The sequence below is a fragment of the Primulina eburnea genome, chromosome 4 (genome assembly GCF_022965805.1).
Source record: "Primulina eburnea isolate SZY01 chromosome 4, ASM2296580v1, whole genome shotgun sequence".
Lineage (NCBI taxonomy): Eukaryota > Viridiplantae > Streptophyta > Magnoliopsida > Lamiales > Gesneriaceae > Primulina > Primulina eburnea.
Window position 1 is genome coordinate 40,077,068 of NC_133104.1, and position 123,141 is coordinate 40,200,208.

A 123,141-nucleotide genomic window follows, 5' to 3' on the forward strand; every position below is an offset into this window, starting at 1 on the left:
TTTCAATCTATAAATAATAACAGATGGGAACCATTAAATCACATCAGACTTAAACCAAAATTTGGAAACAAAATGTATTTTGCATATCTCAGAGTTTCCAGAAGAAGGATTAAGGCAACAAGAAAAGAGCTGAAAATTTTAAAGAATATCAAAAGAAGCTCAAAGACGCAGGTAAAGAAATTCAAGCTGATCTGATCCAAGTGCATATAAACTATATATGCCGACAGATAAAACTTCAAGAAATGACTAGTTCTAGATTAATAATCTAAAAAAGACAAAGAGGGAAGAGGACCACTTAACCACCATCTGGTCCCCAAGCAAGCTGTAAAGGTTTATGAAGGTTTGAAATCCGAGTTTCAAATCCGAAGAAGCCTTCTATAAATAAAGGGCAGAAGGAAGATGAAGGCATCGATCAACCTCTTCATTTTTCTTCCAAACCATTTGTAATATTTTCTTTCAAATTTATGAGTGTAGTGAGTTCAGCTACTATTAGTAGCTCAACAAGTTTCTCCTCCTCTACAGGAGGTTACTATGTAATAAATAAATGTTTGTGTTTGAATAAAAGAGATCTTTGCTCTCAGCCCCTCTCATGTATTATTTTCAAAATTTTATTTTATACTGTACACTCTAAGGTAGGAAACGAATTAGAGTTGTGTCAAGTGCTGCTGAAGGAATCTGCGTCTGTAACCATCGGTTGCGATCGTGTGGTTGGACTGTGAGGAGCAGTTCGTAAAATACGGTGGATATAACCCGGCGGTACTCCGGTCAAAAAGGTATAAAATTTAATTTATTTTACGGAAGCATGATGGGCCATTCTCTAAAAGAAAAAATCAATTAATTAAATATAAGGTTGAAGGGTAATTTTGGAAACTAGGTAGTGGAAACAAACTTTTGAAGATTCGGGTACTGAAACGTAAGTCACCCTTATTTTATTACATGATTAATACATGAACATATGTTTTATTTCTTCATTTATTAATGTTTCATGTATAAAGATTTTTAACACGCGAACGAGGAACGGAGACCAAGAATAGTTAAGAAAAATATTTTTATTAAATAATTAAAATTAATTATTTAATATATTATGTAATTAAGTGATATTTTCAAAAATGGGCCTTGATGGAGTAGTTTTACTCGTCGGGTCATATTTTTAACCGATACGCAAAATTTACCTAGTCGGGTGCATACGTTTGACATGAACCATGTTTCTTCTTGGCTTTCGTGCAAGGGCTGCTAGATACGAGTTTTTAAGGGCCATGTATGCTGAGATCTAAGGTGTCAAAGTGCTGGATTCGAGAGTTGGTCGAGTAGGTGGGTGGGTGGGTGGAGTTTATGGTTGAGCGGGTGAGGAGAAAAAGCAAGCACAGCCAGGAATGGTTGAACCAGACCATGGTGCGGTCCAGGAGGGTCCAAACCATGGCCTAGAGGAGGTCCATGCATTTTGGACATGTTATGCTTTGACACAATATGATTAAGTTCATGTTTTTACGACCATGAAATATATGTTAATTAAAGTATTTTTCACTGTTGCATATTATGTATATGTACTTGTTATAATGATACAAGTGTGTTGAGTGTTTGGACTCACTAGGTGTGAATGATGCAGATGAGCATATTGTTGAGGAGTCTGGAGACGCCGAAGACTAAGTAGGCGGAGTTGGATGAGCGCACGCTAACCCCTGGACCATATTTTCCGCACATTATGTTTATGAGTTAGGAGTGAACATGGATATTTTTATACATTTTCGTTTCTACATGTCGATGTTTTGTCAGGATTTTTGCATGCTTCTCATTTGTTTTATTTTACACGACCGTCTGGGGTTTGAAGATTTTTTTTTAAAAAATACAGTATTTTTACAAGTAGTTGAATATTTTTATTTTAAAACGTTTTATTAACAGTTATTATTTTATGCATTTAAATATATATTCAAAAATTAGTTTTTTTTAAAATTCTAACAATATTTTAAATAGTAGACAGTTTCAATTCAAAGTCATTTTCTCACCATAAACTTGTTTACTTTCATCCCAAAGATAAAAAAAATCAAAAAAATATTTATATTTATACTTATTTAATTTATTCAAACAACTGTGAAATTCTTTTAATATATATTATTTAAATATTTGAAATTAATATAGAAAAACTTCAGCAGTAAATCATATTTATATTCAGATGGCACACGTGTTAGATAATGTGTTGAAAAGGACATCAACGGGCGAAGGGGCGAAATAGCTGGCGATCTCCAAATTATACGATTTGATTGAGTACCTGATCATAATGTTGTGGGTTTTGGAGGATTTACTACTTTCCAAAATTACATTTTTATCTCAATAAATATACAAAGAAGGCATGATTTCCACGATTAGTTTAACTTTAAAATTGAAAACGAAACTTTGAAAATTAATTGATATCCTGGAATTTGGTGAGCTTGAGATTGACCTGGGTTCCAAATATCCTTGAGAAGTTAACATATTTTCGGTCAAAAATTCCAAGGTAACCCTGGGATCACGGCTTGACTGCTGATTCATTAAATACATGGAAATTTAGAATACTAGGCCTCAAAGATGATACCGTATATTTATATTCGTGAGATGAATAAATCATATTCATATTTAGAAACTGGTTTTTTGTATCGTGTAATAACACATTTGGCCATCTTTTTATTTATTTTTATTTTTATCTTGTTTTATAATAAGTTAGTGAAATGGTAGGCGAAAAACGTTAAAAACCAATTGGTGGACACGTGAGTACGTACTTAAACGAAGTCAACAAAATAAATGAGGTGCGAGCGACAGTTATCTATCTGTATGAATGAAAATGGACTACACAATTTCGTGCATTTGAGGTAAATGGTGAATAAGTGACGTGACTTATTCTCGATTTCTTTTTGACTCCTTTGTTCACCATAGGTATGCACTTAACTCAATGATATTATATATCTAATAATAACTATATTTTCAAAGTTCTAAATCTTAAATTGTGTCGTCGTTTCGTCTCAATCATTGGTTGAATGTTACAAGTCTTGACTTCACTATTTGCCACCAAATCAACGATCAGCATTCTTCGTCTCTGATTTAGAGATGAAATTATGGGTGTTGATTGTTTGATTTGAGGGCGTAAAATGAAGACCATGGTCCTCACGTCGTTGGTTTTCAACTCTTAACGCTCAACTAATGTCGGGGATGAAATTAGGACACAATCTAAAACTTGAAGAATATACCTAGTACACACAAAACTATGGAATATGGACAAACTTAAGAGATGCATTATCCCTTAAAGTTTTTAGTTCTCACTTATGCTAATGAATTATGAATTTGGGAGTAATTTGGGAGGAGATGATATTTTTATCGACACCTTAAAATTTTATTGGGATTTTTAACTTATTTTTCTGAGTTTTTTTATTTACCATGTTTTTTTTCATAGAGAAGTTAAAATCATTTCAATTGTATTTCACCATCTGGTATGGAAATTTTTAAAAATCATCATATCACACTACAAAAAGCTCCCCCATTAGCAATTAGTCAATGAACAAAACTGTTGCTAATAGACTTAGCGACGGTTTTGAGAATCGTTGATAAAGTCATCATCCGTGAATCTCTGATAGTTGAATATATGGACTTGAACAATTCTCATTTCTTAAGCTAGTTTTTAAAGTTGAATTAAGTCCAAGTTTCAATCTTTAACCTATGTAACCGACATAAAACAACTATCTTAACAAGTTATTCTCGATAAATCCCAATATAAACTATAACTTTCGCTCTCAAATTATATAAATTTAAACAACATGCAAGGCTAGTGGGCATTCAAGCTTAAAGGCTGAGATCTGAATCACATCTCCATTGGGTTCGGTCCACACTGACACGCCACAAACCCCTCGCCTCGAACGAATTTCTTGTGCATGGAAAAAGATATCGTGAAATGAATCCTTACTTCATTGATAGTTGGAAATAGTATTTGTGAATGAGATCATTTTGGAAATTAATTAGCATCCGTACACTGCATTTTTATTACTCTTTATCGATCATTTATGAAATCCTGACAATGTAAATTCGATATATGTCATTATTCGTGTTTGCTTGGTGAAGACAAATACATTTTACATGGAGCCTACATGGATATGTCTCAAGGTGGATAGGCTTTTTCACATCGAGTAATGTTGATTTATACATTGAATATAAAACCTCACAGTATAATAACAAAATCTCACGATATAACAAAATATCATGATATAATTGTCGTAAATATTGTTGTACGGGGTATTGGTAATACATTTAGCATTATTCTTCCACATATGAAAAATCGATATATTTTCGTTCATAATTTTTTATATATATAGGTTTTTTTTTTTTTTTTTATCTAATTGTAAAATTTTAGTAGACTCTACATTATTATGATTTAAATGGTGTGAAGTGGAAAATTTAGAAAAATCATAAAAAATCCCAAAAAAATTTAACGAGTAGTTAAAGGTTAGTTTGAATTATTTCCGAGTGATTAAAATTTTTAATTGTATTTTCGAGTTATTGTAATTTTTAATTATTGTATTTCTCATTTCTATTAATGTGATTTTTAATTATTATCATCTTTGCAAAATTGTCATTGTAAAGTTGTCATTAGAAACTAGCCGTTGCAAAGTAGTGATTGGAAACCAGTCGTCGGAACATCTAGAAAATGATTTAAATATTGTAAAATATTTTTATTTAATATGAAAAAAATTTAAGATGATTGAGTGGACTAGGAGACACATAAAAAATGAGTTTTAATGTTAAAAGAAATGTGAGTGAAAAAATATGTTGTTATAATAAATATGTGGCTGTCAACCACACGAATTTTGATAGTTGCGGATGCCCTTATTTGCTTGTGCCATATCTTGTTTTTTTTTTTTTTTGAAAAAAACATATAACTTCTGTCGTATCTTGTTGCTGAAATTCGATTCTAACATCTCATTCGGCCCCAAATTTTCTGAGAAAATTATATTTTTGTTGATCAAAGGATTATCGCACATTTATTTTCTAACTACTCTGTAGAAATTAGATAAACGCGAGGAACTAAATCAATATTGTGTCATTTTATACTATATCTTATATTCAATTTGTTTGAAAATTTAAACACCTCACATTTTCAAAGCTGGTTGACATTTTATATATGTTTAGATGAGGCGATGTTCAACATAATGAGTTAATGCTCAATTTCTGTATTTAATTAGGTTTGTAATTAATAGTGTAAAAAATAATTTTTAGTAATATTTAAGTATCTAATGAATATATTTGAGTTCGAATTCAATTCGAATATGAAAAACTATAAATTATTTAGCTCGAATTTCACTCGAAAAGAAATTTGTGTTTGAGTTCAACTCGAACTTATTCGTGAGCTATTCAAACTATTGTTCGAGCATTAAGGTTCGAGAATGAAATTTGAAAGCTCGAAATATATTAATTGCTCGAAATGTATATATATAATATGAATGAACTATAAAAAAAAATATAAGCTGGTCTCGAAAAATTTTCAAGCATGTTCGAATAGAGTATAAATAAGATATTAATCGAACCAGTTCGAAAAGTTCACGAACCAACTCGATTCGTTTCATCCCTGATATCTTTTAAGATGAAGATGAATAGAAAAGCTGATCAGTTCATCCAAAAGTTTGATTTTCTTTAAAAAGTTTTAAAAGTTTCATGTTTAAAGACGATTAATATAAACTTTCAGTGCGACCAAATAAACTTATCCCTTCAAATAATTTTATTTAAACTTTTATTTCGTAATTTTATCAAAATTTAATTGTGTTGAAATTGAGTGTACTCCATGTGTTCCACTTGCACACTACCCTAATAAACTACACCTTTATCTTATATCTTTTACTATTAAAAAAATGGGGATAAGAAATAAGAATAGCGGAATCTTTTATGGGAGTTTGAATAGAAGAATAGAAAGAGAATGGAAACTGTGAAAGAAGAGAAAATGTGCATTAAAAAGCACTGAAATTTGAACTCAGTAAACTTCTGAATTCTGACATAAAAATTGGTACCAAAAGTTTGTTTTATATTAGGAAAATTGTCCGTCGTTTCATCAGAACTAGACAACATTGAAATACGCAAACTTGAAAGTATGCACCCTTCGGTTTACCACACCTAATGAAAAAATAATTCACGTCTTCAAATGTGTTTGTATCAAATTAAGTAGCATTACACATCTAATTCACGAATAATTAAATGGTCGCCTGTCTAAAGCGTCGTCTTTCGAATGATCACGAATTCATTATAGGTTCGATGTTACCACAGACACTGCTCCCACATGATTTGGATGGACAAGATTCACACACATATGTGATTTTAAAAAAATTAGTGGATCTCATGTATATGTGGCTAAATTTGAACCCTTGATTCTATCATGAGGTAGTGCCCCTACATGTAGGATGTAATCAACCCGAATTTACAAAACAACAAATTTTTTCCCTTTTTTTTACTTCGAGAAATTTAAATAATCGGGTCACTTTCTTGACACAAGAGTATGGGAGATTAATTTTCATTTCTTCGTTTTCGGCCATCCAGAAATTTAATAATAAATTAAGCTCAATCATGGCCGGATTCTCTTAACTAAATAAAAAATCAGTTAGCTAGTAATATATAAATATATTAAATATTCTTTAAATTTGAAAAATATTTTTCTATCGTTTAACAGTATAAGAATTAATGATAAATTTAAAGGTTGGAGTTGGGGTAATTGGCTTCGCTTTGCCAGCCTTTAGGCTCACGCCTGCAGAATCTATCGGAGTCCGGGAAATGGTATCTCTTGAAGTGAAAATATATGGGCATGCTTAATCTTATTTTTGCCACTTTTCATAACCTTTTTTCTACCCTTTATTTCGTATCCTCTCTTTATCTATTCCTTTGGAATCATAAGAAATTCTAACAGTTAAAATTCATCTCAGTGTCCCTAACATATTTCGAGAAAACCGATAATTTTGTTACTCTTTTGTGGGCAAAATTCTAGTTTTTCCCCCTAAATTTGAGCAACATATATAGTCTTTCAAATGTATGTAAATTTGAAAGTTTTCATCACTTCTATGCATGCAAATGTCTCCCATATAATTTTTTTCTACTCTAATTGGTCGATTGAACTGCATCTATATATTCTTGTTTCACTGGAATGTATAACGTTGTTTTTGTTCAAGATCAATTTTGTTATATAGTTTATATATGAATAATTATGCATCGTGAGTTCTCTATTAAGTTGATCTTAAATTTTAAATAATCGATTAAAGTTTTAGATATTGAGCTTTAATGTATCTTATAGGTCGTGTGTCTTTAATGTATAGAGACAAAAATATAATTTTTGTTTTTATGATGTACTAAAAAAGAAATATCAGAAATTATTGGTAGATGTTATCTATTTTTTTTAACATTATTATAAAAAATAGATATGAAGAAAAACTGACTTTCAAATAAAGAGCCAATATATCTGAATATCAATTACTTCCCTGAAAATTTATAATTATTTTAATTTAAAACGATGATCATGTGTTTATATGGATTTTTCCCAACATCCAAATAATATGCTTCAAGATATGATCGATACGCAATAATTTATGATTTAATGAGGGTTTCTATATAATTAATTTTATCTTATTTTATTTAGTAATACATGTATCTGATATTGGTAATTAACAATTAACAGTGTGGAAATATAATAACATTAATGAATTTCTAAAAAGGATCATCATTTCAAAGAAAGAAAAAAAGAAGGAAGGAACAAATAAAAGGGTGAACAAATTATATATATATATATATATATATATATATATATATATATATATATACAAATTATATATATATACAAATTATATATATATATATATATATATATATATATATATATATATAGCAATGATACCCTGCACACCTCTTCCCTGCACACCTGTGAGCGCCTGCCTACGTGGCACACCCACAACCACACAAAATTTTTTGTTTTGTTTTTTTAATAAAAGGCTGACCAATCATGCACCGCCACGTAGGCGGTGCTCATGATATCTTGCACACCAGGTGTGCAGGGTAACAAATTCGTATATATATATATATATATATATATATATATATATATATATATATATATATATATATATATATATATATATCACTGACTTTTAGGTTGGTCGAAAATTGGAAAATATATATTGGAAATTAATCTTGAAAGGTAGATTACGATGAGGATTGCTTCAAGCTAATTTCCAATCTTGAAAATTGGAAAATATATATTGGAAATTAATCTTGAAAATATATAAATTTAAAATTTATTCGATTTAAAATTTAAATCGGAAAATATCCCATCAATTATTTCTAATTACGTTCGAGGAGCTAGTATGGATTTTTATATCAATTAATTAATTACGCAGCCAAAGCAGACAAGAATCATGTACACAACAGGGAGCAGTAGGAGTCATCATTCGTGAATTGACTATTCCATTCAGTCTGCTGCGACGATCTTAAAATAGGTGGAAGAATTCAAAAAGATAGGAAACAAAGCATTTATTTCATTTGTTTCGATTATATAATTTTAAACAAAAATTTATATGAGATGGTCTCACAGATCATATTTTGTGAGACAGATTTCTTATTTAGGTCATCTAAAAAAATTCTAAGAATATATTTTTATTGTGAATATAAGTAAAGTTGACACATCTCACACTAAAAATTCGTGAGAGCGTCTCACAATAGACATACTCATAATTTTAAACTGTTTTAATATCTAATCTAAGATATCATTTTATATGGATCAATAAAAATAATAAATTAAAAATGTCACTACAAGAAAAAATCTTATGGTGACATTCATAAATGCATCATATTCAATATTCCTAGTGGCATTAAGTTAGTGACACCTCAACAAAGGTCATCAATTCCAATGTCGTCTTAAACTTACTGACATTTGTTAATGTCATTATAAGATGTTAATGACAACTTCATACGTGTTACTAATAATTCATATAATGACAATTTTAAATGTCAGGAAAACTCATATTTAAATACATTTATAGATGCCTTGTTATTATAGTAATAATGACAAATTTATACGTCAGTTAAAATCATTTATAATGACGACTAAAAGTGTCGTGTATGTTATTTATAGTGACAATAACAAATGTGAGAATATTTGGGTTGGATAAATATAGGAGGAGGAAAATTAGATAAAATAAATGTGAGAATAAAAAAACATATTAGATTAATTATCCTGACATTTTTAATTGATGTCATTTTTTATATTGAGGGAGACAATTATTTTCCTTCCTCCAATATTTATCTAACCCAAATATTCTCACACTTATTTATAGTGAATTTTTTTAGTTTTTAACGATTTTTTACGATGTGGGAAAAGTTATTGTTTCCCTCCATATAAAAGATGACATCAATTAAAAATGTCATGATAACTAATCTAATATGTTTTTTTATTTTACACATTATTAATTTTTTACAAGTGTCATTATTAAGTATTTGTAACAACATTTAATTAAAAGTGTCTACAAAAAAGTGTCACAATAAGCATTTTTTCTTGTAGTGTGTATCATATTGATCACGACATTTAAAATCCTCCGTGTCTATTTATGATTTCAGAGGTCTTAACAAATCACAAAAACTTCGGGCAAACTAATCAATTTTATGAGATTTATATTTTATTTGAGTTGTTCATAAAAAATTATTAATTTTTATATTAAAAATTATTGTTTGTTTTTTAATTGTAAATATAGGTACATGATTAACTAAAAGACTTACTTTGTATAAATAAACAAGAATCATTCGATGATTATAATACCAAAATATAGTTTAACCATACTCTAGTCAACGTCTTTTTGACTAAATTAAACATTTTAGTGATATATGAATTAAAATAGTCGAAATTTAGAAGTTATTGTAAAAAAAAAACCGAAAATTTAATGGATTGGAAAAAAAGACAATTCACTAGACCAAAAATTAGTTGCCGAATAATATTATTCATAATTAAATAACATAATATTTATATATCCCTATCAAAAAATAAAAAATATATAATCTATATATATCACGAAAATATATGTGGAGGAGCGCACGATAATAGTAAAAATATATAACAGAAATAATATTTTATAACTGAGCAGTGCAATTATAGCCAAAGTTTTGTTTTTATTGTAAGCTGTGCTACCTGCTTGAATTTTTCAGCTTCCCATGCAATGAGATACCTATCAAATTTATTCGAAATTTGTCTAACATGCAGTCTGCCATTAATCTTACAACATAGCCTATACGTACTTTTATTTTTCTGTCTCCCTATAAAAATACAGTAATAATAATAATATTTAAGAGGTAACTTTTGAGACACGGAGCAATTTAGGATTTGGGAATTGAATGGTTAGTTGACTTAATTAAGTGTCATCTTCTTCAATTAATGCACAAATTATTTACTGCAAAATAAGACTTCACACTTGCATATATGCAGGGGGATCGAGGAAGCTGACTGATCAAAGAACGAGTATTGTTATTGTTTTTCTAATGCATTTATGTCTAAAAATCTAAATTTATGTGTTATGTTGTCTTATCGAACTTTTGTGTTTTGAGTTTGATCGTATCTATAACACCTACCATGGTATTATCCGTCGTCGTTGCATGGGCGATCATGCAAATCTTGGCATTAGGGGCGTAAATTGCACCTTTAGTTGAAAGCCTTAGTTAGATCAAGCTAGCTAAACCTAGTTTTTATTTGTACCAAGTGCCAACCTAATCGGGCTAGGTCATTATTTTGATAAATAATTTTTTTTAAAAAAAAACATAATTACTTACATGCCCTCGGGGTCTGGGCTTTAAACCGGCGTCAAGCATTATGGGCAGGGCTTATGGATTGTACTAAATTGTTAGGTCTGGTTCATCTGAACATGTTAATAATTGGGCCAAAAGCCCGACTCATTTATTTGAAATGTTATTATTCTACACGTGTTTTAAATTATTGAATTGAGTTAATATATACGTTCCAGAAATTACACAAGATGTGAACAAGATTATGTATAATGATCCAGAGAGAATATACGAGTTGATGGAATATGTGAACGGTTATGATTAATAGTCAGGATCTTGATTCTTTCTACCAACATCTTCTTGAGTAAGCTTGTCACACATGGTTTGTTTAATGTGATTTACTTGACTAACGTGGTTTGTAAGCTATTGCATTAATTCAAGATTTTACTCGCTAATGTATGTTTTCATGTCATTTAAAAAAAAGAATAATGATGATATATCCCAATTCTTTTAAATATTCTAGAACTCGAGTAACATTTCACATGTATTAAATAAGATATACTCATTTGCCAATATTTTAGGAAATTAATTTTCTAACATTTAAAATTCCTCGCTTTTTTCACAGACATATTGCATATACAGTTTCAAAGAACAAACGTGAATGCATCTCCATGTGAGGATATTTCATGCTACCACTAACTCAAGGTAAGAGTGCAATCGGTTTCGAGTATTACACTATTCGAGCTCGATAAAAAAGTAAAATCAATTACTCAAACTCGAGCTTGATTTGACTAGGATGATAATTTTCAAGCTCAAACTCGATTTGATTATGTATCGAGTTACTCGAGCTCGAAAAAATCGATTTCAAATTTTTATTTTTTAAAATAATTTTGTTATTTTTAAATATAATTAATACACACACAAGTAGTTCTCGTGCTCGAGGAGACTCGGATATTATTCAAGTTACTCGGATAATATTCAAGTTCTGCTGGATTATGGTATCGAGCTCCGTCAAACCGAGCTCGATTTCTTACCGAGCATGAGTCAATCTACTTCCAAGTAACTCGGCTCGTTTTCACTCGTACCTCAAGATACATCTAAAAATGAATATTTTTATCAATCTATACGAAATCCATTAAAAAATCAATCGAGTATTAATAAATTTCTACAGTTAGACTTCTATAAAATCGATTATTATATATACGGTATGCAATTGATTGATGATTACTAATTTAAAAAATGTATAAAAAAAATCGATTCATTTAAATAAATGAGTGGTCGTGAATCGTGATCACATTGGTTGTACGACCGAGTTTGGTATATATGAATATGGGCCGGATTTTGGTGATGGTCAAATGTGGCTATTGGGACTAGACTTTTTGTGCAAAAGAGTGAATCGGTCTAGTCCCGATCGCAAAGTCTCTTTTAAATTTATTTTATATAATTTGACATAAATAATTTTATGGAACGATTTTAAGGGACTCAAAGTTACGAGTTGAATTATTTTTGAATCCATAGTTTTTATGTTATTAATTAATATCATTAAAGTATATCAGGTCTGATATTTGTATGTGTTGTTGGATCAGCCGACATGTGTGTGTGTAGTAGTATAGTCCCAATAGGCTTGGGAGGGATCAGCCGACATGTGTGTGTTATATACACTAGGTAGGTGCACGTGCAATGCACGTGAGGATATATAATGAGATATATGTTTCAATAATTATACAATAAATATTATAGAGTAAGCAATTCATTGACAAAAGTTTTCAAACTAAACAATAGAGAGATAATTCTATATAATAATAAGATATCATTGTTCCCAGCGATGGTAATAAATATTAAGTGAATGTACTGTTAAGAAATTATGTCACAAAACAAATCAAGTAAGACGAAGAAAGTAAACCTGCAGGAATTGTCAATCAAACTAATTAAAACAATAAGGTATGAGAGAGTAGTTGTAAGATTTAAGGAGATTAGAATGATTTTGATACCATTAAACGGGAAAAACTCACTTCTTCGTTAATGAATATCATTTTCGAATTGTTATGTTGTTGCCTGATGAAGGCTTGGCTTATAAGGTGAAAGTGACCAAGAGGCCCTTGTGGAACTATATGGAAAAGGTTCACAAAGATATTAAGCCTCTCATGTGAGAAGTTTTAATTGATTGTTTGGTGGAAGTCGCCGAAGAATATAAATTTTTTTCCGACACCCTTTTATCTCCTCGTAGACTACATCGATTTTTTGGTGACATGAAAAGAAATAAACTTCTACTTCTTTGTGTAACTTGCATGTTTATTGAAGCTTATTTCAGAATCCCTTTTATCTTCTTGTAGCCTACATCGATTTTCCCGTGACATGAACAAAAATAATAAGCACTTTATTCACTCATGTTTTTTGTGCAGTGCATCTTGCAAATTCTTTTAAACAGTTCATGAAAATTACAGTAAGTTTTATGAATTCAGCCTCCACATATTGAAGATTTTTGATTGATATATAACATTAACACATACACAAAAGAAGAGGTTGGTTATGTGTTCCCGGTTCTTCATTTAGAGTAAAACACTATAGGGATCTAATCTAAGCTATTTACAGATAGTGGGTATGGAGAGAGATGTTCTATAGTTTATAGATTTTGAGTTGGGTAATCCAATGGTTAAAACGTTTTTCAAGTTAGTGTCCAATTATTGCATATTTTTCCGCCATTGATTTTAGAATTACAAATCCTCGTCACTAACTGAACGTGTTGTGATGAGCAGAATTCTTACCAAGGTGGCAGATCATTGTTCATTGCCTCGGTAATAAATATTAAGTGAATATATTTACTTGTTAATAAATTGTGTCACAAAACAAATCAAGTAAGCTGAAGAAAGTAAACCGGAGGGAATTGTTAAACTAATTAAAACAGTAAGGCATGAGAGAGAAGTTGTAAGATTTAAGGGAGATTAGAATGATTTTGATACTATTAAACTGGAGAAACTTACTTCTTCGTCAATGCATATCATTTTTCGAATCGTGTTTGTGTCTTGTTTGGTCGTAACTTCGTAACCTTGTCGCAAGACATAGATTTTTACTGCGACATTACTTGAGCTTCGCTGGAGATCATTTAGAGCGATGACATTTGGTTGTTCCATGCTTGCATTATTCTTAGCTATAAACGTATCTGAAAATTTCTATAGATTTTGCAGAGATAAAAGTGATCCTGATAATTTGGCTTCGTCCAAGTCTTATATTCTTGGAAAAGTAAACGAAGAGTTTCTACTCATTATGATTAATAAACATCATTTGCCTCTTAGTTTTTTTTAAAAAAAATTAAATTTATTATTATATGGTTTTATTATCTTTTGATAACCGAAAATAGTTCATATGGACTATAATTAAGTTGATCTAAAGTGTGGTATAATTAGCATTACCATGATTTTAATGTGTGAGGGTATACAATGATAACATATATATTATTGTTGAATAGTAAGATGGACAATGAATTATCAAAAAACCCTTAAGATTACAAATAATCTTTGTCATATTTCAATATCTATACAATATATGATTTTATTAATTCATATTTAAAAATCAACTTGCTAAAAAATTTATCAAGAAATGTAAATAAATATTTTTTTGGCATAAAATTTAGAAAAGAAATATGAATGTGTATTAATGTCAAAATCTATTTAAGATGGAAAAATAATTAAAAAAAACCTTAAAAAAAACCTATTAATTTAAGTTAGCAAGGAAATGTAAATAAACAATTTTTTTTTTTGTATAAAATTTTAGGAAAGAATGAGGAATGTGTATTAATTTCCAAATATATTTAAGATGGACAATGAATTACAAAAAAAAAACCTTTAAGATAACCTATTAATTTAATTTGCTAACTTAAATGAACAAGGATATAATAGACTTAAATGAACAAATAAATGTAAATAAACAATTTTTTTGGCATAAAATTTAAGAAAGAAAGAAGAATGTGTATTAATTTCCAAATTCATTTAAGATGAACAATGAATTACAAAAAAAACCCTTAAGATAACCTATTAATTTAATTTGCTAACTTAAATGAACATGGATATAATAGAAAATTCACAATTAGAAATCATATATATCTTTTGACTATTGTTTTATGCACCTACAACCTTCATTGTTAAGTTCATCAATAAAGATATATCAATATCTAATATTGATATATTAAACTAATAAAAAAGTGACTTATAAACTCAAGAAAGTTATTATATTACTTGTAAACTAGCCTCGTTCTTGTCATTTTTAGGAGTCGGTATGGCTTAAACTAGCCTTCCTATCATTGTGTCTGCAATAACGACCGGATAATAAAAGATTTGGACAGGTTGACATGAGATCGAGAGTCAATGTCTCTAGCTAACACTTGTTTAATCACAATCAACTTGAAAGAAAGGATAAGGTAATGGTGCATTTTCATGGGTTCACCTAACATGTCCTAGGCCATGCATTCCCAATCCTAGAAACAACCAACCACAACTATCTATTGCAATCTCAATAATACAATCAATCATCTCAAAGTTTACCAATTTTTTAAAAACTTTTATGGGACATATCATTATTTGATTTCATTCAACCTTTATAATTTAGTATTATTTAATTTTTCCAAAATTAAACCTTACAAATATACATTTCGACAAGTTTCATGCATGCATACTGGTTTTTCATTCATTTTCTTCTTTTTAAAGATAGTACACAATCGATCCAATAAAAAAAATTGTATTATACACAGAAGAAATAACTGATATTTATAAATTATATTGTATGTACACAATGTTGAATCAATATTTTGAATAATTTGTGAATGAACTTCAAGGCACGTTTGCAACACTTTTTTTAAAAAAATGTTTTCTCCCTCACTTTATTCACATGAATATGAAAAATCTTTCTCAGGATACAATTGAGATATTTTGTATTTGTAGGTGACTAAATCAAATCAGAATCCAATAAAAACAATACAATTTTTTGATCTAATGATGTCATATAGAAACGAAAATTCACCACTCTTAATCAAACAGACGCGACTCTTAATCAAACATTCGATTCAGATCCCCGTAATTTTCGCAGCGATACACATTGTTCGTTATCGACAAATCAAATACTTATAATTATGAAAATTGTTCTAACACACAACACGTATGTCACGTGTTAGTTCTATATAATAGTTCCACATGACAGTGTATAAAGATATTTTCGAGCAAGAATGCATGTTCCACCTTACAAAAAGTACTATGTCTAAATCTCAATTGTTATATTTTTTTTAATGAAACAAACATTTGATGTCATGAAAAGATTTTCATGATGGATTATTGTTGACATAAAGGACTTTGAATTTAGCCACAAATTGATTAAATGGGTCTATGCACATGTTATGTTGGATGATTTTTTTGGAGATTAAAGTTTGAAAAGATTGCTTGAAATCAAGTTTAAGATGCTTCGAGAGTAGAAGACATTAAGAAGAGTGGGGACTCGCTTGTTTCATCGAGTTGGTTTCCAATTTGTGATTATGTGCCAATGGATGCTTGAGGTTTCTTGCTATGTACTATAGAAACATGGACTTGATAGTTAGGTGTGATATTAATTTAACCCATGCATTATTATTTACCATATACCATCACATAACTCATTGCATATTTTCCTTTAATATAATGCAAAATTACATTTGCTTCTTGGAATTAATTGTATTGGGAGGATTTGGAATTTATAAATAAAAAAAATTATCTAATTTTATATATATAAACAAAAACGAGTCAGGGAGAAAAACTATGGAAGTATTATATAAACTATGATTAACCTGGAATGATGGAAAAATGAACTGAGGTCGAATGCAGTAATTTGCCTTTTGTGCGAAAGCAAATATTAAGGAACTGACTGAAAATTAATTTTTCTTCTCATTATTAAATTCTCGTTTTCGGGATGTTCTACATCTTAATTATTTCAGGGAACTGAATGCTCAAGGCATGCAGAACACATAGATTTGACGATTCTCCGATATTTGAACGTCAAAGAAAGTATTTTCGGATAATATAACAAGAGAAATTTGTTTGAGTAAAGGTCCATAAAGTTAATTTGTGGCTTGAACTTTATTGACTCTTATGTAAATAAAATCTTTATTTATCATATTTGATGGTTTTATCCAACTATAACATTTACTTTATCTGTATACTAATGAGAGCAGCATAGACAAATTCATTGAATATACAACAAGTTTTATGAGATTTGCCTCTCAACATAAGATGATGAAACTCATTAAGAAGCGTAATGCGATTAATATATAATTGCATGTGGGCAGCTAAGTGCGTGGCTGTCAGTTAAATAATTAATTAATATTATCCATTAACGATGAATATGGTCATAAAATAATTATAATCAGAGTTCAATAATCTTTTTGTTTTGTAACTAAAAGAGGGTGAAAGAAGCAAGATCCGAAGTTCACTCTAATTATTTAAATGTTAGCCACTTAGCTGCATGCCCACATGCAATTATATATTAAAACTAAGAATATATATTTATCAAATAAACTTTACAGGATATGTCAACCTGAATTTAATCTAGCAGCAGATTTGGCCATACAACATTATCTTCATCCGTTTGTATTTGTATAAATTTATTATTGATAAAAGGCGCATAAGATGTTTGTGTCTTCAATGTTGGTTTTTGGAAAATCGACTTTTGAAACTTATTTAACGATTTTTTAAATAGACATTTTTTTTGTAAATATTTATTTGTATGTAATTTAGTTGAAATATAAATAATTTAATTTAGTGTCACATTGAAAAGACGAAATCGATTTATTACACAACATGTCTCAATCATAATAAATAGTACATGTATTAATTAATACGCTATTCAAAAACAGTATAATTTAAATATTGTTTTTTTTTCTTTGATACAGTTGGTAAGATGCTACGGACAACATGGGAATTCCACAAAATATCTCAGAAATTGCGAGACAACTTTGTAAGTTGTCACGTCTCGTGACTTATTTAGTTATATACAAAAATGGTGTCCCTCTATTGGTTGTCACGTCCCGTGAGAGCCTAGGCAAATTAATTAATTAATTAATTAATTAATTAATTGTGTTCTTCGTTCGTTTTCATGATTTTGGAAATTGTGATAGCTAGGCGCTAGCGTTCAAGCAGTAACAAATAAAATCGAGAATTTATAAATTTATTATTTCTCACATATTCATATTGAATAATTTTGTTATATTGTAAGCAGGTTTAGACCTTTAGTGTACGTAAGAAAAATGAGCTTTTAATTCATTCTCATTCTATTATTATACCGAACCGTGCTTCCCATAACTTATCACAGAAGAGATCGTCCTTTTATGTGATACCGATGTCTTTATTTATATATATATATATATATATATATATATATTCTGTCGAGCATTTATCATATCTTCTTCTTCGCATACATTTCGTTGCATTCTTTTCTTCCGAAACTTCAAAATTCAGATATATAGTTATTCGTTGACATCCAGAACTTGAAGTGCTGTATTTCTAGATCGGAGTTATTTTATCTTAGAAAAGATTGTCATTCTGTATAGCACATACACACGAATAAATTCGTCTTGCGGAAAAAAAAATTTTCTTCTTTCAACTCATACTACTCGCTGTATATCAAAAATCAAGAAGAAAGATAATAACAATCACCCCACCCATTTCCTTCCAACAAATGATCACCCTTTCACGTTTTTGCATCACGCTAAATTATTCTTAGTTGGCAAACAATTGGAAATCTAAATTGCAAAATAATGAAACAAAAATCCAATATAACATCGCTTTTTTTTAAAAGAGAAAAATCTCTAACAGATGAGCGAGATAAATCCATAAACTCTCATAATAATATCATCTTAAAATCAAAATACTAAAATATCTATCGACAAGAGAAAGACATGAGTTCGATATCAGATGATAATATTAAAACTTCTATACATATAATGAAAAATCATATCGAGAAAAAAAAAGCAGGACGACCATCGTTGTTTGAGTTGTTGAGCCTAACCTTCCGACAAGTACATATATATCTAGATGTCCCCAATTGAATCAATCTGAAATCACTATTGTTTAATTGAGGCATCTTCTTTTAAACACAAGACCCACCACAATTGCTTATAACCTCTCTCCTAAGCCTCACATTTAGTTGAAAAATCTAATACACCAAATCTTGTGGATTTTACCCAAACAAAACACGAAGCCCATCTTAATATTGTAATTATTGGGTTAAATAGGAATGTGGGAAACACTGAATTTTTTGCATTTTTTTGTGACAACGAAAGAGATTTGGGGGAAAATAAATAATAATAAAAAGAATTGTGTTCCCTTGCATGTGCTTATTGTGAAAGGGAGATTCGATGTTTCTTGAAAGAAATATTTTATTTCTATTTAATTTTTGTCTTTTATCTAAATTGAAAAATAAAAGTTTGTAATTTTAGACTAATTTAACTTGATCTAATAATGATATTTTTCATAGATAAGTTATTCTTGGTATTTATCATACGTGATTTGCTCTTTTGGATATAATATATAAGATATAATATCTTAAGTTTGAATAGGGTTTTATTCCTAATAAACTTTTGTTTCCATGATTGTATGATTTTGTTTTTTTTTTTTGGAAAGATAACTAGGTCAAGATATAGAGATCTATATTATGGAATATTAGGAGAAGAACACGAGATGACTTGGAGAGGACTTTTACGTAGCTGCTGGAGTTTTTCTGAACTTACACAATTACAGTATTGGAGATTCTCGTGTGAAAATTTTGTGTGATTAATTCACTGTTATACCGTGTTGCTGATTGGTATTGAAGACACGTGCAGAACAACACTGACGCAGTGTGTTGATCGAAGAGTGTTTTTATATTGTTTTTAAGCAATTTCGGTTTATGCATCTATTTTGAGTTTAGTTTATCTTTTGATGTATTTTAATTCTTTGGAGTGTCAATGAATTTGATTTTGTTATACTCACAAGTGTCACGCCCCGACACCGGGGTTACGACACCGGCGTTGCTCAACAATCACATAATCGTCAAACAACAAGCCTCGTAGTACAGTATATACCAAAACCAGTTTATTTCTCATAATCAACAAAAATCGTCTTTACAACTTAAATACCCAAAATAAACTGATTAAAATGTTTTAATAGTGCGGAAATGATAAACATAAACTAAGCTTTAAAACTTCTGGGATAGCTCGAGATCTTCTACCATCCCCAAAATTGCTCTTGCTAATCTTCATCCATTTGCTCTTCGTTCTTATCTGGGGGGATGAAGTAAGGGGTGAGTATTTTGAGAAATACTCAGCAAGTGGAGAGCCGTTCAAGACAAGAATCAACATATACATATACTTGAATTCAAATTTTACATAGCATATCATAACTTGAATAATAACGAATATTCATACTTCGTAATCATAACATGTCATCACATATCATACTCGTATAGCATATTTGTATTGCACTGAAATTAATCTCATTTCCATGGTTTCCTGATATCAGTCTCCTATATATTAATCCTCTAAGGAGTGAGGCCATGTCCAATATGTTAATCCTCTAAGGAGTGAGGCCGTACAACGGTTACCATCCCACCGTATAAGGGTCATAGTTCGGAAATCCTTTATCATATTCAATCGAATCCTAACAGTGCTTTGAACATATAATTTGACAAATCTTGAAGAAAATATATAATGAACAAGGAATTATGCTCGAACGAACTTTCAAAAACGAAATAATTCATACGCAACATATTTTAAAACAAGTCCACTTACGAAGAACAAGTGTGGCAAACAAAAACTCACTTACAAAATAATATATACATAACAAAAGCGCACTTATGAAAGACAAGTGTGCAAATTATAATATAGCAAAAACCCACTTATCTTAGATCTTGCTTGAAGAAAAAGTTGAAGGAACAAGGTGAAATTTGTCTCCCAAAAAAATCAGCCAACTTTCATGCACGTTTGCGATTTAATGAACCGTTGGATCAAGCTTGAACTTGTACATCACGTTCACAAGTATGTTATTTAAAATATGAACGGTGTAGATTGCGTTTGGACTTCTGTTGTACCAGATTATGGACAAGAAACCGTAGATATGTTGTTTCAGCGTAGAATCTGAGCAGTATTTTTGAAAGGACCGTACCTCTAACCGATGGATTTGACTGAATTTTGGATATGTTGTTAAAAACATATAAAAGTATGTTTTGAACGGTGGAAATTGGATTCTAAGGTCTGAAGTGATGGGAAGAAATTTCAGAACGTGGGCAGATTTTCGATCTTTTGGCAACACCTCGGGGGACGAAATTCTCAAAAATTGGAGAGAGAGGAGCTCGAAATTTTGAGCTTGGAATGTGTAAATTTTGAATGCATAGAGTATCTTATTTATAGGTGTGAGGATAAAAATCATACCATAACTGGGTTGATACTTCTTCCATAAGTTCCATGATATTTCTTCCATATTTTATAACATGCCAAATTCACAAAACCTGATTCCCAAACAATGCTTATTTACCAAAATTATCTTATCTCCTAAATCAATTATATATGTATATTTATCTATTTATTCATCTCATACATGTACCTATATTATCCTTTTAATTTATTATAAATATCAAGATTCCTACACATATACATAGGTATATATATTTATTTATATTAACTAATTCTTAATTAAATTATTGAAGAGTTTAAAAAACTAAATCCTTGATAAATTAATATCATCTTGAGTACAAATAAATAAACGATTTAGAATTTATGGGATTTTACAATATTTCTCTAGTTTATTAAATTAATAAATATATATCACATATATAAATTATCTCATTATTTAAATTCTTGATATACTTATCTCCGAAAAAAAAATCGGGGTTTCACAACGAGTATTATTTTGGTGTAAACGGTTTACATATTTTTCTAGTGATTTTTATCATGAGATATTGCACAAGTTTTTATACTTGTGCATAATTTAAATCTGCATCTATTCATTCAAGTTATACTCGTGTGTTAAATAATTAATTTCAGTTGCATGTTATGCGCTCGTATTGACTTACAAGAGCACAACACAAACTTCTGATACACACACAATATATTAATTACATGTATGTTTATGATCAACAATCCTTTCACCTTGTTTCCTACAAAGTGTTGTAGTTTATGTAGGTTGGAATAGCAAAGATCTTTAAAGAATTGTGATTAAGGTTAACTAGTACTTATTGTGGGCCTTTAAGTACAACATGAATTAATAGAGTTCTAATTGTTGTTTGTACATCAGGTTTCATCAAGGCTGGATGTTTGTTTTTTCACATCCTAAAACAATAGGCTTGTTTGGTTTTAAATCTTCAAATATATATATATATATATATATATATATATATATATATATATATATATATATATATATATATATATATAAAATGTAGTGAAGAATAGTCTACAAATGTCATGTTTTGAAGATTTTAAAAGTGGGGGAACATCTATTTTTAGATGAACAATAATATACTTTTCAAATATCAAATATTACATGCTAAGTATTCGATAAAATATTTCAACAAAAAATGTTTATATTCATTCAACTCGTATAATTTTCAAATAATTTTACTAAATATATAATCGATTTTTACGAGTAATTATTTTGAGTGTCTTGGTTTACCAAACTCGACTTAATTTGTTTATGAATGTTCAGATATTAACAACTCCTACATCACCATTTCTTCCATTTAAGAAAAATATTCACTACAAAACTTTGATTAATACTTTAACGACAATGGGTCGTAGTCTAACCCAATGTGAGCCTCAACCCTTACTCATATCCATGCACCACTATTTATTATGAGCCATAGGTTGGTCCAGTGTGAGCTATATATAACTCATATTCACGCATCATTATCATAGAATATCCCATGTACCGTCACACATAGATATGAGATACGGTTCATACTGGACCAACCGACGTTCCGTGAAAAATAGTATGTATGAATATGAACTGATATTCATGTTATGTCATCCTACTACACGTGATTTACAATTACTCTCTTATATAAATTCATTTCCAACTGCATCCTAGCCACTCATTACGACTTATTAAACTCCTTGCATGTTTGAAGCGTGGGAAGTGGGACATTCGTGCCACACGTGCTTAGAAATTTTGATGTCTCAAAACTGAAGCAACAGATTTTACCTCAAACTCTTTTAGTACGGTTTAAGATTCCCCTAATATTAAATATTTGAAAATAAAAAATATATATAATTTGTTAACTATATATATTAATTTCCATATCTATACTATATATATACTATACTATATTATTAAGTATGAAGATATGATAATAACTACCTATAGAGAAGACCAACTTATTTTTCTATTTTTATCCTTATATGATACTAATATAACACTTTTTTTTAAAATTTCAACACACTGTTATTTTTTATTTTTTTTATTTCAACCATTCAAATATCAATTTAGTCCCTCCATAATTTGTCAAATTTCACTTTAGTCCATCGATAACAATAAAAAAAATTGTACACACACGTAATGCGTGTGCAGAGTAACTAGTTTCAATAATGTTTCATGTCTTAATGTCATCAAAATAATATTAATTATTCAATATATGGGTCGTGTGTATATGTATATATTAGGACAACAATAATTAATATTAGAAACAATTGGATATGAGTTTAATATAATTTGGCAAAAAAATAAACAAACCTTGACAAAAGATACAGAAATATTGTTGTCCTCTATTGCAATTTGTACATGTTTAGACATAATCTTGAAAACTCAAACAGAGCTTATAGAGTATCCTCGTTTCGGATGAGTACTGTTCTTTTACTAACATTCATCACTTTGTCAAAGAATATGTGCAAGCTTTCCTATTAACCTCACTCGCAATTAGTACAAATACCCAATGGAAGTAAGGATTCAAAAGGAAAATGCTCGAACCAAAATCCTGCATACCCAACATTGCAGCTTTTGTCCGAAAAATCCACGGGCATCTTACCTATAAACACTATTCCCATTCAGAAAAAAAACACGAGTGGTAACAGAAGGATATGCCCGGATACAACATGGTCGAACCCACACAAACTCCATACCTTAAGCACTGCTATCTCTAGAAAGCAAGATTCCATCCATTGAGGTAAATTAACAAAGGAAAACCGTAGTGAAATCCCACAAACTTCCCGAGACAAGATCTTCAATTTCCCCAAGAACATTTCGATATTTTGTTTTTAAACCGGTGGAACATTCTTGGACTACGACAGTCCATTAGGAAAACCATCTCTACCTGCGCTCTAATCTGCATCAGCAAATATATTTTAGACACCATTTGCCCTCTAGGAAGGATCTTATTAATATTGATATCGAGTGTAAATGAATGGTTTTTTTTCTTTTTTTTTTGTGCTGATCATGTGGAATGTAGTTAGTGAAGTGGAAGAGTCAATCATGGATTTAATTCAATAGAGCAGCAGGTTTATTTCATCCTACCTATGTGACATTACCTCTATGATAGGATGAGATTATTCCATCCTACCCCTGCAGGCACTGCTGCCTGCAGGGGTACATCCAAGGGCCGTAATTCTTTCTTGCCCAATTTTTTTTTTTAATTTTTTTTCCCATGAAGTGGAATCCCAACCATTCATATGGAGTGTTAGCACAGCCCCACACCTAGGATCGAACGAACCGATAGGATGGATGACCAAGATTTACCTATGCATATATAGGACCCAATTTTTTTAAAAAAAATTGTATATATGACAAGATCTTACCCGTTAAAATGAAGTGAGGATAATACCCACGTAGATAGGATCTCATCTACTTAATTCAGGAACACCTCGGTCTAACAGTTTGACTCATTCAAGTCCCCAGTTCCTAATAATTGTATACACATCGACCTCTCAAATCTCCCCATACGTGCAAGCCAATTTAAAAAAATACTTCAGTCTGTCGCCACCTTTTTCATACAATATTCAAGAAAGTAAAGTAATTAACCAGCATCATCAACACGGCACACACTGCACACGCTAGGTCACATATATATTTACATTTCTGCAAACCGCGGTACACAAGCATTTTAAATAAATCCCAATAGTATTTTTATATCTGCTAATTAACTCCATCTTATATTTTCAAATTTAGCATTGCAAGACTCGTTTTTGTATCATTTTTTTATTGGTTTTTCCATTTTCTTTCTCTCTTCTCTATTCCTTTTTGGAATCCCTTAATTTCAGAATTTGGCAGCCATCTATGTTCATCTCTCCATAAAAATGTATGCAGTATGTGTGTTTGTGTTAAGCGAGTTTGCTTTGATTCATCCGCTTCGGGAGTTGTGTTAAACGATTTTTGTCGGATCCAATATTTTTAACGCTATTTCCAATAATCAGTACTGGTGTTAGATGTGAGCGTTATTTTTTTTCTTGTTATTATCGATAATCAAGATCGAAAATGCGGGTAAAGGAAATGCACCCTCTATGTTGCATAACGTTGGAGAGTAATCCGATGACAGGGGACGCGTCGCCGGAGCCGACCCTCTTAAGGACCAGGTCTGCGTTAGATTTCTACGGCAGTGGATCTGACATCAATGCCGGCCGATATGATGTTAGCACCAGTACTAGCGTGGCCGGGATACTCAACAAGTGGACCAACTACGGCATGGGCTGGAGATCCCGATGGTTCACCTTGAGAAGTAACGGCGTCCTCTCTTACACAAAATCTCGCCGCCCCGACGCGCCTCCGGGAAGAGACGTCGTTCTCATTGGCTCCCCCTCCACCTGCCGTAGGAGTGGCAGGAAACACAGCAGAAGCGTCGGCATTGTACAGTTAAAGGTCAGTAAATGGTGGTAAATTGTTGAAAAGTAAACAAGAACACGAATCTAGTCATCAAAATGTAAATATTTTCTAAATAGCTGAACTGATGGTATGATTTGACAAGAAATTGAATGTGCCTCGGGGGTAGGGAAGAAGAACGGAACTAAAGTGGGGGCTTGTCTCTTTTGAATGTACTTCAAAATGAATTTTTACTAATATAGGCCATCAAATTTGTTTGTAAATTAACTATTCCAGAAAGAATCCTTTTTTTACCTGATATATTTACTTTCTATTAACATGGTTTTTAAGATTTTCTTGAAATGCTCGTATATTATTTCTTTTTAAGAAAAAACTGGGTGTTAATCGAGAGTGGGTCACATCAGCAGGTGGAAATTATATTATAGGGCAAAAATGTGTAGCCTAGCTAAATTCTCTTCGTATGGTCACATCAAATATTTGGAGGTCTCTTTTCTTTATATTTCTACCCTCGTTTTGCTAAATTTCTGTTTCAAGGATTGATGTCAAATATTTGTGATTTTTTCGTCTAAAGCTATAATCTTTATTCTATTTTCAGTCATATGGGCACAGGGTACAAGCCTATACTTGAATTAAAATACTTTTACAGCGGTCACGAATGGCATCTCTTTTTTAAGTTTGGTCAAACAAAACAGCGTTGGATTTGATTTTTTCTTTTCCCGACTCTAGGAATGGAATACTTAGAAGAAATTAGGGAAGGGGAATGCCTTTAAAACGTGAAGAGAATATTCTAGCTTCCTGTGGTTTTATACTTCGTCGTCAAGTCCGAGAACAAAGTAAACTACTGTCGATTATTCTGAAACTTTTCATTGTCTGTTCAAAGAAATGTTCTGTTTGCATCTGAGGATATATGGGTTTTTTTTCCTTGAAAGGTAAGGTTTTAATCTTCTTAAGATGGTTTTATATGGTGTCACCTTTTGGAATTGTGTTAAAAGCTGCGGCGACTCGTATTAATGTACACAGTGATTGAAATTAAAAATTGTCATTTGATTCGCATATTTGTGTAAGCGATTTGATGCACTCTAACCTATCATATTCTCCAGTTTTTTGGTTTTATATTGAAGTCTTCATTTGGGTGGGAATAACACTTTCTTGGATTACATTCCTGTGAAGTTCAAAAGGTAAAGGGTGAAGTACATTTAAGATTCACATGTACCAATTGAGTTCTATCCGGTTCCATGTTTGACCCAGCCAACTCAGGCACACCCTTTATTGGAAGCACTGGTTAACTGCTTCTTCTATCTGTTAATGTCTGTCTGAGTTAGTTTTCTGCGGTGTTTATTGGTTTATGCTTGGGAAATGCATATTGCTGTGCACTGACATAAAACGTTACGGATTTTTGTGTTTCCAGGTTTCATCTTTTCGCGAGAGTAAATCTGACGACAGGAGGTTTTATGTGTTTACCGCAACGAAGACGCTTCATTTAAGGACCAATTCTAAAAAAGAGAGAGTGGCGTGGATACAGGCTTTGATTTCTACAAGAAGCCTTTTTTCGTTGAGACAGCAGAACGAAAGCATCCCTCTTTTAACTAGATCTTTGACAATATCAACCGAAAGGCTGAAGGATCGATTGCTCGAGGAGGGGATTGACTGAGGGGCTTGTTGAAGACTGTGAGCAGATAATGCTCTCGGAATTTTCGGGCATACAAGGACAGTTTCAAGCTCTTTTCAAGGAACGTTCCAATTTACTTGACACGTTGAGACAATTGGAGGTATGAGTCGTCAAGGCTAACTTAGTTAAGAGAGAAATTTTCTGACTTGTTCTATATACTGCTTCCAATTGGCTCTTTTTGCTTGATGGGTATCATCTAATCACAATTGTAGTTTGTATTTTACATCTGATTAAGAAGTTAATGTAGATGGTCGATTGTCCCCCCTACTGGTATGAAATAATAGAATTCCCAGCTGCATCATTTTTACATTTTTTCCTGAGTTGATATTTCTCGTTTCTTTATATTGGAGTTTTTGCATCATTAGAGGGAAATAGTTCATGAATCAATTCTTAATACCTCTGAAGTTGTTTCTTATGATCCATTTTCCAACGTTTACCTTCTGATGAAGACTCGGTTGTCGGATTTGCTTGGTATGATTGGTTTGCCGTTATTATGAATTGCACGAGCATGTATTTATTTTGGCAGATTATTCTTTATTAGGGAATGCCAATAAAAGTTCTCCAAATCCAGTCTAGCTCTTTGGCATCATGTCTTTGAATAGGAAAACATGAGAATTTCATTTTGCTTTTCCAGGCAGCAAATATTGAAGCTGAAGCCTCTGGACTGAATGATGGGGAATACCAATCAATGAAGCATGACTATACTAATGTAGCCGGAGGAAAATATATTGGTATTTCCTCATCCTTATTCCTGCCCTGGACCTTAAGTATCAATGATAATCCTTGACCCACAAATTTTCTAATTTTTCATTTAAGCTTTATGACATTTTCTCGCATATTTAATTTTGAATTTTCCGTTAAGTTTTCAAATTTTGATTTTGGTACACTGCCCTTTAATTTTCGGCTATTTTGATTCAATTGCTGACGTGGCTTTTGACAAGTAATTTTCAATGTTACGTCAGCATTTTCCTTCCCCATATCAACAATTGGACCAAAATAACTGAAAAAAGTTAGTGAACCAAAACCAAATTTAGCGAACCAAAACCTAAAATTGAACTAGTTTGTGAACTAAAAAAACTATTTTCCCATTAAAATTTCTCTTATTCTTACTAGCGTGGTCTATCTTTGGTTTGATGAGTTCTTTTGTGTTGGTGAAACACTTGTTTAGGAGTTTAGATTATCTTTGTTAGTTATCTATTGTACATACATTCTTGCTTCCAACAATTGATGCTTATGCCTCGTGTATTTTCCAGTGTAGTCAGCCATCGAAACATGGTGCCTGGTCAAGTATACGAATTAAAAAATTTAAAGTTTGCTATATAATCACTAGCTCTATTTTTTGGTATAACAGATATTCAGGCCAACAATCTGTATTGGTGCCAAAATTACTTATTTTATTCTCTTGCTTTGCAAGTTAGTATAATTGTTCGAAATGGAACTATTGCTACTGTCGCACAGTATGACTATTCATGTAGTACAAGAATTAAAATGTGGTGCTTGTGCTGCTAGATGGGTTAGATATATTCGGATTGCACATTATTAATTGAATCTTTTGGTGTAGTAGCAGGTGTTAAATCTCATACTATTTGTATAAAAGAGAAAATTATTGTCGAGTGACTTACAAGGCCTGAAAATTGTTGGAAACTTTGTCAAAATGAACAGCCATTTGTAAGGAATCTATAATTATTTACGTTTCTGTTGTTAAATTGGATCACAGGATTTAATGTCAATGTGTGTGAATATGTAGCATATGGCTAAATATTTCTTATTCTTGAAGCAGCAAAAAAAATTATTTTCCTTGTAAAGATCCTGATGAATATTCTTTTATCCTAACATCTTGGTTCGATAACAGAATGGAGCACCACAGAATCATCTGATGATATTGAAAAGCAAGATCTTGATGAAGTATCAGATGAGGATGAAACTCGTTTCTTTGACACAAATGAGTTTTTTCCTGAACCAATAGATCGCATGGATGGCTTTGTGACGTTTGAAAATCCTACTGACTCTGCTGAAAAGGTTGATAAAAAAGTAAATTCTAAATACCCATACGTGGAAAGAAGAAAGAAGCTACCCGATCCAATTGAGAAGGAGAAAGCCGTCAGCTTATGGTCTATGATCAAGGACAACATTGGAAAGGATTTGGCACGTGTTTGTCTCCCTGTGTTCTTTAACGAGCCAATATCATCTTTGCAAAAGTGCTTTGAAGACCTAGAATATTCTCATCTTTTGGATCAAGCATATGAACATGGTAGAGCGGTAAGGTCTATTTAGTTTACAAATCATGCTTTGTTTTGCTTCTTTATGATGATAATGGTAGCAACCTTTCGTTCTTTATCACATCTTTTGCATTGCAGTTTAGTTATAAATCGGGCACTTCAGTTCTGGTAATGATTTTGAGTCAATCACTGGATATAAATTGTGAAAACACTGCTGTAGTCCACTTGTAGCTTTTCAATTCTCTTTTGGATTCTCTAATTTTGAATTCATTTATAAAATAAGCAATATTCCTAAATATGACTAGTGTGGGTTGATTTTTCCCACCTAAACTTGTAACTCAGGAGATGAGTGTGATCAATCAGTTTTATCAAATAAATATTCTAAATATATTGCCTCTTAGACGGTTCTGGTTTTTTGGGAACTCTAGTAATCGTTAACATGAAGAGATTATGAGCATTTCTGGGGAATAATGATCACCACTACTGTTTTCGTGAAACTGCCTGTATGACTTAATGATGAAAATGTGATACTCGATTACAGGTTAAAAGACTTGAATTATGTTGTTACCAACTACAAATTTTGGTGTGGCAAGAAACATTCTCCTATAGACATTATGTTTCATTGATCGTATAGTGGACTAATCTGGGTCTTTTAATAATTAGAATGTTGTTTTAAAAGCCTCATGCATATAATCATCAAATACGATGTTACACCAGGGGAACAGTCTGTTGAGAACTTTGAATGTTGCTGCTTTTGCTGTTTCTGGATATGCTTCATCAGAAGGCCGCCTCTCTAAACCCTTCAACCCTTTACTTGGTGAAACTTATGAAGCCGATTATCCGGACAAAGGAGTTCGATTCTTCTCTGAGAAGGTGATTGTGCAAAGAATAATACCAACATTTTAATTGACCCTTTATGAGATGAGCTAAACTTTTCTTACCCAATTAGCCAATTGTCATGTGCAAGCATATCAACCTGTTCACCTGTTTTCTAGTTATTTTTTCCACTGCTATAGGATTAATGATTATACTTTTAACTTGAATTTCTTGAAATAGGTGAGTCACCACCCCACTCTCATTGCTTGTCACTGTGAAGGTAGAGGCTGGAAATTCTGGGGGGACACTAACCTTAAATCTAAATTTTGGGGAAGATCGATTCAACTTGATCCCGTCGGAACTCTTACTTTGGAGTTTGATGATGGGGAAGTGTTCCAGTGGAGCAAGGTACATAATCCTTTTCTATTCAGCAGCATTTCAGGGTTGATTGTATACACACAGGTAAATTTTCTTATTACTTCTTCTCAGGTGACAACAAGCATATGTAATCTAATCCTAGGTAATATATACTGTGATCACCATGGGACCATGAATATACAAGGTAATCGCCAATACTCGTGCAAACTCAAGTTCAAGGAGCTATCTTTTCTCGAACGTAATCCTCACCAGGTTAGTCCAGTTCCTGCATGCAATTTTGGTTCACCTTATTCTTTGAAGTCAACAAATTGATACTTGCGAGAAAGTACCTTTTTGCTTTTTAAGTGCGGTTTAAGAAGTGAAAATCCCACATTCTATTGAGATTATAAAGTGTTATTTAATTATTTTTTTTAAAAGTGTTACTTTAAAAAAGCTTCTCCATGCGAAATAAGTTTTTTATTCGAACTTCGAAGATTTTTTTTAACTAAATGAACTATGACATCTTGATAGGTTCATGGATTTGTTGAAGATGCAATGGGGAGAAAGGTTGCCCGCTTATTTGGAAAGTGGGATGAAAGCCTCTACTTTAACAAGGGAGATGGAACAGGGAACTCAAAAGATTGGTCGGAGTCATCTTTGTTGTGGAAAAAGAATGACCGACCTTTGAACGCGACACGCTACAACCTTACTTCATTTGCAATCACACTGAACGAATTGACGGCGGGTCTCAAGGTATAGATAACCTACTAGATAGTTTATTGTCTTTCTGTTTATCTTTGGTTAGGCGGAGTAGTCAAAGGCATGCTCAAGGCCAATACACACTGGTCAGTGCGCCTGGGTCATTCCAGGAGCACTGGCATCGCATAGGCACGCCATTAATTAAGACAAGGGCTAGGTCTGCACGTTCTTCCCCTTTGTGGTTCTTGTTGATGTATAATATCCCTAGGTTTGTATTATCAAGTTTTGACCGCGCTCAACCTACATGATATGACAAAAGCTCAGGGTGGTGGTGCTGATACAGTATAAGTTAAAACTAATTAATTTACTTTTTTATTGCTAAAGTTTATAATTTCTGCTTTTATAATTATGGATGAAATTGGTGAACCTGATCATAATTTATGGGTAAATTTTTATTAATTGTTTTACTTTTTTGTTAAATTATGTAAAAGTGTCACATGTATGAGTGGATTGTGTTTTGGTTATTTGATTAAATATTGATGAATATTTGAATATTTAATTTATGTGAATTTTAAATCAAGTGGTTATACTTGGATTTTATTGAGAATTGCAGGAATATGTCAATATATAATTTTTTCCACTTATGTGCATTTTACGTGTCTGGTACATCAAATATAATTTCATAGTTCTATATGATTTTATCTGTTTGAATCATGGATGAAGGAGAAGCTTCCACCAACAGATTCGAGACTGAGACCGGACCAGCGACATCTTGAGAATGGCGAATACGACAGAGCGAACTCTGAGAAGCTCCGATTGGAGATGAGACAAAGAATGGTATGTGTAATTCCATTTTCTCGACCAAATTTTATCGTATCTTTAAACATCATGACCGCAAACTTACACATGTAATAACTTCTCATCTTCTTATAGTAAGGATGCTTTTGTTCTGCTAGACTTCTGTAAATTACCGTACATTTAAAGATCACACGATCCATGGACACTTCACATAAATGTATTTGTTCTAAAATGATCATCTTGTCTTTTCTTTGATTTCTTGGTGGTCGAATCACACACTTCCCGCCCAGAGAAACTAAAAAAACACAAGTAAAACCTTATCTGCGCCCTCCCTTTCATTTGACAGTGGTATTGAAGATTATTTATATGCATGAATACATCTTATCTGCAGTCGAGGAAGTTGCAAGAACACGGTTGGAAGCCGAGATGGTTCCAAAGAGACAGTGCAGGCACCTTCCGATACGTGGGAGGATACTGGGAAGCCCGAGAGCTAGGGAAGTGGAACGAATGCCCCAACATTTTTGGTGAAGTTCACGAAAGCCTCCTTAATTCGTTTGAAGGTTCATGATTCCTTGAAAGGTACTCATAGAGTGTTGAAAACCTCTGAAAATATGTGATTTTAACTTTTTACTTGAAATTCTTTATATATTCTGCAATTAACCTTTGTGAAACAGTACTTTGGAGCACCAATATAGAAATAATCTCAGGAAGACGAACTCTATCTTAAAATTGTTTAACCTCTAAAATGTTGTGTAATTTTGACAAAGGGACCAGATCCAATTAAGGATGTACGGGTTGAATGCTAATGAAAATATTCTCTTTTAGGAGAATGACAATGCCATGGTTGCCAAGATTTGACAAACTGAAGCTTTATTGACTTCAGCGTCAGTTCTTCAATTTCAGAATTTCAAATCGCCGGATATTCCTTTGCGGCGAGACAATTTTTGTTCCTCGCCCGATGTGCTTTTTGTCTCTCTTAAAAATATATTCGAGTTTGCAGCTTACTAGTTGCAAATCGAGCATTTGTTGTAAGATATTATTTTAGAGCAGTGCTCGCATTTGTTGTAAGATATTATTTTGGAGCAGTGCTCTGAATAAGTGGAAAAGTTGTATAGCAATCATCTTTTAGTTTGGTGATAGATCATAGATGTCTTGTGGAAGCCTAAAATGATATGTCTCAGTTAAGCTCATTGATACGACCTTTCATTCAATCTTACATGGTTAATGTCTGACAAACGTGGTTTGCAGACTATTACGTCAGTCAGTCTGAGGAGTTTGTCACGCATAAGGTTGGCAATAGGACGGGGCGGAGGCGGATTTGTCATCCCCGACCCCGAATTTCATCCTTACCCTCATACCCGTCTATTTCCCCGTTTTTTCGGGTTCAAGGATCAAATCCACATCTCCGTCATCATTGTGTTTCAAAAATATTAATGGGACAAGACGGAGGAGAGTACGAGCATTATCCGAATCAAAAATTATTGTTAACTATTATTATTAGCGATAATATTAATAATAATATTATTATTATTATTATTATTATCATTATTATTAGGACGGGTTAGCGATAATATCCTCATATCCGTTTCGATCTATTTTTGGGATTTTAAAAAATCCTTGAACCCGAACTATTGTGGGTTCCCAAATATGTGGAGAAAATTGTCGTCCTTAGTCAAACATAGCTTTTAATTTACTTTTAATTTAATTCTCATAATTTATGAAAAACGTATTATGATGAATACTAAAATATGCTACAATCTCATAAATAATTTTTTGAATACTTCGTTTCTAAGTTATAACCATCACACCATGAAAATTAAAAAAAAAAAACATATTATATTCTTGGAACAACCCCAAGCTCAATTAAAATAAGAATATATAGCAGTTTCATATTTTAAAAAAAGAAATCATTGTACATAGAAGCAAGAAACTGAATCTAAATACAAATTTTATCATTCAAAAAGAAAAAAAAAAAAGCAAATCAAAATTTTATTAAAATAAATATTTTAAAAAAAAATTCAGAATAGGAACATAAAATTTCTTGCACAATATTATTCAATGTTTTTATGAAAACCAAGTGTGAGCATTGCATGATATTTTGGAGACATATCACGATCGTATTCAAAGAATTAAATTGCATAAAAAAATTCAGCATTAATGCATATAATGTTGATTAATGCATATTAAGGAATCAAGTAGTCCTCTAAAATTACTCAATCGTTTTTCAGCCTTTTCGAAAGAAAAGCGTGCGCGTCGTATTCTTTTTTTTTTTGGGACAAATACTTCTGAGGGGTGGCCATCTTTTATCCTTGCCTTGACAAATTCAATTTGCTCGATTGGTAAATTTCTCTTTCAAATTCTTGACTATGTTCGTGAATGAGAACTTTCACGATTTGAGAAAACAATCAATGTCGACATGTAATATATGTAAGTATATACTTTTTTTTTATTATCAATGGCGTACTAGTTTGGTTTTAACATGAAATTGAACACATGTAAAACGAACATGTCTTTTTTATTGAGAAAAATTTATGTCACTACATCATTACGGGATACTCGATCAATCGAAAAATATTCTTCTGGCTCAGCTCGTACAAGTTGTATATGTAGGACGGAGAAATATGAGTAATTGTTGGAAACTTTCAAAAGGCAAAATTGTGATGACTATAATAGGTCAATATATAGTAATAATATAATCGGATTTGGAAAATATCAACTTAAAAATTTTTGAAAAAGAGGAGCATCGACTACAAGTGAAACAAATCGAAATGCAAGTTGCAACCAAACATACCCATAACTCTTTTTATTATAGCAGCGAACTTTGTTACACCTAATCAAAGAGGTAAACATAACAAACAAGAAAACAAAAAGTACGAGGAGAAAAGAGTCGTTATCGATCGATGCCTCGACTCTTCCACTCATAGGTTAAAACATTTTTATACAAGTGAAGCTGAAAATGCAATAAATTTATTGCATTTAGTGGCAAATAGGTCCAGCCTCCTCCAATTCAATTCCTTCATCGGCGAGCCTCTTCTCCTTGTACACGTACCGTCTCGAACAAGCCAAAAAAACACACATATTCAAAACACTTAGAATCCCCAACAACCAATAGAAGTTGTAAAGCTTCCCTTCATTGAGATTATCCGCTAACCACGGCTTACTCGGACCCGTTGCTTGATGAACCACCGTCACCAAAATCGAGCTGAAGAAGAATCCTAGCGATATCGTACTTAGAAACAAACCCGTGCTCATTGTCTTCATTCCCTTCGGACATTCCCTAAGGAAGAAATCGAGTTGTCCGATATACGTGAAAGCCTCACCGGCACCCACCAAGAGGAACTGTGGTACCAAACAAAAGACCGTTAGCGGTATAACGGCCTCGGGGTTGTGCGTAAGGCCGTGTGATCGGGCTGCTTTGAGTCTATTGATTTCTGTGAATGCTGCAGCTACCATGCCAACTATTGACAAGACTAGCCCTACAAAAATCTTTTGTAGAGGAGTGAGACCATGGGGATTCTTTAGAACCCGCCTGCATATAGGGACTATCAGCCGATCGTAGATAGGCACGGTCAAGAGGATGCTACCGACGAAGAAAACAGTGAGGGACGCGGCCGGGATCTGGAAGGACTTGCCGATGTGGCGGTCCATGGTGGTTGCTTGTTGAACTGAGAACGTGGTCATTTGGGCGTATACAGTCCAAAACATTATTGTCGTGGCCCAAGTCGGCAGCATCCTAATCACTAGTTTTACTTCTTCCACGTCGGTTAATGTCTTAAGGTACCATTTGTTTGCCATTTTGACTCCAATTTCGGGCTCCTTGATTGCTGCCTTGTCCAGAAAACTACAACCCCAAAAAATCGCTAATAAGTATAGTAGAACAACCATGCACTGATATATATTTAAATTTCACAATAAACTAATTAAAATGGCTGGATTTATTAGTTATTAGCTTCAACCCGGTTTGGAAACACTCTTGAATCCTGACATCTAATCAGACACGAGACTTGACAATCTAACGCCTCGTGATCTTAGATTCTTTAAGTGTCAAGTTGCTTGTGCATGTCTCAATTATGCGAGGTTTATATTTAAATAAATAATTATTATTTATTGTGTAGGTAAAAATTGAGCAAAGATATTGTTAAAAACCAAAAAACAAACTCAACCAAGAAGTTAAGAGCCCACATAGACTGACATTTTCTTGTCATTTAGCAGCAGTTGCCCATAGTATTTCTGCCTATGGAAGTATATAATGTGGTGTATGATTTCCAAGGATATTCAATTATCCTTAGAAATAGATCCAATGATCTACTCTAAAAAACCGGAGTTGAGTTAGGTCCAAAGTTCTAATCTTAACAATGCTTAGTTATAATTTTCAATATTTGAAGATGACTATATATCATGATTATAGTTTTTAAAATTATATTAAAAAAAGTTGTGGGTGTTAAAAGTTGCTTTCTCCTGATAATATTTTAGTGCTTAAAATTTCAAAGGTAATTTCATTTTGCTAGAATATATAAAATTATAATTATTATTTTTTTATCGCCCATTCAAATAATTAAATAATTATGCTGAAAATGGGAATATTAGATTTTAACAAAAGTTTTATATTGTGTCCCTGATGTTTAGATTTTAGAATATTCCTAAAAGAGAAAACAGTGAATTGATAAAATAATAACCAAAAATGGGGTTGGCAGTTAATACAGTTAAAAAAAAGTTGTATGGGCGAACTCACCGGAACTCCTTGCTGTGTGGTAACTGTTGCTTCTTCTTGCTACTGTACCCTTCATCTTCAACACTGTACAAAAGCGAAGGGTCTGACGGAAGTTCCAGGTGTCTCTTCCGCCAGGCGGCCACAAAAACCGATGCGATCTGTGTCAACGGGCTGCCCACAAGTTTCTTGATACGATACCGTTTCGTGCCCGACATGAACACCATCCACCCCACGATGATTGTGCAGGCACAAAGCCCATATCCCCAATCTCTTCCAAGATTATCTTGAATGTAAACAAATACTGTAACTGCTGCCAGTGCCCCAACCATGATGAAGAAGAAAAACCAGCTGAAGAATTTGGTCATTTGTTGTCTCTCCTTCTCGTCCGAATCATCGAATTGATCGGACCCTAAGCCCGAGACGCTGGATTTGAGGCCTCCGGTGCCGAGAGCCGTCAGGTATAGGGCCAGGTAGAGGGCTGAGATCTGCTTGCTGCTCGCCGGGATGCATGATGGGCTGCCGGCGGTGCATTTTGGTGGCCGGAGACTGGGGATTGTGGTTGAGATTGTCAGGATTGTGACACCCTGATCATCAAGAAAATATAAATATTAATCAATTATTCTATTTTCAACCCAGATATTCTATTGTTGAATTAGTCTTTGATTGTTTACAATCTATGATTTTAATTCTCTCTTTCAATTTTCCTCTTCACAATCCAAGATTCAAGGAAGTAATTATATATAATAAGATGAATGATTCAAAGGAAAATTTATTCACAACTCTTTCTATTTTCCTCATCACGTGATATAAAATTTTCATGGAAGTGATGGTGTTATAGTCTCCGTAAGTTAATAGAAAAACTTTCACATAGATAGAGGGCTAGCTTGAAAAAGGTAAATAATTTAATTAGGCGACAAATCAAGAAATTATACGTGTATTATTATTACACAAATTATGCATATATTTTTTTCGGAAACTATATCCTTGAAATATATAAGTACGTAAGTCGCCGTGTAATTACCGTTGCTTGAACGATGGCGAAAATAGCGATGGTGAAGTACCTGCAAACAAGCACAGAAATGGAATCTTATGGAATGTCGACAAATATATTTAATATTGCAGTTACCGCCATAATATGGCGCATTTTTAGAGCACAAAAATGTTAAAAAAGTTAAAAGAAATTCACCTCCCCAGAAAAGTATCTGCTATGAACCCTCCAAGCAAACACAGCATAAAAGAAGTGCCAAGAAAATTAGTGACATTGTTGGCTGCGGCCGCATTCCCCAAGTGCATAGTTCCTGTCAGATATGTCACCAAATTCACTGCTATTCCTAGCGTAGTAAATCTCTCAACCGCCTCAACTCCTGCTCACAAAAAAATCAACTTTCATCAAAGGGCTAGCTCTTCGGAAATATATACGTACGCTGTTATATTTTACTAAACATCGCGTAAGACATTAATACTAAAACATATGTTGCGACTTCCCAAACAAAAAAAAAGAACTTAATAAATAACCTAGAATCATGGCGGCGCTTGTCCATCCGCCGGACTTGGATTTGACGGCGGGACGGCCCTTGTAATCCCAGGCATCGGGAAGAGTTTCAGCCTCTCGTTGGGTTTGTGGGAGCGCCATTTTGTCAGGTCTCAGTTTATTTATTATTCTTTTGGCCCGTGAAATGCAGTTTGTTAATATGAAGCAGAGATTTTGGGACAACGAATATGTTGCAAGCTCTTTTAGTTTAGGAAAGATAGCAAGAGTGGGGCACTGTAAGCTTTTAACTTTCTGGGAGATTATGATCTCCGAGGGGAGCTTCGTGGTCTTTTAATAGCAGTAGCTCTCCATCTGATGTGGCATGTAAGGACTACACTTATTAATTAATTAATTATATATATAAATATATATGTATTTCACCGCTTTAGATCTATTATTTTTTAATTATATGATATAATATGATCTTAGAGTTTATTTTATTTTTGTACATACTAGTATTCAATTTTGCCAAAAATTCTTAATATTTAATAGAAGAATAGTCCATTAATTTAGATACACATGATAACATTAAGCTCATAAATGAGAGACATTTATCAGACAAAAAAAATTGTGGCATACTCGTGACGGATATATAATTTTTGCTGGATCAAATATAAATTAGAGACCACAAAAAAAAAATAAAAATGAAAGAATGAAAATAGTGACACCCCAGCTGTATATTACATTTTGGGAGTACTGATATTCTGATCATCCATGGTTTGCAACGCAACGACTTATAGATAAGGTCATTAATTTGTTTTTAAACTTTGCTTCGATAAGAGACAGTAGGGACGATTGAATATTCATAGAAAATGCGTGTGGTTAAGTTGTCGACACATAACATTAATTAATATGCAACAATTCTTTTTTTATCTTTAGGTATTTGAATATATGTAGAGGAAATTAGTTCTTTTGTGCTCGCCTTGTTTACTAGTATAATTTTTTTTAGATTTAATTAAAATAAAGATCAACTAGTCTAGCGATCATGTTACAATTTGAGAACTTGACATACCATCATGACAGAATGTTGGTATGATGGTTTGACGCTTAATTAGAGTTGTCAAAACGAAGTAAGTCGTCAGGACGTCTTGTATTAATCCATCAAATTACACATAAAATTCATAAGTTTGTCGGGTCTGCCCGTCTCACCACCTAAAAAATAGGTGGGATGGGTTGATAATTTTCCAACCATAAAAAAGACGAACCGACTCACCCACTGAACTGTTTTGTTGACATATCAAAGCATAAACTGGGTTGATAACTTAAAATTTTATTTATTTACTTATTACATGGTATATTTGATCATGTTTATTGATCAATATTACAATATGTACTTTATATGCTGATGATTAACCTACAACGTGGTTAAATCTTTTTGTCATTCTACAAAAGTAATAAAAGAGTGTGTGATATATATATATATATATATATATATATATATATATATATATATATAAAACATACATTTATTCATTATTTCATATTATTTATTTATTGAAGACTGGGATTTCGATGTCCACGCATGACGCATTCTCTGATCGACCTAACACTAACAGGACATTTAATGTCATCAATTTTACAGTTCATTGTATTTGGGAGTTACAATGCACGACACAAGCTGCTTAGGTGCAACTGCCCACTCGTTCAAAATAATAATAATAATAATAATAATCTTTTGTTTTGAGGAAAAAAACAATCAGATAAAGTTTAATATAAATTTAATTTCATTATTTTATTTTATTTTGATTTTTTTTTTTACATGAGTGCAAATGTGCGGTAAACGATTAGGCATATATTTATTCCAAAGAAAATAGAACGCACTCTAATTATCCTTTTCTCCATTAGCCGTTGATGTTTTCTTTGTATTTAAGTATTTTATTTCCTAATTTAGTAAAAATTTTGGCGGGAACTTACTAAATATAGCACAACTCTGCTTTATATATATATATATATATATATATATAAAAGTAGAGTTGTGCTATATTTAGTAAGTTCCCGTCAAAATTTTACTAAATTAGGAAATAAAAAAAGAAAAATTATTTCCTAATATATTTAATAATATTACAATTTTTAATAACAATAAAATGAGTTGTCTTTTCAAAGTTTATTTTTGAAATTTCATGCCTATTGGATAACACAATTTGATATATTTGATAAAATATTATGTAATTAATTAAATTATGAAAATTAATAAAATTTTCATAAAATATATCAAATTCTTTTTCAAATTTCAGTTTTAAAATTAAATTTCTTTAAAATATAAATCTCACTTTTAATTTCAAATTTAAATCTAAATATCTTGAAAAAATAAATAGAATTCAAAGATTTGATATCGGTTCTATCACATGATTTAATATCTTGGTTCCATCACATAATTCATATCAAAAAATTAATTTTAAAAATGATAATTCTAAAAAAAAGATATATAATTAATCTCGAAATAAGTGAACTACAATGAACTGCAATAAATGATGGAAAACAATTAATTTTATGCGATATTATTGATATTTTTGTAATAAAGAATTATATATTTTCTTTTAAAAAAAATTCAAATGTGAATTGAAAAAATTTGAAAATATAAACTTCAATTATTATTTGAATTGATTATAATTTATATCAACTCTTTTATTCGTTAAAATTTAAATTTAATTCATTTTTATATCAATTTAAATTTAATCTATGAATTATGTGTTTTTTTTAATATATATTTTATTCAAATTGAAACTGAACTCAATTGAAAACTTAATCTACTTTTAAATCATTGAAAAATACATTTAGAGCTTAAACTCTATTCCCCAAACTGTTAAAAAAAACAAAAATCTCTATTATTAGTTCGTTGATACGATCAACCAGCATATGGAAACAACAAAAATTCAAGTTTAAAATGTATTTTTCATTATCAAAATTTTATTATTATTTTTTCCTATCATTTTGTTTTTTTATTTAATGGTATTATTTATATTTTTTTTATTTTATTTGACTCACATGCACACACATATATATAAACAAAAGTTTTTTCCATATCTGGAAAGTTTTTTGTAAAAAATAATATTTTATAAAAACAATATCATTATTAATGTATTCACGTACCACATTAATATTTGAAACAAATAGGAAATAAATATGTAATTAAATGTGAATTGTTTTTTAAAATTCAAATTCAAATTTGATGTTTTTGAAATTATAAACTATATTTAAGTATCTGTATTGGTTATATTACTCTATTTAATTTCAATTATGATTTTAAGTTGTGTGTTACTTTTATAGAATTTATGTTTACTATTCCTATCATACTAAATAAAATATAAAATCTTTTATATAATATTATGTTTTACAATTTTTTTAAAATAGTGTCCGTAAATTGTTGTTATTATTATTATTATGTATCTTAATAGAAATTTAAAATATGCATTTTAATAGAAATTTAATATAAATATTTTTAACATGTCCAAAAAATAATCACTTTTTTAGTCAAAATTTATTCATATAATAAATGACAAAAATAATTGAATTTTTAAACAATGTTTATTTATTCTTTAAAATTTTGATAAACAAAATAATATGAGATTTTTAAATATTTTTCTATTTTTTATATTTATAGCCGTCCAACTTAATCAAGATAATAAGTCAATTTAACGACAAAATATTGTTATCATTATTTGAGCGTTATTTCAAATGACATTAATATTTTGATAATAATATTTAAAAATTAAATATATTCATTATATTAAATCAATAATTTTAAATAATTACTTAATATTTACTAATTTTAATTATTAATTATATAAATAACACTGTGCATCGCACGGGTGAAATACTAATATATATAGTAAGAAACTCCTCCTCAACTAAACAGAATGTCTGATTATTGGACTTCGATAATTATTTGCGGACGGTGCTCCTCACATAATGTAATAACAGAAACCATTCTAAAGTAAGAGCTAGAGGAATACTTCCAAATTCTCATTTAGACCTCCCTCAAATCATACCAAAAAATGGATTTTACTTACTAGTAGGTGCTAACTTCTGTTTTTCCCCTCCAGCATTCGCTTTTAGTTACAATATCTGTTTGACATTTATTAGTTACTTTTTGTCATATTAATCCACCAACACTTTCTCTTATACAGAATTGTTAAGATTAATGGGAATTTGACGTAACTCAACCTCAAAAGCTAACTGAAGAGGGGAGGATTGTCCAAACTCATATATGTAATTTTCAGATATTTTATCCCATCGATTTGGGACAATTAACAAAAATCGGTATAATTATGATTAACTCTTTTGCTTCGGAAATATATATATATATATATATATATATATATATATATATATATATATATATATATATATATATATATCATCGTATATGTTGTTGGGTGTTTAATATTTTGGACCCGAACATGTGAGCAGTGGGAAGTAATTACGGTAGTTTAAAATTATGAATTGTTTGTTAGAGAAATTTTGGAAAAATTAAGGTACAGAGATTATAAGCACAACTAATTTTCGGGATTGCCGGTGACCGGTGTCTGGCTAGGATTGATGATATGGAAAGCCACGGTTTATATCTATCCATAAATAGACACATACACATACATATATTTATTTACGTGTGTATCAAATGGACAAGTACTTGTTAAATATGTTTATAAAAAATTGTTTTAAAAATAAATATACATTTAGGAAAATCTTCTATAAAAACATTTTTACGATTAAAAAGATTATAGAAAAAATATTTCTATTATTATAGAATATCAAAAAAAAAATATCTCCCACTTGTTGTTTAATAACTATACATGAAGACGCTTTTTTAAAAAAAAAGTATTTTAATAAACATTTTACTAAAATTCTGTCTAAACAAATATTTGAACTTTTTTCAATTATAAAACATTAAAAAAGTTCTTAAAATACTTGTACAAATATAGCCGTAAATTGGATTTTTCGTAAATATTTTTTTTTTACGGTAAAACTCGTAATTTTATGCAAAGAATCGTCAATTACAAGATTAACCAACCAAGATGAAAATTCTCTACTCATCCACACAAAAGGATGGGGGAGAAAAAAAAAACAAAATGAGCCAAATTATGATCTACTTTATTAGCCGATCGTCGAACATGACTTAATTCAGAGATAATAGGTGCCTGAATTCGAGCTCTGATATCTGCTGCACAAGAACCAATGTAGCTGAGATTTTCCCAATGGGTTGTGACTGTCACAGAAAGTCTGACTCCACTTGAACATCTTGAAAAATCTTTTTCATAAAGAAGCTTGATTCCTTCCCATATTGCTAAAATATAAATATGATGGAGTTTTCTCAAACATTAAGATGATCATCAATTGCTTTGCTGCATAATTTAAAACATGTTATAAAACAAAAATGAAGTCAACACCCCCTTTCGTTTCAAATCAATGATGATAAGGAGACTTTTGGATATAATTTTAAGAAATATCAGCTCAACGCGAGATGATTTTTTGAGTTCATATATGCAACTCTCAAGAACTTAATCACGTCGATGTGAGATATCTAATGTGCGTGAAACTTACAAGATATTCTAATGGCCCATAAAGTCACTTCAAAACCTAAATTAAGTTTGAACTCTGATATCATGTTAAGATTATTGAATGAGTCTAACTCAACCTCTAAAATATAGCTAAAAGAGGTAAATTGTCTGAGTTCATATATACAAATCTCAATAACTCAATACACTCGATTTGATATATCTAACACATAAACAACATCTAACTTTATTGACTTCATGCATATAAACGTGTAAACCTTTACACACCGCTGATTTTTAGTCCACCCAAATCGATTAAACGTGAAGTTAACAAAAAGGGGAAATTGTCAAAAACTCCCTATTTCCATTCTCAACCTCCTCTTTACTCCCTACCCCATTAAAACTTTGTTTCAACTCCCCATATCCCTCAAATTTCCAAGTTTGCCCTTATATATTTATTTTAAATAATTGATTTCTTTTTTGTAGTAAAAGGCCCATCATGCTTCCGTAAAATAAATTGAATATTTTACCTTTTTGACTAGAGTACCACCGGGTTATATCCACCGTTTTTTACGAACTGCTCCTCACAGTCCAACCACACGATCGCAACCGATGGTTACTAAGCAGATTCCTTCAGCAATACTTAGCACAGCTCTAATTCGTTTCCTACCTTAGAGCGTACAGCAAAAGATCAATTTTTGAAAATAATACATGATAGGGGCTAAGAGCAAAGATCTCTTTTATTCAAACACAAACATTTATTTATTACATAGTAACCTCCTGTAGAGGAGGAGAAACTTGTTTTAGCTACTTATCGTAGCTGAACTCTTAACACACATAAAACTTGAAAGAAAATATTACAACCTTGTATGAAAGAAATGGAGAAAATATTTGATGATCTTCACTTCCTTCTTTCTGCCTTATTTATAGAAGGCTTCTTCGGATTTGAACTTCGGATTTCAAATCTTCATAAGCCTTTACAGCTTGCATTGGGGACCATTTGGTGGTTGAGGGGTCCCTGTCTAGATTATTAATCTTGACATTAACTTCTCATCCTCCTTTATCTCTTTTAGATACCATTGACGATGAGTTTCCAGGATATCGGCAGTAATTTCATCTTTTTTATACTCTTTGAAATGATTTACTAACCATTTAAGAGCTTCTGCCTCTTTCCTCTTGTATGTTATTCTTCTTTTCAAAACTTTCAAATATACACGATACATTTTAAGTTTTGGTTCTGGTGTGTTAACTGGTTTCCTTTCTGTCCTTATTTATGGATGAATTTTCGGGACCAGTTAATTTACTTTTATTCATTGGATTCCTTTTAGATTGGTGTCCAATGCTTGCTGAGTCATCCACCATTTGTTATTGATGGTCTATTTGTCCTTTACCACTAATTAGTGGTTGTCTTGTTTCTTCCACTCACATGGTAGTGGTCCTGCTTTTGTAGTGGAGGGTCACATGTCCCTTTTAATTTTGTCGAGGAATCTTTGGCTTTCGGCTTCCTCGAGGAAATCGTGAATGTGGTCCATCCCCACTTGTACTGGTATCGGTAAAGTGTTTCCGATCAGATCTCGGCTTGAATCCTTTACCAAATTCCGGTTCCTTCTGGTTTTGGCATTCTGGACAGATGTTTTCAGACCATCTTCCTACATGTGCCATATTACAGAATTTCCGACGAGTTTCTTTACTTGCCGGCAGCTTGCTATTCCACAAAAGATTTCTTTTCTTTTCAAATAGATCTTCTGCAAAACTTGTTGTTTTTCCTGTCATGGTATTTAACAGGAATGATCCGTTCCCTGAATGATTGTAGAATTTGAACGGAAACTTGACTTTGTCCATCTCAGTGAGACAGACCCAAATACCCCAAGCTCTTCTGGTAGAAATGTCATCTTCAGTCATTGAAGACACTAGGGGTGTTTCTTCTGTCGGAGGGTCCTTGATAAATTTCTGGATATTTGAATCTGGCCTCCTTAGCTTGATGAAATGAAAGGCTTCGTGAGAACCTTTCCCTGCTGGTTCTGGTGCTGCACTAAAGAAGTATAGCTCCAAAACATCTCCTCTGGACAAATAATCATTGTTTGCCCAAGTCTCGTGAACAGCTTCCTGGATCCACTTTGGTAAACCTGAGATTTCCGGAAAGCTGGGTGATGTAGTATAAACTGAGGCAAGAGCCCCAAATTCATACCAAGCTTTAACCTCCTTGGGATATGAATTAGGTTTCATCCATACCCTTGGATATTTTCCTGAAACATCAACCCTATTTGTAGCTGGGTTAATGCCAATACGTGTTTTTAATTTCTCCCAATTCTGCTGATAAACCTGGAATGGAGAAATTACACCTTCATTAGTACCAACCTTAGCTTTACCTTTGTCAATACGAGGCCTAAGGTTGATCTCTCCCTCTTCAATCCCCGAGGTGAAGGGTTGACTTGAGGACTCAAGATAAGGATCAGGAGTCTCAATTTTTGTTTCAGCCGACTCATCTCGTGATGATCCCGACTTAACACTTGTGCAAGGGGTATTTGAATCCCCCGCTACAGGTATAGAGTCCTGTACTCGAAAACTCTCCATTTGAGAAACCAGTGGTCTCTCAATGCCCTGGAGGATAGGCCTTTGCGTTACAGACCATAACTGAGTATATGCCTGTAAACATCCTGTAATTCGATCAGAGACAATTCTCTTATCAGCTTGTTGTAGCCTTCCCGCAACTTCTGCGTTAACAGCTAACTTGTTGAACTCGGTTTGAAGCATTTCAAGGTGTTCCCTCAAATGCCTCTGCATCTTGATAATAGCATCAATGTCAATGCTGTCCATCTCTTGTTAAAAAATCTGCAAGAATATTTTCATGAGATTTTATTATCATAATATCAAAAATATAATTTTGACATAAAGCTTGCCATCGTAATAATCTAGCCTTCTCCGGTTTAGACTCAATTCTATTCCTCAAAAAGGCTTTAACTTGAGTGTTATCAACTTTCAAAGTGAATTTCTTTGCAAGTAAAAATAACGGCCATTTTTCAAAAGCCCTTTTTACTGCATAAAATTCCTTTTCGTTGATATGCCATCTTATGGCTTCTGCGTCTGAGAATAACCCACTACAATATCTGCATGGTTGTTCTCCATCTGGTGTGAGCTTTGTTAATACTGCAGCCCACCAATGATCACTGGCATCGGTATATAATACCAGATCATCCTCGTCTTGAGGAATAGCCATCTTTGGAAGATTTTTGCAAACCTTCTTTAAATGGATAAGTCCCTTTGTGTGTTCGTCTGTCCATATAAATCTAGCATCCTTTTTCAATAATGGACTGAACACCTTCCTGTGTTTTGCTAGGTTTTTAATAAACATCCCAGCAAAATTAACAACCCCTAAAAAACTTTGAAGTTGTTTCTTGTCTTTGAGATTCTCTGGAAAATTCTGCACCTTTTCTACTATGTGTTCTTGCAGAATTATTCCTGATTCATCGATTTCAATTCCGAGGAATTCAATCTTTCTTGTAGCAATGACTGCTTTCTTTTCAGATAAAACCAGTCCTTCTTTCTTGCAAACATTAGAGAAAATCTCCAAATGTTTAACATGTTCATTCATATCTTTGGATGCTATTAGAACATCGTCGATGTAAACAAACATAAACTTGAAATAATCTTTGAAAAGATTATCCATCTTTCTTTGAAATATTTGGGGTGAGTTAGCCAATCCCATTGGTAATACTTCCCAAATATAATGTCCTTGAGGTGTGGAGAAAGCTGTGAATTTCTTGCTTTCTTCCTGCATCCGAATCTGATAGAATCCAGACTTGCAATCAAATTTAGAGAATATCTTGGCATTGCGAATGCAACTAATCAAGTGTTCTCTACTAGGTATAAAATACCCATCAAACTCCAGAATCTTATTAATTTCTTGATAATTAATAACCAATCTGGGTTTTCCTCGTTTAATTTCACCATGGTTTCTTACCAGAAAACCTGGACTGCTATATGGTGACATACCTGCTTTGATTAATCCAAGGTCCAAATGTTCCTTGATTATAATCTGCATATCCCTCTGATCAATGATGTTCATTGGGATGGGTTTACAACGGACAAATTCATACTCTTTGCCTTCCTTGATCTTAAGGCAAGCCCTGAGTTGATTTCTGTCCCACCATGCCAAGGGATCTTCGTTATAATTTTCTTTGATCCTCTTCTTGACATCTTCCAGTGATACCTTAGATTCAAACTCTACTTCATTTGTGTGTAGAGTTATCTTAAGGCATTCTATATCTTCTGGTTGGAGTTCCTTATCTGCTCTTAACTGGAGCATTGTTTCTCCAAACCGTCTTGAATCCTTCATTTTTGGGTTCAGAAGTTTTCCTGAATCACCACGCTTGCTGCGAAACTGGATTGGCAATTTTCTGTAAAATGCCTCCCTAAGTCTCTGGACTATGATTTTGTGGGCACATGGTGTTGTGAACACTAATCTTCTAGTCTCATTTTCTTGTGTATAGGACTTGAACATTTGTAGGAAATTATTTCCTAACAATATGTCAGCTCCTGTATCATGAAAATAAATTGGTGGTGTCTTTACCTTGTACCAAGGTGTTTGTCCAGCACCGCCAATCATGATTTCAGTCATCTTAATCCCTTTACATAAGATTAAGATTCTTCTGGAAAAATCTCTTCCAGCAATCTTGGGTAACTCTTCTTCCAAATTATTTGGAAAAACTCCTCGTTTTGCTGTACATATTCCAGCACCTGAATCAATATATGCAGCAAAGTATTCTGCCTTATATTGTTCATACAACATTCCTACTGGAATGTATATGGAGAATGGACTTGTGGTCATTGGATTTTCCACATTTTATCTTCTGCCATAAACTCCATTCCATATTCTAGACGTTTCCAAGGTTTATGTTCCTCGAGAAACTCTAGCCCAAGAATCAATCGTTCTGATTCTTTTCCTGGAATTCCTTGAATATGAACCTCCAATTCTCCGATATTAATCAGTCCTTGGTAAGTTCCTATCATCGGTTGTTCCAAATAGTATATTGAATTACAAGGAAATTGATTCCTTTGTTTTGTAATATCAAATACTATTTCTACTTCCTTCCAACCTTCTGGGCATCTGAGCTTTCCTATTGTAGAAAAACTTTTCAACTCCTGTTGGGTTTCTATGACAGGCTTTTTATCCCATCTGTAACTTGTAATTCTATCTCCTTGAAAAGATAGTCTTCTTGGTTCCAGTCTAAGACTTTGATTTCTCTGTAGAATCGGTTTGTCTTGGATCTGGATATCTGTTTCCTGTATTAAAGGAAACTCAATTCTTTCTGGATAAATTGCCTGCGCAACTTTTCCAAATATCTCAGGTATTTCAATAAACTCGTTTCTAATAAACAATTCAGAATGATGTGTATTAGATAGAGCATATGAAATCTGATAGGTAATAGAATATGGTCTATTGCCTTCCTTCATCAACCTTTTTTCCTTGAAGTTCTGATGTAATGTCAAGGCTCGGCTGAAATCTCGATCTGCCAGGTTGTAGGCTATCCTTGGATAGATTACTCCTACAATTTTTCCTGCACAGAGGTTTCCTGAGATTGTTCCCAGTACTGAATCTTGTAGATTCCCCATTCTTTTATCGCATATGGCGATATCAATTGGTGAATCTATCCCTTCTTTGAAAGTAGCCTTTATCATAATCTGGATTGCTCCTATATGAATCCAGGACATAGTCCTTGCTACTTCTATCTTGAGTTTTTGTAATTCCTCCTTTATTTCTTCGGAAGGAATTAACTGCATCTCCATTCTATTTCCTGTAAGTTCCATTGGGATTGCCATTTCCCTTCTAGAAACTTTATAGATTAGATGATGCTTTCTGTTTCTTAGGCCAAGACTTCCTAAGAACTTTTCTACCTGTCCTGCAGAGAAACCTTGATATCTCTGTAGACTCGGATTTTCTCTCATGATTCTTTGAACCATGTTATGAGATATTGTTGTCTGGCTAAAAAACCCAGACAAATCTTCATGTGTTTCGTGTCGAAACACCTCGTCTTCAGTCAGATTCCGATTCTGTTCCATCAGATTCTTCCTGACTTAAGACTTCCTCTTCTTCATATATACTCTCATCTGAGGCAATGTCCTCAAATTGGTATACTTGAATGAGATCTTGGTAATAAACTGCTTCTTCAATATCCGGAGTAGGATCAAAACGTTTAATACCTCTTTTCTCATTTTCTGGACAATTGGTCGAGATATGACCTCTTGCTCCACATGTCCAGCAATTACAATCCTTGAAACTTTCATTGGCTCTAGTATGAGCTCTTCTGAAAGTTTTCTTTGTAGGTGTTCTTCCTGTGCTTCGAGATGAACTTGATGCCTGGGATGATATCCTACTTCTCGATGGTCCGCTTCTTTGTCCAGATTTATAAGATCTGGCTTTCTGTCTAGACCATACGGTTCTTGGTTTCCAAGAACTTCTTCCACTTCGTGCATAAGGATGAGTCCTAAAACTTTTCCTTTTATGTTTCTGTGGTTTACTTCCAATAATTGTTGGAAGATCATTTTCCTTACAACACAAAGGAGTTCTTTTGTTGATACTCCTTAGTCGTTTGTAATTCTTTTGTAATGCTGCCATGTGACACCATTCTGCTAATTTCCCTTTAAGGAAAGAGGCTCTTCTTGCCAATGTATCTGGATTACCAGGTACGTATTCCCCTATGAGCATTTCTCTCCACGGGCTTGGCATTTTTGCGAAGAAAAGCTGCATAGCTATATCTTCTTCGACTCCTGAATTCCATCTATATTTGGTGAATAACATAATGTATTCATCTACCAAACATATATCATGTAATTCAAGACTATGCAGAGCTTGAGTATATTTTTTCTTCTTCTCTGTATTTTGACTGTTGAAATAGTCTACCCCTATAAAGTGTGCTTTGAATAGGGTAGCCATCTTTCCAGCGATCTCACTAAGAGATTCTCCAACTAGGACTGACTCTTTCATGTCTGCTGAAGTCATGTCCCAAGCAATTTTTACTGATCCCATAAGACTCATTTCCAAAAGTTTAATGAATCCTTCTTTGTTGAGATCAAGTGTTCCTGCTGCAATTCTCATAGCAGATGTCCAATCGTCTATGAGATCTTCTCTGTTTTTGAAGTCCAATACATCAAGGTTAAGCATAACCCCGTAAGGATGTATAGGATCTAAAACAGTTTTCCCATAGGGTGTTTGGTGCAAAGGGATTTGAGTTCTCCTTGCCCTTGTTCCCGCTGGGTGTGATCCTCCACCAGTATGGAAATCAGTCTGAGATTCTCTCATATTTATATTATGAGATCCCATACTTTCCCTTGGTGGTTCCTGGGAAGATGACCAGGTTATTGCAGGTGGTGTTTCACCTACTGCTGTATTCATCTTTAGATCTACTACTTTGAGATTTGCGAAAGATTCCGCAAGCTCTTGTAGATCCTCCAAACCAATCCTTTCTAGAGTTGTCATCAGATCAATTTCTTTTCTGAGACAGATTTGATTAGATTGATCATCTTTTCTTCTTCAGTTAAAGGTTTTGACACCACTCTGGCCTTCCCTTGTTGATGTAACAAAGGTTCGGTACCAAAGGATGGTGGTAACCAGCCTCCTGAAGTTCTTCTACTAGAACTTGGTTGTTGTTCTAGTTTCTGTATTCTTGTTTGAATATCCTTTAAGATCTCAAGAATTTCTTCTTGTTTCTCTAGGACCTTTTCAATCCTTTGAGGTACATAATATAGCATATTGCCATAATTTTGTACCGTTTTCTGTATTTCTCTAAGATCCAGAGAGAGCTTAGAGGAGTCTGGTACTATCTCCAGAAATTTATTATTCTGAATCATAAATTTTTACCTGAGGGTGCTGTTGCTTCCCTTCGTAGATCTTCTGTTTATACAGATCCATTGTTCTCTGAAGAATTTCTTCTGAGTAGATTTTGAAGTATGTTTTTACGGTTCTTTAAACCTTGTAAACGCATACCTTTCGTTCTGAGTTCAGTGAAGCATGTACTTCGCTGTAATTCTTGTTCTAATTGAATTATTTCTAGGGAAATAAGTTCAATTTCGAGCTGGATGGTAGTCCCTGGCATATTTAACAGATCATTGAAGATCTGGTCTTTTCGGCCTGTAAGAGTCTACCTTTTGTGTATGCAAGGTTTTGCAAACACTGCTGTCTTTCATCAGGAGATAAATTTCCTTTGTTCTCCTGTTTCTGATATCTAACAATAGTTAGATAAACTTGTGTATATTCCAAAATATTGGAATAGTTCTTGTAAATTATTCTCCTCGAACTAAAGTTCGGATTCATAATTTTTTCGAAATTCTCCTTCTCATATATTTAATTACTAGTAATAATAAAATTTTCGTGTTTGAAATAAATTAACCATGCTCTGATACCATTTTGTGAAGCGCGGAGGATCAATTAAAGAAAATAGAGAATAAGGGTAGTTTTGTCAATTCTATAGGTTTAGGGAGTTAAAAGAGAGTTTTTGATGGCTAGGGAGTTAGGAACAAGTTAAGTTTGGGTTTAGGGATTTAGGAGCAATTTTCCCTAACAAAAACACATGTCCATTATTATTCATTTAAGGTGGTTCATAAAGCATATCAAAGCAATCAATTTTAATAGATATCGTACAAAATTCTACTTATAATTACAAATAAAAAAATTTGAAAAAGTACTCGATGAGATTTAACTTCATAATTACAATTATTCTGAGATAATGAGAATATAAATGGTGGAGCAATAAGTAGATGTCTTGTTCAGTCCTGATTAGTGGTGTTTTCAGTGTTAGGTTTCATGTCATCCTTAAATTTCTTATTCTTGATGAGTGTAAAGATTTTCACAATGGAAGGTGGGGAATTATCATAATCACCATCATAAATAAGCCCCATCGAGTAAGAATACGTGTGCGGCTACTAATTCATACAGCAACTCGATAGAATTGACGCTTGTTTCAAATCAGGCAAGACACCAAGTCGCTCTAGGTCTTCCGATTCCCTCGCTTTATGTAGATTTCGGGATAATATAATTTTAATTTCATACTATCGAATTCGAATTTCAATTTTAGTCATCTGTATCGTGATGTGGTGATGCACTCGTTGTCGATATGTGACTCGATGTTGATGTCAGTGGGTTTAAAATATTTGAGTTGCACCATTACCACTAGCTATAGCTTTTACCAAAAGCGATAAGCATTCGGTCCTACGTTATCTTAGTAAAATACAAATACGAGAGACAATAAATATAATATGAATGCTTATTTGGATATTTAGAAAATGGGAGATAACAAGAAAGTTTGAAAGGAGAGTTTATCGATGGTGTCAAATGTGTATCGATGGGTTGACTCGAAGCTTATGGTTGTTCACTTTTTGTTTTAGAAACATGTGCGCCCTCCACTTTGAAGGGTTTGTTTTCACTCTTTTTCTTTTTTTATTTTCCTCATTAAGTGTTTCTTTTTCTTTTGTAATCATTCTGAAAATGCACCATTTCCATAAAATTAAATAAAATATCTACAATTGGAAATTTGAAAAATGTGCTCATTTTCTTGTCTTAGCTAACCTCCACTACTCCCGCGAACAAAAATAACCAAACTAAGGAAAAGAAAATTAAAAGGTAAAGAATAGAAAAGTTAAAAATATATGTATACAAAATGTGTAGAAGTTTGCCGTTTCAATTTCTTGCAGTGAAAATAACCAAACTAAGGAAAAGAAAATTAAAAGGTCTTAGATTTTTATACTTGTTTTTCGAACATAAACTTTTTCGGAGTCTGGGGACCGTGTCAGGCAAACAATCATTGGTTAATTTAGCCGTCATGAGGACAATATTTTTGATCTCGTAATATTCTTATATTTTATTTTTATCGTATTATCAATAAATTTACGATTTTATTTTATTAATAAATATATATTTTTTTTTCAATTTCAACTATTTTTCATTGGAGTGAGTATTGGCTTGACAAAAGACATGTTAGCAATATCCAGAGTCATGTTCGCATTTCCAGAGCTATGTCAGCAATCCGGTAAAATAATGAATAAAATTGAAAACAAAAATGCAAGTTAGTATACTAAGTGTTGGGATGCAATAATTGTCTATGTTTAGTAGATCGATTGAACGTGATATTTCAGCTTTTATACATTTTTATATAGACAAAAACTAGTGTGAGACGGTCTCACGGGTCGAATTTGTGAGACGGGTCTCTTATTTGGGTCATCCATGAAAAAGTATAACTTTTTATGCTAAGAATATTACTTTTTATTGTGAATATGGTAGGATTGACCCGTCTCACATATTAATATCCGAATGAGACTCATTCTTTTATATATCAGAGTTATACGGTTATCATTTATTATAGTTTTTATTAAAACAATAAACGTTATTCTCCAAATATAACCGGTTGATATAAAATCTTAATTAGCCAATACGCAAAAGAACCCCACAAAAATCTGTTATGTTTGTTTTACTAGGACGTAGTGTCTCGACAGGCATCTCCTGATTCAGCAACTTCTGTAATTGAGCAATTAATTAATCGTAAAATAGTAAATTAATGTCGCCAATTATTAATGTCTCAATTATGCACAAGTGGGAATACGAGGGTCAAAATATAGCATGTCATGTAATATATATATTTAAGTGATTTTGTCTGTCCGATGACCACTTGGGTCAAGTTACATTTCAGAATTAAAAAAAAAAAAAAAACACGTCAAGCGTAAAAAATGTCTGTACACCTCCATATAATTTAAATATGAATATTCATTTGATTCTTCATTTCGCTGTGGCAATAAAGAATTTTTTTTTGGTTTTTGCTGAAAGGAACGTAATTTGATTTTTTGCCATACATAATTCAAAATAAATTCCATATTAAAGAATTAATATAAAATCAGTCAGCTATCGAGTTCAATAAACATTTTGAAATGAGTGGGCGGACTTTGGATTAGACAAAAATTAGGCAATCTATCAAATCATTTCGAATAGTTTTATTGTCCACATATTAAATGATATTTATGTATTAAACAAAAAACATGGTCTCACAAGTCAATTAATGAGATGAACTTTCAATTCGACCCGATATTGAAAAAAATAATTATTTTTTATGTCAAAAGTTTTACTTTTCTTCGTAAATATAAATTGGGTCAAATCGTCCCACATATATAGACTCGTGAGACTTTCTCACTGTTAATATTGAAACTTGAACATAACTCAACCTTAAAAATTAGCTCAAGTGGGGAATTGTTCAACTCTATGTATGCAACTCTCAAATATTTTTATTCAATCGATGTCAGACAACTAACACACTCTCCTCACGTCTAGGAATGAACATCTGGAGCGTGAATTTATAAATGACTCAATTATGAACAGAACGAGTAATCTAACTATAGGTAGTCCAATACATAACGATTAACGGTAGAACCATGACTCTGATACTATATTAAGATTAGAACTTGTACCTAACTCAATCCAAAAACTAGCTCATTGGATAGGATTGTCCAATTTGATATATGCAACTTCTAAAGAATTTATTCAACCAATACGAGATAATAAGGGACATGATTGTGAATAGAAATAGAAATGTAATAAAATTGTGATTAATAGTTGTATTCATGACTCTACTAGAGGAAAAGTAAGTTGAATTGAGCACTCATTGCCGGCACGCGTCATTTACATTTTTTAAAAACACATATTCCTTCATTTGATTTGAAGAGGAAACATAATAAAGAAAACATTTTTATGGAATGATTGTTATCTTAGAAACTCCAAATAAATTTTAGAAATCGAAATTGACATTTCTCAATATTATTGTGGTGAAAAATCAAAATCAAAATCAAACTGAATAACTTGATCGTTTTTCTTAGAAAAAACCGAATGGTATTACTTTGCAAATAAAATAAAAAATAATATTTTCTGGCATGTAATATGAACATTTTTCATTTTTTGTTCTATATTAATTAATTTACGATTTTAGTCAACCAATATGTATTTTTCTAATTTTTATTCTTTTATAACCGAAGTGCTGACGTGTGGACTAAAATTGTGATCTTGTCAATAACATTTTCAAAAATAAAAATATACAAGTTACATTATACAAATATTACTACCCTTAAAAGTAAAATCGACTGATAATATTATTCAATAGAAGCTTGCAAAATCAAATAAAAGGAGAGTCGGATGGTCTTCATCCAAGGTTTGGAATTAGGTTGACCAGCCTCAATAATTTTAATTTGAGTGAGTCTCATGTGATACCGTCTCACGAATCATAATCTGTGAGGCGGGTCAACCCTACCCATATTCACAATAAAAGTGATACTCTTAGCATAAAAAGTAATACTTTTGCATGGGTGACCCAAATAAGAGATCCGTCTCACAAATACGACCCGTGAGACCGTCTCACACAAGTTTTTGTCTTTTAATTTTGAATCGATATTAATTAATATAACTAAATAATAGTTTTTGACAATTATGAATTTCATGTCGGTACCGGGACCCAATATTTTACTCTGATTCGTCCCCATTTTCAACATCCGCCCAATTGCATTAATTAACGTTTCATTAATGCCAATGTTTATATATTATTAATAATTAATAATTAATAAACAAACAGCTTTTTCCAATGAATTAAAAATTAAATTAATTCTCTTTGCGAGTCTGTGTCCAAGGAATCTAGCCAAGTCTTTCCATGACCAAACAGAACATCAATTCTGTAAATGAATCAACTCCACCTTAGATATATATATCCAAGATTTAAATAAGGACCAACAAAATAATGCATGAGAAATCTACAACAACACATAGTGGGAGCGATCGAAACGTAACGAAAAAATAATCCATAAAAAATCTACAACAACACGTAGTGGGACGATCGAAACGTAACGAAATACTCAGAGGTCAACTGAGTTTGGCAACCTTTCATTATAATTTGTCATTCTCATGCAAAGCCTTGGTCCCAAACAGTACTAGAATCCAAATCCAACATCAAAATTTTCAAACTTTTAATAAATTAGGAATCATTGGTAGATGTCACATATGTAGAATCAAAGTCGTGACTTAAAAAATATTTGTTTGCAATCTTTCGGTATATCCAAAAGTCAGGACCCAGACATGACGTGACAAATTGAGATCGGGGACAGATTTTTAAATATTCCCCCGTGCTTTTCAGGATATATCCCGAGGACCCAAATAATTTGGCCCTCTGATTCTTTTTCTATTTTTTTTTTAAAAAAAATTTAATGTGTTTGAGAAAATAATAGCAATAATTGAAGAGAGAGAAGTATGACAATATTTGTGTACCAACAAAAAATTGTGTGAGACGGTCTCGCACGTCGTATTTTGTGAGACTGGTCTCTTATTTGAATCATCCATGAAAAAAGTATTACTTTTTATATTAAGAGTATTACTTTTTATTGTGAATATCGATAAGATTGACCCGTCTCACAGATAAAAATTCGTGAGACCGTCTCATGCGTGCCGAGGCTGGAAAAAAAGTGTGTTGTTGTATGTATTTAATTTGTGGTAATTTTATTTTTTTTTCATATTCTTTTTTTGTTAATTTTTAGTTGAAGATTATTTTTTACAATATTTGTTTGATTTAATATCATTTTAAAATGGTATCTAGAAATGTATTCACCACATTAATATAGAATTCAGCAGATATAGATTCGTCAATTGTTTTTGAGTATTTTCTATTTATTGATCATAGCTTATAGAAAAATGTTGACCATTTTATATTATAACAAGCATTGATTTACGAAAACAGGTGGCTGATGACATATTTTTTTATTAAAAAAAAACATTGTTTAGGTTTAGTAAAATTTATAATGTAATAAATAAATTTTATACTACAAAGTATGTCATCATTTGTGAGTCAGTCCATGTCCACGTAAAACCTTATCGTTCTTTGATATAGTACAAAAAATTTTCCCTTTCTTTGTTGTCTTTCTTCCCCCCTTTTATTTAATTGATCGCTATAATTTGAATGGCCAAACAAAGGAGGTGCCTTTTCGTTCTATTAATTAGCTAGCTCATGAGCACATATTTTATGTTCGTAATGCCATAAGAAGAAAATTTATTAATTAATCGAAACGTATTACTTATGTTGTGTGCTCTGGGTAAACTAAATAGGTTAACGCAGTAGTCTGCGAACTATACTGACCAAATATACTACATTGGACAAATTACGTACACCAGACTCAAACTGGAAAGCCAAAAACAAAAAAAAAATTAAGCATATGATCTCTTAGTAGGTATTCGTCGTACCATTCGTTATATACATGCTTGCTTGTATGGCTTCCTCATAATGGTGCATTGTGATCACCTTATGATTTTGCTGATAAAAAGCATTGAACTTACGAACTTGAAAAATGGATCTGTTTATCGTAAAGAGATTTGTCGTTCCTGACACTGCTTCACCTTAATTGTTATTTGATAAAAATAATGATATAAGATTGAACCTACAGCCAAACTATTCCATATTTAGAAAAAATCGTAAAAATGAAATTTATTTTAATTTTAAGAAAATTTGAAACAAAAAAATTTCTAAGAATTTATTGATCCAAACTCGTTAATTCTGAAACATAACTTATAAAAAGATTAATATTTCTTAGAAAACTTGTTTATCGAAATAAAGCTCTTATGTCCAAATACTCTCTAAGCCGAAATCGATCATGTGAAGTCAACATTATACAATTTACAAGGTGAATATTTAATTTTATTCTGTGTGAAGATAAACACGTACTAAACGGCTAAAACCAATTTGAACAATCTCCGTACGTTTAGTTTGAGTTTTGCTTACATAATTCATATAATTATTTTATAATATTATATTTGTCTTTTATATTTCAAATTTTAATTAAAACAATTTTGACTTGATAACTTAACTACTTGATAATTAATAATTCAGCTGTATATCGAATATATTAAAACTCACATTTATCCTTAAACACATGTTGATCGTTTTTTCAATAATAAAATTATTAGTCCAGAATAATTTTTGTTGAAAATTCTTAAATGTTAAGCATGAGAGTATTTAATGTTAAGAATTTAAAAATAATAATGTTCATAAAACCAATTTATTACCAATTTAATAGAGTACTTTTAGGAGTTTATTTGCGCTAGTTTTAACTAAAGTTTTACTCCTTCTGTTCTATATATTTAGATTTATTCGTGTTTTCACGCAAATGAAGAAAATTATTGAAAATGAAAATTTTATAAAAAAACAATTATCATTGTACCTTATTTAATGAGTACTTTAAACGAAATAAAAACTTTTTTGAAATAACAAATTTTTATTTAATGAATAAAGGCATATTGATAAATTAAAAAATAGATAAAATAATGTTAAAAATAGACATTTGACTATATATTGAGACATATAAAAAAGAAAATATAATCTTTATATAATAAAAACTCTTGTGAGACGGTCTCATAGATCAATTTCGTGGGTCGAATATCTTATTTGGACCATCCATAAAAAAAATATTATTTTTTATGCTAAGAATATTATTTTTTATTATGAATATCAGTATGTTTGACATGTCTCACAGATAAATATTCGTGAGACCGTCTCATAAGAGACCTGCTCTATATTTGAAACATGGTAGTACCACTTTCTTTTCTTTCTGATAAGTTATTTTGATTTTTTTTGAAAAAAAAAAATCTTGTTGGAGTTTGTTGCCAGAATTTTATTAGGTTAGGGTACAAAGTACTTGTGGTATCTAAATTGTAAAAATTTTGAAGGATATGTGTTGGCATTTAGAAGCAGAGATGACGATAGGTACGAGTATATCGACGCCGGATTAAATCCAACCTATTTTGATATTTAATAGTACTTGATAGTGTGTTACAACTTTTCTTTGGATATTTTTTTCGCTATAATATTACAAGTTAAAAATAAAAATAGATTGTAAATATATAAATTTAAATATATACATTTAATTTAATTGTTTGGTCAGTATGCCTCATCGACCCATGTTATTAATAGTTATTAGCAACATAGCAGGGTGCCACATCATCATGTCCATTTTTTCCTCTTCATATTTATGTGGACGTGAGTGTCACTTTATTGGTGGACTCAAAAATGAGCACGATTGATAAACAATAGAACAAAAATATATGTATATGTATGTGTGTATTGCTTGAAAAAAAAATATATACATATAATGTGGGATAACGGTTATAACCCGAAGCGACTTTTATTGACTACATCATGAGTTATTTTAAATAACTATGATTTAATGTCTTCAAGGCAAAAACTTGTGTGAGGCGGTCTCACAGGTCGTATTTTGTGAGACGGATTTTTTATTTGGGTCATTCATGAAAAAATATTATTTTTTATCTTAAGAGTGTTAATTTTTATTGTAAATATCCGTATGGTTGACATGTCCCACATATAAATATTCGTAAAACTGTCTCACAAGAGACTTACTCATGTCTCAAACGAAAAATAATTAAGCTACTTGATGATAAATTTATTCGTCCCAATATATATCCTAACTTTTATAGGTGTGCATATTTCACTAAATTCGTATTAAATTCTTTATTTTGACTTTAACTTGGGTGATGCATATATATATATATATATATATATATATATATATATATATATATATATATATATATATATATATATATATATTAAAAGAAATCAACTTAAATTTAAATAATATCAACATTCAACACTAATTTTGTTTTAAAAAAATATCAAAAGAAATTTATTTTCTCTCTATGATTCCCCACTCATTTAACCGAGTCTACTCGATAATTAATAACATTATTTATCAATCTCTCCTTTATCTCATTTACCAAACTATACCTTAATAGATAAGTTAAAGAAACATTCAATTTTCACTTTATATTATGCAAAAAAGTAAAAATAAATAAATAATGACTATATGATACAACTTATTTGAAAAAATAAAAAAATGGAGGGGATTGGTGTGAAATTGGCGTTTTCATTGGACGAGGCGATTCTATTTTCGAAAGGTTTTAGGTGGTGGAGGTCAAGCTTAAATATTTTTAAAAGGTCATATACACTTAAATCATTGAACTCTAAAGAAATAAGAATTAAGTCAATAAACAAATAATTCTGTTTGAATTATATTTCCCAAAGAATGTAAACCTTTAACTCTCCACTCCGGCGGGCGAAGGGATTGGAATATGTCGGCCATTTCTAAAATTTAATCTAATTTAATACATTACGCACATTTTTCCATCAATGGCAATTGTAGCTCAACATGTTCCATTCTTCTTCATTCTTCCCAACACCATTCATTTTCTCTTACCTAACTTTATGAATTCATCTTTATATATATAGATAACATCTCTTTTAGTTGACCATGCATTAGCTTTAGAATTATAAAGTTAAGGTAAATTCTCATATTTTTAAGTAAGTAAATATGATTTAGAAATTAACCCAGGCAGTTGTAAAATTAAGGAGAAATTACAAATTTCTTTTAAGTTGACATGTTTTAGTTTTAATCATATAACTTATCAATATTTTGTTTTCGTCCAGTAGCTTTAAATATTTTTGGATTTAGTTTTTTCCTTCAAAAGCCAGTAAACTCATCAAAAATTCTTTATTTGGCAACGATGATCTCTTAATTAGCTTCTGCAGTAAGAATAAACTTAATAAATCTATACAAAATCAAAGATAAAAATGAAGCAAAACTACACCAAATATTTAAAATATGAGGAAAAAAGCTTATTGTTTCTTTTTTTTTTTTTTTTTTTGTTTAGATAGATTTTAATGTGTATAATATATGTTTTATTATAGTCACACAAGTCATATAAGAAAGCATCCGTATCAAATAAGTAATATGCAGTTAGTTTAATGACTTTCGGTGAAACAAATGACCGAATCCCAAAATAAAAAAAAAAAATCCAAGCGATTGGATGAAAACTAAACATTAATAAGTTACATGATTAAAACAACAAACAAGTCAACTTACTTGATTAAAATTGATATTTTCTCTAATATTCATATGGTGCGTGAAATTTTGTAACTGTTTTAATTTGATATAAAATAGTTAATTTTCAATTAACCCGCTCGTGTGATTAATAACGTTATTTTGCCTTAATTTTTTACGCTTTGTTGCATATAAGCCGTTTAATAATTTTTTAATATTAACTTAACTAACCTATCATTTCATTATATTAATGTTCAATTACACAAACCCGAGAAACTAACTATTGGTTTAGCTAAGTAATTAAAACATCCATTAGATAAAAATTAGTCGTGGAACACTTATTATGATCTGAATCTATTATCTTTTTCCCTTTATAAGTATCTAATCAAACTTTTTTTGTAAATTGTTAAATAAAATAATATTTTCTTTTGACAACAGTATATTAAATAAAATACATAAAAATATTATTAAATAAATATTTATTTGAATTTAAAGTACCCCACGTTTAGATTGCTCGGGAAAAATAGATTTTTTGAGCTTCAAGTGGACGAAACGAGCATTATAAATTATTGGGGACTCAGTTTGACGACATGAAATACAAGTGATTGAGATATCTGCATTAATTGCTGGTGGTCAAGTTGAAGGTCATTGATTTCTTTTTTATTATTATTATTACAACATACGCGAAATATTCAAATTTGTGGAGCCAGCTAATCTAGTAGAGGGTGAGATCGCTGAGCTACAAGCCCGATCTCCAAATGTCATTGATTTCAACTACGGACATCTCCCTTCATTACTGATTTGTTCATGGTGTGTTTGCTGATATATGCATCATCATAGTATAAAAGTGTGTAAACGACTCGGATACATAACTTAATTTATGTAATTCGATCGAGATTATAGAGTTTATATTTTTAGTGTGTATGTATAGTTTTTAATTCGACCCGACTCCATCGGTTTATTTATGTATATGGCCGCCTGATTAAGATTTTTTTATTATTATTATCAAGAATATAAACTATTTGTGTGCAATTCATTCAATCATATCAGTTAAATGTGATTTTTTTATCCTTCAAATGATAATTTCCCGTAATTAGTTACTTTCGACGTTCTAATAATATGGGTTTTCTCTTTGGGCCTAACGTAGGGCCCGATTAGATGTTTTCTGTATCAAATAACTGGGCTTACACTGTTGTGAGAGATTTGTTCCACTTGCTACCTTCGACAAGGGGGCGAATTGGGTTGGGTCTCGACCCGATTTGGTAAGACTCATTAAATATATTATTAAATTGAATCTGTATATCATTGGAAAAAAATAAAAAATAACCAAGGCAATACCACTTTCCATTAAGGTTGCATTCCGGCGAACAAATTCGACGGCAAGATTTTGGCTTTTCCGGGCAGGGAAGCGGGTGGAAGTGTGGATTTGAATCTGTATATCATGAAAAACAACAGTTGTAAGTACTGAATTTGAGACCCGGACGAACAAGATCTCCGAACACAAGAGAATAAACAAACTATTGGTTGATTTGGGTAAATCTTAACTAGTCATTTTTTAAGTCACGTTATGGATTTCATATATATATGTCAATATTAAGTCATTTCAAATATTTTCTTTAAATACTCTCTCAAATCTAAACTTTCAAATCCAAACAAAACCTTAGAGTATCATCCCAAGTTGATCGATTTAGGCATATACAACATTATTTTTATTTTTCAAAATATGTATCTATATTGCATAAATATTAAATTTATAGAAAAAATAGATTCTAAATGCTTGCAACAAGTTGTACTAGGTTTATAGTATGTCATAGGATTTGTTATGTACAATAGCTATACGTTCAGAAAACTATTGTGAGACTGTTTCAAAGGTCAGTTTTGTGAGATAGATATCTGACCGGACCTAATTCATGAAAAAATATCATTTTTTAATGTCGAAATATTTTTTTCATGATAATTATGTATCGGTTCAACTCTTCTAGTAAATAAAAATATGTAAAAACGTCACAAGAAACTTCTCCAATAAATTTATTTAAATACTAATGGACCGATTTCTTATATAAAAATTGCATGCCTGCACTCTTCATTTAAAATAAATTTAAAAAAGCCATATTTTAATTATTAAAAGATACAATTTCCAACTTATTTTAATATTTCTTTTGGATATTCTCCATCGGAATAATATATTTTTTTAACCTTTGTCTTTAAGATTTTTTGAAAATGTATTTCCTCCAAATTAAATAAACAGAACTTTACCGCTATGTTGGTTTGGATCAGTCACGATTACTCCACTAAATTTTGTGGACTAATAAGTTCTAGCTTAATGGATTTAAAATCTATTTTAAAACTTGTATGTATCCAAACAATAAATTTAATACCATCAGAATTTCGAAATCATAAATATTTGAAATCGTCTCACAGATGTAGATCGATTCAACCAAACACAACCCATTATATTATTTATGTATCGTTATATCTATACACATATTTTCTGCTGCATGATATATGACTCATTGTAATGCAAACTACATGCCTTTAATGCATGACCAGTTGTAAAATTACCTCACAAAGCCACGTGTAGGTTCCCAAATGGTTGAATATGTAGACTAGGTTATAGATGGAAAGATTTAGTCGACCATATTTTTAAGCATAGTTTAGTCCGTGGTACCAGAGAAATAATATGAAAATAAGTAAAATTTTTAATTTTAAAATAAATAAAAATGATAATTAATATAATATTTGATTTGATTGATTAATTTGATTAAATTTGATATAATGTGATTTTGTCTTTTTGAAAATATTAATAAAATATTTATAATATTATTTATCAAGAGTAATATTGTAATTTCAATTAAATGATTTGATTGATGTGAGATAAATTATTGATGATTTGATTGATATAAGATAAATCATTATTGGTATATGAATACATAATATGGTGCACCAAACATAATATTAGATTGAATAAAATATGAATAAATAATATAACGAACCAAAACGTACTTTAGGCTACTAAAAGTCTCGATTCAATAACCATAAACGTCTCAAATATGTTTCGGATTGCATCACATGAAAAATCATGAAATCAGAATACTTCTCAAATTCCATCGGGAAAGAAATTATATATAAATAAATTATTTAGAAATTTAAAGAAAGAATGCACCATATATATGAAATTCAGTAATCGAAAAAACTATAATATTCGCAATTTATATCAAGAACTTAACTGTAATATAGCACATGGTGACGGGTAAAAAACCCGTCGCCAAATATGACGACGACTTAAATATAAACGTCGTCAATAGCGACGGTGAAAAAAACCTATTGCAAAAAATGACGACGAGTTTGTTGGAACACTCGCAATATTAACGACGAGTTTATGCTAAACTGTCGCTAAAATAGCGACGGTTGTTGAGAAACCATCGCTAACTTTACTAGGCGACGGTTTTATTAAAAATCGTCGTTACTAAAGCGACGGTTTTAATATCTATTCAGCAATTGTACGAAAACATTCCAACAAATGAGTACCATAGTTCTTGGCGACGTGAACTAAAAATAGATACAAATCTTGCATTAATGACGATTCCTCACAGCTTGTATGATCGCGACGTTGAATTTGTGTGAATAAAATGAATTTGAATGAACGATTCGATTTATAATTCATAAATATCTAATATCCTCATATTAATCTCACTCGCATTTTCCCCTGTGATTTTAGATACGGATAGCTAGAATCTAGATCTTCTTCTTTTTTTCTATTTTTCTTAATGAGAAGCCGGGAATGTGAGTCTATAGAAATAATTAGGCCTCATATGTGTCGAACAATTAGCTACAACAACAAGCGTCGAATAGAAAAATAACCATATGTAATAGGGCAAAAACTTGCGTGAGACGGTCTCATAGGTCGTATTGTGAATATGGGTTGGGTTAACCCGTCTCACAGATCATGATCCGTGAGACGGTCTCAAATGAGACCCACTCATATAATAGAAGGAAAACCGTACTTTTAGTAATTTATATTTGTTTAACAGGAATCCGTTTGCTGAAAGATCCTGGCTTTCGTACTTTGGTGGGTCTCCGAGATCCTTTCGATGACCTATATATGTTGTGTTGAAGGGATATCTATCTAATCTGATCGTTTGCGTGAAGCCCGCGATAGCAACAGTATCGAGGAAAGTATACAGAAAAGATAGTTGTTTTCTGTTATATTAGTCTCTTTCCATTCTATGAAAATTAGATTAGTATTACTTAGTGATTCCGGCTTAGTCAGTCTTTTCTTCTATGATGAACTGTTGGCACCAATCCTACATAAAAAATCCAAAGTTGCGGATAACTCTTTTTTTTACCAAGATTTTACAATTTTGGTCCAAGGATTTAAAATATACACGTGATCGGAATTATTCAAGTACTGATATTTTGTTGGTGGGATTTGTTCGAAGCTTGTAGAACGAGTCAGAGATTTTCCTCCCCCATCACACCTTGTTGTTTTTGTCTCATTAATCATGCATGAGTTCGATAATCACCATCAAGGAAATTTGGTAGTTATCCTTTAAGCGTAGAAAACTCAACAAAAATTTAGTTTCGGTTGATAGGGACTAGTAGGAAGCTTTAAATTACATGAAGACAATGGCCAAATTAAAGGGCTTTTGGCCCCTTGCAACAGACCTAACGAGTGTGGGGGCAAATATTAATACATCCTATGCACAAGATTTTTCTGCCCGAGGCTGAGTTTGAATGAAAATCAAATTTATTCTGTCCTACAAATTTTAGAAACCGGAAGAATACAGCAGAGAAATGAAGATAAGGGATCGATAGTATATGCTTTGAGACACTTAGCAATATAAATAATACCTGTTTAGCTGTCACTTCTACGTGTCCCTTTTTGAAAGGCTTCATTGTTTTTTGGTTGGATATTCAACGATTTGCTGCATTAAAATCCATATTTCTGAGTTTGTTCGATTTGGCTTTGATTAATATGTGCAATATTCAAAGAGGCGTGTCCGCGCGTGTGTGTGTGTGTATATATATATATGTATGTATATGTATATAATATATGATATATCTATATACACATAGATGATATTTTGTTTTTCCAGTTTTTGAATAGACGTGACTGTTACAATTCGGTCTCGAACATGAGATTTCGTCGCAATCGCAATACAACCATGATTTGGAATAAAGTGTGGTATTTATGGTTTAGAGATATTATAGGAAATTCTTGATGTACTATATTTAGAATAGCTTAATTTACTCTATTTTTATTAAACTTAATTTGTAATTAAGACTCAAGAATATAATGATATACACAAAATTTCTCCTAGTCCTTTCTTTTTCCAATAAATAAATAAAATTTAATATTTGGTAAATAGACAAATTATATATATATAAAACAAAAATGGCCGCCTAATTATAAAACATGCTCGACACATTTGAGATTCCATTTCCCATTAATTGATCATCAAAGCCTTTCATGTTTGGACAAAAATGTGTAAGTGCAATTTGCACAAACACAAAAGGCTACAAAAAATAATGGAAGTGTAGAACCTTAATTAGTTATGTGTGTAAATAAATTGAATCAATTGATCCTCGGACTGACTTTGATCATATCATCTTTATATTATATTGTCGTCGATGCATGTAATAACGTAGTAGATGGAATAATCATCATAGGTCGATCGACTCAAAATACGATACATTAGCCAAAAATTAAAAATTACTTTGTTATTATGAGTTTAATTTGAAAATAAAATATTAATTTCCAATTTTCTAATTTTATATATAACTGATGAAGTTTAGAGAATGCTAATAATAAGTGGAATATATTATACCCAATCAAGAAGAATAAATATATTTCATTATAATCTTAAGTTGAGAAAATAGTTCAAATAAAATCAAATAAGATATGATATATAAATCACTGGATTTAGATTTTTAGCAAAGGAACATGGCAATTTGCAATCCTACTTCACATGAATCCAAAAGTTTGCCCTATCTATGCTAGTGATGCCAGCTAAATCACTTGTAGACCCATGACTTTATATTCGCAAAAAAATTTATTATTTTCGAATTATATTTTATTTTTCATGTCCTTCAGAAAAAGTGATTTTTTTTTCTTAAATGGCTAATTTATTACGATAAAAGCCTTCGGTTTATACTTTATAAATATGAAATACCGATCATTATTAAATAATTCAGACGTTTTATTTCACTTTGAATTTTTATTTTTTTTGAAATAAAATAAATAGTTAAAATAATTATATTTAATGTTCGTGTATTCAGTTAAAGTTTTAATAAATCCAACGAATTCCCCTTGACCTAAACCAATTTCAAAAATTAAAGATTTTTAAAGCTTACTTTCATCTTGACCTCATATATATCAAGTGTGGCTTTGTTCTCATATGAAAAATATATCCATTTCACACTCAAATAAGTTATTAAAAGATAGCAGCAAGTGAAGTTAACATCATTCTTGTGTTTTCGTGAGAATTAAAATTCAGATTGACAACTTTAGGATATAAAAATTATTTCCAAAATAAGGAAATGTATATTTTTAATTATTTTTATTATTTGTATAGAAAAATATATTTGATTATCTTATTATTTTTTTTAAAAAAAATATGGAGAACGATTTACCTTCGGCTTGACATCGTCCCTATCACTCCCTTTTCTCTCCTATAAAATCCACTCCTGCTTCGCAAATCCTTCTATCCCAAAAACCCTTCTCATTTTACAATCCCCCATTGTAAAAGTTTGAGAAACTTATGGCTTCCAAGAAAAGCACATCCGTTGCCCTATTTTTAGTCCTAAACCTTCTATTCTTCACTTTCGCTTCAGCATGCGACACTTGCCCAACCACTAAGCCAAAACCGAAACCAAAACCGAAGCCGAAGCCCCAACCATGTCCGCCAGGTGCCCCAGTCCCAGTCCCTGTCCCAGCCCCAGTCCCAGTCCCAGTCCCAGCCCCAGCCACCTGCCCTAGAGATACCCTAAAACTAGCTGCATGTGCCGATTTGCTGGGTGGATTGATCACTGTCACCATTGGCACTCCCCCGAAAACTCCGTGTTGCACCTTACTCGAGGGCTTAGCGGATCTCGAAGCCGCCGTGTGCCTTTGCACAGCCATTAAAGCCAATATTTTGGGCATCAACCTTAATGTCCCAGTTTCCCTTAGCTTGCTTCTTAATGTCTGCTCCAAGAAAGTTCCACCAGGCTTCCAATGTCCTTAAAATCGTGCTATCACTCGTAAAAAATTCGCTTGTTCGTGCATGAGGGTTGCTATTAATTACTTTTCATTTCTTTTTGAAAGTTACATTATAATAAAAAAATGACGAAGTGAATCTCATCCGACTTAGCATAAATATATATACCGTACGTACTTGTGAATTGCTAAATGTTGTTCTGCATTTGGTTTTCTGTGTGCCAAATAAAGGGAGAAAAACATACTGGTTCCTATAATTTTGTTGTAGAAGGCAGTATAGCTTTTTTTCTCTATAATTGCATTTCTTGTTGCTTTTTAATTGTAATATTGAAAACCGAGTTTGTTCTTATTTATGGTATTTATGTATGCGACGTATACACCAGCTTTAAAAGGGAAATTATCGGATAATCAAGCGATACGATACAAAATACAGAGTTAGTTTCTGCTCCATCTGAAAGAATTTCTTCTCAATATATGTCAATATCATTTGATCACGTGTGATTCTCTCACATTTTAATGATATCATAGTGTCAGCATTCCTAAACTCGTGAACTCAACTTTATTTTGGGTCATATTACTCAACGTCACTGCAGTATCGAAAGTTAAAAAATCTCGATTTCTACAAAACTTTTCCGACAAAACCACATTTGTCGAGCCCCACCAATTAATATATCATTCTATATTTTTTACTATCTTCATTTTCAATTTCCATTTATATAATATTTAAATATATTTTTTATAATCATTTTAATTAATTATATATTTTAGTTTTATTTAATAAATTCATAATATTTTTAAATTTAATAGTTCATATATAATTATAATTTTATCTTAATATGCAGTTTACGAAAAAGAATAATTTAATGAAAATATTATGGAAGGTTGATAAATTTTAAAAAGCTAAAAATCGTAAGTGAATTTTTTAAAAATGATAATTGGAAGTTTATTTTTTTTATAAAAAAATGAAGTTAAAAACAAAATTAAAACTCATTTTTTGGAGTTTGGAAAACAAATACAAAAAAATAAAATTAAAAAATCTAAAATTGGAGTGAGACCCGCCTGCAAGGAAAATATATTGTTTGAACCCAGCATCCCAAATTGGATGATGGGTGTATGTTGATGATCGAGTCACTAAATTTTTTGTAGAAAACTCCAAATTGGTGGGGAAACTATGGGCGGACGAAGAGAAATAATTTCCATTTTAAAATGATTATTTGGGGCAAGAATTAGAATAATATATAGTAGAGCCGGGAATTCTTTAATCTGAACCACTTATTAACTAAAATATAACTATTTAGGATCATAAACGACTTATCTTTGTAGACCTTTTCTCTCTTTTAAATTTTGTTATATATATATATATATATATATATATATATATATATATATAACAAAATGTTTGAATCTCGCATCAAATAAGAGTTTAAGATATGTTAGACTGTCACACAAGAGCTCTATCCATATTTTAATTTATGATTAATAAACTCTAAAAAGAATATGAAAGACATGATTTGAAATAAATGTACACGCTTACATGCATCAATAAAGTTTGGTGATTTGTTAACCTCAACGGAAACAAATCATATCATAAAACCGTAAATAATCCGAATAAAAACAATTATTGTGAGGAATTTAGCACAAGATTTCCTTTAAAAAAAAACTGATTTAATTAATAGACGATTTGAAAATGATTTGTACGGTAATTGGCCTTCGGATTCGGAAGCTGGCCTCACAAAAATCATAATTTTTGTTTATGTATATTTAATGTGTATAATATAATATTTATTTTTGTCTCATGAGCCATATAAGAAAGTAACGATATCAAATAAGTAATATTTTAGTGATTTCGAAAAAAAAGACTAAAGCAAAATGATCAAAATTATATTTTATGAAAACCAAACTTTGATAAATTAAATTAGTAATGTCAAAACCAGGTGAAGTTACAACACTATAATTACAATTTTCCATTTTAATTATTTTATTAAAAAATGTTTTAATTATTAATATCATAAAATTTTATTAAATTTTAATATATAATTCCATTTAGCTCGGGAAAATATTGAATCACATGTATCCATTTCTAGCAAACTTGCATTTCCAATAATAGCCCCCCACCAAATCTTAATTCCATACAAAAAAAATGTTTTAGAAATTTACACTCAATTTGTTAATGAGAAAAACTCAATGGAAAAACTGTCAGAATTTTTCTTTCCTAATGGGCAAAAATTTGTGTGAGACGGTCTCACAGATCGTATTTTGTGAGACGGATATTTATTTGGATAATTCATGAAAAAGTATTACTTTTTTGAGTGAGTCTCATGTGAGACCGTCTCACGGATACTAATATGTGAGACGGGTCAACTCTACCCATATTCACAATAAAAAGTAATACTCTTAGAATAAAAAATTATACTTTTTCATGTATGACTCAAATAAGAGATTCGTCTCACAAATTTGACTCGTGAGACCGTCTCATACAAGTTTTTGCCTACTTTTTATGCTAAGATTAGTGAATATGAGTAGGATTGACCCGTCTCACGTATTGAGATCCGTAAGATGGTCTCACATAATTCTTACTCTTCCTAATAATACAAAAAAATCGTCGGTTTTCAGCACAAAGGTTGGCAGCTGTCACATTTGACTTTATATATGGTGATAAATAAAACATAAATTTAATTTGGATAAGAATCTAATGAGGATAATACATTTTTTAGTCACCAAATCTCATCAATTTAGAAAATCATGAAAAATCAAAATCAATAATGTTTAAAATCAATGCACGTATTTCCTCACCATTTTCAACTCCATGAAACTTAGAGAGAAACGTTAAATCAAATTCATATGACAATTTTTGCATTCTGTCAAACATCATACCATATATATATACTTGTTTGGTTAGTAATTATTATTTAAAACTTTTACATTTAATTTCGTTATTATTATATTTCTTCTATTTTTTATATAAAAAAATCCGGTACATATATCTTATCACACTTTTAATAACTAATTAATTCGGATAAAGTATAAGTAAATTCTAAATTTGCTTTTATAAACTAAATAATTTATATTAATTTTTGTTGTTTGGGTTAAATTAATGGTGGAAAATAACTTATTGGTTTTTGTTAATATTGGAACTTGGGCCTAATTCAACCCCAAAAACTAGCTGGAGGGAGGAGAATTGTCCAAGACCATATAGATCAAAGTTCCAATCCTAACATGGTATCAGAGCTCAGGTTCCACCATTATGTGTTAGACCACCCGTTCTGCCCATAATTGGGTCATTTGTAAACTTCACGCTCCAGATGTTCATTCCTGGACGTGAAGGGGGTGTGTTAGTTGTCTCACATCGGTTGGATAACCTGGGAGTTGTATATATAATTTTGGACAATCCTCCCTCTTGAGCTAACTTTTGGGGTTGGATTAGGTTCAAGTTCTAATCTTAACAGTTTTGGTAACTTAGATGGTAAGATAAAAAATAGAAATTTAAAAAAAGCATTCATCAATAATAATTAATTTATTGTGAGTGGTAAAATATTCATTTGTCATCCTCCCTCAATTTTCGTTCTATTACAGGGCAACGTGATTCTACACCATACCAAAAAAAGAAGAAGAAAAAAGGTGAGGATTAAGCCAAGAAAATAACTGAAATACAAATATTACAAATTGTGACAAATACCACATGAACTAGTTACATTATTACAAGCTGCGACATAATAAAATTAAATTAGAGTTTCGAAAAAACATGCATGGACACACACACACATGCACACACAAAAGGAAGGGGAAAAGAACTTAATTAGGAGCACTCGGCATATAATTAACACCTCTCAAAAACACACACAGTGGCCAAATAAGTACAATTAAAGTGGCGGGCATACAAAACCCGGAGGAGGGGTAAAGCCACAGGTTGCCAGCACTTGTAGAGCGAGAGGAAGGAAAATGTTCAGATTCAGAAGCTTAAGTCTTATTGTTGTGCACAGACAAATGGCTGCTTCTAGGTCTAACAATCCCTGAAGCACTGGGCAGCATATGTTTTCGACTGGATTTCCTATTATAACATGCACTAATCCCCCAAGAACATCCAAACAGAGCCCGAGTTTAAGCGCATCTATGGGGCATGTGGCGGCCGGAGGAGGACTGATGCTAGGCGGGGTTCCACCTCCACCTCCACCTCCGGGAGGTGTGTAAGGTGGATAAGAAGATGATGGAGGTGGTCGTGTGACTGGAGGGGTTGTTATAGGAGGGATGATTCCCGGTGGATTGATTATAGGTGGGATGATGCCCGGAGGATTTGTTATTGGTGGGATGATGCCTGGTGGATTTGTTACCGGCGGTGGCGGGATAATGGGTGGCACGATGACGGGTGGGTTGCTTATCGGTGGCAACACTCCGTGATGGGGCGGAGATGGTGGTCTTGGGACAGATGGAGGACGGTGGTGGGGTGGCGGGTGAGGTCTAGGATGGGATGGTGGACGGGGCCTAGGAGTTGATGGTGGAGAAGGGCGGTGGTAGGGTGGATATTGAGGTGGGCAGTTTTGTTGCCAAGCATAAGCGGGTGGCAATGCATTCAACATGCAGAGCATGCACACGATGAACATAGCCAAGAACTTGGTACCCATGGCTTGGGGTTTGAGTTATCTCTATATTCTTGATTTTATGAAAGAGTTTCGACCCCAACGATTTAATTTATAGATGAATTATATGAACAACCCGTGAATCCTATATATGATACAAGTGGTAGATATATAGCACGACCAAATCGAGTTTGTAATTCAATAGTTTATTTATTATTACGAATATAAACCAAACTTGTTGAAAATTTTCTGTCCCAAAATGTTTGGTTCTTCGTTGGCTAGGATTTTGTGATTAAATAACTTATATCGTTCAATCTGATTTTTGTCAAAACTTCGATCAATATTCATGTAATAATTTGACAAGCAACAAAATAAACCGAATACTCTCCCTCTAGTGCCCATTGTCTATGGGTGAAGTGATGAATATAAAAATTGAAATGGAAATTTTGGATGTTAGTGAATCGTTTGCAAACTTCGATGCCAATCCGTGATGGTTTCTTTTGTTCCATAACGTGTCCACTTTGCACGAATTTTCATGCTTCTTTCTCCATGCTTCCTAGCTCCATTATCCCTTATTCATTTTGGTTAATTACCCAAATATTACGGGAAAAAGATTATCTAAAACATATTATACGTCTATTTCGATTTTCGGCTACGAAGTGATCAACAAAATGATTTGGGGCCAATCCTACGTAAATTATATATTCGTTAACCGTGTTCTGAAACACAAAGAAAAAATCATCACTATATTGAATTATATACCAAACGATGAATTGAAAAACCAATGCACTCTACGTGGAGATGAAGTGATTATATATACATATATATATATATATATATATATATATATATATATGTACACACGAACATTTGTGAAATTACAGGCAAGCATTAGCACGGTTTTTGTCCTCGCGAAGTGTTGGCGGGTTTTCGAGAAAGCCAACACTGTCGGATTATGCCGTGTGTGATTTTTGTAGCAGGGATTTTACAATATGTCCTGAACTCGTTGCTTTAGCAGTTTAGCTAGCTTATAGTTAATATATTCTTTAGAAGGGACGAAGCGAAAAGAAAATTAGTGGATTTATAAATTTGTATAGTAATCGTTTGGCTCATGAAATAAAATTATGAATGGTGTAGGATGAATTGTGTATGTTGTAAATATGACATCTTTAGGCAAACATTAGTAACCACGTGGGTTTGGGTAAAAGGTTCAATCGGTACTCGAGGGGCAAATAATGAAGTAGTGTTAGTGCACATCACCAAGTACAATATTTTTAGCCACAGTAGAAGATCCAAATCCGTCTTGCCATCTGTAAATGATGCTTTTGAGTCATGCAAGGATTAGAACCAGTCTTGTGGAAGTTGTGAGGTTTTAAGTATGGTTGCTAACAATGGAAACTAAGAAGTGAAGAGCATGGTTCTCTGACCCAAGTAGAGGGGCGAAAATTTCAATTTCACTCCCATCAAACGATTATTAAAAAATTTAACAGAAAACAATCCAGTAATTCATTTGCTCGAAGTTCAAATATATTGGTTTTTCGACTCGAATTTTCCAAGATAATTTATTTGACTGAGACATCAAACGAGTGAAGAGAACACGAGAAGATACGCATGAAATGCTAATCCACAATCAGCAACCTAGGGTTCTTCTCCAAGCTCCACTCTTAAGTTGTCGTATGGGTAGACCTTCGGTGCCTGATAAAAATAAAGGATAAAATATGACGCACAGATTATTGAAGCCATAACTATAAAGCAACATGTGCTGAGAAACTTTTTTACGGACACATATCAAGCAGAGATAATCAAGTTAGACCTAGAATCCACAAGTACAGGAAACATCCATGTTAGTTTGGCAAATTCATTTTCCACTTTGCAACTAAATTGGAGTTCTTCAATTATTAAAGCTCAATTCTGAAAGGTCAAATAAAGCAAAAATAGGTATATTTATACTTGTTAAGCAGCACTTTGAATTAAGCCCGTAGGTTGCATGTTAAGGTGTGCCCTGTATGATTAGAATCCTCGGAAACAAGTAAGAATATTAACATAGGCACCTCTCCATCATGTAGGAATCCCTGCCTCTATAATTACAATTTGACCCAACCATTCTTCTATGGCTATGGTTGAGAAGTGTTATGATAGTATCCTCGCCTTGACTTTAAACACAGATTGAGACTTGTATCTAGTCCATCCTCTTCAGCAGAACCGTAGCTAGTAGACTTACTTCCCGTTCAGAGTTACAATTCCAATGGATCCATGAGCTTAAGCTTTTGGATAAAGTTTTTGACCCAACGTAGCTCAAGCATTATTGCGGATTCCAAAAGGGTCTCAGAGCATTTCTTTAAGTTGCTCTAGTGATGCACTGGATGAGCCACATCTATCTAATCAAGGACGATTATTGACATCTTCGGAGTCTTTCCACTCAACTCAACCTCTGATAGGACGAGGGACATCTCTCTCTATCCTCAGCTCTTCGATAGCAGACCTCACCATATAATTCATTCTAATTCATTGATCTAAAACTACAGGTTTGATCCCTCTTATCATGCAAAAAAATGTGATAAAATGGATCAGTAGAGATAATGAGAAGAATTCTAGAATGGATTTTTAGCATGTGAATAATTATGGAAACAACTAGGTTAGCAGAAGCTAGGCAAAATTAGGTCTCAACCAGCAACCACGACATAACTTCGGACAGAGCTGGAGATAGTTGGTGGAAATCCAGTAATTGCTAGAGCCACGACAAAACCTAACTAGGTTGACATCTTGTCCTCAACCTTAAAGAAGTCAAAGCAATAAATAGAAGGAACGGAAGGTTGCAAAATTTGCCGTTACTGCACACTGGAGTCCTTTATATACCAACTCGTGGGTAAGCTCTGTAACTGCTTTTAGCTATATCGGAGAAGATATCGCATTAAAGTGCTACATAATCTTGATAGTGGGTTCAATGACTCAATCCATGTGAAAGATGGGCTTTCAAATGAAGATGCAACGACAAATGACTCGGTAGAAATAGTGATTCCGTAAAGAAAGATATTTGGCGTACTTGGTAGTGTTTACGTCAGGTTTAAATAGGCAAGTATAACAATGATGACTTTAGGTGGAGATGCCTTTTAGGGAAGTTGGAACCCTATTTTACGTTTTGGGTTGGAATAGGGTGTCACGACTCCAACGCACCCCTGAATCACAAGCGCTCATATCCCGAAACTAGCAAGTAACCAATACTTCTTTTCCACAAAAAATATATCATTCAAGTCACACATAAATTTTGAATGCATATAAGCCTTGACACATGGCGATATCCAATTGCAAGAAAAACAAGGAAATTATGGTTCTAGCCAAATATTCGTAATAATTTTTCCATCAACAGTTTAATAAAGAGAAACCAAAAGAAGATTGTTTCCATAAGCCTAATTTAATCATGGACCTGACTTGCCTTCACTATGCTCAATGATCATATATCACTCTAAAAATTACTTGGGACACTATACCTTTCTATGAAAGAGTGTAGTCAACAAAAAATCTTGGAAGAAAAACACAGACTAAGAGAAGTAGGGCAGCTGAAAATTCATAACCTCATAGAACAGTAAAAACAGCACACTTGAAAGAAAACTCGTGATAACATGTGATTGCACCACTAAATAAAGGCAAATCACAAGAAAATAGCAACTCATGTTATCATTCAGCTGCGAAGCAGAAAAAACAATTCAATGACACAGAAAACTTGATCCATTAAACATAATATAATAAAATGGGTTCAAGTGCACAAGAAAGAAGCACAGAATCTATTCTAATTCTTCTTTCAAACATTAGCAAATCCTGTTTCTTCATTATCTTAAAATATATACTCCAGAGAAAGATGCAAGCTTGACTTAATTTAAAAAGAATCATAGCCAAATTAAGTAGACTAAGCACAGCAGTAATCTTAGTTATAAGATTTAACTTCTTGTACATAAAAATATAACCATCACAATAATATAGGTATTGAATTTATCGAACAAAAGGTAGAAGACAAACCCTTTCTGATTCTTATTTTTCATATATTATGCAGTCTAATATATACCTTTCCTCTGAGCAATATGAATGTCAATGATATTTGAGGGGGTTAACTTGGGCATATCTTGACTCGAAGCATCAGGATCTGTTGATGAGTGATTGTGCATCTCTTGATTTGGCCTCAGATCTGATTCACGGTTTTTGGTAGGCACATTGTCTCTTCTTTCCTGTGCATTGCTTTTCCTTGTATAAACTAGACCCTTGCATTGTTTCTCATTTATTTCTGTTGTATCAGACGGTGTAGCAGAATAATCAGGAGTTTGACATTCAAATGCTAGGTCTGAGTTATCTTGGCATTCATCTTCATCGGAGTTATACTCCCTGAAAATGAGCGTCATAGTTTGACCGTCCCTCAATAGAGACAAACATCCGTTTTGACACAGGATCAAAGCACTTAAACCCCCGTTGATTAGATGGATACCCATAAAAAATGAACCTACAAGACTGAGGATCTACTTTGGGTCGGTTTGGATCATGATGATGCATAAAGACTAGACTTACAAATATTTTTGGGGAATTTCTGTGAGAAGTCTAGTATTAAGAAAGCATTTTCGAAATATGCTAATGAGAGATTGAAATTTCAAAATATGTCATGGTAGAAGATTTATTAAATAAGTAGTTGTAAGAATCGCTTTTCCCAAAGATGCTTCAGGACCTTAGTCTGAAAACTAATCGCTCGAGCAACCTCGATAAGATGTTTGCTATTTCTTTGAGCTACTATGTTTTGTTGTAGACTATGAGAACAAGAAGTTTGATGTACAAGCCCTTTGTCTAAAAAAAATCTCTTAGTAAATTATTAACAAATTCTCTCCCATTATCACTTCGAAAAATTTTAATTCCAATTTAAATTGGTTTTGAACCATACTATAATTTTTTTTAAAATATTCAAAACCTATTATTTATCTTTTTGAAAGAAATGTCCAAGTGATACGAGTGTGGTCATTAATAAAAGTGATAAACCAACGTTTTCCAGATAAAGTAGACACTCTGAAAGGATCCTAAACATCACTATGAATCAAAGTAAATGGAGCAGACTCTTTGTAAGGTCAAGGTGGAAAAACAGACCTACGATGCTTAGCCAATGCACATGATTCACAACGAAACAAAGATAGATTCGTATTAATAAAAAGCTTTGGTAACAACTGTCTCAAATAACCAAAATTAAGATGCCCTAAATGACAGTGCCATTACATAAGCATGGAAAGAATCGGCATGGAGAATATAAAGACTGTTATCCTACTTAGCATTGTCAATCATCCTCTTCATGCAAAACAATGAAACCCAAAATGAGAAGACAAACAAACAACCCGACAATTAAGATCAATAGTCAATTGGTTAACAAAATAAAGATTATATGACAAAGTGGAACTTATAGAACATTATTAAGCATTAAAAAGGGAAAAATGACGATAGTCTCCTTTCCAAAAATAGGGGCCAATGTACCATCGACAATTTTAACTTTTCTGTTTCCGGCACATGGGACATTGGTGGAGAAAAAATGTGATGTTCCAGACATATGATCTGTGGCCTCTGAATCGACAATCCAGGAGGTGTTAGAAATCGAGTTAGCGAGATTGGCTAAGGAGGATATACCTGTTTGGGATAAGGAACATGAGGAATTAGAACTACCTAAGTGATATCGGAACAGTTATGACAAGAGCTCAAGTTGATCCTTAGTAAAAGGAGTTGGTTCCGAAGTGAGAGAGGGTTGGCTGGAGTCGGCACTCCTTGATTAAAGAGCATGACCGGCCCGTTTTGGTCCACTAGATTTCTTCTTGAGATTGGCAAGTTGGCCATGGATTTTCCAGCAAGTGCCAACTGTATGTCATGGTTTATTGCACTTTTCCCACCATACAGGTGAGCTTCTGCCTTTGCCCACAAGTGCCAAGCCATCAAAATCCATGCAGGATTAATCCAGCTTTGGCATCATCACAAGACGATGGGCTTCTTCACGCCGAATCGGAAAATACTCAACGGATGCTAGGCAGTGGATTTCCTCCAAGAACACAGCCTCTAACTTCATCAAGATCTTTAGTTAAACCTGCGAGAAAAACAAAGACTCGACTCCTTTCACATTTTGCTTAAAACGGGCGCTATCCTTACTGTTTTCCCACTCTTCAGCCTTGAGAAGATCTAACTCTTTCCAAATGGAATTAAATCGGTGTCCTGTTGTACCCACGACAAACGGGTATTCAATTCATACAACTGTCCGTAGTTTCTTTGTCTGAAAATGTCTACCTAACAGCCTCCCAAACATCATGGACTGTAGGAAGAAACATAAGGGTTTACCAATGATAGGCTCCATTGAATTAATTAGCCAAGCTTTGACGTGGGAATTTCCAGACCTACAGTGCTTTTACTTTGAATCTGTGGAAGCAGGCGCCTTAAGCCCAATTTTCCCTTTCTCTCAATGACGAGGCGGATTGATTGAGCCCACTCAAGATCATTCTTGCCATCGACTTACGGATGGTAAGTTAAAGGGAATTATCGGATAGAGCCATGGGTGAGGGGGAAAAAGAGTCGCTGCCTGAAGCGGTAGAACTACTGCCACTGGTATTGCCACCGGGTGACCCTGTACTGCCGTTGCTGATAGATTAAGTGGTACCGGACCCAGTTCCAACCATCGCAGCCCTAAAACTCATGATCGACTGGCTCGTGATACCATATTGAACTTATCGAACACAAGGTAGAAGACATAAACCCTTTCTGATTCTTATTTTTCATATATTATTCGGTCTAATGTGTACCTTTAAATAGGTAAAATATACAGAATTAAATCCCAACAAATCTGGGAGCGTATTCTATTACAATCCTATCATAGAACATAACTCAATTAAATCAAATCTATATCGAAACATATAGTATTTAAATAGGGATAAACTTATCAACAATAGGGCTTGCATTAAAACAAAAGATGCAATCAACAAGTACTGACTTACAAATGGTATTTTAGAAGCTTTATCATTCCACACAGCTAATAATCCAAGCGATGCGAAAAAACTCAATCCTCCACACAACCAAGCTAATGCTTCATACTAGTTGAACAATAAAAAAATTTTGGAACATCAAACGAACGCTCAACAGATTTTGCATAGAAAACCTATCCAAAAGAACAAAAAAACACAGCAAATAGTTAAAAGTCTCACCTTTCCAACAGTATCAGCAATGCGATCAATACATGGTTCCGGAAATGGAGTTCCATTATCCCATACAAGCTCATCGTTCACCGGAAGCTGCAAATTCAGCAATTTATAGTAATTTAACCCACGTAAGCTTGCTTTCAGTAGGGTTTCATTTATTTCTTTTCCGCGAAAAAAAAAAACAGAATTCAGAGGTTTACGGGTTTGTCGGGGACGATGTGTTTGCCAACGGGGAGGCCCATACCCGAACGCTGGCGGAGAGAGGATGCGACTGAACGTGAAACGACACCATTTGCGCCCATGATCCGGGACGCAGCCTGGCTCAGCCTTCCTGCCATTTCGATATGTGTTCACTACTTTTTGCTGTGAAATTATAGTGCTAAAATTGAAAGAGGGGAAAGAGATGCTGATTTGAGGAAAACGTTCTTACGACGTCGCATGTAAGGGTTAACAACGATTTCATTATTGAATCGCTGCCTTTGATATATTCAACGGCGTGGTTGGGTTAAATTGCATACACAGCTTTCTTTTGAAATTTCAAAAAGCTAATAATTTCTAGTAAAAATGATTATGTCTCTTGTGACACGGTCTCACGAATTTTTATCTGTGAAACGAGTCAACCTTACCGATATTCAAAATAAAAAGTAATATTCTTAACATAAAAAGTAATACTTTTTCATAAAAGACTCAAATAAGAGATCAGTCTTACAAAATACGACTCGTGAGATCGTTTCTCATAAGTTTTTTGCCTTTAAAAATTAGACATGTAACTTTTATGTTTTTTTTTTAAATAAATTCAAATAATCTAAACTTCATAGTTTTAGATACATGCATTTTTAATAATTTCCATAAATATGATGAAAAATTATTTTGTATGCAATAAGAGATATTAAAATAATATTTTTATAGGGGTCTACAAGCAATTTTTAAATAAAAAAATAGGGGTTTGGCGCTTATTTATATTTCACATGGGTTATCAGCTCTTTTTGAGATTTTACAAGGGGATTTATGCAATTTATCCATGGCATTTTTATTGTTTATATAATTTAAACCAAAAAAATCAAAAAAATCAAATTTTTTATGCTTTTTTCTTGACATCGAGTATCCACCCAACCCAATTGGATAAACCCCTATTTGGGAATTTCGGGTTCGGGTATATTTTAAGGTCGGGTTTCATGTTCCCGGCCAAAGGCCCAAAACATTGTCGGAAACCCGCCTATATTTTTCATAATTTTAAGTTTTTTTTTAGGTATTGCATTGTTTGTAGGATAGGACAATCGCACCATTGGTAATTGAATGATATAATATTTTACTTCTTATATCTATTCTTTAGTAATTGGACTACCTAATCCTCACTTTACTTTTCAACCTTCGTCCATTGTCCAACATTTGCTTTCCTTTGTTTTGCGTTTACTTTCCTCTCACAAGTACTAATTTCTTTGACCGTCCGTTCTTGCTGTATTTCAGAGCCTCAAAGGTTTTGGATTGTGAGGAAGAATGGTTGTGGATTGTTAGTAACCCAATATCAGATGGCTTTTATAAATTTAAAGGAAAAAAAGAACTCGAGAGCTAGGCACGATAATTACAAAACAAACTAAATCATTGGTTCATTAATCAATCCTGAAAACATTTCCAGAAAAGATAAACAAACAAGGGCTGAACGATGAATCTATAAGAACATGTCCATAAAATATTAATAACATATATAGAAGGTCGAAAATCAGTAGAAACAAATGCATAAAATCACAACCACCAACACAAAAAAGTATCATATTCCCAATTGACTTTGTACTTCCAGAATTGTCTTGGCGGAGTTCCTCAGCTGCTGAGCTTCTTCATCAGTAAGATGCACATTGGTTACCCCCAACACTCCGCTCCTACCCAACTGAGCAGGCAAGCTGATAAAAACATCGCCACCATCGATATTGTAGAAGCCCTTTGCAAGAACCGAGACTGGATGGATCCTTCTTTGATCCCTTAGTATCGTTCGAGCCAAGCTAGCGACGGAGTACCCGATCGCCCATGAGGTGTAGCCTTTCAATCTTATGACTTCATATGCACTTTGGACAACTTCTTTGTGTATGTTTACTAAGGTTTGTTTCTCATAAGCAATCTGTTGCCTCTGTAAGAAGCTTAGTATTGGCACTCCTCCTACACTTATGCTTGACCATAGAGCCACAGAACTGTCACCATGTTCCCCAACAATGTAGGCCTAGAATTGGAGAGGTATGAATAATTAATACATAGGGTAGAACAATTAATAGCACTGGCTTCTTTACTCAACAGAATGGAACAACAAAAGTCCAAGCATTTTGTATGAATATTCATGCGTTACTTGGTGGGAAGGTAAACCAACAATCTTTGCCAACTACTCACATTTTGACGAAAGGAATTGTGGGATATATCATTAAGCGAATGTCGTAGGTAGATCTCATGTCATGGAACAAAAAGACAAGAATTAAATATTAATAATAGCAATGAATAAATTAATCTCACCTGCACCTCCTGTGCATTAACATCAAGGTGATCGGCGATCAAGAACCGGAACCTGGACGAGTCCAGGTTCGTACCCGATCCAATAACCCGATTAGGTGGGAATCCGGACAACTTCCAGGCTATATAAGTCAGCACATCAACTGGGTTAGAAACCACCAATATTATACAATCCGGAGAGTACTTAGCCAATGGTGGAACAATATGCTTAAACAGAGACACGTTCCTCTGCAGCAGATTCAGCCTGCTTTCTCCCGGATTCTGCCGTGCACCGGCCGTGACGATGCAAAGGTCGGAGTTTGCAGTGACAGAGTAGTCAAGGGAGGCGCGTATCTTCGTACGTGGAAGGAAGGCGGCGGCGTGTTGGAGGTCGAGCATCTCGCCGCGCAGCTTGTCTTCTTTGGCGTCGACGAGGGCAAGCTCATCGGTCAGATCTTGGGTGAGGATGGTCTGGGCGATGGCCATACCCACATTCCCGACGCCGACTACGGTGATCTTCGTGTGGCGCTTGGTGGGGGACGGCGGGGTCCCACCAGTGATGGGGATAAAAAAGGCTTGGCTTAAGTCCAGGCCATCGGAGCCCAGGGAGGACGTTGATATGCTCTTCTGCATGATCTGTGATGAATCGTGTGTGCGTTTGAGCTTGTGTGTGTCTGAGAATGAGCGTCTAGGGATCGGATGAGGCTGAAACAAATGCGCCGCCGTCCTGATCACATTGTTTACAAAACCTGGTGCTATAATGCCAATAGTCAGTATTAATCAATTTTTGGTGGACTCTTTACTTTTCTTTGGAACTTGACTATATAATTTTTTAAACATGGTATTGAAATTTGAAAGTGCTCTATTTTTAAATGGGAAAAAATAATCTTAGTCATATATATTTTTCTTTCGACATTTTATTTATTTTTATTATCAAAATAAAAACACAAAAAAAATTTATGAGACTGACTCTTTCGTTTGACTTGCCGGCTCGCCGAATCATCCTTCCCGCGTCTCTGTTCATCATCTCTGCAAGAGCTCTCGTTTAATGCCTACATCTTACTCGTTTCTTTCCTCAATGCATACACCTAGTTAAACCCTGTTGAATTCTATTTCAATGGAGTTAGCTTCTAACCACGGCATAACTACGCTTGCTACCCAATCAAAAAATATATACACTCGAATACATGAAGCTTCAGAATCATAGCATCACAACTATCAAAATCAAGTTTTTATCACAAAACTGTTGATAAAATGCTGCCAAAATAAATATTTGCATTACAGAAAAGATAATATCCCGACTCTTAAATGCTATAAATCAATATAATCCCAACATGGCTTAGCTATTGATCGGTTCTTAATCATCTAAATCTAAATAAATAAAAAATTCTTTTCTACAAAGCAATAGGGCCCCGAGATTTGATTATTGGCTTCCAGTTCTTTCGTCTTTGATTTGCAGTCAGTAGCTAATTGAGGAACAGGTGCATGCACACTAGGAAGTCCCCTGTTTCTTATCTTCTAGATGTGAAATTGGAACATATTTGTGGTTTAGTGTTGCTATGATCCAGTTACGAATCCAGTCTCACAATTCATCATGCCTGCTGTTTTCTCGCAACTTTTCCTAATTATCAATCTATCGAATTTAAGACTAGAACTTGGGCTTCAAAATCTTGCATGGAGTTTAGAGTCAAGCTTTGTAATTACCGGTTCTTTTCTGGCACAGGTAGAAAATCTGCACTAATATTTCTACTTGCTGTGATAGCATTTGTTTTTGAGATTCTAGTCGTTTGGTGCCTCAATTTATCTCGACATGTTCGCTTCACGCCCTAATAGTTTGAGTGGCTGTCACTTCGATCGCAGCCATTGAAATTACAAATTTATCACACTAATGCAAATTAACAAGATGATCCCTGAGACAAGTTTTAACCAAACAATGTAGATGAGTACTAACAAAAGTTTCAAGAAAGTAAAACCACGTCTATGTTGTTTGCAGGTTTTGAAAGATAGGAACACCAGTAATATCTTTGATGTAATTGATAGATAATATGTTTCTGGTGCATTCAGTATGTGTTACTGGTTGCACTTTTAATTTCTTCTGATTAGTGCATGTAGTAGGTAAAAATAAAATACGTTTCGTTCAGCTGACTGATTTGGATGATTGCCAGCCGACTTCTGGTGACAAGGCGGAGATATGGATCTTAAATTTGGTTTTTAAGAACCTTGGAATGCATGGATCATGTAAGGCCATTCTTTATTAGCTTTACCAGTAACCGATACTGAGTGCATGGAGTCGTAATGCCAAACATGTTCCGAATACAAGGATTCTTATGTTTGATTTCCAGGTTTGTTTCATTTGTGCTATGTTAGTTCCGTTTTCATCCAAATATTATGGGATAATACCCTGTTTGAGAATTGTTGGGATAGAGCCGAGCAAAACAATTTCTTTCTGGGAATAACCTATGTTCTTGTGAATGAATAAAATTTCTTGACCTTTCTTTTTAAGATTGGAATAAATAATTTCTGGAATGATTACCTCATATTCCTGAAGTCTGTTTAGGATTGATAGGCGTAGATTTGATGAAGGTGTTTTGAATGAATTGATCTGAAAATCACAGAATCTGAATTTAGTGTCGAAGATGGAGTAAAAAGATAAGAGTTTTAAGATGAGTTTCAAATTCTTTAATTGTTTTTGTTGCCACATACTGACATACATACATACATGATGGATTTGGAATAAATTTTGAATTCACAAAGCTAAAATCCATCACCCCAAACACATCCTTAATGTTCTTGAAACATTGACAGTGCTTGGTTTCTTTTACTTATTTGCATAATAGACCTGATCCTTTTACTCCAACCAGCTTTTGTTTGTCTTGTGTAATCCGTAGACCATAACATGCAAACTTTGAATTGCAGCATTGCTGCCTAATTTCTGACAAGTAATCTTAAAATATATTGGCCAGGTTGACGAATACTCGATTTTGGACTGGTTTCTATATGTTAACGTTAGGTGACTTGTTAGGTATACAATTGTCTAACAATATAATAGATGTAGTCGGTGAAAATATAGGAAAAATGTAACTTTTTTTTCACCTAAAACTGTCCGAATTAGATATTTTTTTATGCTGATGAATTTAAGCATTTGGACCAGAAGTAGGGACAATCAACTAAAAGTGCAGAACTGAAAGCGAAATTTGCTCAATTATACACCACTATATTTATGCCTATAGCCAAACAAGCATTAGAAAATCAATACGTTTCTATAATTCTTTATTCTCAATACTTTAATGCAAACAACAGACAACATGTATTGGGGACCATCATCACTCAATTCATGACATTCTCACCTGCAGCAACTTGTCGTATGCATTTAATTGAAATAATTGAAAAAACCCGAGAACTGATCAATTGTGCGTGGACTTGGAGATTATCATCTCAAGAGTTATAATTCATTCTTTTCTTTTGTACAACAAGTCTCTAGTGTTACAGTTCTTGAAAAAAATATGTAATATACATGCATACTAATTCAAAACGGGGTGGGAGCATCTTTAATTTACCCCTCGCTCCACACTCCATATAAATGGAAAAGGGAAAATAAAATGGATTCACAGCAGGGAAAATTTAACTTTGCATGATGAACATGTAGTCGGGGAGAAATGTTGGATAGTGTTTAGGGTTTCCAGTTATGAATAGGTGGTTTGCGATGGGGTTGTTCGTAATCCATAACTACGACATCGTCTGCTATTCTGTTGTCCTTAGAATTTGCAGTTTCCTCACCATTGGATGGTGGTGATTCTAGTGTTGACCGTTCAGATCTCTTCCATACCTGCACGTGTTATATGGTGATTAAGATTTACATGCAATATTGTTGTTCCTGAAATCCATTATGCATGGAATTTAATTCTATGTACGAAGGAACATTATTGTTGATTGTCGTCTTTCTATCACCTCTTCTGAATTGTCTAAACTCTTCGAATCAATTATGCAACATGAATTTTGAGGGACATATATGAAACAGTTACAAAGAAAAATACCTTTCTTTCAGCCGTCTCTGGCAATTCTTCCTTGAACATAAAATTTTAACCGAGGGACTACCTGTAGGTTGACAGCAATCAGTTGTGAATCTGAAATTCAATATATAGATACACTACGGAAAATAATAATGATAATAGACTGCAATATAGTAATTATTATTAGGTAGTAGGCATTACCTGGTGACTATTTTACTATACTCGAACATGTGAAACTGATGTTACTAGTTTACACTTCTATTCTATAAAATATACTGGATATTGGACAGGCAATACTGTAGTAGGTTGCTGAACATGAATAGCTAATGTAAATCATTGTATTCTATGTGAGAGCCAAGAAGAATTCGAGACAATCTATGAAACAAAATCTTTTCCACAAACCTGCCGTGCCTTCTGTTCCTTCAACTGCAGAAGTTCTCTGATTTTCTAACTGGATAGCCGTTGTGCCATCGGAGATCTTCCCACCATATTCAGCGATGACGTTTCCTCGTGCCACAAATGCCTCAGGTTCTATTCCGTTTAAACCCTGAACCAAATCATGTGGTTAGTCTAACAACTCTTTTACATTATTTCAATGTACAAAACGTAAAATCCTTTCTCGATACCTGAACTGGTGAGACGGAATCCAAAACTACAAGTGGCCTAGCAGCGCATGCATGCAAACAAAGATATATAACTAGATAAACTAGCGAAGGCATGATTTAGAGTTATATGAAAGAAAACAGTATGATCAGGGGGAAACCAAGAATAACACTAAGTTTAGAATCTGATACGAGTCATACGACCTACATATACACTGAGAAGAATTAGATGAAGCATTAAATGCAGGGTTTTGGCAGGAGATGAAACTTTGTTTTAAGAGAACATGCAGAATCTAGGGAAATAATATTTGAAGATATTGGTGGCCTCCCATGTCGCCTCTTTTACCCTTTAATCAAGTGTGGACCTAAAGGGAGTGAGTCGTTATATGGTCGACGTAGGTTCACGGTATGCAGATGATTGCTTGCTTACGAAAAATCAAGAAACAGATACATACAGACCCTTCCTATATGTGACTGAATAAATTTGTGCGGCATGTGTGTTAATTATGACATTATAAAATTGTATAATAAATATAAGACCATCCATGTGTTTAAGCAGAAGTTCATTCATATCTCTATGGTTCATCTCTTATTGCAAGTTTTGTTACTGTGATTTATATGTTAAAAAATCAAATATCATCAACTACTTTTCAATCTTTTTCCGTAATACACTTTTATCAATTTCTACGCTTCCCAACATAATCATCGTACATTAAAATCAATTTTCATCAATTCCTGAAATTTATAATCAAGTATTTCTTATTTCAAAATCTAAAATATTCCACTCTCATTCTCTTTTCTACAAATACCGATTAAATCATCATTTAATAATATTTCCTAAACAAAATCTTACACAATGTGGCATACGAACGATTTCGATATTTTTTTCTAATCTGTTTCGACAAGATCGTATGTCTGTTTCTCTTGTACCTAACCATGTACAATAGTGTTTAGTCTAATTTATCACTTTTAAAAAAAATTAATGAAGCTGTCGACAAACCCTTTGTTGGTATGCGCGCGGAACAAGCCTTATTGGTCCTGAACTTTGAATGCAACAGGCCTACAATGTTGTTCCCCTATCATTAATTCAATGATGGATACATTTAATAGTTTAAGCATTCCAAAATCTTTCATGTATTCTCTGTTATCTGTATTTTTTATAACTTATATTCCAACGTCCATATGTCGATAAAACATTTGCATTTCAAGATAAGGATGTGAGTTAATACTTGAGCTTGTTGCCCCTAACAAATCAATGGTCGTGGGGTAAATTTTTTAACTAGATTTGATCTCTTTGAGAAGAAAAGAAAAGCTTTATATTACATGCTGTCACGTCCCGGGACGGGGGTTGGTTGACACCGGCGTTGCTCTCAAATATTCATTCGAAAAAAACAAGCCTCAGAAGTACAGAATTTCAGAAACCTGTCTTTTATTCATAATAATCATTGTCTGTTACAACTCAATGACAAATGTTTTACAGCGGAAATGTAAAACCATAAAATTACATTGTCTGAACAGATGCAGCGGAAAATAAAACATAAATCAGAACTAAGAACAACGATCTTCATCACCAGCCCCAAAACTGACGTTGCTCCTCTTCTTCTATCAACTCTTCCTCGTTCTTATCTGAGATGGGTTTGGTGGGTGAGTGATATGATTGTCACTCAGTAAGCAGGAGCGGGAATAACTCCCAGTTTTCGAACATCATTTTAATACAGAAACCGTAATGCAGTAATATACAGAAAAACTCGTATTTCATAACAGAAATCAGAATTCAGACTTCACATGTTTCAGAACAGAAATCAGAATTAGTAAGCACTGAACATGTTAGTGAATTTCATGGCTAAACTGATATCAGTCCCCTATATGTTCTCTCCTCTAAGAGGTGAGGCCAGAATCAGAATCAGAATTCAGAAATGTTCAGAATATATATTCCTACCATTAGTTCACTAGGGAGTTTCAGTGCTTCAAAATCATATATCAGAAATCATACAGAAACTGAACTTTAAAACAGAATTATCAGACGGATTTCAAGATATTTATACATAAGCCCACTTACAGTAATTTGCTAAAAGTATTTCGGTTGAAATATGAAGTCTGCTTGTTCTTGCTACTGGTTTCTGCTGCTCGAAAATCAGCACTCTCTTAGCTCAAATATTTCAAGTGACAACTCAAGATTTTGGTAAACCAATTCAGGTGTTTGATGGTGATATTTATAGGCAATGTTTCTGACTATTAGACTCCCAATTAATGGCCATAATCCGCCATTAACAGCCTTTATTCCATGTTAATGCTTCAGTTACAAGTCTAAGCTGAATCAGTAACTGTCTGCTGGAATCTTGCGCTGCTGGATTCTATATGCTGGAATTCTGTCTGCTGGAATTGTGTCTGCTGGAAAAATATCATCTTCTGAATTATTGACTGCTGCTGGAATTGTTAGCTTCTACTGAAATTTTCCATTGCTACTGAATAATGCTAGCTGCTGAAAATTCGGGTTCTCACACATGCCATGCAGCGACATAGAGCCTATAGATTTGTGTAAAATCTTTCTTTTTCTACATCGTAAATGCAGTTTGAAAGACTAATCAAATTGTATGCACAACTTCTCCACACAGCTAAAACAAGTAAAACCTTCTGTTTTCTTCCTTTTGTATGGTAAGTGAAGGTGCTTAGATTTTCAAACTTTACATCGTATGCTTGTTTCCTGTTTACTTCCGTTAGCAAATGTTTTTGATAGCTTCGGTTACATTCTTTTTTAGGTTAGATTATTGGGTCTAGCATAGGCCACATAATCCATTTTCATTATTTTATCTTGAACTTCATTTTGATATTATCGGCTGCTCATTTTTAAACTATATCTACGTCAACGTTTCAATTATTAGAGTTTCAAATGGTGTTCGAGGACAATGTATCAGTCGGGAGCACAAGGCGGCCCGGGGGGTCTACAATTTCCTGGAGATGATGCATATAGACATTTGATGATCGAGCATTCATGGTGCCTGGATCTTTAAGTGGAATGGAATGTTTGTCACAAATTGCCATTTTCTCCTCTAGAGTCTTAGGGCTTCTCGCCTAAACACATGCACGTCTTGTCAATCCCTTGTAAAAGAAAAAAAAAAAAAAAAATTGATCAAAACACAATATGTTAAAGATGGGTTGTTGGACTTAACTCAATCCCAAAAATTAGTTCAGTCAAGAAGATTGTTCAAGTCTATATATAGAATTCAAATGATTTTAATCCAACCGATATGGAACAACAACACATTCTCACACACCAATGAATGAACATTTAGAGCGTGAAATATACAAGATTGGGTGCCCAATAGGGCAATCCAACAAGTCTAAGTCCAAATATATGACACCCAGAGATTTTATCCAACCAATGTGGGACAACAAAATAGTATCAGAACCCCAGGTTTCACCGTTATGTGTTGACTGCACATAGTTAGGTCACATGTTGTTATGTAAACTTCACGCTCCAGATATTTATTTTAATGAGCGTGAGGATAGTGTGTTATTTGTCCCACATAGGTAGGATTTTAATGGACGTGAGGATAGTGTGTTAATTGTCTCATATAGGTAGGATAAAATCCTTAAAACTGCATATATTGACAGATAATACTTCTACTAGAGCTAACTTTTGAGATTGAGATATGTTCAAGTCTCAATCTTAACATAATAATAGAGATAATGACGAATAATTTTGTTACTCTATTAGATGTGAACTTCCCAAGTATAAAACTTTGGACATTATATTATACAAGATTTGAATATGAGAACCAAAAGCTTGTGGTGCAGATAATTAAACGACAACTTGTTGTAAGCCTCAATGAGGCATGTGGTGGCTATTATTGCAATAATGAGCACTCTCATGTGGAACTTGCATTGCGCATTTAAAGAGGGTGGGCTTGAAAGAAAATGGAGACAAAGGAGAATGGGAGATAGAGACCCTTAATGCAACAAACAGTGCAGTATGACTGAACCGCTCTATGCACCACCAGGCCACGACACAAGGGCCTACTGCGGCCCCCAGTCGGCCCCCTCCTTCCCTGGTGCATATTCCATGTGCGATTGCTACGGTAAAATTGCAGCCTTTTTAGGTGAACATTTTATCCAAGAAATGTGTCGATTCCTAGACTAGACTCAACAAATTAGATGTGAAACTCAAACAAGGAAGGAAAAGATATATTTTTTCTCTAAAAAAATTACATACGAAATCTCAATTTTTTTCAGGCGAAGGGGGGCAGTTTGGTCTCACACTCAACTCGGTCCAAGTCTGATGTCGAGTGAGGTACCCATGGATTTCTCATTCTTTTGTTTTGTTGTCTTTGAGAAGTTCTATCCTGGTTTGGCATAGACGGGACAGTGTAGGTTTCCATTGTCATGTATGATCGCTACTAGAGCTTGATATTCCAACAATCAAAATTTGGCGTACAAATACGTTTGGAGTGCTTGTTTTTTTTCCCAACAATTAAAAAAGTTTTGAAAATAGTTTTATTTTTAAATGATTTTTTGAGAATTTGCTCATATTTTTCAAAAAAATTGATGTTTATTTTCATTTAGATATGTACTGAAGGTTTACCACTTTACCAAATTTATAGTTTGTGATAGCGATACAACTCAAATTTTTTTAAATCTACAGCAGCTCAAACATTATGTTTCGATTGTTCTATCGAATAAATATTATTATTATACCCAATAATCTCACTTTTAATAATTGTACACCTTACAATCAATTAGAATTAAACTCGTGACATTGGCCCTTGTGTTAATTATAGGACCAATATATATATATATATATATATATATATATATATATATATATATATATATATATATGTCTGTGTGTGTGTGTGAGTTTGGGTATATCAAACTAATTATATATGAATTTGGTGATAATATAGAGAAGACAATTCTTGGTAAATCATAATGACGAATAATTTCATGCTCATTATTGTTTTTATTTAGATTATTTTTCTAACGTATTTGAAGAAATTGACTTAGAGTGAGCTTGGATACAAAAGTTATAACTGGAAAAGGCATTTAAATAAGGTCAGCTTTAAAAATGATTATATAAATAAAAACAGAAGTGATTTTGATTTTTAGTTAACTTGTTAAAAGTGTTTTTGTTTTTAAATATAAGTAGAATTAAAAGTCCGAAAGACCAAAATTATAACTTCTGATAAAGCACTTAAATAAATACTTTTTTTAAGACAGCTTTTGTAACAAAAAAAATATACTTTTTAAAGAAAACTAATTTTTTTAAAAACTAAATTAGTATGTTAGTTTCTCCAACCAAACGCACTAAGTGTTCAATTTTGACGTATCGATCGATATTATTTTTAACGTGGAAAAGAGTTAGGAACGTAAATAAAAAAGTTTTGCTATTAAAATTATTGAAAGAAATTCAATACATAACACAAAAATCATATAAATCTGTCTCACTTATTAATTTTGTGAGACATGTTTATTTCTCATCCAATACGACTCATGAAAAATATTATTTTTTATTTACTTTTCATTTTAGGTTTAGATCGCTTAGATCTGTCTCACAAGGAAATTCGACCCAACTAATAAAAATTTATTTTTTATATCAAAAATATTATTTTTCAATTTCGGCATGGACCAGGTCGACTCATTTTATAGATAAATCAGTAACATAGTCTCACATTATACCTATTGAAAATTATGAAATTTAAGACAAAAAGTTTTTAAATCCTAAACAAAAGCCGAGGTGAAGCATCATGTTGGATGAAGTTAACGTAAATAAGCAGTTTAGAATAAATATGTTCTCTCTAATGATACATCAATCTAGAATAAATATTTCCTTTTCGATATATGTTATAATCAGTGTTTTAAAAAGTACGTTTAAGCTCCACTTAAGTACGTTTAAGCTTGAAGCTCGACAAAAACGCTCTATTTCGAGAAAAGAGGAAAAAAAGTGGTCAAACTACAGTTTGACCAAATTAAACGTAATTAGGACGTTTAATTAAGCGTATTTAAACACAATCGCATCTGTTTATTTTTTAATTTTTTTATTTTGAAAGTATGTCTTTTTATTTTAAAATAATAAATTAGATTTATAATTTAGATGTTTATTTTTAAATTTTAATTATGATTAAGCATGTCTGACAATATTTTGACAAATATTTAACAATTTTTAATGTAATCTAGTTTCGAAAACAAATAAAGATTGTAATTTTGAAATTTTTATGTTTTTATAAATATGAGAATTCAAACTTAAATTTATTATATTTATGTATTATTTTTTATCTATTTATTGTTCGAGATTATTACAATTTCACTAAAGATAGAAAACGTTTTTTCACGTTTAAGCTCGTGCTAATCTTGGTTAAGCTTGAAAAGCTCAGAACTCGACACGCTTTTTAGAACATTGGTTATAACAAGTGATTTTTTCCCCTGATAACTTCCAAAATATTATTTTATACAATTGATCCATGATTTTAAACACAATATGCCAGGTATTGAACGTGTTCAAGTAAAAGAAACAAAAAACAGAGTAGGAAATCAACAACACAAGCATGAACAATAATGCTTATTAAATTGTTCTTGATTCGGAACCAGGAAATTGTTGCGTCGATCAACCGTCTTCAAGAAAAGGAAACTATACACATATTAATGCTATACACTAGGTAAGCACATCAAAGAGAATTACCAGCATAGTGAAATAGAGCAAGCCTTGTCTAAGAGATCAAAGCCTGAATCGTGTAAGGAAGTTATGGCAGAAAATGGTTCCCAAACGTGTTCTCTCCGCTGTATGTTACGTAGAGAAAACCATCTTCGTCCTTCTTTTCGTCATATACTCCTGACATTATAGCACCTGAACAATGAAGATAGCAAGAAGCTTATAAAACATAACAGTGTTGTTATCATTATACGTCGACTAAATGGTTTACCTGTAGGGGGTAGGACATTGTCCACGAAGATGAAAATTGCTTTTTCTGCACTCAGTTTGATCCTTTTGCGTATAACATAGACAAACTGCCCGACAGTCAGGTCAGCTGGCACGAGATACCTGTAATCGTTTAGAATATGATGACACAGTTTGCAACTTTGTGCACACATGGGAAAATATCGGTAAGGCGGTCGACAATGAGCGGGTATCATTCCTTCAACCATCCAAATTCTTGGCTTAAAGGAACTAGATGGTCCTACCTCAAATCACGAACAAAAGGAAAAAGAAATAGAAAAAGAAACAAATTCCGGAAGTAAATAAGAAAAAGGCGCTTAGACTGGTACTTAATGAACGATATTGTGATGATTAGTCATCCGCCTCCGAAAGAAACAACTTCGGATTTCTTTGTTGGCCTTTTGAGTATAAATGTAACACTCGTTCCAACTTCCAATTCAAAAAAAAAAATCGAACTATTTAAATATTTTTAAAAATGTTATTAGAATATTATTTCACATTTGAAACCAACCATTCAAACACGATTTCAACCGTTGATCAACGTTACTTCCAAATTTATTCTGAAACACAATTTAAAATTAGCTAGCAACAATGATAAATAGCTTCTCTTTTTTTATAAGAACAATGATAAATAACTCTTCCAAAAACCTTTGAGTTGTGAGTAGACAAAAGCCCTAGCAAACATTAAATGTAGGTTTCACTTTCAAAACTGGTAAGCACGCACATCTGTCATAAAGACAACCCGTGCAACATAATATTGAACTGACGATAACACAATTTGAAACCACCACCATGTTCCCAAGTATATAAATAAAACCCATTTCCTTCGCTTTATGCGTCAAAACTTCTCAGAATCTCAGCTAGTGGTCTGACTAAAAATGACGAACATGTGGATCTCAAAATGGAGGAATTTGTTTATGATCACATTGATTAAACAACAATTGCCTTTGTTTTAGATATAAAAAAACATTAAATTTAAGACAGTACATCATATTGGGCTAAATTTGATCAACGAACTGTCAGCAGACAGATGACAAAAGATGCATAACGTTGACAAAACATTCAGATATGATAGTTTATAAGACAACATCAGAAAAGACACTTGGTTATTTTCAACTGGAGAAGGTAACGACAGTCATGATGCAGCCGACATTTTCATGAGAAATATTCGATAACTCAAATAATGTCACATTACATTAAGTAACCAGAATAGTGTTAAAGTTGAACAAGAAGTTATAACCCCCAAATAGCAGTCAACTTAAATAACTTCGCAGTTTTAACCTTTATGTGATATCATATTTATAAATCAACAAAGCAAGTAAAACTATCACGTCTCCAAATGGACGAGCTCAAGGAGATACTAGGCCCAGAAACACCCTTCGATAGAAACAAGTCAACAACTTTTGTGGTGCATAAATCTTTAAGCAATAGCACATAATTGGAATTTCAAATTCAGTCCCTCTGTACCAACCTCTTTTACCTTTTACTTCAATTCTTTTTTCAAAAACAAACATTTACCCTTCAGTAGTACCAATTTTGAGCATATCCAGATAAATATAATCCCATCACTTTATGTAAGAGATTATCAATAAGATAATTTAAGCTAACAATATATTATAACAGAGTCAAATTAAGTGGAAATCACAAACTTTGGAGGAAATGCTTACTTTTTCTTGTCAATGTTGGGGATATCGCTCCTCTCTGCTTTCTCAACAATCACCTACATCACAAGAACACAAGAAAATTAATTTACTCTTAACTGACTTCACATGAGATTTCAGGCTGTAATCTTCAACTTCATGAATGCAAAGTTATAAGATTTCCATATTCAGTTTAACATTGACAGAGGGGAAACATTAAAAAATAAAAGACAGTTGAGGCACTAATAGCTGACACAACACAAAAAGTAAGATATCACAGATGGCATCAATTGCAGGAAACGAGACTTCTTACATATCTCAGTAAAGTATTACATAGACAAACGAAAATATGAGATAGGAGCAACTCTTAAATATTCAAGAATGTCGTAAGGAAGGATGCCCGTCATGTGTTGTGTAAGTCTTATTTTTTTATCAATATAAATGTAATTTACATAATGTGTAATGAAAACAGTCGTTTTCCTTTTGTTTATGCTCACAAAACTCATACATAAATAGCTCTCTTAAGGCGCAGAACTCATTGGTAATAAGATACAAATATTGATACGGTCCAAGAAATTTGTCAAATAAGGTGGAAAACGCAAGTGATTCCGCAAAAAATCACAAACATTAAGTACAAAATTATATAGACAGTCACATAACTATCAGAAGAAAACACCAAAATTACAAACGGCAGCAATACAGAAAAATTGCTGAATTCTCACAGGAATCCTGTCGGGGTATTTCTCTCTAATCCTAGCAGCCTCGGCACGCCTTTTCTCTGAACAAATACAAAGTGAAACATGTCAGAACTTCGAAGAAAAATAACCAACAAGAAAAGAAACGAAACTTTAATTGTGATAAAAACATATTTCACAAACGGCAGTACAAACCGAGATCATGTTCTTGCTTGAATGAACTCTTCGCCATTACACCTCAATATCACTGCTCAAAATTCAAAACTTTAACTCATAAAAATCAACTAATCGAAGAAAATCAACGAAACTTCGTACCCTCGAAAAAGTCAAACTCAATTAATGGGGAACATCGGAAACGTGTATCATAAGATAATTAAAATACAATCACGGGTCAAGAACTCAAAAGAAACCCCTTCACCGACTCAGGGAATCGAAAAACTAAACCCACCTCTATCTCATAAAAATTTAAGCAAATGGAATTATAATTCAACTTTTCACACAAAAAAAACCCCAAGAATTTAATGAAATTACAGCAAAAATAAAAAAAGGTGGGACTTTGAAAAAGATGATAGATCAATATTAGAAAAAAGAAAACACGAACCTTTTGTATGAGAAAGACGATTGATTTAAGAAATGATAATGGGAACCGATGAGAAGTGTTTGGAGGTAATTCTTGAATGATGGGCTTTGGTTTTCAACTTGGTTTTCGAAGATTGCTGATCATTTATACACCATATACATAAAATAATATTGGGTACCAAATCTTTAATCGTTATCCAACTTTGTTTACTCCAAAAGATATGTGGAAAATCACAAAAATTTAAAATGGAAAATAGGGGTAATTTAATTGTTTCCTTTTATCCTTTTCCACTTTGATCGAATGTGATCCTTTAATTTACGAAAAATACATGTTTAGATTCAAAGTGAGGGGATGAATTATTGGAACAAGTTTTCTTCTTATTATTTATATTTATTATAAAATCACAACTATTCCACATCTATCCAATATATTTGTTAAATGTGAAAATGCTTCTGAAGATGTGTCGATAAATCTTTCATAATCTTAAATCTTGTCTAACTAAATTGAAAAAAATTGTGAAATTGTTATTTTTTAAAGTAAATCATATGCATTACTTCATAATATCTCGATTTACAACACTTAGTAATTAAACTGGTATATCACCATAACACCATTCAACATAAGAAAAAACAAGCTTCACGAGCCATCCGATGAGCAACCCGATTGGCTGATCTCGACATATGATTGATAGATAAGAAAGCATCCGACTTCAGCAGGTTGAGCATGTCGATTGTGAGCATTCCACTAAGACCCAGGTCAACTAGGGAGATCTAAGTTCTTCAAGAGTTCATGGAATATTATTAAAGAGGATGTTTGTTCAGCGGTTCTAGAATTCTTCTCCTCCCGGAAATTACTAAAACAATGGAATCATGCAATCATTGCTCTAGTGCCGAAGAAAGTTGATCCAAACTATGTCAATGACTATCGACCGATCTCTTGTTGCACGGTCTTTTACCAGCTTATATCTAAAATTCTTGTCAACAGGCTGTGCGTGTGTATGGATGCTATTGTAGATGATGCACAAGCGGCTTTCATTCAAGGAAGATCTATTGTGGATAATATTCACTTAGCTCAAGAGTTAATGCGCAAATATGCTCGTAAGCGTGGATTGTCGAGATGCATTTTCAAAGTGGACCTGGAGAAAGCTTATGATACAGTTGACTGGGAGTTTTTGCATGAGGTTCTTTTGGCACTGAAATTCCCTTGCTTGTTTTTAGACTGGATTATGGAGTGTGTCACAACGACAACTTATTCTATTGCCATTAATGGACATTATCACGGTCTTTTTAAAGGTATGCGTGGTCTCAGGCAAGGTGACCCTATCTCACCCTTATTGTTTACTTTATGTATTGAGGTGTTGTCTCGTATGTTGAAGCGAATATCTAGATCTCAAAACTTCAAATTTCACCGTAGATGTTTGAATCTTAAAATTACGCATTTGGCATATGCTGATGATTTGTTGCTTCTCTCTTATGGTGATCGAATTAGTGTCTCAATTATTATGCAATGCCTTCACAACTTTGGTAATACAGCGGGTCTTCGTGTCAATGCTTTGAAATCTAATGTCTTCTTGGCTAGTGTTGATGATAATATCAAGCAGGATATATTGGACTCCACAGATATTTGGGTATACCAATTGCAGCAAAGAGGCTTTGTGCGGCAGACTACGGAGATCTCTTGGACAGTGTGACAAGAAAGGTTAGTGCTTGGCCTCGTAACTCCCTATCTTATGCAGGGAAAATCGAGTTGATTAGATCGGTCATTCAAGGTATTGATTGTTTCTGGCTGTCTATTTTACCCATTCCGAATTGTGTTATTAGCTCGATTCAGTCAATATGCCGCAAATTCGTTTGGCCTACAAAACACCCACCGATTGCTTGTTCGTTCTCATGTAAACCACTTGCGGATGGAGGGCTTGGTTTGAAAGATTAAAAGCTTGGAATCGTGCCCTATTAACAAAAACTTTATGGAATATACATTCTAAGAAAGATAGCTTGTGGATTAAATGGATTAACCACATTTACAGTTGCTTTGGTGGGGTATGGAATTGGAGTTTAAAAAAAGATGACTCACCCTTGGTCAAGAATATACTTCTCATCCGTGATGAAATCATTAATGCTGAGGGTACTGTGGAAGCTGCTACTGCTCGGCTTCATAGTTGGTTCGGTAATAATGGGGGAATTGGGAGAGCATATGATTACTTTGTACATGATAAAGGGAGGTGGCCGTGGAAACCTCTCTTGGCTAAGGCTTGCATTCTTCCAAAACACCGCTTTATCTTTTGGTTACTTGCCCATTCCAAACTCTTGACTCGTGATAGATTGGGCTACCTTGAAGATCGTAAATGTGTTCTATGTCACACCGCGGATGAGACAGCCTCGCACTTATTTTTCCAGTGCAAGATTTCCAAGCTCATTTGGGACAGTGTGCGCGCATGGTTGCATAAAGATAGAGCAATGACTTCTCCGACTTCAATATTTCGTGCTTTAAGAGGAATTTACAGTGGGAACTCCATGCTCTCAAAGATGAGAATTACGACATTATCAGCAACTATTTATCATGTTTGGAATCTTCGTAACAAAGTTATGTTTGAGAATGAGAAGATGGATATTGATGCTATCGGCCTTAAGATCAAGATTCACACATACAGATGTGTTCCAGGGGCGACAACTTTTTGGGTGTAACTTCGATTTCTCTATGCAAACAGTTTTATATGACTAGGTGTGTTTGTATTTGTTGATCTATGATCTTATCTATCTCCTGGGGATGCTCAGAGTATTTGTACTTCTAACTCTTTTTACCACTTAATTTGAATGCATTTCATTCAAAAAAAAAAAAAAAAAAACTAGGGAGATCTAAGAAAGCATTAACATCGAGAAAACATAGATTCAAACAAAACTCCATACCGAACCTGATGGCACATAACTCCGCAACTTTCACTGATCTCTAACACGAGCCAAAGCACCCAAAACTCTACTTTTATTATCTCGGATCACAGCCCCAACACTGAACCGGTTTCTACCTTCATCTAACCCAGCGTCAACGTCTAAACGCAACATATTCGGAGCTGGAGGCACCCAACAATGACTCACAATCTTGGCCGAATCTAATCTGGTGGAGAAAGTCTTACCGTGCTGCCAAAAACCGGTCAAGAAGAAGTATACCCAATCAATTCTTATTTCTCTACTATGCTCCAGAACATCATACTTATAATTTCGGTCGCTGCTTTAGTGACGGAAATATAATTTATGTCGCAAATTTAGCGACGAAATATTTTTCGGTCCCTAAAATATTGCGACAAAATTTAAATTTTCGTCGTTATTATTTAACGACAAACATAAATATTCCGTCGTAAATAACGAAAGAATTGCATTTTCCGTCATTATACAAGTCCGCGACGCTAAATTATTTGACGATCGATATTCCGTCGCTATTGTGTCACTAAATACTTTTAGAGACATAATAGCGACAGCAAATTCCGTCGTTATTTGTATATTTTTTTGTAATGAATTAACTATTTTAAAAATATTGAAATTTGGAATCAGAAGGTTTCTTGAATTTTCCAAAAAATAAAAACGAGAGAGAGGTCTGGTGGTGGAGCAAAGAAGCATATTAACAAAACCACCGAAAGTGCAGTGAAGTTTGCGTAAATCGTGATGACTTCCCCAAATCAATTTCATTTGGATAAAAAAAAGTAATTGTATGTTTTTAAAATCCAAATCCCATTAAATCTTATCGAATTTGATAGGATTTGGATATACTCATTGAAATCTCATGAAACCTCATAAAATTCTAAATAAATCCGAATTTTTTTTTGAATCACTTTGCCCAACAGTAAAAATAGGATTTGAAATATAAATCCCAGGAAATCCTCCCATATCAAGGTAAGAACTAGTCCGGGTAAAGAGAGTCTTATTTTGTAAACCACATATGGGTCTGTAACAACCAGGAAGCTGATCATACCGATGCATGTTCAGGTGAGCGAGGACGCTTAGCTTAGCTCGAGCAATGCAAGAATATTTAAAGGATTAGGGGTCATGTCTATGTTCTCACATCACGATCACTACCGAGCACTTTGTGACAGTCGGAGATTCTGGGCCCCACAGTGGGGGAAATCATGTTTTGAAATCATTTAGCATGTCATTCAACACATATATGAGTGATGTGACGAGACCAAAAGCAATATCAGTTGTGAGTTGTGATAATGTCATGAGGCAATGTATAGACAGTCATCCTGCAATGAGGAGTGGTCTGACACTGAGAATAAGGTAATCAATTGTTGACTTCTCCCCTATAATTACACATGTTTACCTGATCATAAGTACTCATGTTTACCTTACCATAAAACACTCTATTAACTGAATATTTTCACAAGCACTCAATATGTACTCTTTATATTTCGCCTTAAACAGGAGACCAACTGTCCAGTCTCTGTCCTTTCGATGAAGCACTTATCTGATCCGATAAATCACCCACTAAGCTCACCCAATTTAGCCTGCTAACATCATTGGTGATACCCCGAGAAATATCCTATATTCTCTCGGATCATCATCAATTTTGAGCACAGATAGCTGAGAGCTCCCTGGATATTACCAGCAGATTATCCGGGCAGCCAGGAAGCTTGAGTAGCAACGATATTTCCGTTCAGGAGCTTGGTAGGATAGAAATCGGGCATTCCAGTACATGGGACATAATTTAGATCATAAGTATGGGGCATCATGGATTGATTATCATTAAGCGATCCTTTAGTGTGTAAAAAGTGACCGAACTCAATCAAACCCAGCAGTGTCAGTGAAGCAGAAAGCATGGGCAGCCATAACCTCATGAGTAGTGGTTGGACAATGAAAACAAGGTCATCATTGACTTTCTTGTTATAAATATCAGGTTGGTTTAGCATACAAGATTTTCATTCACTTATATATCGCATACAATATTTATTACAAAATTCTCCATATAACCATTGATAACTTGAGCGTCGGAATGGTCATGACGGAAAATCTTCCAGCACCCATTAACGTTCTTTCTCCCTTGAAAGTGCAGGTTCAGGTGCCCGGACAATCATCTCCAGCTCATCAACTCGACCCAGTGCAATCGCCCACCAAGCTCTTAACCGATTCACCCGGTCTTCATCATCGGCGCCATCTGTGGGAAATATCGATCTAAGACGTTGATCATGGTTTCTACAAGAAAACACACGAGAATGGATAATGCCGGGAAAGAGTTATCTGACTTGGAAGCTCCTCAGGAAGGTTAGCTTCAACCGACCGTTGCATTAAATCAAGAGCAACTCACTCAAATCATAACAACAGCTGTCCAGAAGGCTGTAGCGGAAAAAGTACCCCCTTTATGATAACCTGACATAGCGCAAAGAGGGGACAGGAGACAAGTCTCCCCCTCCAGGAAAAAATGAAGAGGCAGAGAGCTCGCCAGAATGCTCTAGGGCACCCACTATAGCCGAGGAGCTAGAAGACTTAAGGAAAAAGGTTAAGAAGCTGGAGGGGCAAGCTAGGTCTTCGTATGTTCCCCGAGTCCATCCGAGAGGATGACCTTTCTTTGCCCACATTATCAATGAGCTCTTGCCCGCCCATTTCAAGTCGGCGAGCATCAGGGAGCATGATGATAATTCTGATCCAGAGGAACATTTGACTCGATTCGAGAATATGATCATGCTGCACTGTTATTGCGACGAGATTAATTGTAAGACAGTTAAATGAGATTAAGTATAAGACATTTTTAACCACGTTGGTAGATGTTGCCCAACGATGGTTCAAAAGATTGGAGCCCCAGAGTATACGAAGTTTTGAAGATTTCAAGATGGTCTTTTGCATCATTTCAGTAGCAGTAATAGATACAAGAAGACTGCTTTCAGTCTGTTTGAAGTCAAACAGGGCCGAGATGAGTCGTTGCGGGCCTACATTCTCAAATTTCAAAGGGCTGCATTGGAAGTACCATCATGTGCCCCCGAGATGAAAACTACCCCCCTTCACACAGGGGTTTCAAGAAGGCGATTTCTTCAGGTCATTAGTAAAAAGATTACCCCGGGACTTTGAGGATTTGTTGTCTCAGGCAGAGAAATACATCAACATAGATGAAGCGCAGAAACAAAAGAGGGAGGCTGAGAGAAGAGAAAGAGGTGAGAAGTCGGGGAGGCCAAAGGAATGGGTCCCTAAAGGAAGTTCTCTGGAGCGTTTTTCTCATAACGCCCAATAAAGAATTCAAAGAGCCAGGATGTTCATCTTTGTAATGAGAAAGAGGCCGATATTCTAACGCATCTGCATCCCCCTGTTCAGGAAGATGGTAAGAAATGTAGTTTATTCCATAAAGAGTGTCATCATGACGATAGCGAGCGCATGTAATTAAAGAGGGAATACCTCGAACGAATCTTGAAGAAACCAAACAAGCACCTAAAAAATTTAAGGGACTCGGAGCTTGCCTTTCCAGTCCGGGCTCCAAGTTCCAGACCGGTCTCAAATACTAGAGACATGCCTCCTACATCAGGAAGGGCCTGGAAGGATAAAGATAAGAGGAAATCCCCTATCTTGGGGGTGATAAAAATTATTTCAGGAGGTCTACATACAGGGACTCAAACAGGGCGAGGAAGGCTTGGAGCCGAAGAGAAATTTTGGAAGTAGACAACTCCAAAAGAAAGGAGGAGCTCACTATTAGCTTTGGGCCCGAGGATTTATAGGGCATCTACCTACCTCAATGATGCTCTGGTCATCCATGCCGATATTGCCAATTACTACATCAGAAGGGTGTTTGTCGATTTAGGTAGATCTGTCAATGTTTTATTTCAGGAGGCTCTATATCAGATGGATCTGAAGAATCACAATTTGGAGCCCGTGGAGACAACACTCTTTGGGTTTTGCCGGTCACACCGTCCACCCCCGAGGGAAAATCATACTCTCCATAACTATGGGATCCGGGGAACTAAGGAAGTCGGTAATGCCCATTTTCAATGTGGTCAACGCGCCATCCTCTTACAATGTTATACTAGGGAGGCCGACCATGAATTCCTTCAAAGTAGTGGCTTCCACCTGCCATCAGAAGATAAAGTTCCCAGTGAAGGGAAAGATCGGGGGAGGTGCGAGGTGATCAACCTTCTTCTCGAAAGTGTTATGCAGAGACAATCCGAATTGAGAAGAAGAAGACAAGGAAATATGGTGATAACAAGAGTCCGGGAGGGGAGGTTAGTGTGGTGGAAAAAGTGCAGGCCATCGTAGAAGAAGAACAGGAAGAAGTGACTTTGATTCAAATCCAAGCCGAATCAAATATATATATATATATATATATATATATATATATATATATATATATATATATATATATATATATATATATATATATATATATATATATATACACACGAAGGTAACACCACTAGGACAACATGCCCACGGTAATATTATTGTAGTTTATGTTCTATAGAATTGGCAATTTATTAGATTTTATACCATGATCAGTGATTAGAAAACTTGTGTTTAAGCTTTGCTTTGCGTCGTAGCCAACAAAACTAATAATGTTTTAGTGGTGTTCGCAAATTAACCTTGATTATTGGGAAAAAAAATTACGCATTTATGGTGATATTGCACTTGAATGAAATAAACCAGATGAGATGGGACCAGACCATGTACAAAGCCCTGTTGTATGTGACTCAACAGCCCAAATTGGTTTTGGCAGATGTTTCAAAAATTTGCAAAGTTGAATTTTTATTTCTGTACCTACGTGGAGTACGGTTTAGTCTATATTACATCGAGATGCTAATATTTAACCATATTATAATGAGAGAAATATTTCAGATATAACATAAAATAATATCTCGGGTACATATTATCGCTCGGACATTTTAGAAACTATGTTGACCACATCAAAACATCTCTCAGTTTATGTAGATGTAAGACTTTTAGCTGAATACTTATAACATGGCTTGTGATTAGGGAACTAGGACAGCATAATCTTCTCAAAAGTCTCACTATGTTTCTGCAATGAAAATTTATAGGCAAATTCTGTCATCAACCCAAATTATGTTTAATAAAATGTACAATTAGACCGAGTTTTTTTAAAAAAACCCAAATAAGATATATGTCTCATAAAATATAAATTATGAGACAGTTTCACACAAATTTTTGTCTATTGGCTACATCCAACAACTCAAATCAATCGGGGTCTATTTGCCCAATTAACATCGTTTGAAACAAATTAAGGTGTTTCAAAATAATAAAAAAAATTAAATAAAATAATATTTAGATAGAGAACTATCTTGTAAATAAATAAATAAATAATAATATATATATATATATATATATATATAATTCTTTTTAAATATAATCAATTAAAATTGTAATAAGTAATCATCTAAAATTGTATAATGATATTTTATAAATTTTTATATTATTTTATTTGAATATAAATCAAATTAATTATAAAAAATGATATAAACACACCATATATGTCAAAAATCACTAAGTTAAAAGAAAGATTTTTTAAAAAGAAAAATTACAAAAAAAAAATGTATTTTTGATAGATTATTTAATTGAACGTAAAGATGTGTAAGTTCCTGTATTTCTTCATGTCCAAGAGTTTCTCTTGGGGAAGGGGCAATCTTTGCAGTATATATCACCGGCAGCTAAAACCCTAGACGAAAAAATTCTCAAGCTCGGAAATTTTCTGCATCGAATCACAAATGAGCATTATAAGGAGCAGCTTCGCATTCATGGCTGGCACAGCGTTCGGTGTCTATTTAGCTCAGAATTACAAAGTTCCCAATATTCAGGGGCTTCTCAACACTGGCGTTGTAATCGCAAAGCATATTGAAGAGAATTACCGCAAGCCCAAGAAACGCAGCGACGATGATTGAAGTCCCACGTTTAATTCGATCTCAACTTTGATTGTCATCGGATCTTCTTTCTTTTCTTTTCTTTTTTGAATATGTTTTGAATTCCTTTGTGGTCATGAGATAATGAAAACATGGAACACTCCGGTTTTGTTTATATCGACTTTTGTTGTTGAATGGGATATTTTTAATGGGAATTTTGAACTGAAGAATTGCTGATTGATTATAATTTGCAAAACTGGTGGCATCGAATGAAAAGAGCTGTCGCTATTTATTGGTTATAATTTGGTTAATCTGTCACTTTTGTGTTGTTTCAAGGTTGCTAGGTGATGAATTGTGAAATGCTGGGTAAATAATCTATACAACGAAGACTTAACCTGTCCTAATTGGCTAATTAGCCTATTTTTGTGGTCCCTTTTTTAGGATATGTAGTAGGTTTCGGAGAGATGATCTAAAGATTGTCATCAGGGGATGAGTGAGAGTGTTCATGGGTACCATTCTACGCAGCGATCAAATATCTGATGCTACAAATTTTGTAAAGGGAAAATTTTTGACAGTTAACTTTGTAGGGAACTTTAAAGTTGTTTTTATATATCTATCGGACGTTCTTTGAAAATTTTGAATCTATTTCTGGCATGTAATTATGAGTTCTTTTGTACAACCGAGATCTTGCTATGAAAGAGTAAAACTACCTGGGATCTTTACCTTTTGTTGTTGGTGAACATTATGTTCGATGATGAAAAGGTTTGTTTCCCAAGTGACTTGTTAGATTCTGATTGATTTTGGAATTAAAGTGGTGAAGATGAGTTACTGGTTAGTCAAATAGTTAAAGCTTAGTTTTGAAGCAGCGAAGAAGCTGAGATATATCAACAGTTAAGTGAGGAATATTAGGGATTTTTGCTGCCAAAAGATTGTGTACTACTTATTGAAAATGTAACACGTTAAATTCTAAACAACATTCAAGAACTAAGTAACATGTGTGGATTCGAACATGTGACAGTGAGTTTGTATCAATCTTCAAAAGAAACTGAGCTCAGCTATCAATTCTTTTGAATAGAGCTCAAGTTGGAGATGAGTACAATTAAGGATGGTCCTCGTAGGAACAATTAAGTGATGTGAAATCTGTGTGGAAGGCAAGGTCATAGTCTAGTTCTATGTGAATTAAGGTTGGAAGAGCTGCTCAGAGTCTAGCATCGTGTGAGTAGGCTCTCAACTCTTGGATTTAGCCGAGTGTCATGTGCACAAGCAGATGTGAACTTAAATATTTCAGATATATTTGCTATTGGCTCAAGTTCGAAACACACGACGAAATTTATTTGTTCCGGTTCTAGAAGCTCGGAAACTGGCTCGCATGACTTACTTCCTAGCTTGGAGCTGAGTGAAACAGTGCCATGAAGGGGCTCTGTAGTCTGTATCCTTGATGCTTATATTATATGACTAAGACCAGGTTCTTGATTACCTTGGGAAGAATAAGATATAGGATCGTTGGGATTGAAATGGGCGGAAATTTCCTTTGCTCTTTTGCACCTCGCTACCTTACATAATTTGATAATAAATTGATAACATGTTAAACAAAAAATTAAATATCGTCTCATTCTCTAAACTATTCATCATGAAAGGACAATTTATAAAATACATATTTATAATTTGATAAATATTTATTTGATTAATTTATATTTAACTGTAATTTTTTTCACATATCAAAAATATCATTTCCTTACTCGCGTTTTATTATTTTTGTTAACAGGTAAGTATATTAAAAAAAATTGACTTATTATCAAGACATTTTATATATAACTGGTTTAGTTAATGAACAAACACAGTAGTTTTGATATAGAAAATTTTATAATCATATAATTACACCTATAAAATTTAAATAATAAATTTATATAATTCAATTAATATAATATCTATATTATATTTTATTAAATTTGAGATACTTAGAGTAAACAATTTTGATGTCATGGGCGATTTTAATAATTATATATATATATATTAATATAATGTTAAAATTTTAATTTAAGTTATATATAGTTCAGCGGACAGAGTTATTGTTTATTCGGGTTTAGGTTATATAAGTTTAATTTTTATTGAGCTCAATTTTTTATTTTTTTATTTTTCAATTTATTTTTTATTTTATATATCAAAATTACAGTGTAGTGTCTCACTCTTTCTTATAATTATATTTTGATCGTCATTTAAATATAAATCACATTAATTATAAAAAATATTATACAAACACGCATAGTTGCACTGGTGTGTCTAATGGTTGTAAGAAGTGGGCTAATCGTATCCTTTAACATCCGAAAAGTATTTATTGTTTATTTTCATGTAATTTTCCCTGGAGGGGAGACGAAATGGGGACGAGAAGCAATTTCTACAAAAACCCTTCGTACGCATACAATAAGCAATTCAATCTCAACTCCGTTCTTCAAAATCTCAGGGGTATTCTATTCTTTGTCCCTCTCCTTCAATCATCATACGCTTCATGATATTTTTTGATGATATTTTATTATTTTTCCTTCAACAGCTTACAATATCGTAACCGGAAATGCGACAGTTGATGAACCAGCCATCGCCGTGAAACCCAAACACCGACAGAAGCGGAAGCCGGTGCCGGTGGATCAAAAGAATGAAGCAGAAGAGTGTGATGGGCCCATGTCTCACCAGGAATATATTAAAAAGCTGAGGTGAAGTATTTGTGGCTTTTTTAGGTCTAGCTTCTTATAGTTGGGGGAAATTCTTATAGTTATTGGTTTTCTCATGGTGTGGGGTTACCTGCGAATTCAGAGGAAGTAAAGACATATGAATATTCGACAAATTTGGCTCTGAAATTTGCTCTAGTTTCTTAAAGTTACGATTTAATATGGTCGGAATTAAAAATAACGAACTTCAATATATTTTACTCCGTTAAATATTTTTTTTATCGCTATCATTGTTTTTCTAGTTGTTTTTAAAATGTTTAATAAACTGCTGTTTAATATTGATGAGAACATCTCGTTCTGGAGGCCGGATACTTTGAATTTTTCCGCTATTCTCATGCGCTAGCTTCACATAACATATCACAGGGCATGAGCAAATTCTTGACATCCATTTGGAATAAAATGTGCTCCTTTTACTTTATATACTTCTTGTAAGTATAAAGTATGCGACGAAGAACTTCTAAGCTTCATGACTAATGTTGGTCAATTGCATCAGTAACCTGTGAAAACTCAAAAAAGAATAAAACCTCCTATATAAAGTCAATGAGCCTTTAAAACCTGTGCTTTTTTAGAAATTAGATTAGATTAGATAGCACCCCTTGCAAATGGGGTAAATGTGCTTGATTTTTTTTTGAAGACGTTGGGTTTTAAAAGCCCATTGTTTTTAGGTAGGGATTTTGTGCTTTTTGGGATTTTAGAAGGTGGTAAATGCTATTTCCCTGACTAATGGAGGTGACGTTATAAATTGTTGACAAGCTAGTGATGTAAGTCTTGTTATGTATTGGACGAACTCACGAACATTTGATTTGAATACTCTAAAGAGCAATTGATACATAAGGAATAAGCTGTTTCGCTTGTTATATCTTTTTTTCTTTTGGACATTTATAGTGTGTGAAATTATGAAATTGAGTGGAGAAACATATTTTCAATATCTTTTTGAGAATACAATACAGTTTTTAAATAGAGTACAATGAACATAACAAACTCCAAAAAATCAGATCAAATGTCATCTTACCTAATTTAAAATATTAAATTATCCTACCAAATCAAAACTAATTGATATCAAGTAATATCAAATATTCATATAATCTATTTATTTTATTCTACACTCTCCGTCAAGCTTGGCTATAGATATTGATGAGTCCAAGCTTGCCAACAAGAAAATCATGAGTGAATTCCGATAGTCCATTTGTGAGTAAATCAAGAAGTTGATGAGATGTAGTCACATGTTCAATACTAAGAATTCCTCCATCGAGTTTTTCATTGATGAAGTGACGATGTACTTCAACATGTTTTGTCTTGTCATCGTGGACATCATTCTAAGCTATGCTGATTGTCAATGTATTGTCACAATAGAGAAGCATATGACCTTCCATTTCTTTCAACACTCTCCTAATCCATATAAGCTCTCATACTCCTCGTACCATTTCTCGGAATTCAGACTATACACTACTTCTTGTCACCGCTGATTGTTTTTGCTGCGCCAAGTTATAAGATTTCCCCAAACTTTTGTACAACATCCTGATGTGGATTTTCGATCATCAACAAATCCTGCCCAATCTGCATTAGTGAATGCACTAACATTTCAACCATCATTATTTGCCAAGAAACAAGACTCTCCTAGGGGTTTGTTTCAGATACCTCAAGATCTATGTAGCACAGGCGCCTTAAAAATTTTTTTTGAAGTATCGGACATGGATACGCGTGTTGGATATGGTAAAATCCATGTCGTTAAATTTTTTAGGGTTGACTCAGCAAATATGTTTTGGACATGCCGCGAACACGTTTTTCGGTTTCATTTCGGCAAAAAAAAAATTGAACTTTTTTTGGTCTTTTTCTTTTTAAATCGCTGCTATGAAGTTGTACATTGTATATATTTACATAATTATGTATATATATTTCTACAATATATTTATATCCCCACAATTTTTAATTTTTAATACGGAATTTATATATATCAGACGATATATTCCAACATCTACTGTTTTTCCCTTGAGCATCTTCCTTTTATTTCCCGATTCAACGGGAAGGATCTGCTATCGGTTCATTTTCTTGTTTGTGCGTAGGATCCACAATATTTGTATTTACCTTAGATATTCTCCGTTTTGAGTAGACACATAATTTATTTTTAGGTGTTGAGAATCCTATTGTTTTTGACATGGGAGTATGTTTCGGGGAATTGGGTTCAATTTGAGGTTTAACCATGATAGGGTCAGGATAGGAAGGAGGTGTGTCTGAGATAATTCTGAGAAGGATTGTGGTATCCCCACAAGCTTTATCAGTTTACCCCTTGAAGTGAAGTTGGAGCAAAAAATGGTGTGTCTTCGAAGAATGTAACATCACATGAGACAAACATTTTTCTAGTATGGGGGAAATAACAACGGTAACCCTTTTGAATAGGAAAATAACCGACAAAGATTCCTTTTATAGAACGAAGGTCTAAATTGTTTTGGTTGTGATCATGAACATGAACAAAGGTGGTACACCCAAAAGTTTTCATGGGAAGGGTACTATATATAGAAACTTAACATCAAAGGACGATTGCGTAGGCGATTAATGAGCTAGGTAGCAGTTAGGCGACATCCCCAAAGTCATTTTGGAATCCATGGTAAACAAGAGGGCACAAGAAACTTCTAACTGGTGACAATTTTCTTTTCAGATACTTCATTTTGTTGTGGAGTATCAACACAAGAGCTTTGGTGAATAATACCATTGTCTTTAAGGTAAAATGGTATTGAAATACTCTTTACCATTAACAGTTAAACTGAGTTTGTTTGAATCATCTTGTGAAAATGTTGAAAAATCATGCTAGTTTCAGATTTGGTATGTATAAGATAAACCCATGTACTGCGAGTGTGATTGTCAATGAATGTTAGAAACCATCATTTACCATGATGAGTTGGAATTTGTGAAGCTCCCCGTATATCTTGATGAATGAAGGAGAATGGAGTAGTAAGTATATGTGGCTTGGGCTATGTAGCACGGATACTTCTAAGTTTTTTTTTAAATACGGGCACAAATACGACACGCTGATACACATTTCAAATAAGGCAAAATCTGTGTCATTGCGTTTTTGTTGGTTTAACAGTTCTATCTTTTGGACATAAGGTGTATGAACCAAAAATACGAGGATCTCGTGTCAACAGCTGTATTTTTCGTACATATGGTGTATGAACTAAAATACGATGATCTCGTGTCCGAGGCACTGGAATCAATAATCCAAGACGTATTTAAGCAAGAGCTAACGACAATATGGTTTTTACCAGACTGGATAATGGAGCATGAGCCAACAGTGGTACTTGAGGATGTATTAAGTGATGTCTGACGAAGGAGGCGACAATATTCCTCAATCTGGTCAATTTGTTCTTTGGTGAATGGAACTAAAATGTTGGAGTTTGCTGGCTGTTCTTGGGCAGATTGGGCGTGCAACCCACGACCATAAATTTTTTTCCAGGCTGCCAGTTTACAGGTTTGCCGTGAATTTCCCAACATTTGTCCTTTGTATGAGCTGGAGGATGACAGTGGTCCAAGGCCGTTTGGCGCTGACCTTGAGTTGGATTTCTGTGCGAAACCATGACAGAAGATTCAGGAGCAGAGGGAGATTGAGGCACAACATCAGTGAGCATATTTTTGCGTCGAAGTTCTTCACGGCTGACATCTGTAAAAGCATCATCGAGTGATTGGGAAAGGATCCCGTTCAACCAGCCTCCCACTGACATCGTCCAGATCACGGTTGAGGCCTACCAGAAAGTCGAAAACCTTGTTCTTTTCCAGATTGAACCTAAGTTTGACGCTGCATTCAACACGTTTTCGTTTTCTCAAGAAAAGTGTCTAATTCTTGCCATAAATCCTGCAAATCAGAGAAGTATTGTGACACTGAGTTTGAGCCTTGTTTTATTTCCTTCAGCTTGGACCGAATGTCAAACACTTGAGAAGCATTTCCGAGGTCGGAGTACATTATCCAAGCAACGTCCCAAACTTCTTTAGCCATTTTGAATCATAAATAGCGTCAGCTAATATGAGGCTCCGTGGAATTCACAGCCAAGCAAGAACTATGGAGTTCTTCTGTAAAATACCCTAATTTGCTGAGGGCACAAACCACGATCTTCACAGATTGTGCCCACTGGAGATAACTGCGGCTATTGAGGCGGTGGACTGTAATTTGGAATGAAGAGGGGTCACCTCCGGAAAGAGAAGCAACATACCTGGATGGCCCAAAGTCATCAAACGAGGTGGAAGATTTGCACGATTCAGTGGGCATGATGAAAGCACGAGGGATTAGAAGAAATCAGAAGAAATGTGCGATGAGATGAGCTGGAAGAACCTTACGACTCTGATACCATATAAAATTGAGAGGAGAATCGGTTTTTTTCTATATGTTTCTGGGAGTACAATACACCTTTTAAATAGAGTACAAGGAATATAACAAACTCCAAAAAGTCAGAAATCAAATATTATCCTATCAAATCAAAACTAATTGATCATATTCCTATAATCTATCTTTTTTTGTTCTATAGTAATATACACTAATTTTTTTATTTAAATTTTAAACAGGAAGGAAGCACGTCCTTCGCAAACTTATCAGGAGTTAACTGCAGATGTGTTGGTACTCTCAATGGATAGCAGCTTCATTTATTTTCTATTGTAGTGATTTGTTTGTTTGTATGTTAATTCCATTCTAATAACTAGTTTTGTTTTAGGAAAATCCAATTTCATCTTTCAATTTGGTGGGATATGAAAGTAAGATTTCATTTTGTTTAATCTCGTCTTTAAATATTTTTTGTTTTGTTGCATTCATTTAGCTTTCCTAAAAATTAGATAAATTGCAGTGTTTGTGAATTTATTGCACTTTTGTCGTGGAAGCAGTTATATTATTTTGTTCTTATAACCATCATGAAATGCATCCTCTGATTGTAGGGTGTAGTTGACTTGTGATTGCTAATGTGTGGACCGAAAACTGGAAAGTTATTTTTTTGTATATAAGCTGTAGCTGGTTGTCATTTGCAAAAATCAGGGCACATTTTACTATTGCATCTGCATCGGACTTATTATCTTTTTCATGTTTTTCTTTTGTATTGGCCCGATGATCTAGTCCATGTATTTAGCTGTGTAACTCAGGCTCGGTCTGGCTTCCTTCAAGTGATCGTTCTCGTTGCTTCTTTCAAGTGAAGCGGTTTGTTTAAGTTTAAAGACTCCTCCAAAAAAAAATTCCTGGCCCTTTTCCCTTATCCTTTTATTTCACTATTTAACCTTTATATTTTTGTTTCCTAGAGCCAGCTTCAAGTTGATTTTTTATTTTATTTTTCTGTATCAAATAACAATGTCTGCATTAGTTTCTGTTAATAACGAAACCAGTATATGCAGGTGATAAAAGTGCTTCTGCAGAATGTGGAAATGACCAAGAAACTATTGTTTTTGAAGATAGACTGAAATCTAGTGAGCAGATTCTGTACTTCCCTATACCTGGTAATGTTCCTCTATGCTTTCACTGTGTTGTTGTTTGCTTGGTAACCCCCGTTGTTATGATCTTTTCTGGGCTAGCTAGTCAATATGTTCTCTTCCTTCAGGTACAGAGGAAATTGATCGAATCAAAATTCAAAGTGAGCAGAGGTATCCTACACCAGGAGAACCCACTTGTGTTGTGTGTGGGAAATATGGGGAGTATATATGCAATGAGGTGGGATATCTGAAGTCTTATTGTACATAACATTTGTGCCTGTTTTTGACAATTTATTTTTCCTTTTGTTTTGCAATGATGTAGACTGATGATGATGTATGCAGCATGGACTGCAAAGCTGAACTTCTTAGAAGCGTTGAACTCCACCAGGTTCTTCTTTTGCTCCAGTGATTATAGCTTTGTTTTATCCATCTTGTTTTCGCTTGAAATTTGTTTTACCAGGTTCCCTTATGTGGACAACTCCATGTTGAATTATTTTCTGCTCTTGGAAGTACATTTGAAGTACCTGAATCTGGTGGAGGCGAATGGGATCATGATGAGAATCATTGGTCTAAGAAGAAATCCGGTCTTTGTAGTTATGAATGGTACATTTTAACCATTTATTAGCAGAAACCATTTAAAGCTTTAATTGCAGAATGACATTTGTTTTATCAAGCACAAGAAGATGCATGCATTTGTTTTCTTAGTTTGCTGTTATTATCGTGTGGTGGTATGATGCCATCAGTGTGATCTCTTAAATGGATGAGAAAGATGTTTTGGCAGTTGTTTCTGAATGTTGTTTTCCTGTTGCAGTTGGAAATGCCAAAAGCCTGGGCACCTTGCAGAAGATTGTTTGGCGAATGCATCTCATTTCGAATCTAGTTCATCTGGCAGATTGTTTAAACATGTAATATTTCAAAAAATAAATAAAAGTGACATGAGTATTATTCAATTCCTTTTTGTTTAAACGGATATTTAGTCATTTAATTTTTTCTTCTTAACAGGCGCTTGTTCAAAACAAATTTAATTCAATACCAAGAGATCTTCTTGATTTATACAAAAGGTCCCTCGATGGCATTGCTTTCTTTCATTTTGTATTTCAGCTCTCAAGGCTATGTTCTTCGTTTAGTTTTATTTTTTTATTTGTCCTGCAGATGCAGATTGATAGACCCTCATCAGGACACAGCTAGAAATTTTACTTTCTTTAATGTATATGTACAGGACAAGTTGTATTTATTGTGTGCTACTAACCACATAATATTGCTATGACAGAAAGGGGTTATTTGAAAGTTAGTTCCACTGGTGAAATCTGGGATGATTTTGCAGCGGGATTGTGAAAGTAGTGTGGGGTGAAATATTTGAACCATCTGTTTAAGTGCCTAAATACGACTTGATTAATTTACTTATACATATGGGCCTTAGGGAGTGCTTGCAATCACTTAAAAAAAGTGATTTTTGGTTTTTGGCTTAAAATAAATCAGTTTGTGTGTTCTGAAACCCATGTTAGCTTTGTTTAATTTAATTGGAATTCAAAAGTTGATGGGATGCTAATTTTCTACTTCTAATTTTCAGCTTTTTACTTTTGTTTTCAAACACTGTCCACCTCTGATTTTTTCTAACTTGATCATAATATATAAAATTAATTACTTTTTAAAAGCAAAATTTGTTGCAAACACTACCTTATACAAGTGATTAAATGATTAAGATCAGGCTAGGTGTTGTCTCATTCTGATCTTTCTGTCTCTGTAGATGCGGCCAAATTGGAAAAAACTTCTTGTCTGCAAAGTGCAACTCATGTCGTAACTCAGCAACTCTAGCCGCATGCCTATTCTGCGACAATAACTTTTGTGACAGGTAATAGAATACTATTGTTTAAATTCCCTTTGCTGTTCAAAACAATAAATCAGATAGCTTTTGCAATTTATTTTGGTGGTTGTCCTTTGTTCAGCTGACTGTTATTTTTTTTTAAAAAAAGTTGAAAGATAATTTAGAAAATACAAACTGCATTAGTGGCATCTTAATCTAATTATTATAGCCTCAACTGATTTAAGTACTTATTTTTGCCTTTTTGCTGCTGTTCGCATGTCGATTGTTCAGTGGGTTTGGTTCATGATAAAAAGGAAGGAAATTCTCCATGATTTAGCAAACAATTACTGATGCAGTTTCAACAGTATTGTTGATGAAATTAGAAAATTTTACGCATTGTTATTGTTAGGACTGATTAATCAAGATGGAATGCAAATTAGGTAGCTCTTTTAATGCGAAACAATTTCTGCGTTTTTTTCTAGAGACCGGCATGCTTTCGGTAATGGGAATGAATGGAATAAATGATACCATAATTTTTTCTGGTTTTTATTTTATCTTGTCACGCTTTGAAGGTGTGCAATAGCTGATCACATGAACATCTACAGTGCAGGCCACTTGAGCGAACATATTAGGGACCATCCATCCCACAAACAATACTACTCATATAAACTCAAGCGTCTGGTAAAATTATTTTACATGTGTTCTCCGGTTTTAATGGTCTAACAGTGAAATCAGAATATTATATTGTGAATGTGATTACTTGGTGCAAAGGATGGATTGTGTTGGAAGGGTGTGTGCGGTCGTCGACTCTTATTTTTTTTAATTTTTTGTTCATGTCATCTACTCTGTGCATTATGACTTGTGTGGGTCGTTTGCAGATAAATTTTTTCTTGGTACGTATATGAAGATCCTAATATGGTGCAATAATGATGTATATTTGGTTTTGTTCGTTAGAACATATTTTTATTGTAGAAGCCTATTATGTATGTGTTGGTTCAATGATTTCACGTTACGCAGTGAATTAAGATAGTTAAATAGTAGAGTTGTTGCAAGGAGTGATGGACAATTCAATTGAAAGGAGTGATGAACAATTCAATTGAAATGCTGATTGTGTGAGGAATGTGAAACCGGGTGTGAAAATTTATCTGTGGGAAAAAAATTGAAACTAAGGTGAAATTCATTTCGTTTCCAGATATTTAAAAATGTTTCTGGAGAAGGGAATAAAAAATTTCCATTTTATTCAGCTAATGGAAATAGAACATACAAGGGGTGCTTATGGAGTATCTGAATGGTTGGTCGGTTGGCCGGCGTTTGAAAATCCGGCATTTCAATTTTCAAATATTCGTTTCTGAGTTGTCTTCGAAGGTTGTCTTACTTGCAAGCCTGCTGGAACGTGATTTGTTTTTTGTTTCCTTGCAATTTGTATGCAGCTAGCTTAGTTGTATTGTTCGCCTACTCTTGATAGTTTTTGAAACAATGAAAAAAAATTAGAAGGCTTTTTTTCATTTTGTATGATGCTTTTGGTCCATTTTGCAAAATATACTTCCAAACACTTGAAAATTTAGTGCTTTAAATTCTTGTTGACTTTCTGAGTACTTGAATGACGAGCATTTTATGTGGTATAGGTCAAATGCTGTAAAGCAACATGCAGGGTGACTGACATTAAAGATATTTTAGCTTGCCATTACTGTTTTAACAAGGCGTATGAAAAATTTTATGATGTCTACACGGCAACATGGTAAGTTGTACAGATTCGGCATCCCATTTATTTGGGGTTTAAAGATTTGTTTCTTTGTTCCCAGGAAGGGGAGAGGTGATTGTTTCCTATTTCACATGCCCATTCTTTCCCCTTCCCTCGAATTGCTAGCTCGTTAACTCTTGCTCCGAACTTGAGTCCTGCTGAACTTTTGTTTTCAGGAAAGAATCTGGACTTTCAATAATTCAAAATTCAATTTGCTGTGAAGATCACTTTGAATGGTTAGTAGCAGTGTTACCAAGTCATTGATTATTTTTGTACCTTTGAATTTGTATTCATTCATGGCTTTAGCAATGGGCATCTGTTGCAGGCACCGGATGAACTGTTTGAGTGCAGATGTCGAAGACAATGCCTATATTGTGAAGAGAAAACATGGTCGGAATGAGAAATACGTGCAGCTGAGTGACTTTATCTTTTGAAAGTAGTCTTTGAAAATATTTTTATATAACAACCTTCTCATATTTGAAATATACGTTTTCCAAATATAGGATCATGTCTAAAAGAAACAGATAGTTCTAAGGGTGGGATGAAATTTTACAAATTGAGCATGTTATAGAAACTTTTTTTTCTTCGACTTGGTTACATAAAAGTCGAATTTGCTAACAATTAATGAAAAAATATATCAAAAAGATATCTTCTTTTAAATTTTACTCCAGTAAAGGTTATATCATGTCATGAACATCAAAATTCTTCAACTTTCATTTCATATAATTTCTATTTCTTCTATTGTCATTTTTTTTTCTAATGCTAGAAAGTTTAATCTTATTCATTCGACGATATAAAAAATTATAATATTCATATATTATATTACACATATTGCGTATATTTAATTACTAGTATGTATAAAAGTTAGCGTATATTTGATACTAGTATATATAAAGGTTTCCTAACTCTGAGGTTCCCTCCTCAGAAAGCATCCTTCACCAATGAAAAAATGGACCATATGGCAAAACTTGACAATGACAATATAATATTATTTACTTATAAAAATTATTTTGTTCCGACTTAGTTACATCAAAGTCAAATTTTATGTATAACCCTGAAAATAAGTATTGATAACAAATAATGTCTTATCAAACTCAAAGTGGAAGGTGACAAAGTTGGCGAGGAGGGGGAAGAATACATGAGGCGACCCTAAAAGAGAATGGATCTGCCATGGAATTTGCACAAGTTGGATGGTGTTAAAGGCGGAGACGAAGAATTATTTTCCCCCCTAACATCGTGTTTTTAATAAATAACAATCTCGCCCGTATGTAGGGGTGAGCAAGATATCGGTTAAACCGAATTAACCGACCGAACCGAGCAAATTCGGAAATTCGGTTCGGTTATTTCGGAAATTCGGTTTTCAAATTAAAAAAATTCGGTTATATCGGTTAATTCGGTTCGGTTACGGTTTTCAAAATTTTAAAATCGGTTAACCGAATTAACCGATATAATAAATATTATTATTTAATAAATTTTTTTATTTATCAATTTTTATAAATATTTTAATTTTTAATTTTAAAATCGATATAATATGTATTAATTGTGTCCAAATAAAACTTATATATTTGTGATGTGTGCGAGTTTATGTTTGTATACATTTGTGTAAATTATAGTGTTAAAAAAATTTACAAATATAATTAAAATTAAATCACAAATTTTTTTTAAACTACCGACCGAATTAACCGATTTTCATTCGGTTCGGTTTTCATCGGTTATGAAAAATAATTCGGTCGGTTCGGTTATTGCTAAATATTTCGGTTCAGTTCGGTTATGGCTAATTCGGTTCGGTCGGTAACCGAATTAACCGAATACTCACCCCTACCCGTATGGGCTTAGCTCAGTTGGTCAGTAGCAGTGAATCTTAGAGCAATAACCAGGGATCGAGTCTCGCAAGCGGCAGTGTGGGAGTTAAATTCCCTCCAATGAGGGGGAGCTCCTTGTGCGCGGCGTAGCATAAGGTCTAGCTGCTGCTGGTTGGCTGAGTCACCATGATTTACCTCCTCTCACATTCCTGTCGGACCGAGAATGAGGGGCGCCTAAGGTGAGCGATTTCACCTTTTGGAGCAATAAATAACAATCTCATTTGGAACTCAATTCATTTAGTCCAAACTAATTACCGAGTACTACCAAAGAGAAGCCAAAACTTAGGGGTGTAAAAATTCGACACGATCCACCAACCCAACACGGTTCAGCTTGAAAAAATAAGTTTTGAGTTTGGGGTTTTCGGGTTCGGATCAGATAGGGTTAATTCCGATAGCTGACCCAAAAAAATGATCGGGTTGAGTTGGGTTCGGGTTGACCCGAGTTAACCATAAAATTTAATTTTTAAAAATATATATAATTAATAAATATTGCCTATATTTTTATATATATATTTTATGTATGAAAAACTATTTATTGTATATTTATATCATGAATTTTCATAATTTAATATTTATTTTGAATATTTTTTATTTTTTAAATAATTGTTTATTTAATTTAGTAAATATACTTTATTTTTCTACGATTAGATTTTCAGATTTAAATAATATATATAAGGGAGATTTTGTTATTATGTGTTTAGATTTTCAGATTTAAATAATAATAATAATAATTTTAAAAAAAATTCAAATCGGGTTATAAAGGGTGACGAGTTGATCGGGTTGATTCGGGTTCAGGTTCGAGTTGAATTTTTTTGGTTTGCTCGGGTTGGGCAATTTTTGAATAGTACTATTGTTCAACCCGACCCAACCCACCCGAGTTGACACCTCTACCCGAACTAACATCAGTTATATAATATTTATTTCAACAAGTTATAAATAGATACATACAACGGTTATATAATATGTGTGAGCGTTAGTGTGAGTCATTAGTAAATTTACAAATAAAACAGTGTAGGCTATATTCCAAATCAAGTGATTCAAATACAAATAATATTTTAATTTAATTCAAATAAACTCAGTTTCATCTGCTATCCAAGTGGGGAATGATTTTGAGGATATTAACTTGTGTAAAGTTGAAGATCAAGGACAAATAGAATTATAACATAATGGAAAACAAAAAACTCATTTCAATGTCAATCAAGTTAAATGAAATTTTATGCAAAAGCATAACTACTTTAAAAACGTAATAATATATATACTAATATTACACTTTTATTTTTATTTTTTCAAATTTGAACACACACTTTTATTTTTATTTTTTTTTATTTCAACCTTTCAAATATTAATTTAGTCCCTCCATAATTTGTCAAATTTAACTTTAATTCATCAATAATGATAAAAAAAATTTTATTCACACGCATCACGTGTGCAAAATAACTAGTGTTTAAAATGTTTGCGAGTCCAATTTGGATTAGACCCGCCAAGTTTTTGGGTGGGACGAGATGAGGTCGGTCGATTCTTTCAGGCCATGCACAATAAGAAAAATATTTCCTTCAAATATTTGTGGACCTCATAATCCACATCATCAATCAAATATTTCTCTACTTAAATATCTCATATTTCAATATCAAATATTCACACCAATCAAATATTTATAGGTCTCACTGTCACTTTAATTAATGTTTTATTTTCATTTAAATAAAATCATTTAACCACTTTAATTACTTTCAGCTATATATATTACAGATCATTGTCACAAATTAATACATGATTTAAAAATATAAATTTCAAACCACATCACATGTTCAATCTTTTAAAAAACCACACACAAAATAAAATCACACTAAAATACATGAATTTAAAACATAAATTGCAAACCACACACATAATAAAAACATGACATCAAATACAAATTACAAACAACATTACATGTTCAAATCCCAACGTTCAAAACCCAACGTTCTTAATTGATCAGAGAAAATAAAATTGTGCAGAAAAAACTTCTCAAGTCTTGGGTATTGGTCGACCAAAACCAACAATTATTGGTCGACCACATTGGTGACCAATTGTTTGGTCGACCAAAACAATTGGTGACCACTTGATCGACCAAAAATGGTATGGTCAACCAATGTTTTGTTCTGGTCGACCAATGATTCCATTTAATTGCTCACTACAGGGGTCTGACGCGCGAGTACAATGTACGCACGTGTCTCAAGTCAGCGTGAAACTCACGCTGGCTTGAAGAAATTAAAAAAAAAAATTGAAATACCCGGTTACAAATTTGTAACCGGGTAAAAATTAGGCACAAACTCCTAGACGCTCCAATGGTGAATATTGAGTATTTGGAGTTATTTTGATGACATGGCACAAAAAATATCCACTGTTGTGGGTGCCCTCATAGTGGAATGAGTTCTGGGATCGGCCAAATCTATCCAAGATCTATCCCGTTATCATCTCTAAACATGACAAGACAACCAAAAGCTCTTGAGTTGTTTTTGGTATTTGGTACACCTAATTAAATTAAGATTTAAAACATCAATAAAACTATGATGAATATTGGTAAACATCAAAATATTACTTATAATAGTCACTAAAATGATGAACATCAAACTTTTTTTCTATGGCTTTACTCAAACTTAAAAGAATGTATCTACCATTATATTTTCCGCTTTACGATATATTGTGTTTGGATTTGGATCGTATGATTTAGATTTGACAGATATTTGAAAGATAAATTTGAAATGACTACACATTTGAGTAGATTTAAAATTCACGATGACATTCTTCTTTAAAAAGTCGAAAAACGTATTATTATATTAAAAAAAGTTATTGTTTATTTAATATTTTAGAAAATATGAAGAATTAAAAATATAAAAATACAAAATTCGAAACTGTAACCCAAAATAAATCAAATCATGTTATTAATGCAAACATTTAAAGAAATGTTATTTACACTCTATTTTTTTTTTTTAAAAATATTTTTTTTAAAAAAAAATACACTCCACATTTTTTTTCTTACTCTAAAATGTCTAATATGTTCTCAAACGATTATTTAAAATATTGATATAAATATACAAGTCTTTTACACTATTTTTATTTTATTAACATAAGAAAATATAAACTAACTT

At 33.1% G+C, this 123,141-nt stretch overlaps 10 protein-coding genes and 1 long non-coding RNA gene across 11 annotated transcripts; 5 read left to right on the top strand and 6 right to left on the bottom strand.

Moving 5' to 3' along the window:
• The first annotated feature begins 24,891 nt into the window (after positions 1–24,891).
• On the top strand, positions 24,892–33,307 carry LOC140828879 (oxysterol-binding protein-related protein 2B-like). The gene is given in 12 exon segments (XM_073191749.1): positions 24,892–25,583; positions 26,953–27,192; positions 27,194–27,313; positions 27,848–27,944; positions 29,066–29,472; positions 30,150–30,305; positions 30,489–30,656; positions 30,738–30,878; positions 31,137–31,358; positions 32,028–32,141; positions 32,494–32,681; positions 32,928–33,307. Coding segments are annotated over 11 exon segments (2,223 nt in total). The 5' UTR covers positions 24,892–25,202; the 3' UTR covers positions 32,671–32,681; positions 32,928–33,307.
• Positions 33,308–34,890: 1,583 nt separating this feature from the next.
• LOC140828880 (protein NRT1/ PTR FAMILY 6.3-like) lies at positions 34,891–38,597 on the bottom strand. The gene is made up of 5 exons (XM_073191750.1): positions 38,329–38,597; positions 38,000–38,177; positions 37,835–37,874; positions 36,835–37,397; positions 34,891–35,943 (listed from the first exon to the last, which is right to left on the bottom strand). Exons 1-5 carry the CDS (start codon positions 38,444–38,446, stop codon positions 35,079–35,081), a joined length of 1,764 nt encoding a protein of 587 aa, XP_073047851.1. The 5' UTR covers positions 38,447–38,597; the 3' UTR covers positions 34,891–35,078.
• Positions 38,598–68,443: 29,846 nt separating this feature from the next.
• LOC140828881 (14 kDa proline-rich protein DC2.15-like) lies at positions 68,444–69,310 on the top strand. The gene has a single exon (XM_073191751.1). It carries the CDS (start codon positions 68,499–68,501, stop codon positions 68,961–68,963), a length of 465 nt encoding a protein of 154 aa, XP_073047852.1. The 5' UTR covers positions 68,444–68,498; the 3' UTR covers positions 68,964–69,310.
• A 3,268-nt stretch (positions 69,311–72,578) lies between these two features.
• On the bottom strand, positions 72,579–73,631 carry LOC140829874 (uncharacterized). The gene has a single exon (XM_073193156.1). It carries the CDS (start codon positions 73,552–73,554, stop codon positions 72,796–72,798), a length of 759 nt encoding a protein of 252 aa, XP_073049257.1. The 5' UTR covers positions 73,555–73,631; the 3' UTR covers positions 72,579–72,795.
• A 1,277-nt stretch (positions 73,632–74,908) lies between these two features.
• Positions 74,909–81,148, bottom strand: LOC140828883 (NADH dehydrogenase [ubiquinone] 1 beta subcomplex subunit 8, mitochondrial). The gene is made up of 4 exons (XM_073191752.1): positions 80,903–81,148; positions 80,709–80,795; positions 80,502–80,597; positions 74,909–75,204 (listed from the first exon to the last, which is right to left on the bottom strand). Exons 1-4 carry the CDS (start codon positions 81,038–81,040, stop codon positions 75,148–75,150), a joined length of 378 nt encoding a protein of 125 aa, XP_073047853.1. The 5' UTR covers positions 81,041–81,148; the 3' UTR covers positions 74,909–75,147.
• Positions 81,149–82,284: 1,136 nt separating this feature from the next.
• Positions 82,285–83,941, bottom strand: LOC140828884 (L-lactate dehydrogenase A-like). The gene is made up of 2 exons (XM_073191753.1): positions 83,199–83,941; positions 82,285–82,914 (listed from the first exon to the last, which is right to left on the bottom strand). Exons 1-2 carry the CDS (start codon positions 83,805–83,807, stop codon positions 82,471–82,473), a joined length of 1,053 nt encoding a protein of 350 aa, XP_073047854.1. The 5' UTR covers positions 83,808–83,941; the 3' UTR covers positions 82,285–82,470.
• Positions 83,942–86,415: 2,474 nt separating this feature from the next.
• LOC140829875 (uncharacterized) lies at positions 86,416–88,080 on the bottom strand. Its single transcript, XM_073193157.1, has 4 exons — positions 87,811–88,080; positions 87,587–87,731; positions 87,209–87,269; positions 86,416–87,000 (listed from the first exon to the last, which is right to left on the bottom strand). The coding sequence occupies exons 1-4, from the start codon at positions 87,901–87,903 to the stop codon at positions 86,970–86,972; spliced, it is 330 nt and encodes a 109-aa protein (XP_073049258.1). The 5' UTR covers positions 87,904–88,080; the 3' UTR covers positions 86,416–86,969.
• A 6,249-nt stretch (positions 88,081–94,329) lies between these two features.
• On the bottom strand, positions 94,330–97,845 carry LOC140828885 (autophagy-related protein 8f). Its single transcript, XM_073191754.1, has 6 exons — positions 97,654–97,845; positions 97,248–97,299; positions 97,080–97,135; positions 96,385–96,437; positions 94,704–94,822; positions 94,330–94,627 (listed from the first exon to the last, which is right to left on the bottom strand). The coding sequence occupies exons 2-6, from the start codon at positions 97,282–97,284 to the stop codon at positions 94,524–94,526; spliced, it is 369 nt and encodes a 122-aa protein (XP_073047855.1). The 5' UTR covers positions 97,285–97,299; positions 97,654–97,845; the 3' UTR covers positions 94,330–94,523.
• Positions 97,846–106,165: 8,320 nt separating this feature from the next.
• On the top strand, positions 106,166–106,758 carry LOC140829876 (uncharacterized). The gene has a single exon (XM_073193158.1). The coding sequence runs from the start codon at positions 106,316–106,318 to the stop codon at positions 106,487–106,489; it is 174 nt and encodes a 57-aa protein (XP_073049259.1). The 5' UTR covers positions 106,166–106,315; the 3' UTR covers positions 106,490–106,758.
• A 2,007-nt stretch (positions 106,759–108,765) lies between these two features.
• LOC140828886 (uncharacterized) lies at positions 108,766–118,736 on the top strand. Its single transcript, XM_073191756.1, has 15 exons — positions 108,766–108,910; positions 108,996–109,155; positions 113,722–113,773; positions 113,868–113,907; positions 114,532–114,633; positions 114,735–114,844; positions 114,929–114,994; positions 115,067–115,209; positions 115,418–115,511; positions 115,609–115,667; positions 116,354–116,458; positions 116,983–117,091; positions 118,036–118,148; positions 118,328–118,387; positions 118,477–118,736. Exons 1-15 carry the CDS (start codon positions 108,823–108,825, stop codon positions 118,583–118,585), a joined length of 1,410 nt encoding a protein of 469 aa, XP_073047857.1. The 5' UTR covers positions 108,766–108,822; the 3' UTR covers positions 118,586–118,736.
• Positions 109,162–112,329, top strand: LOC140828887 (uncharacterized). The gene is made up of 2 exons (XR_012117366.1): positions 109,162–112,020; positions 112,276–112,329. It is a non-coding gene; the product is annotated as an uncharacterized lncRNA (long non-coding RNA).
• Positions 118,737–123,141: the final 4,405 nt, after the last annotated feature.

Excerpts from the sequence above, each read along its gene's own strand:
- LOC140829875 (XM_073193157.1), bottom strand. The coding sequence starts at position 87,903 with ATGCCTTCGCTAGTTTATCTAGTTATATATCTTTGTTTGCATGCATGC. Across the intron at positions 87,270-87,586 it reads AGGAACAGAAGGCACGGCAG|GTAGTCCCTCGGTTAAAATT; the intron begins GTTTGTGGAAAA and ends GTCAACCTACAG. Across the intron at positions 87,001-87,208 it reads CAGAGACGGCTGAAAGAAAG|GTATGGAAGAGATCTGAACG; the intron begins GTATTTTTCTTT and ends TAACACGTGCAG.
- LOC140828886 (XM_073191756.1), top strand. The coding sequence starts at position 108,823 with ATGGGGACGAGAAGCAATTTCTACAAAAACCCTTCGTACGCATACAAT. Across the intron at positions 109,156-113,721 it reads GAATATATTAAAAAGCTGAG|GAAGGAAGCACGTCCTTCGC; the intron begins GTGAAGTATTTG and ends AATTTTAAACAG. Across the intron at positions 113,774-113,867 it reads AGTTAACTGCAGATGTGTTG|GAAAATCCAATTTCATCTTT; the intron begins GTACTCTCAATG and ends GTTTTGTTTTAG.
- LOC140828884 (XM_073191753.1), bottom strand. The coding sequence starts at position 83,807 with ATGCAGAAGAGCATATCAACGTCCTCCCTGGGCTCCGATGGCCTGGAC. Across the intron at positions 82,915-83,198 it reads TTAATGCACAGGAGGTGCAG|GCCTACATTGTTGGGGAACA; the intron begins GTGAGATTAATT and ends CTCCAATTCTAG.
- LOC140829876 (XM_073193158.1), top strand. The coding sequence starts at position 106,316 with ATGAGCATTATAAGGAGCAGCTTCGCATTCATGGCTGGCACAGCGTTC.
- LOC140828883 (XM_073191752.1), bottom strand. The coding sequence starts at position 81,040 with ATGGCAGGAAGGCTGAGCCAGGCTGCGTCCCGGATCATGGGCGCAAAT. Across the intron at positions 80,598-80,708 it reads TTGCTGATACTGTTGGAAAG|TATGAAGCATTAGCTTGGTT; the intron begins GTGAGACTTTTA and ends TTGTTCAACTAG. Across the intron at positions 75,205-80,501 it reads AAGCTTCTAAAATACCATTT|GCACCGAAGGTCTACCCATA; the intron begins GTAAGTCAGTAC and ends TATTTTTATCAG.
- LOC140829874 (XM_073193156.1), bottom strand. The coding sequence starts at position 73,554 with ATGGGTACCAAGTTCTTGGCTATGTTCATCGTGTGCATGCTCTGCATG.
- LOC140828881 (XM_073191751.1), top strand. The coding sequence starts at position 68,499 with ATGGCTTCCAAGAAAAGCACATCCGTTGCCCTATTTTTAGTCCTAAAC.
- LOC140828880 (XM_073191750.1), bottom strand. The coding sequence starts at position 38,446 with ATGGCGCTCCCACAAACCCAACGAGAGGCTGAAACTCTTCCCGATGCC. Across the intron at positions 38,178-38,328 it reads AAGCGCCGCCATGATTCTAG|GAGTTGAGGCGGTTGAGAGA; the intron begins GTTATTTATTAA and ends TTTTGTGAGCAG. Across the intron at positions 37,875-37,999 it reads GCAGATACTTTTCTGGGGAG|GTACTTCACCATCGCTATTT; the intron begins GTGAATTTCTTT and ends GCTTGTTTGCAG.
- LOC140828885 (XM_073191754.1), bottom strand. The coding sequence starts at position 97,284 with ATGGCGAAGAGTTCATTCAAGCAAGAACATGATCTCG. Across the intron at positions 97,136-97,247 it reads CAAGCAAGAACATGATCTCG|AGAAAAGGCGTGCCGAGGCT; the intron begins GTTTGTACTGCC and ends GTATTTGTTCAG. Across the intron at positions 94,823-96,384 it reads CCCAACATTGACAAGAAAAA|GTATCTCGTGCCAGCTGACC; the intron begins GTAAGCATTTCC and ends AAACGATTACAG.